The 144,179-nt window shown below is 36.4% G+C and overlaps 1 protein-coding gene across 2 annotated transcripts; it reads left to right on the top strand.

Moving 5' to 3' along the window:
* Positions 1 to 25,722: 25,722 nt before the first annotated feature.
* LOC149528034 (protein CHROMATIN REMODELING 4-like) lies at positions 25,723 to 141,170 on the top strand. Of its 2 annotated transcripts, XM_089809281.1 has the most exons (17): positions 25,723 to 25,947; positions 26,039 to 26,224; positions 34,675 to 34,751; positions 39,395 to 39,627; positions 39,739 to 39,776; positions 39,861 to 39,929; positions 40,171 to 40,234; positions 62,125 to 62,493; positions 66,572 to 66,673; positions 66,814 to 67,284; positions 73,519 to 73,593; positions 73,761 to 76,742; positions 79,910 to 80,070; positions 98,918 to 99,032; positions 137,100 to 137,167; positions 137,311 to 138,211; positions 138,422 to 141,170. In XM_089809281.1, the coding sequence occupies exons 1-17, from the start codon at positions 25,796 to 25,798 to the stop codon at positions 140,963 to 140,965; spliced, it is 8,607 nt and encodes a 2,868-aa protein (XP_089665407.1). In that variant the 5' UTR covers positions 25,723 to 25,795; the 3' UTR covers positions 140,966 to 141,170. The 2 variants fall into 2 exon arrangements, with proteins under 2 accessions (XP_089665407.1, XP_089665408.1); XM_089809282.1 differs by lacking the exons at positions 25,723 to 25,947; positions 26,039 to 26,224 and adding an exon at positions 28,603 to 28,657.
* Positions 141,171 to 144,179: the final 3,009 nt, after the last annotated feature.

Below are 144,179 nucleotides of genomic sequence, written 5' to 3'. Positions count from 1 at the left end.
AGTGTTGCAGTCTCTAAAAAGTATTACTACTATTGACAGGTGTCAAATACTATTACAATAAGTGTAATGCATTCATTGGCTGAGGTATTTGACTCAGCACTACCCGATGTAACTCTGTTCCACCACTGATATTTGTTAGATCAATGGATGGCGCTTTCCTACTATCCTAGTATGCAGGTTTTTTTAAATAAAGTGGGCAAGCACCCTAATGACACCTGTCCCTACTAACGCCATGACTAGTGTTTTACGCTATTCAAAAGATACAAATTGTTCCATTGTTGATCTTGGTGAGATCAACAAATGTCACTTTACCACTTTGAGAAAGTGCTTGATATTTAAACAAAGTGAGGAAGTGCCAATCCACCATGTGGCAAGGTGGGACTAGTTTGATGAAAACTACTGACTCATGCCAGATTGGAAACAGTGATTTAATTGGTTGGATAACTTAGTGCTTGCCAATATGGAGATGAGTATGCCAGTTGGGAAACAATTTTAAAAGGCTTATTTGCAAAATGTAGTGAAATTTCATGATTGTTGATCTTTAGAAGATCAACAAGTAGTGCTTACCTGCATTGTCAAAATGCTCAAACTTTAAGCAAAGCAAGGAAGCACCTGCTTGACATGTGGCCAGGACATTAAAGGCTTTAAAACAGTTTTGTGTTTTTAAATAAAGCCCACCAATGCTATGAGATCGATGAATAAAATTCAAATCTAAAGCACAACATAAAGTTAACGACTAATGAACATTAATATTGCTTGAAATTCCTTCGTGTGACCTTATTACCCTAATATAATTTGCAAATTTGCCATTATTGAACCACACAATCACAAAAAATTCTTAAAGCACAAGGGTTTCTAGAGCTAGGGTACAAAATTTTGCAAAGTTTTCAATGAATTATAGAACAATTTACAGAGAAAAGGAAGCATAATTCAGCAGGTAAGTAGTCTGAAACTTTTCAAAATTAAGAAATTAGAATTGTGTGAAGTTGAATTTCCAAAATGCCTCCACGAACTGAATTCTCTAGTCTCACTGATTACCTTAAGAGATCTATCCATGATGATTTCCTTGAACAATTTCCTTTGTCTATACATGAATTAACAAAAGGCAGAGAGCTTATCCCAAAAGGCCCTAGGTTGGTTGTGAGTGAGGATTTTTATGATAAAGCCAATTGGGTAAGAGATGCTTAGGTTTATGTAGGAGGTTTAGAATTGTTTAAAAAATGCTTTTTCGAATGCTACCAAGACACCCCTTTGAGTAATGTTTCGAAGTTTGATATTAGTAAATTAGTGGTTCCTGGGGTTTTCTTTGACAGTGATCTATTGTCTGATATGGCTAAGAAATATGACCACATCACTAGGATTGTAAAGAATCATGTTGGAGATAACCTTTTTAGTGTTTCACTTGGATTGATCAATGAGGTGTTTAAACTCAATCCTAACAATGCAGTCCATGAGATAATTGATATGGATGATCTTCAGGCAAGATATGATGCACAGAGGGTATATTTGAGAGTGGGGTTGTTGTACCAACATATTGTTAAGATTGGGGTGTTACCCCTAGTTACACCAAGCACCCTAGAGCCATTGCTGAAAAAATATTTTAATCCTAGAGCCCAAGCCCTATATTTTACTCTTTGCCAAACATTTGGTATGGATGAGTAGGAATACATCCAAGGTTCTATTGTTCTCATTATGGCTCAAACCTTTGTAGTTTGGAATGAGCACAATTCTGGATTTTGCTACTTTCCTATCTGAGGAAATTCATAATGATTTAATTGGAATATCTCAAGGTAAGGTAAATAGGCCTTTTTGTTGGTACTCCTTGTTGATGCACATATGTCTTTACAAGGGAGTTACTTTATTCTCTAAGGAAATGAAGCTAGAACAAGAAAGGGATGGAGAGAAGCTCCCAGTTCAGTTATGGAGTGCTGACGTGACTTGGGAAGTCAAGGATGCCAGCTATGTCAGATTTGATAGATGTGTTGCATTAAGGCTCAGATTTCTCTTGAGAAGGGATAGTCCAAGGATTCCATAGCCTCTACTGGAACTAATTAGACCCAAGGACCATGCCAAGGGACTTTTGGTCAATCATAATTGGGGGGACATAATCTCGTATAATGTTTCCACTGTGATTAGGGTCTATGGTTTCTTGGGAAAACCTCATGTTTTACCTTTCCATGTGCCTTTGAAGATAGGAATTGCAGAATTGCTATAGCAGATTGGAACAATTGAGGAAAGGGATATGATAGGAAAAAGTAAAGGCATATTTTCCCCTATTGTCACTATGGCTCATGATTTTGTTTTTGTTAAGAAAGGGTGGAGGAATCTTAGTTTGTTTTTGGATAGATATCATATGGCCCAATCCCATGCAAGATACATTGATCTAGAAGGATTCTATGACCTCTTAAGGGAGAGAACCAAAGCTAAGGCTATTACACAAAAGGTGTACTTCCCAAAAGATGTTATTAGAAATATTTTTTCATCACAGGAGCAGGAAGTTAGAAAAGAAAAATGGATAGTTTTCAGTAAAATTTTAGAATTCATTAATGCTTTTGATCCCAATTATAACCCCTTGAAAGACAAGAAGTACTTGGGGGGAAAAATGAATGCATTGATGAATAATTTTTTTGTGATAATGCAAACTATGAATGAAAAGAAGAACATCTTAGTCAAAACATATCCTGATAAAGCAATAGATGTTGAGAGAAGGATAAATAGTAGAATGATAGTTAGTATAGGCCAGTATACATTATAGAGGAGGGCAAGATATATTGTGGCTTAGAATATACAACATGTTCCCCCTACAAAAGTCCAAGACTATAGAGTCCACCTAACACCAGTTCACCAAAGAGACAGAGATTAGAACAAGGATCCACTTCTCATGCAGGAGAATATTCACCATCTCAAACTACACTCAGGATAGAAGATGAAGCATCTTTGAGAGAACAATTGAGACAAGTGGGTGGACAAGGAGATATCATAGTTACCACTGCTGATATAGAAAGAGGCATGCCTAAGGAGCCCCGTATGCCATCTTTAGACCTCACTGTTGCTGATTACAGAGGTAAGGAGATAGATCCTATCATTGCTCAAGCCTCTCAAAAATTCATAAATGATGAAAATTTTGTTAGATCTAGGGCCTTTGCACAATTTTTTTGGTGGAAAAATATAAGAAATTTTGAGGAAAAATGTAAAACAATAAAAGCAGAGCAACCAAGCAAATCAGACCCTAAAATTGAAGAAGAGGTTAAGGCCAAAATTTTGGAGGATTTTGCCCAGTTAACACCTAAGGTCAGAAGATAGTTAGTTAGAGAGTTAGGAGTCCTAGTTTTAACTGAGTGGGACATAGCTAATGCTATGATTTTTGACTCCATCAGAAAGGAAAAAGATGTGCAATACAAAACAAAAGAAGACATATTACAAGCACATAGGGGAATAAAATTCAGTAATGATCATCAAGTCCTAGTCATATGGTATTTTGAAAAAAGGAATAAGACAAAAATGCAAGAAATTTCAAGTGTTGAACATACTAGTGCTCTTACAGTATACAGGGCTGATGAAGTAGATAGTCAGCAGGTTACAAGAATGGCTCAAGAAATGTTAATTTTTGGGGATGTAGTAGCTGGGAGGAAAAAGGGTAGATTCTTAGAACTCAATGCCAAGTTTGAAGAAACACCTAAGGCATATGAGGAAAGAGGAAAGAAAATACAATTATTGGAAAATCAAGTATCCCAAATGGACAAACAACTTGGAAAGAGGAAAATGGGAGAATCCAATAGATGAAGAATTGTATATCCTCACCCCCCAATTGAGCCATTTAAATCCACCCCCATTGTTGAATTATCGGATACTCCATAGAGGCTTGAATTCTACGCCGTAGAGGATTTTGAAGAAAAGAATAAATTATAGGAAATGCATGTTGAATTAAACAATCAATATGAGGAGAAGCTCAGGCAAACAATTTTGTACTTAGTTGATAAAATTTATTGGCCAGCTTTAAATGACTAGTTGGCAAGAATCCTAGAGATATGGGATGAAATAAAGAGAGATGAAGACAAATTGAAGCCCATTGTGTAGAAATGGAATGAAAGAAATGATGATATTACTGTTATGTGTATTTCTGTCATCCAATTATCATGTCATCAAATAGAATTTTTTTTGATATACTTAGTAATTTTAAAGACTTTGATGAGAAATGGGTTTCTGTTTAGAAGAGAATAGAAATTTGTCTTTCCAAGTATATAGCTAAGAAGTTTGATCTCTCTCCCAATGCACTTAGAAAGATTGACAAATTAAAAGAAAAGGATGAGTGGGAAAAGGAATTAGATGAACTATTATGCCACATAATGAATAATGTTATAAATTGTTATTAAAGTTATAATTCTATTGGATAAATTATATTATATATATGAGAAATATGATATATGGAATAATTAACTTATATTAAGAGTGATATATATATATATTGAGGGTATATTATTTGTGTTATAACTATATCTAATGTAATTTAATATGTTAAAGAGACATGTCTCTTTATTTCACATATATATTCATTCATATAGTAACTTGAAAAACACATAAAATTCCACAAGTGCTATTACAAGTTACAAATCCTATTTCACTAACATGGTATCAAAGCAAAGCCTAGGAAGAATATCTCAATAAAGATGTTGAAGATCAAGAAAAATATCCAAACTAGAATTCTAATTCAATTCAAATTGGTGTCTATATGCAATGGACAGATCAATGTCAAGTCCATTTGTTATTTGGTCTTTGGTTCTATCCTTGACTTGGTCTTAAATTTTCCATTGAGGGACCTAAAGCAGATCAAAGCACTATCAATAAACCTTGAATGCCTAAATATATTGAGCAATCCAAGTTAGTCGTGCTTTCAAGATTTGAACAACCAGCTTCTCTCAAAGAATTGGAAAGAAATCTGTGGGGAGGTGTTGGAAAAAAAAAGTTTGGAGCCCATGGAGAAATTCAGCAATGTGAAACTCAGAGAAAACATAGGATAAATTGCATTCAAACAATAAAGATATGACCAAATCAAATAACAATAAGTACATAGGGGGTCCTTGATACATCCTTTTTATAAGGTTGGGTAATGCTTGATAATTTCAAAAGTGTGAATGAGATGAAGTGCCAAAGTGTTGTATGTCCGTGAGATTGGAAGATCTAGTGTCAATAATAAAACAAAACCCCCATTGCGATTTGTTATGCTAGATTTTGCATTTTTTCCCTTAAGTGCTATCATTTATGATGACCACCGAAAACTTACTATCGGTCTATTCATGTGTTACAACAGATGGTCAAGCTCTCTATATGTGGTAGATAGCGGTCATTGATGCTTGACTTAGCCGCAGAGACGAGTATGCGAGCCAATGGTCACCAATCTGCTGAACAAAATCTTACAAGATATCTGCAAAATATCTAGCAAAAATCTGAGAGAATTTACACTGTGCATTACTGGACGAATTGAGCCTGGTGATTGCTTCTTCCATTGCTGGCAGACATTGGTCAACTTAACCATTTCATATGCTCTTAGGGTTCTGCAGTTCATTGTAGACTGTTGCTAAAGATAATTATATGATGGTTACATATATGCTGGAAAAGATTGATCATATGTGAGGCAACAATATCAAATTCTTAGTTGCCAGCAAACATTGTAATGAGGCCTCATTATTGCTACCCATTCCTTGTAATGAGGCCTCATTATTGCTACCCATTCCAAGTCTTATGAAATAATTCTGGGTGCTCAAAAAGTTTTGGAGAATCAGAAATATTATTGTGATGACAACATTTCATTGTCAATTGCAAAAGTTAATCATATTAAAACATTAAAAAATTAGTCCATTTTATGAAGCTTAGAAGAATTTGAATGTGAGGAAATAATAAATAGTTCAATTTTTTTTCAATTTGGGAATTGCAAATAGATCATAAATTTAAATATTAACCCATAGTGGAGGTGAAAGACTACTATCAGCTGCCTGTTTACAAGTTTGAGATTTACTCAACAGATCCTCTGTTATTTCAACAATAATCAGTTATTGTTGCTCAATGTTGCAACAATCACTGGTTGCGAAACCCAAGATCTCACAAGTTTAGAAGACTCTTCATGACAATATTGGATCCAATCTTGGCTACTATTGTCCCAGCATGAAGATATTAAGATTCTATTATACACTGGAGGGATTCACAAATTCTGAAACTTTGCTCAATTTCATATCAGTGACGTTGGTGAAGACAATGATATTGGTAATTCCTCCTCTTCATTTTCGATTTTCTTTCACAAATATATTAAAGGCATTAAATTTTGTCTCCTCAAGGAGATTTTGCAAAATTAGTGAAAAAAAACAAAAATGAGCAGAATAGGGTAGCTTTCAGGACTACTAAAGATGATGGTGCTCCAAACTCCAAATCATTGCAATTATACAGAAGTAATATGCCAAAACACAACAATTTCCTTCCTCTCCAGGTTGCATTATGCGTTCTTCCTGAGTTTGATGGTAATTTGGAATGCACTGATTTTGCTAGCCATATTGCAAGAACTAATAAGCCTCATGCACTTCATAAGCAAGTTGAGCATCTTTGTACATGAGCAATCTTGGTAATGATGCATTAAGAATGTTGTCAAGGCATTTGTAGGTGTTGGTAGCATCAAGGATTACATTTAATAATAAAAAAGAAAAGTAAAAAGGAAGACATATTAAGGCAACAATTGTAAGAAACAAATTGATTATTAAGAGAGACTATTTAAAAGATTAAATGGTGACAAACTCTTTATGATAGTCTCTTATTGGACTTAATAGTGACTAAATATAAGAGTGGGAATCCAACATTGTAAGGGGGAATGATTAACAATGGTCTATTAATGATAACCAATGTTCTATTCCCATTTGAACCATCCTTATATGGGAGCAGAAAAGACTTACTCAAATTGTTTAATTCTTACATGGAGGTATTTCCTGATTTGATGCATATGGACCATCATTGGAGTAACTTATATTTGCAGATAAGTATTTATTATCCTCGGGTATTGCATGTATCTACTCATTGTAGTCTCTATTATTTGGTATTTCTATAATTACTATAAAGAGCTATTTGCCTTGATTTTATCTTTTGTCTCTGAGGATGTTCTTGCAGGAAAAAAAATTTGGTACATTAGGCATGCTACCAAATATTGTGCAGACTCAATCTTATGATAGTAGCTTCAAAGAAGTTATGATTTATGATCACGAATCATCTAATGATTAGGTTGGATAATTTGAGTTTCTTGAAGCAAATATCCTTGATGGTTGAAATTATGAGAGGAAGCCTGATAGTTCATTAGAGGCAACCTTGGAGAAAGAGAGGGAGTAGAAAATTAAAAAAATGCTTCAATCAAACTTTTGATGATATTGGTTCAGAAGGAGTAGACTTTTTTGATGTATTCAACACTATTTAGAAACTATAATAGCTAAAGGACTATGATGATGGGATAAAGTCTCATGCATGTAGGTTGGAAGGCTTTATGCTATCAGGATACCCATTGAACTAGGGAAGCATGACATGACTTGCTTCCAAAAGGTTAGAAGAATGATAACAGATTCAGAGGAAGTCTAACACTTCATCAAAGAGAACCTGGTGCTAAGAGGTCAGAAAAGTTGATATCAAACTATGAGGGAGAAACCTTATTCTTGGATATGTTTTATGGTGAATGTTTTGACAACACCACATGACAGTATTTGTGGAGACTTCATACGAACTTTTGATGTCATACATGTATGAGCATGTCCCCTGTGTACATCATGAAGAAGTGACGACTTCTAAATGTTTATCACTTGTATTAGGAGAAGTTGTTGTATAGTGACGTCCTTACAATAACTTGTAGCATGATTCATTTTTGCAAAATCGTTCCATGCAAAGGCTTTATCTTATAAATCAACAACTAGGTGGTTGATATCATTAATTTGATTATCAACAAGTCGCTTGTATAGATATATTTTCGGTACTTGGTGCATATCTTGCCTTGATATTCTGATAGGTCATTACCACATTGAGTACTTGGTGGATATCATTTAGTTGATGTTCTTATAGGCCATTACTCAGAGTATTTTGTGAATATCATTTGATTGATATTCTAATAGGCCAATGCTCATGTTACCAAATATGATATCAAATAGTAATTGGTGAATATCATATGTTGATATTCTGATAGGCCAATACTTACATGATATCATATTATAGAAATCTTTTGATCAAAGATTTCCTATATGTGTTATTTTTCAAATATTACCTATGGTGTAATAACTATGTGTTTTATCCGTCTTCATTAAGAGGGAGTGTTAAAGTTATAATTCTGTCAGATAAATTATATTATATATATGAGATACATAATATATGACAAATATGATACATGGAATAAGATATTGAGGGTATATTATTTGTGTTATAACTATATCTAATGTAATTTAATATGTTAAAGAGACATGCCTCTTTATTTCACATATATATTCATTCATATAGTAACTTGAAAAACACGTAAAATTCCACAAGTGCTATTACAAGTTACAAATCCTATTTTACTAACATAAATGAAAAGGGGCATATACTATGGGCAATGACCAATGAAGAATTTTTCAAAGTACAATTATTATACAATGTTATTAGAAAAGATTTTGTTTTTGAATAGATAAACAGGTTTTATAGGGACCCTAAAATCCAAGAGTTAAAACATTAACAAGGCTAAAAATAAGCGTGAAAAGCCCAGCCAAAAGAGTTCAAGTTCAAAGGCTGATAATAAGCACAAGACCCAGCCAAAAAATAAAGAACATAGAAAAGACCAAGAATATAAACAACAAGAACTGACAAAGGAAAAAGCCCTGACAAAAAGCCAAAAAAGGCACAGATAGAAACAAAAGAACAGGTAGTGGATTAGTCCTCGTTCTTTCTCTCCAACTCTTGCATGACCTGAGTAGCCTTATAGGCCATCTGGTTCTCCTCATCCTCTTGCTGGTGCACCCTTTGATCCTCCTGGTCCTGACCAATGTTGATGTTTTCCTTTGCAGGGTCGACCACCAGTCTGGCTTTTTCCCTGTCTTTTCCTTCCTCATCTTCCTTCATAACTCTGTCTTTGATCTAGCCAATTAAAGATATGATGTTGTTGTTAATGGAGCTTAGCAACAAAATAATTTGGTTCGAGAGATTGTGGCTGTAGATCTCGAGGTTGTTAATCCCTCTCTCTACCAGACTGAGCCTCTCACCGTGGCCGATTAGAAAAGATTTTGTTGAAATAGAAAAGATTGGAAATTTTGTAATAAAAGTACAACAGGAAATCCTAAATTTTGATTGGCCTGATGATACTATTTTCAACAAATGGAAAGAAGAATTTGTGTCTTTGGAATAGGTGGTAGAAGATGATGGGGTAGTTGAGGACTTAGAAGTAATTGTTACCCTAATAGTTCATGACGAAGATAGTGAAGATCCCCCGAGTTGAGGTTGACTGGCAAGCATCAGAACAGGACACATCGTTAGCAAGCTTGATAGCCACATATTCTGAGGAATTAGAATAGCAAAAGAACCAATCATGGAATTCATAGCCTTTGAAAATGTAACAAAAAATGGGCCCACCAAAAGAATACTTTGATGTAAATTTTTTCTGTTACACACAATTTTGTCTTTTTGTGACAATTATAAAATGTAAATATCTTTTGTCAAAAAGGACAGCTATTAGTTCTCTATGCCTAAAGCTTGTTGCATCTCACATTATATAAGTGGGATTCCAGGGCTAGAGAAGGGGTCTGAATTATTATCTTTCTAAGTTTTTTACTAAGTCTATTTGGTCCAACTTTTCTTGATGTGTACTTTGTGATATGTTTTCCCTATAATTTTATGAGAATACATCAACTTGACAGGATTAAGATGTTTTTTCTTGAGTCATTTTGAGTCTTATTCAACTGTATACAATTTTTCAAAATGGAATTAATACAAAGATGAATTGTCCCCACATCTTTTCTAACTGAATCTTATCTCCATTTTTATTATTTGATTATCTTGAGATTGTATGAGCAAGGCTTATTCAATTGAATGCAATTAAATCAAGTTGTATGTCAATTCATTGTTGCTCTTAATTCAAAGGATTAAATAAATGATTTAGTGAAACTAACAGGATTACCGTGGTAGTGGGATGGATGTTTGTAGGAATAATTTTCAATAAGAATTGTTGATAGTATTGATTGTAATGCAGTCAATCACATCTAGGAATTAAATGGACTCTGAATCCCAATGGATGAGGCATTGATCGGGCTAATTCAATTTATAGATGGAAAGATCATAAATGAGCATCAAGCTTAAATTCAAAACTATTTTCATTTTAATGTTTGAAGGATATCAAAGTTGGTCAATACTTATTTGCATTTAACCATTGAGTTTAGTCAGCTTCTATTGTCAGAAATATTTGTAAACCTAAGAAGAATTATGACCAATTCTACTTTTAAGGGATGTGTATTGTTGTGGAAGGAGTAAATTATATGTGCAGTGTCAAGCTGAAAAATCTTCCATCCCTAAGGTATACCCACCTTGGTTCTGCAGAGCTTAAAGAGTAGAAAATCCATCTTGATTTTGTTGAAGTTGGGTCCAGATATGAAACACATTCAATTGTTCATAGGAAGTAGTTGATCCTTAGGTTGTTGTGCTCTTTTATTATCTTGGTATTAAGTTGTATGCTTAATAGTTGAAAAACACCAACATATGCAATGTTCTTGTTAGATGTGGCATGTTCATTTAATAGTCACAAATGTTCTATGACCATGATTCTTTTAGTTTCTTCGATGTGACAATGCCATCACCATTAAATACAATGATGAGCACACTTCTACCTGCTTCATGACATGCTAGTCACATGTATCCTTCTACTTTCTTCCTGTTGTTGACTCGGCTAATTCATCTTGCATGACCACTAGTCACATGATCTTTCCTACATACTTGGCATCTGCCTTCACATTCTTACACACTTAGCATGACACCATCTAAGCGGTAGTTCATAACCATTGACTCTATTGGGATTCTTCTCCTCCTTACTCTAGTCATCCTTGTGAACTAGAGTTGCACATGTAAGTTCAATGTGCATCACCAGTCATTGTTCCTTCTTCACCTTGACAGCAATGGCAACATAGTCATAACTAAGTGCACCAGTCACTCCACCAGTCAGTCCTTAGGCTATGAGACAATTATACCAACAAAAATAACTTGCCTTTTATTCACCAAACTATTAACCTAAATCTAACCTAAATTATTGTAAAATTCCAACAACCTTTTTATGCTTCAAGAATTCCTAGCACGTAGCATTAGCATGTTTTATTAATTTAGCTAAATCCCTTATTGCCTTAGAGGTACTTTACAATGTTGTCAAGGTTTACATGTACAGTCTATTGTGCCATAGAAAATTATCATCAATGTGAGAAATCAAACATCTTCATTTAATATTATTCAAATGAAAAATGTTACCTTTTGATTTTGTACCTGATGCAATTTCATCCCCTGAACTTCCAATTTTTTTTGCATTTTCCATTCTTGAATTGCATACCATACCCCTTATCAACTAGTTATCTGACACTTAAGAGATTATTATTTAGTCCTATAAAATATAAAACATAATAATTATTATTTTAACCATCAAGAGTAACAAACCCTCTTCTTCAAATTATTGGAAATATAAGAGTAACTGAGAGGGGAGGGGTGAATCAATTACCAAAAAGATAAATCCTAGATCCCTTTAGATGTCAACACAAAATAAACTTTGAAAACTGAATACTGTTGATGCTTAGCAAACACACATAAAATGTTGTAACTCAGTAAATACTAAATATGCTCGATAAGTACTTAACATGCAAATCTTAGATGTTATCTGTGATTACCATTATCTTATCTTAGATGCAAATACATAAAATAAAATCACATGAACACATTTGACACCAAGATTTAATGTGGAAACCCAATTTGGGAAAACCACCAATTGCAACTAGTTACTATTTTCACTCTGTTGAAGTGAGCCCTATTAGGAGCCAACCCTATTAAAGGTTACAAAACACACTGTTAGGTGTGACCCTGTTAAAGGATTTAATCACCCTATTAGGAGTGGCCTTGTTAAAGGTCTTTAAACAATTCAATAGAACTGCCACCTTGTTAGAGGTTTTGCAAATAACTATTAAGCCAACTCTGTTACGAGATTTAGATCACTGCTACAATGGTTAGAGAGTAACAATGAGATGACCTGATTTCTGATGCAACTAAATTGCTGATTACAGATCTTTGTTCTAGCTTGTACTTGATCTTTCCTGATTGAATATATCTTTTCAGCTTTACAAGTATTCTTTTTATCCTTCTAATTTTCTTCCTTACTACATTATTAGATCTTCAAAATCTTCCATGCATTCACACTCTTCCACCTTTACAAATTCTTAACTTGACCTTATATCATTCTTATTGTCAAGTCAGCTCATATACAACTTAGAATAATTAATATTCATCTCCTGAGTTGGCTAGAACCAATAAATTAATTAATTAAACTCAATATGCCAAAATAAGAAAATCCTTTGTTAGCCGACCCTGATCAGTAGATACTAACTCAGAAATGATTTTCTTGTTTTAACCAAGTGAACTTGGTTAACACTGCATATTCGTGAACATTCTTTGGTAGCTGAGTGAGCTCAGTTAACATTGGTTCCATCTAATATTTCCTTCATTAATTGAGTGAGCTCGATTAACACTCATCTTCTATAGACTTTTCTTTGACGCCCAAGTGAACTTGATAGACACTGCCTTCTGAACTAGGCAAACATAGGAACTCTCAGTAGACATAAAAAACTGTCTTCACTACTCAAGTGAGCTCAGCATGTAATGATTGATAATGATATGACATTTGTGTAACATCAAAGATAATACACAATTAATCAATTATATCTAACAATCTCCCTCTTTGGCATTGATGGCAATACAAGATGTCATAACGTAATGAAATTTTTGGAACAAGAATAAAATAAGGAACATATCCTTAGTATGAGCTCTTTTTGCCTTCAGTTTCTCCCTCTGTCAAAAAACTTTTGTCTACAACAACTTCTGCCAAGTTCATTCACCCTCTTAGACATCTCTATGATAGCATACTTCATCCTCTTACAACAAATTTCTCCTTCTAATTAAAATTTCTTATGAGATGTGACAATGAACTTCTCCCTCTTTGACAACACATGCCAAAGACCACAATTTTGTTAATATCAATGTACCTTAAGTACTAATTCATTTTCAATATGCCCTTTTTCAATACTACACCAACTGATTGATCTTTAACAGGTTCTGTTTGATGCATCACTAAACTTCATTTAGTGAGCTTCAGATAGGGGATGACTCTTAGCTTACCTCTTAGATATAGAAATGCATCCTTAGGTAATGACTTGGCGAATATGTCTGCAATCTATTCTTTTATGTTTACATATGCCAATCTAACTTCCTTATCTTGCACCAATTTTCTTAAGAAGTGATATTTTATAGCAATGTGCTTTGTTTTGGTATGCATCGTTGGATTCTTTGATATATTAATTGCACTGGTGTTATCACAGTATATGACTACTAGATCTTTGTGTAGACACCTAAATTTGATTACACTGCTTTGGTAATCTAATTTAGCCATCTCTAAAGGCATCATTAATTAAATTCTTATTTAATTAATCCTTTTCCATCCCTAGTTGATTAATTTAATTAATCATCTATAGTCCTAATTGATAAATCAAATAATCTATTATTTATCAATTAAATCCTTTTCTCCTATCTAATTCCAAAAATCCCCATTTATTAAATAAATCTATTTGATAAATGAAATCCTCAAATTCAAAAACCCCTAACCTATCTCTAATCCTCCATTTAGCCTAATCCACCCCATCCACCCATACTAACCAAGCTTAGCCACTAACTCACCCACCCTCATTAATGCCATCCACTTGCACATCTCTAACATCCCTAATCTAATCCTAAATCCAAGCCTAATCCACCCCCTAATGTTGTCACATTCCTTAAACAAGTTTAAGACTTTCTTAATCCAAACCAAAGTCTCCCCTCAAAAAAACCCAACCACTAAGTCATCAGTGCTCTTACAAAACATAAAGACTCTTACAAGCCCACTCATGACTCTTACACCCATCTTCCACACTCTTCCCTCTTCCACACTCATTCCTCTTACATCCCTCTTACATACTCAACCCCACTCATCATGCCCTTAACCAACCCTTAACCCTACCCTCTCACACTCATCCTCCTTGTGACAAGTGTCACCTTACCATTGGTGCTAAACAAGAACAATCCATGTGCTCCCCTTTGAGTGCATCTTAGCCCTCCTTAAGCCTTCATCCATCCTTGCATCTAAGCCCTCCATCCCTCTACCCCTTAGCCTATAAATTGAATCCCATCCCAAGCCATTTCATCAACAATCTTTGAGCTAAAGTTACCATGCTATTTTGAGAACCAAAGCCATCAACCATACTCTTATAATGCCAAATTGAGAGCTCACAAAGCTACCAATTTGCCATTACCCATCTCCATTGAAGCAGCTTTTGAGCATCTTGAGCATACATCCACAGCAAAAGGACACATCTACAGAATCAAGAAAGCATGGAGTGTTTTCTCTTGTGAGGTTTGCACTTCTTATTTTCTTTCTTAGTCTAAGCATATATGTGAATTTAGTTTTTGGTTTGTGAATGTTTACTTCATTTGTTAATGTTCTTTGCATACTGATTCTTGTTCTACACTTTGATCTCTATTTTCATTCCTTCCAACAGTTGTTTAAACCAAACAATGTTAGAACAATTAACTGTTGCTACCACATATTCTGCCTTTGCTGTGGATTGAGAGATGCAATTTTGTTTCTTGCTTGTCCAAGACACTAGTATTTTACTAAGAAAGAATACTCCACCACTAGTGTTTTTCCTATCATCAATACTTCTTGCCCAATTAGCATCAGTGAACACCTTTAAGTCCAAATTTCCTCCAAATTTGTACTATAAGCCATAGTCTTTAGTACCTTTCAAATATTTCATGATTCTCTTGATTGCCATCATGTGATTTCCTCTGGGATTTGTTGAGAATCTTGCCACCATACCAACTGCTAATGCAATATCAGGCCTTGTGTGCACTACATACTGCAATTTCCAATCATTGATATGTATGTGGTCTAATTTACTTCCTTTGAATCATCATTTTTGGAAAGGTTATGTCTAGTAGACATAGGGTTTCCAACTAGTCTTGAATCTTCTATTCCAAATTTCTTTAGTATATCCTTGATATATTTGGATTGAGTGATGTATATACCATTTTTGTTTTACTAAATCTGCAAGCCAACAAAGAATTTTATCTCTCCAAACATAGACATCTCAAATTCTTCACTCATCTCTTCTAAAAATGATTTGCATAAGTCTTCATTTCCCATGAATAAGGTATCATCAACAAATATTTTTGCCAACACAATCTTCTTGTTTAATCCTTCTTTGATTTATAGACTACTATTATCATTTGTTCTTTGAAAGCCAATATGCATCAAGTAATTATGAAGTCTTTCATACCAAGCTCTGGGAGCTTGCTTGAGACCATATAATGCTTTGTGTAATTTGTAGAACACGTCTCTTTTGTTAGGATCTTCAAAACCTTCTGGTTGTTCAATGTAGACTTCCTTATCAAGAATTCCATTCAAGAATATAGATTTAACATCCATTTGATACACTTTAAATCCTTTGTGTGCTGCATATGCTAGTAGAGTTCTAACACCTTCTAATCTTGCAATAGGAGAAAAAGTTTCACCATAATCAATACCTTCTTAAGAATAGCCTTTGCAAACCAATCTTGCTTTGTTTCTAGAAATTTTTCCATCTTCATTTAGCTTGTTTCTAAACACCCATTTTGTGCCAATTACATTTTTATCCTTGGGTCTAGGTTTTGTTCTTCTCTATTTGTTCTATTTATTCATTCAATGCTTCAACCCAACTTTCATTATCTAGAGCATCTTTAACATTTCTATGTTAAAATTCAGCAAGTAAACATGTACCTTTTAATTTGCTTCTTATCATTATTCCATCAAATTTGTCTCTAATGATTTGATTAGGTGCATGATTCCTTCTAACATATCTTGCTAACACAGGTTCTTTGGATTTGGAATGAGTTCCATTGATTTCATTATGAACTTTAGTATCTAGCTCGAGTCCCACTATCTGTGACTCGGGTCTCACTATCTGTGACTCGGGTCCATCAGACTCAGTTTGAACTAGCTTAGTAGCTTCAGACTAGGACTCAGGTCCTTCAAACTGTAACTTAGGTTGCACTGTCTGCAACTCAATAACTAATGGAGATTTTGGGGACTCGGGAGGCGAAGCTTCCTTTCTCTTAGATAGATTTGGCAGGTATCAGGTTCATAGTAAATAAATCTTTTGTAATCTTCTGGCTCTTTGTTGCTTTCTTCTTCACTCTTTTTTACAAACTAATCAATTCTCACATGTGCACTTTTTATGATTTTATGAGTAAACAAATTCAAACATTTGTATGCTTTACTTCTGTAAGAGTATCCTAAAAATATGCCTTCATCGCCCTTGACATCAAATTTTCCTTTTCGTGATTCTTTCAAGATATAACATTTGCTACCAAATACTTTCAAGTAACCCACATTAGGTTTGTAGCCATACCATAGTTGATAAGGAGTTTTGTTTGAATCTTTCTTCAACTGTACTTTGTTCAAGGTATGAACTACAATCCTAATAGCTTCCTTCCAATATTTGATTGCAACATTCTTTTCAATCATTAGTGTTCTTGTACAATTCATGGTGGATCTGTTTCTTGTTTCAGCTATACCATTCTGTTGTGGAGTACCAGGGGTTGATACTTATCTTTTGATCCCTCTTTCAATGCAAAAATTATTGAATTCATTGGAGATGAATTCACCACCTTTGTCTGATCTTAAACATTTCAATCTCTTTCTAGTTTCTTTTTCTACTCTTGTCAAATACCACTTAAACTTTTGAAAAGCTTCAGATTTTTCTTTTAGATACATTATAGTCATCATTCTAGAATAATCATCAACAAAAAGAATGAAAAACTTTTCTCCATTGTAACACTCTATTCCAATAGGTCCACATAAGCCTATATGCACAAGTTCCAAGACTTTTCCTGACTGATAGTTCTTGCTTTTAAAACTAGTCTTTCCCATCTTATACATTTGGCAATTTTCGCATAGACCCATATCAGGCTTCTTCAAACTAGGAATACCTCTTACTCTTTTATGTTTTCTTATTTTAACCTGATTATCAAAGTTTACATGACATAATCTCTTGTGCCATAACCTTCTTTCTTCTACTTGAGCAATAAAACATGAATTTTCACTGAGATCAAGATAAAATAGATTACCTTTTGTTTGCTTGCCAGATTCAATTAGATTTTCTTTTCCATCCAATAGTTTGGCCTATCCATCCATGAATTCTACCTTGAATCCAATGTTATTCAACTATGCCACACTTAGTAGATTATGCTTTATTCCTTCAACCCAATAAGCATTGTCACATACAAGTTCCTTTGTCAAAGAAATACATCCTTTTCCTTTTATGTTACAAGGTTCATTGTTCCTAAATCTCACACTACCTCCATCATAATATTCCATGTGCTCAAATTTTATTTTGTCTCCAGTCATATGATGTGAACAACCACTGTTAATAATACATATATCATTTTTGCTAACATGAGTGATAAGTGCCATTTTATCTCTTTCATCATCAAATTCATCTTTTACTACAATATATACCATTTCATCTTCATTGTTATCAGAATCTTTAGCCATAAAACAAGATTTCTTACCTTTGTCCTTGTAGTTTTTGTAGTTCTTGGAATCTTTCTTGCCTTTGCGCTTATTGCTTTTCTTTTCATCTTTGTTTTCTCTGTTTGGACACCTTGTAGCGATGTGACCAACTTCTTCACAAGAAAAGCAGATCAGAGGAACTTTACCTTTGTACTTTCCTCTACCTTTGGAATACTTTTTTGCAAGTAAGGCTTCAACAACTTCAAGATCATGTATGAGCTTTCTTCTATTTCTTCTTCTTCACTTCCTGATTGATTGGACTTTGATTTCTTACTCTTTTTCTTGAGTGAGAGTTTAGCTTTAAATGTAGACTCAATAACTTTTGAACTAGGAACATAGTTATCAAAGTTATCTAATTCAAAAGTTGTCAATCTTCTAACTAGAGCATCCAAAGATATTTTACTATTTGGATCACATCTCATCTCTTGAATAACAAACACTCTAATTGCATAAATAGGAAGAAGAGTTCTAAGTACTTTGCTTACAACTATTTTTTCTTGGATGTCTCCTCCAGATGCTTTGATTGCGCTCACACTTGCTTTGATTCTTTTCACATATTTTGCAATGTTCTCATCTTCTCTCATTTTCATCTAATCAAAATGACCTCTAAGACTTTCAGCCTTAGCTCTTCTTACATTGTCATCTCCTCCATAAATGTCTTTTAGTTTGGTCCACATTTCATGAGTTGTTTTACAATCTTTTACTTTATCAAATTCAACATAATTGAGAGCAGATGCAATATCAATCATCATGATGTTATGATTCTTCTTTTCAACAATATCTTCAATTGATAATGTTCTAGTGGGAGTCTTGTATTCAACATCAAGATATTTACAACCTGAATCACTGATAGTAGCCAAATGTAACCTCATAAGTCCTTGCCATGTTGTAAAATTGTCTCTATTCAACTTGGGAATCCCTCTTCTGTAAGACATCCTGATCTTTAGCTTAGGTCCTTGAAACCTTCTCTGCAAGCACCAAAAGCTCTAATACCAATTTTTGGAAATATACAAGGAGTAATTGAGTGGGGAGGGGTGAATCAGTTACCACAAAAATAAATCCCAGATCCCTTTAGATGTTAGTACAAAACAAACTCAAAAAATTGAATACTGCTAATGCTTGACAAACACACATAAAATGTTGTAACTCGGTAAATATTGAATATGCTCGGTAAGTATTTAACATGTAAATCTTAGATGTTATCTATGATTACCATTATCTTATCTTAGACGCAAACACATAAAAGAAAATATCATGAACACATTTGACACCAGGATTTAACGTGGAAACCCAATTTGGGAAAACCACCAATTGCAACTAGTTACTATTTTCGCTCTTCTGAAGTGAGACCTACTAGGAGCCAACCTTGTTAAAGGTTACAAAACACATTGTTAGGTGTGTCCCTATTAAAAGATTTAATCACCTTGTTAGGAGTGGCCTTGTTAGAGGTCTTTAGAGAATTCAATAGAACTGCCAACTTGTTAGATGTTTTAGAAATAACTATTAAGCCAACTTTGTTAAGAGATTTAGATCATTGCTAGAATGTTTAGAGAGTAACAATGAGATGACTTGATTTTCGATGCAACTAGATTACTGATTATAGATCTCTGTTCTGGCTTATACTTGATCTTTCTTGATAAAATATATATTTTTAGCTTTACAAGGATATTTTGCTTATCCTTCTGATTCACTTCCTTACTGCATCATTAGATCTTCAAAATCTTCCATGCATTCACACTCTTACACCTTTACAAATTCTTCACTTGACCTTATTACTTATATCATTCTTATTGTCAAGTCAGCTCATATATAACTTAGAATAATTAATATTCATCTCTTGAGTCGGCTAGAACCAATAGATAAATTAATTAAACTCAATATGCCAAAATAAGAAAATCATTTATTAGCCAACCCTACTCAGTAGATACTAACTCAGAAATGATTTTCTTGTGTTAACCAAGTGAACTCGATTAACACAGCATATTCATGAAGATTCTTTGGTAATCGAGTGATCTCAGTTAACACTGGTTCCATCCAATATTTCCTTCATTAATAGAGTGAGCTCAGTTAACACTCATCTTCTATAGACTTTCCTTTAATGCCCAAGTGAACTCGATAGACATTGCATTCTGAACTAAGCAAACACAAGAACGCTTAGTAGACATAGAAAATTGCCTTCATTGCCCAAGTGAGCTCAACATGCACTGACTGATAATGATATGACATTTGTGTAACATGAAAGACAATACACAATTAATCAATTGTATCTAGCACAGTTTATTGTGCCATATAAAACTATCATCAATATGAGAAATCAAACATCTTCTTTTAATATTGTTCAAATGAAAAATGTAACCTTATGATTTTGTAACTGATCCAATTTCATCCCTTGAACTTCCAATTTTTTTGCATTTTCCATTCTTGAATTGCATACCATACCCCTTATCAACTAGTTATCTAACACTTAAGAGATTATTATTTAGTCCTATAAAATATAAAACATCATTATTATTATTCTAACTATCGAGAGTAACAAATCCTCTTCTTCAAATTACATTAGGATTGTCATCACCAAATCTGACTACACCACCATCGTACCTTTGCAATTCCACATATTTTCTTGTCTCTAGTCATATGACGTGAGCATCCATTATCAATAACCCATTCATTTTTCTCCTCGATATGTGTAACCAATTACCCTTCCTTGTTCATAGGACTTATATCTTCTTCCTTGATAGAAACAAATGCCCATTTTTCTTCATTCATACCATAATTCTCTGATTCTTCATCACACCTTCATCAACATAATAACAACTCTTTTGGTATTGAGGTTGATATTTCCTATTTTTTGCTTTAGAGAATCTTGGGACATCTTGATACAAAATGGCCAATTTTGTCACAAGAACAAAAATCCAAAATTAATTTGCCTCCATACTTACCAACTCCTTTAGGCATTCTTCTAGCAATCAAGGCTTCAAGTTCTTAAAGTTTCATTTCTTCTTCCTCTATTTCTCTAATATCCTTATGATAAATTTAGGTATACTTTAATGAACTCTCTCCAGGTTCATATCTCTACTTGTTCTTGGATACAAAGGCTTTGAAAGTGGTTTCAACTTTAGGTAGGGAATCACCATATTTACTTAACTCTTAGGTAGATAACTTACCAAGTAATATGTCTTTTATCACCTTACTCATTGTTCTAATTTCTTCTATGGATGCAACCCTATTTTCTTAAGAAGTATGCAATGATCTTATAACTTTAGTCATAATTTCATCTTTTTCAATTACTCCATTAACACATATCATTGCACAAATGCTCGTTCAATCACTTTTTTCACACACATAGTAACACTCTTTTCTTCTCTCATCTTTAAGGCTTCATATTTCCATCTCAGTGTCTACAAATTTGCCATCTTTACTTGAGTGTCTCCTTCATGTATAATCCATAAAGTTTTCCATATCTCATTAGATTTCTCTAATTCCATGATGTTGGAATATTTTGAATTTGCTAAAGCACTCAACAAAGCTTCCTTTACTTTGATTTTAACATCAAATCTTTTATTTTCATCAGTTCTAGTATTCACAAGATCTATAGGTGGACTACAAGCATTCTCTGTGACCTCCCAATGCTCATTTTTAGGGCATCTCATATGAGTCTCCATCTTTCCAAATTTCATGATTTATACCACCAAACCTTGGATTGACTTTCCTAAAAGTTGTCATCCTTGATCACCTCAAGTTGTTAGGATTCAAAGAGGAATCTTGATCTAATACCAATTATTGTAAATATAGAAACATTTAACAATTGAAATGGTGGGCCAAGTTAGTTGGCAAAATAAACTTTAACCAACTTGCATAATTAAACCTTTAAACCATAGATCATAATGTTAAGCATGTAAGCACATGTTCATAACATCACATGAACACATCAGACCAAGTTTTTTGCATGAAAACCCCGTTAGGGGAAAAACCATAGTAGGGTTGAGTAAACTATACCTTATTAAAAGTATAACTTATTACAAAGGGGAACACACTCGAACTTGACCCATCTAATTAGAGCCCACTACGCAAAGGAAGACTCACTACCTTATAAAACATTTGGAAAACAATCTAACAGTGGACAAAACTCTACAAGTTATGAACTGGCTAGTATCATCTTTAATATACTTGATAAGTTATGGTAGGGTACATTAGATTCCACTCACCTCTTCACATAGTCACCAATACATGCCTTGCATACATACACACAATTAACACTATTTGCAATTGAAAATGATTACATTCCTTAATATAAAATTCCAACCATGTAGAAATAAGCAAGGTCAAACTTGCTAAATTTGCCAATTATAAAAGATTTTTCATTTCAACTCAAATTAAAAAGTGGTCCATTATATGTCATCCAAGACATATCAATCGTCAATAAAAATATCCTCAAACATGCAATAACTCCATAAATCACACAATGATCCATCGCAACATGATACACCATCATGTTGGTTAAGATAATATCCTCCATGTATGCCTTAACTCTTTCATTCCATAAACATGACCTACAATCCTCATCGCCAAGAAAAAATCAAATTAAGGACTCAACCAAGTCCTAAACATGCCATGAATTTTGCATTTAGTAATATTGTCCCACCAATGCTCATTGATCCAATCACGATGTCTCTGTATGTTGTTTAACTCTTCATGAATACTAGAATACCAGTCTTTGATAAATCTACTGTAACTCACTTGTACCTTTATGCAATCCTCTACAATTTGACACAGGTCAACTTAGCCCTTAACACCTATGTAGCTCCATACCTTATGATTATTAACACAATAGTCACACTGATCCATTCTTTACATAAAACATTCTTGCAACAACTTTTGTAAAATTGTATGAACTAGAGAAATATGTTGACATCAATGATAACACATCTCTCAAATATGTGAATGCATATATTTTCCTAATATATCAACAAATAGGTGGTGTGCACAACATGTATCCAACTTGACCATTCTTTACAATATGGATGGAATCCTCTCCTCAACCATGCTTCTTCCTTTGGCCTATACTTGCACTAAACCACACTCAATCCCATGCTAGTAGGCTATCTCACTACTCAAAGGAAGACTTACTTTCCAAAAGTTATGAATTGACTAGTAGCATCTTCAACGTGTTTGGTCCATTCCATTGAAGTACATTAAATTCTACTAATACCTCTTCAAAGAGTCATGCCAATACATGGCCCACATCAATACACACAACTCATATGCTTTGAAACTACAAATGATAATATTCCTTTATATATTTCATCAACCTTGTATAGAAATAAACAAAGCCAACCTTACTAAATACCTAAGTTTACAAAATATTTATTCATTTCAACTCAAATTACAAAGTGATCCATTGTATGTTGACCAAGATATAGAAATGATCAATAGACAACATCCTTGAACACACAACAACTCCATAAATAACACCATGATCCATCATAATGCACTACACCATTAGGTTGGCTAAGAATTTTTTTCTTCATGTACACTCCAATTCCATCATTCTAGAAACATGATATGTGATCCTCATTACCATGAACAAGATACCAGCCTCTGATAAATCAATTATAACTTACTCATACTTTTATGAAATCAATAGCCTACATAACACCTATGTAACTCCACATCTCATGACTACTAAAACAATGGTCAAACCAATCCATTATTTCCATAGAAAATTCTTGGAATGACTTCTAAAACACTGTTTGAACAAAGAATTATGCTGACATCAATGACAACACATCTCTCAAATATGCGAATGCACATATTTGCCCAATAGTCCAACAACTATGTAGTGTGTGCAATATGTATCCATCTTGACCATTCTTTATAAAATGGCTAGACTCCTCTCCTCAACCATGTTTCTTCCTTTAATCCATACTTACACTCAACCACACTCATTCCCACATCAGTAGATTAGATCTCAAAGTCACACTTGAAGTATGTGTACATGGTAGGAAAAACATAGTAATATCATAACTTGGTCATCATCTTTTTATTTGCAATTTAAACATAACACTATTTCTAAAATACATAATCATTTTAAATGAATCAAATTAACTAATAGAAAATAAAATCCGATGTATACACATTACATTAATAGAAATAGAGAAATTCCATAAGCTTAGGAACCCACAAGGGGTAAATATCCTATGAGCAAATCAACCCAACATGGTTCTTTAGCACAAAGACATAAGAACAAACACCATTAGGGAGTACAAGGACATGAGAATGGTCAATAGGGAGTACATGAAGGTTCAAGCTAATAAGCATATTGGATCAACAAGGGTATAATACCTATGATCACAATTAACCAACAAAGGTTTAAACATTGGTGGCTATAATAAAACTGCCACAATTTGATTGTCATACTATGCCATGAGTGATATGTAATTCTATGATACTATTTCTACCATGCCTTCTTATTTTGTATTCTTCCAATGAAAGTTCACTCCTTGGTTACTTGTTGCAATTTTTGGATATGATCTAAAATACAAAATTGATTCGCGACTTGAGCAAAATGAGGCCATATTAGTAATTTTGATAGAAGTAAATTCACACAATGGAATCCAAAAACTTTAAAGCTAACTATCACGAGCATATATAAATTAATGATAGCATGACATGTGCACATGTTTTTCATAGGTTTTTACAAAAAAAAAAATGCAAAATACAAACTCAAATTTAATTATGCCTTTAAGGATTTGAATACCAAACTTAAAATTAACCAATCAATCAACTTATAATCAATCCTAACAACTATGATCTTCATTGACCTAACAACATTGAAACACATTCAACTTAAAAGTGTCTACTCATCTCAAATCATTATTTTACCTATCACGAATTATAAATATTTATTGTTATATCATAAGTCATCTATTAGCTAAATAACTAAAACACAATGCTTAATGAACTAATACATAAAAATTAAATAAAAAACTAAAAAACTAAGTACTTCAAGAATTGTATTGTAAAAATTAAACAATATAACCATAAATGAGAAATCATATCAATCCCTCACAAAATAATAATAATAATTTCCCATGTTTATGCATGATATACCTTCTTCCACCCACAATTAGAAGGAATATTCTATTATGGGTTTCATTTGAAAGCAAACACCATTACATCATCAATAAAGATTAAAGAAAACATTTATTCAACAAATTCATTCACATAATTCGAGTTGAAGCAAAAAAAGCTCTCACATTATAGCTTATTCACGAGAATAAATTCGACGTGTAGAAGATTAATTTAATAGTGAAAAATATGGCAGAACTTTGACCAGAAAACATTTTAAAGTAAAATTTCACGGAAATAATTTTATTTTCAAGAGGTCGTGACTCGTTCATTTACTATTTAGTTTGGCCAATATTTAACGTCTGAAGGACAATGCCAAAAAAAAACTGTCTAACAAGCCGTCAAGTTTAGCTTTGGTGTAGGCAGATTTTAATTCGATTTCAGCGTGAATTTGACGGCTTAAAAAGAAAAATGTTTACTAGACTTAAAATGAGGTGTCAGAAATATTTCACAGATGTCGTGGAGAACGACGAACCCAAAAAAAGAAAAAGAAGAAAGTTTAAAAATATTAATGACCGGCCGTCAAATTTAAGCTTCATAAGACCAGATTGCAAGTATTTTTGCGACGAAGTGAAAACCCCCGCAGTAATTCGAAAAAGCAAAAAGCTCGCAATAAATAAATAGAAACCGGAAATAAAAATCGAAAAGCTCGCAATAAATATATAGAAACCGGAAATAAAAAACAGCCCTCTCCTTCTCAACTTGCTGTAATCAGTCCAGACAAATTCTGGATAAAAACCCGCCGCCGCTCATGTGAAACGGGTTGATAACATTTCCTAACCCGTTCGCGGCAGTGTGAACGCAACAATGTTTCCCGCAAAACAAGCACTACGCAAAAGCCCTCAGACCATGCCCGCCAGGTGTCATGCTCAATATGGTACAATCACCAGGGTCCGGCCACTGGCTGCTTGCCACGTCACCCGCACGTTCTTATTCAGTACCCATCGGTACGCGAGCGTGTACGTAATTTTTTTAACCCTTTATTTTTATACATTTCGAAGCCCTTCTCTTTGTTCTTCAATATTTCTTTTTGTTATTATTCCGATCCAGGGTTTTTTCTGCCCTACAATTCACTTGCCTGCTTTCAAATTTTCAAAAAAGGGCTGCAAATCACTTGCCGTTTTGCTCGGACTGCGAGTCAGATCGTCGCGTTTGCTGTTTTGGTCTTTCGAACGCCGCATTTGGTGAAGAATCGAAGGATATCTGCGGACGCCATTGCCGAGGCTCTGAAAACCGGTACGCAATATGCAAAAATGTAGTCATTTGATGTTTTACGTTGTGTATGCACGTTTCTGTACGTTTTTGGTTTTTTTTGGTTCGGCGTCCTTCGTCAGGAGTTTCTGATAGTGAGCTTTCGGGAATTGGGGAAACTGTTCGCATGGATGAACTTCGGTTAAATTGATGAGTTTGAGGATTTGAATTCTACTATGGATGCTCTTCCTAGCTCGCTGAAGATAATTATAATGTAAAGTGAAGCTACTGTGAAACCCTCACGTTTTTACCCTTAGAATGTGTGTTTCAAACATGCTTCATTAGGACTACATACAACGGTACGTGATTGAAAAATACATACAACGTTACTTGATTGAAATTTTGGAATTGGTTACAACGGTACTTGATTGAAAATACATTTGACGTTACTTTGATCGAAATTATGTACTCTCATGCTAAATTGAAACTGCAATGGTGCATGATTGAAACTACAATGATGTTGGATTGGAATAGCAATGACATACGATTGAAACTCCAACAAAATGTGTATGTAGTAGGGGCAAATATTCCTTGGAGCGGAAAGATTCTCATAGCTCAGTTAAAAACTCACATACATCATGTGTAATGTGAAATGAGTGGATGGAAGAGGCCAAAACAAGAATGGTAGGAGAGAGTTTGTCTTTGCACAGTTGAGGCAGTTGAATCTGGAAAATACCTTGTTTTTGAAGTTCAAATCTTACAATGACATCTGGGTCAATTACTCAAGTACTTTAGCAGCAGCTTTGTTATAGGATTTGTGCAAAGAGTCTTAAGACGATTGAGAAAACATGGGAGGCTCATTATCAAACTAAATATAAGAAGATCAGCAATTCGGAAAGCTAAAAAGATAGGGCCTAATGCCCATAATCATAATCTATCGTTGGCCTCATGGTCACTAAGAATCTTCTATTTATTTCTATTCTGCAGTGATCTTAATTTGAAACTACTACAGTTTTTTGCCAGAAGTACAATTTTCATTGATTGTACAACAATACTTGAAATTACAAGGACCCCTGTGGTGTGCTATGAACTCTAGAAGTCCGGAAAAACAATTGTAGAAGTTGTTTTGTTAATTGAAATATTTGGTATGAGATGATTATTTTAGCTTATGCTTTGTCATCTTTGTAGAAGCTAAATTATCAGTTCTGCAATTATTTGTCTTGCAGCTTCCGAGTTGAACACAAGCCGATCTCCATTTTAACAGTTAAATTGAAATTTGAGATCTAGTTCTTGGGACTTACTTGAAAATTTATATATTTATAATATTGAAGTTGAACAAACAGTGGTCAACAGATTTACACTAATATGGCCTTTTATGCTTTCAGGGACGCCAGAATGTCAACAGGTTTGGAAAGGCAATTGAACTTAAGTTAGTGTTTTTCAATTGAAGTTGTGGCACAAGTCAAACTTTACTTTTTGTGGTTCTTTATGATATTTTCTCGTCTTAGAAGAAGTTAAAGTTTGGTTATTCAATTTGATGTTTGTGCCGAACAATGAAAAAGATCCTGCCTCATGTGACTCAAGTCTGAGCTAACTTTCATGTTTAGGTTAAATTTGGAATTTAGAAGCCAGGAGTTAGAGACCCACAAACTAATGGTTTATTGATAAGATATACTTAATTTCTCATGTCTTTTACATTGGCATCTGATTGATTGCAACTAGGAGATATAGAACTTTGCAAAGGCATTTACATTTGGGTAGTTGTTTTGTCAATTGAAGTAGTGGCAGGATTTGATTTTTTCTACTCTTGACTATTGTCAATAATGTTTTCTTGTTTTCAAAGTAGCTAAAATTTTAAAATTCTCATTCTTCAATTTGATACTATGCTGTGTCAATAATACTGGGTCTTGCAACTTGAGTCCTAGCTAGTTTTCATGTTAATGTTAAATTTGTGATGTTTCTTTTGGGATACAAACACAGAAAAATACTGGTTTATTGACCTGTTATATATATAAATTAGATAAATTAAAATTCAACACATAACACATTGCGGTTGGCTTTTAAATGCGCATTTTCTAGCTATTCAACAGTCTTTGATTGGTATTAGAAGCACTAGTAGTCTGGAAAGACCATTGAAGTAGATATGTGTTTTGAATTTTCAATTCAAGTAGTGGGCAGGATTTTGAAATTTCTACCCTTATTGATTTTCTGGTATGTTTTCTTGATACTGAAGGAGCTAAAATCCCGATTCTTCAATTTTCTGTGGTGTTAGGCCAATTGTTGCAATTTGAGCTAGAGCTGGTTTTTCATTTCAAAGCTAAAATTGACGTGCTACCTCTTTTTGTTGAGAGACTAAAAAGTTAGGTTTTTATTGGTAAATCTCTATTTGCTGAATCATGGGACATTTCTGGCAATTCCAGGTACAAAACTTACTGGAATCAGATTCTGAAACAAATCTCCTGTGTGTACACATCTGGGGTTTGTGTTTTAACTTTTTATATACTGAAATGTTTAGTGATTATTTTGATCTTGTCGATATTCTTAAGACCTACACTGCTGATTAGCGAACTCTGAATTAATCATAAGTTTCTAGCTTGATCTTTATATTGGAACTTGATTTTAAACTAGAATAATATGTTTCAAAATTTCAAATTTGTAATGGTTTTGTTTAGCATATGTATTGGCATATGACATTCTAGCTTGATCTTTTTGATATTGAAACCCGAATTTAGACTAGAATGAAATGTTTCGAAATTTGAAATTTGTAATGGTTTTGTTTAGCATATATTTTGGAATATGACATTCTAAACTTAATTTTATAAATTAGCTGCCTATCTATACATACAGACACACACACACATATATCATACATACATACATATAATATATGTGCTTGTGTGTGTACTGAAAATGTACTCAACTCCCTACACCAGAAAAATTTCCGCCATACTGGTGTGTTGTACCCTCGCACCTGTTCCTGTTTTCGATCTGGCAACTTAGGGAAAACTTATAAATTTTTAGCTTTAACACATGAGTATTGGACTTGATTTTTTTTCCTAACTTTACTGTGCTCTTTAATTGACACTAGGAGCTCGAAGTCTTGCAAGCCAATTACACTTGAGTGGTTGTTATTCTGCCAATTGAAGCAATGGGCTAGAGTTGAATTTTTTCCCCATTGGTTTTGTAATGTTTTCTTGTTTCTGAAGCAGCTGAAAATTCTTCTGTTAAGTTCCTGTGATAGCCCCACCATTTTCAACTTGAGCCCAAGTCATAAATGTTTGGGAATTGAATATCAGATTTTATACTTGCAGTACATTTGCAATTACGGTTGTTTCAAAAGTACATTTACAAATATACATGTGATATATTAACTTTTGACCATGGATTCCAGTTTCATTCTCATCATCTACTAGAACATATTGCCTGTGTATAATCTGAATAATTGTCAGTGCTGGGCAGTTGACATTTACAGTGACTCTCAAGTCATTTGGAATTATTCAATCATAACTTTGACATCAAGAACAAAGTGATTAGTTTAATGTTTTAATGTGTAAGTGGATGGAAGGCCTGCCTCCCAGACATAGACTTGAAGAAACGTGACCAGGAGTTCTAGTGTTTAACTGTCTCTAATGACTAACTAGGAGCTTTTGAAGTCACACTGCTTCATGAGCTTGTTGATCCTAAAGCTTTTAACTCACATCTTCAATTTGCAAAATTTAACTCCCTCTGAATGCAATCTCCTGTCATCCTTGTGCTTCTCAATCCATCCTAGAAGCATTTTAGAGAGATTAGTAATATACAACGGTATAATATTTTTGTACAAATTAACTACATAAAATTCATAATCAATATTCGAAGGTATAATAAAAAATACTTATCTCCTTATTGTAGTAAAAGAATAATGCCCTCCAGGGGATACTTGAAATTTGGGCCAGTCTGCTTGAGGATTACAAAGCAAAGAGTCTTCCTTGACAACTCTAGTTTTGACCAAGGAAACCCTGAGCATCATCTCCCTCTACATCGAAGCACTCACAATGCTGCCATATGCACTTGTCTGAAACTCAAGGCACAAGTCAACTCCACATCAAGAGTCGATGACAAAACCTCTTGCCGTTACACATTACACTTTGTCGTAAAAGCCATTCAATTGGCATAATACTCCTGATGTTTAGCAAGATTCAATAAATTCTGAAAATAATGATGGACGATCACCACACGATCTCTGCCAACAAGTACGGGAAACTCAAAGGCACAAAATACAAGAGGAAGAGATCATCCAACTAACCCATGAAGACGAAATATGTTGTGACCAAAATAGAGACTCTAACGTATACCCTATCTTTTTGTCTTCTGACAACAAGGCTTGAGAGTTACAAATTGCTTCCAATAACCAAATAACGCTTCAACACCAAGTAATATTACAATGGCCAGTGATGGTTCCAGAGGGTGCTCTTACCCCTTTAAGACCTCTGCTATGAAGTGAAGAATATAGGTCACAAAAATGCTGGCAACAACGACACAACTTAGAATGAGGGTTGAGTGGTTCGAGCAGCAGGTCTTCTTGCTAGCACTTGATTTGATGAAAGACATTTAGAATCTGGTGATTCCTCCATGGATAAAGAGATTGCCACTCTCTTGAATCAAATTGCATTAGTCCATATGCAGTATTGTCTCCAAATTGATCCCATTCTTCCTCAGTGAAGACTTTCAATTTACTCCTTTGTTACATAGAATGTGACTAAGTTTGTGAAGATCAGGGCCACTTCTCTTTTCTTAAACCTTCGTCTACCCGTCTTTTTCTCTCTTTTGAGCTGTACGGTAACTGGATTGAATTGCACCTGATTCTCAAAGCTACAATTTTTGAGACTGGTGAAATTGGCTAAAATATTAGAACAAAAGAAATTGGGTAGAGATTGATCAAACATTCCTGAGCAAAATGGAACTCCACTCATTCGTAGATGGCATTATTCTACCCAGACGATTATAACACAAAACAATACTCATCATGATAAACAATAAATACAGATTGCGTACAGAAATACTCATTACAATTTGCAATAGATACTTGAACTAATAAATGAGAGAAACTCCCTTATTTGCTGATATCCAACCTGCTCTGATACCATGTCAATGTTTTGCCCAGAAATAAAGGTAAAAAGCAATAGACAAGATAAAGAGCACTACAACGCAGAGAGACAACAATTTATTTTGGGAAAACCCTCCAACTTGAGGGGAAAAACCCAACCACACCCAAAAAATATCTCTTCTATTAATAGAGGTCTGAGTACAATGCTTCTAACTGTGTACACAATTCATCACACAAAACAATGATCTATATCTTGAATTGTGAGACTCTTCATATCATAACATAAGGTCTCTTCATTTTCCAAATGTGTGTCTGTTTATATTTCCAAATACGTCTCTTCGCATGTCTCTTCATACCCTCAAACACGTCTCTTCATATTTCCAAACGTGAGTATAGGAAAGAGCACCAAACAGGTAATCAGGATATCTCCTGCAGCTACAAACATCAGCATTAACTGCATAAAATCGAGCCTGATTTGTGTTGAAATTCTAGCATCAGTCGGATATCTATTATCTGTTTATGACTCAAGATGTGTTTCACAGACTAACATATGGATGCATGCATGTATGTATGTATACACGCACACACAGAGAGTCATACATTGTTCTGTTTGATTGTCATATTGGTTCAATCTAATTAAATCAATATTGTTTTGCTAAAAATCATTATATGCTTTAGATTGCAAACTGATAGGATTGGGCGACTAAGGATACACAGTCACACGATCCTTAGGGTTCGAACTGTTATCATCAACCACAAGTGAAAGTAATCTGAGATCACTGGTTGTGGTCGCAAGTATGTACTCTGAGAATGCCAATCAGAGTCAGTTGCTATGATGATGATCCATCAGTTGTTATGATGATTGTTAAACATTATTAGTGTTGATTGTTATTTTTTAAAGGTCATCCATTGTATAGACATGACCCTACAGGCCCAAAGGGTACATAGAGTCATGTCTATACAATCGGACATGACCATACAACACTATACATATATTGAAAGTGCAGATTGATGGAAACATATTACATCAACTCATATTATTACCTTCGATCTGCAAGTATTTATCCACCTGTCACATATAATAGAAGTTAATTGATTGCTTGAAGATTCAGAATTAAGGAAAACATTAAGATCCTAATAGCATAGTATATATCTCTGCAACTATTTCTTGAGAGAAGATTTTGCAAGCATTGACATTCACAGTGAATCAGTTATAAGAACTGAAAAATAAAACCCTACCTCAGATCTATATTCCTTAACAAATTGCTGATGAAATATTCCAACTAATCTGAAATTTAGGAAAGTTTCTAAATGAAAGAATAGGAAAAGATAGTGCACAAGATAAAGTAATGTATCGAACGAATTCCCTGAAGCTTACTCTAAATTTCCTGGGTAGAAGGGCAAACTGTTTGCGTCAATTTATTTAGAACCTTCAGTTGCTGGAGCAGGTGTGAAATCTTTCACCATATCCTATCATATTCTGGGTTTCTTGGTCCAATCATTAGCTCAAGATTGCTGGTTTTTATTTGAATCAAACAAATAGATGTGGAGTCTTTTTGATTGTTTTGTAGCAAATTATTTCATCCTAGCTTCCGGTCTTCTTTAGGATCTTCTGAAAGAGTTTCCACCACTGGCACTATATCAGGGTAATTCTGATAACATCACAATTGGTTCTCAGTTAAAAAGAGATACAATGTAAAAGGCTCCATCTTCAATACTAGATTAAAATTGTTAATCTCAAGAGTAAAAAAAGTCCTACAGAGATGTAACGGAAATTCTCATAATTTGTGATTCTAGGACCTTGTACTACAAACTTACACCAACTTTACATCTTTTATCCACCTCCAGTCCTATCCACTTTACTGTCCTCTGCCATTATATATTCTAAGGCTTATGTTAGAATTTGAGTTCTTATATTACATGTTTTGTGAAGTTTTCCTTTTCAGACCACTTTTGCAAATGAAAATTTTCCATAAATACTTATGTAAAGTAGACATTGATATCCATCAAAATCATATGTTTTTCTTCACATGAGGAGGAACATATTTACTAGTGATATCATCTGCAATTGCCTGAATCTCAAGACGCTCTTCGAACCAATCATATACTTTATTGAGATAGGTAAACTCAAGTCCACCCTCTGAAAACTGTATATGAAAATTTCTTTTCATACAGCTTAAACAAGAACACTCAAATAAAATACCTTTTTGAGCAAAGTACATGGTTTGTTAAAAAAAGAAAAAGAAAAAATATTTGATAGAAATTTCAGTTCTTTGCATGAAGGAAGAGGATTCAGAATAATCCATGATTTCCTTCAATAACAAGAATTTTTTTTTCATAGTGATTAATGCTCAAATTTCAAGTTGGCTCATTCTTATGCGAAATAAATTGCTATAGGCCTTTTGAACGATCTTTTATCCTATTTGTGATATGATATAAATCACTTAGAGAACACCTAGTATAGACGATCCATAGGAATTATCTTGTCGAGATCTCAACTCAATAGATGAATAGATCTAAACCCCAGATTTTCATTTTACCCCGATGATTTTTCAAATTACTCAAAAGGTTTTATGGGTTATAACCTTTGCATTTCATTGTTACTTAATAAACTAACTAATCAAAATGGAATACTATCTCATTCTTTGGTGAGCACCAAATTGCAGTGCTCTTGCAAATTTTCCTAGAGAAACTGCTAGGTACTGCCACTTTTAGTAGAGGTTGTCAGATCGTCTTCCATGGACTTAAAATAAAGCTTCCAGGTGACATTCCTTTTACCCTGGTAGGATTCCCATCACTGGCCACTTGGTCCAGGGTATTTTCCATAAACATCACCTGATCTTGTACTGGCCCTTTCATGGAGATTGATGAGGAGGCCAGTCCTCTTTCTACCCTTCATTCTGATAATATTATTTTTAAATTCTAGCTTTGATCTTCATTTGCCTTATTTGATTGCCTTATGTTGAATGGTTATCTATAATATGTAGCTTTCTTATTTCTCCCTTTCCCAAGGTTTATCCATTTTGGCATCTGAAATGTGTGTGGAAAGGTGATATGCATATAATATAAAAACGGGAAGAAACTGCTGACCAAAAAGCAGTTAGTGAGCCTGGAAAAAATGAATCCATTTGAAAAGATGCATTGTAATAATGAATGAAATAAATGTATATTGTGTCTTTTTGTTGGTGGAAGAATGCTTAAAAGGATAGAATTCAAGTGTCTACAAGGAAGAAATGAATTTTGTTTCTCTTATTTGTCATCATTTTTTGTGCTATAAAATGGGACGATAAGGTTTTCCGAAGCAGATGGATACACTGAAATATTTATTTTATTAATGTATTTGGATTTTGATGGCTAGTTTTTTCCATTGTCTTTATACTTATACAGCTTAAAATTTAAACAATTGCAGAAAGAATGCCACCAAAGAGAAAGAAGTTTTAAACCTTGGAGATGGTTGCAATTGGAAGGCAGTGTTTTGCTCTAGAGGTGAGCAGTGGTTGCTTCCTTTATCCATCATAATTACCTTGTAAATAGACAAAAATGAGCAAACTTAATCTCTCCAATAAGTTCTTGGATTATAGTGAAGCTAGTGGGCTAGTAAACTTTATTGCTTGTTTAGTTTCTCTAATGGTGAAAAAATTGTGCCAGAGATAGATTCGTTGTAAAGGGGTGTTTATAGTACATTCAACAAAAGAGAACAAGAATTGCAATCTTTCTGTTTTTTGTCTTATCTGAAATTTGTAAATACTTTTGAATATATGATTGGATCGTGTTTAGATTACAGGGTGCGATTCTTCATTTTGTATTTTTCATTGAGGTTGTAACATGAGCCTTTTTCTGATTAGATATTAATAGTGTTACCATTCCAAAATGAAATTATACTGTGTTAGGTAATGATCTGGTTTTTATTTTTATCTTTTACTACTTATTCTGTCAGGTAGAAAGTGCTGTGCTACTCTCAATTGGATGCTATTTGTTTGTGAGGGAGGATTACTATATTCACTGTATAATATTCTCGCCTAATCTGCCTGTTCCATTCAAAAACCTTGGATGTGCCTCTAGTTCATCTAATATTTCTTGCTCTTTTAGTATGTTTACCTTGGATTTAATGTTGAAGTCCTGTAGTTGGGAGCTAACCATTCAACAGAAGGTATTATTGAGAAAATTTCAAAAATAGAATAATTGCTGAACCAAAACCATTTCCTCAAGAGTACTTTATTTGATATAATTGCTTAAAATTTCAAATTATATGGTACTTATAAGACTCCAATGTTCAATTATAATTTATGATCCATAGTATGCCATTGGTTCATTGTTTGATTGATTAATTTGGGATCTATGGAGACTCCCTGCCCAAGATATCAAGAGATGCAAAGACACCAAATGAGACAAACAAAATAACAAATAAGGTACTAAACATATTTGTGGAAGCTAGGCTACAGATCTCAGAAGACAACTTGATTCATTTGATCAAACACGGGGAAACAGACCACACCAAATGAAATTGAACGAGAATAATTCACCCCGTGGGGACAAACCTAGGCTGTGGTAGCCACTATCTCCTTGTTTTTTCTGGAGAGAAGGTCCTGCATATTCCAGTAGGTGCCATCCCCAGTTGCTTCCAGTTGAAGCCTTTTCTACTTTTGACTTGCGATCCCAACTTTTCTTGTGTTTCTTCACAACTTTATTATTATCAAGAGCTATGCCACTCAACAATACAAAGCCTTTTGAGCCAGTTGAAGATCTTGAGGAATTTTTCATCTCCTAGGAAAGACTCAACCATCTCTCTACTTGTAGCTTCATCATTTGGAACAGTAGGCAAAGAAAAATCTGGAATCAAATCCTGAACCTCAGATCCCTGAGCAATCACATGGCCAACCTTAGAAACCATTAGATGGGCCTTGGAGGAGGTGAAAAGCACATGTGGTTCCTCTATTGGAATCTTCCTCTGGCATATCATTCTTCAGAACCCAATCTTCAAATTTGAACAATCCTTGCCAATGAGAGGGACGCTCCACTTTCAGATGCCCAATCTCATTACACCAAAAAAATCAGAAGGGTAAACCCTTGAAATCCACACACTGAATCCAAGAGACTAAAGACTATCGGATTTGTATAGCACAAGTGACTGGACAAGAAAATCAACCAAAACACACCTTGTCAAACTTTCTCAAGGAACCATCATGGTCAAGGTCATTCTGAACAATGTTTTTGATCTGTTCCATTATTGGTTGAACTGCTTTGCTCGAGCTATAAATTAAGGAGAGGTGATAGAACCTAATCTGAAATGGAACTTATGAAAGAGAAACATTTGGCAGATTAAAGAGGGGAAGCCAAGGCCTAAAAAGCAAATGATTGCTTCCGAAGAACCACAGATTTTTATCCCAAACAAAATTCCTGTCTTTGATTGGTTGGAAGTACAATACAAAAAGACATGCTGGAGGGCCGAAAGAAGAGGCAACTCTACAACAAGCTAAGTAACCACCTTCCATCCAGAAAACATGCTCTTGGAGAGGACTCACTAAGGACCTAACAAGTTTTCCCACTAAGGGCTGTGCAGACATCTCAGAGGATGCTTCCACAAAGACCTCAGGGAGAGAAAGCACCAAATGAGTATCTGACAAAAAATTAAGGATATTCTCAATAAAAATCTACAAATCACCATGGGTTTGATCTGAATGAGGAAGTTAATATGAATTTGGAATTAGAGTGTTTTCAACTCCAAGCCTGTTGGCTGCCCCAATGGGCGTGTGAACCCAAATCTGCCATCATTTTCACAATCTGGAGGTCGCTTGAACAGCATTTCCCTGCTGCAGAGAGCAGAGAAAGAGCAATTGTTGTGAAAATCGGAACCATTTGCAGCATTACAGTGGTTTTTGTAGATAAAATGTTCATCTTGTGATTACTTGGGAGGAACAGGTCATTTTGATGTTTCTCTACCTACAAATGCACCTTCATCTCACTGAAAAAACGATGATGCAAACTCCCTTGCAGGCTGCTATCTGTCAAAAAATGATCGTGAGTCTTCCACAAACAATCCTCCCCCTCAGCTGCCAAACAATTGCCCTCTTGTGAAACTAGAATTGCCTTACCCTCTTAACTGAACTTTCAAATCCCTACCCAAAAGTTTATCCAGATTGACATTCCAGTCTAGGTCATCACATAATATGCCACTGATTATTAGTTATTCTGATTCATATATATCATTTATAGGAAGGGTTGTGATCCTTCAGATGTATCTGTAATAGTATAACTCTTCATGCCATCAAGGATTGGTCAATGCATCCTGTTTACCACACAGAGTAAACGGAGATTTATTGCATTAATAGAGTAAAATGGACACAACATCAGTTAGTATTCATATAAGAAGACCATACAGTAATGATTACAACCATAATGATAATCCATAGTCCAATAGGATGATATACATGTATATTTCAAAGGGGCGATTCAACCATTGCCCAACCTTTCGGGTACTAACTAATCTTGTCGACTTTGTTGTACTGTTGCCAATAACATCATCCCCCCAAAAAGAAGAGTCATCTCCGAACGACAAAATGGAGACCACTAAGTACATTAAACCTGACTAGGCAGGAGGGTGCAACTGTGCTTGTAGCTCGTGCACCTGTTGGGTCCTTGTCTTCAGATCTGCCTCAGCCTGCATCTGAATCTCTAAAGCTTTCTTCATCATCTCTGCTATATTCCCGAGCTCCAGCTATTTTGCTTCCTACTCCTTCTGTAGGTGACTGTTTGCTTGCTTTGCTTCTTCGAGCTGAGATAAGAATGTTGTCTTCTCTGAGTCCGTTTCCTGTTTAACTGCCTCCAACTGGGCAATGAGTGCTGCCTGTTCGGACTCCCAAGCTGATTGCTGTGTAGCCAACCTTGCTTCTACTGCCGCTAATCGGGTAGCTGTTTCTTCCCGAGCCCTCTCTGCTGCTACCTGGTCTGCCTGACTCCTCCGTAGAGCATGGTAGGCGTCTCTATTATCTATTCAATGTGTTGCTACTGTACAACTTTGAATATTATTTAATGTTCATACATTACAGTTATCTGTATGACAAGTGGTATTAGAGCTGATCTCTTATTTGCTTGTAACCATTTCTTTCGGTAGCTAATGTTTTTTTTCTGTGGCCTTTGGGCAACTGTATTCTTGGTCCATTGCTTTTGTCATCAATATTTTACCAAACTCATTGAGAAGAAATTGCAGTGTAGTTCTAACTTCTACTTAATGTGTTGTGATTGTACAACTCTGTATATTATTTAATGTTCATACATTACAGGTATCTGTATGACAAGCGGTATTAGAGCCGATATCTTATTTGCTTGTAACCAATTCTTTTGGTAGCTAATGGCTTTATTCTGTGGTCTGTGGTCTACTATATTGGTAGTCCATTGCTTTTGTCATCGATATTTTACCAAACTCAGTGAGAAGAAATAGCAGGGTAATTCTGTTTCAATCTCTCTTACAATAGATAGTTGAATTCTGGCCATAGAGTAGTAGGGGCCCCATGCCCGACTATCTATAGACTCCCCCCTCATTTACTTAAGGGCGTGTAAGCTTTGGCTTCCGGTTTCAATTAATAGGAGGTGGTTGATCAAGTAGACCCTTCAGTTGCATTTCCTGATCGAGAGCCTACAGCGAAAGAGAAAAAATTATATCATTTATAGTAGCCCATTTTCAAGCAAAAAGGAGCTGATGCTTTGGGTATTCATTGTCATCATCATTTATGAGCTCTTAGAAGCAACCGGCAAAGTTGCTATTTAAATACATCCATTGTTTAGTCAGAATCTCACACTGTAATTCTAGCATTTGGGTTGGTGCCTCTTTTTAGATCTTTTGTGATGGACTTCCTATGTTCACTGAATGCACTTTTGAAACCTTTGACCTAAATTTATTGTTCACGGACATTATCCATTTGTTTTCTTCCACTGCTTGCTATTTACAATTCTGTAATGCTAGTACGATACCCTGCATAGTCTACATATTATAATATTAGATAATAGATACTGAAACCTTCATTTCTGATGTGTGTTCTGTCAGGTACTTGTTTTTACAGTAATTTATTTTGGACTTTGTTTTCCGCTTTTTCATTTTAATTTTTTAATTTTGTGGAATGTGGAGCAAATAGGTGGAATGGATATGCATGAGAACAAGACAACTGACACACCACCAAGAAAGTCTTCATCCTTAGCAAAATTGAAAAAGAATCGTAGTAAGAGGAAAGATGGAGGTGCAAAAGGTTGGGCAACAGCAAGCTCTGAAATCTTGCGGCCTACGGATGAAGAATTATTGACGGAGTCTTTCCCTCCCAGGATTGTTGTTTGGGGAAAGCGTGGAGGGAAGTACTGGTGGCCTGCACAAGTATGCATGTTACTTTTTACTTGGACTCAATCTTATTTAAATTTGATGGATTAATATGGAATTTCATAGGAAGTCTATTCATCTTTCAAATGTCATGCTTGTTGATATCAGGTTGTCAAAAGGGAAGAAGTTCCTGAAAGTTTTCGCAGGTAGGTACCTAGGTACAAGGGTTACATTTTTATTGTTTACAATTAATTTTGACTTTAAAATAAAGTTATAAATGCTACTTGCAGGCAGGTGAAGAATGCATCAGTTTATGTTAGTTATTTTGGAGCTTCTAAAGAATCAACAGGTCAAAGCTTGTAAGTTGACCGATTTTAAAATTTAATGACAGAGGCAGTAATAATCGTGTTTCACAAAAGATTGGAGACAGAATTGACTAAAACAAACTGTTAGTTCTGGATGGATTTAATAATAACAGGCTAGTATGCCTAAATCATTTGCAAAGAGGTTATATATTTGAAATAACACAGATATTTGTTTTCCTAATGACAAGATCCTATAAGCTAATTTTCTGCATAATTGTTGCTTGTGTTGCTGCAGTGCTGGTTTGAAGTCTGAAGAAGTACTGTCTTATGCCAAACATCAACAAGAATTTATGGCACAGGTCTGCTGAACCCTCTTCAGTATCTTGCATGAAGCTACTGGTTGGATATTGATGTCAATTCATTACCAAATATTGGAAAAGTTGCATGAAATCTTACACTTGAATAATATATAACATAAATTACAATCCTTTTTTGTAAATTTTTTAACCTTTAACTTTTGAACGTGTACTATACTCATCTAATTGTATAAATTGAGATTGTTCTACAATGTAGAAAGACAGCCCATTAACTCACACCTTTAAGATAATAACTTTTTGTTATAAAATGATGATTTTTTTTGAAATATTCTATTATGAACTCCTAAGTTGCCATGTTACTGGAATTTTTGTCGAGTGTGTGCAATCGTAATCTTGTAAATTTTTTTATTGCCCTTGTGCTACCATTCACGTAATGAATTCCACATAAATCATCATTATTAAGGAAATAATATATTAAGAAAGAATAAATTATGTTTATGTCCATGAATAATTGAACCAGATCAATTGGATGTAGAAATTATGATCAGTTAAGAGTGGGTGAAAGGGCCTCAGGCTACGAAGTGTAGCTAAACATGGTATAGAGGAAGTTTGGTGGAATCTTTGTACTAGAAATTTTCTTCTATGTACTGTTACCCGTAATTTCACAATCACCTATCCATTATTTGTGTTTCTACCTCATTTTATTACATGCATGGCATTTTGAAAGGAGCTACGTATTAATTGTGTGGGAAATCCCATCAGAGTGGCATTGTTGTCTATTACTTGTTAATGAGTTTCGTAGAATTCTCTGCAATGGTATGGAGTCGAACCGTGGATGATGAAGAGTGAACAACATAGTTAAGTTAACGTCTGCATTGTCCGCATAATAACAATACAACTTATACTGACCTTAGCAACATTAGAACATTCATATAAGGATATAATGCAAATCAATAGTTATTGCACATGAATTGGAAGTATAGGAAGCAAACAGACAAGGAACAAATTATCATTTACAAAAAGAAATAATATTAGGTCCACATATGACTAAAGTAGGTCAATGGGACTCAAAACCAGAGCCAGTTACGATAATGATGAGGAGTCAGAAATGAACTTAGTTCATCTAAAAGAAACTGAAGGCTGGAAGCTAGAAGCAAAAAAAAAGCAAAATCATCTTAACTTTGGGAGTACCAAAATGCTTAGATCTGAAGCATGTTAGAGAAAATGAATGCTCTATATGATGATTAACAAGGTGGAGTTAAGAGCAATGGAAGTCAAAAACTAATTTTATGTGAGAGGAGGACCCATTGCTAACAAGGTGGAGTTAAGAGCGATGGAAGTCAAAAAAATCTGTACGTTTATCAAAGAAGAACAAGTAACAGCACCTTTATCAATCCCCATGAAGAGGGCAACGTTAGACATGGCAATATCCATCGTACAGTGGCCTGAACTAAGTGGGCTTCCCTGGGAATTCTGGAGAATGCAAGGAATGATGTCCTTTCACAGACTTCTGAATAAATGAAGTTTGTGTTGGAACTTTTAATATTAAAAAACAGGCTATGAAGAGTAATAATTAAATAAGTTTATTCTCCCAATGAGAGATATCAAAATCACAGAACTAGGGAACTGATCAAATTGTTTGTCAAGTGATGGTTCCAAGAGAGATATTGGGGATGGGGATCTTCCATTGTGTTTTGGGGATGGGGATAGCAGGATGGCAGGGGATGTGTTTTGGGGACAGCAGTCTGGGGCCATTGTTTTGAGACAATGGGGCAGTGCACACAGACATGGACACTAAAATTTTTACAATTTTAACCCTTCATGACTTCAAAATCAAGACAGTGACAGCTGAAAAGCAGCAATAGAAATTCAAAACAAGAATTTCTGCTTTCAATATTCAAATGTAATATTTCTCATTGAAATAGGATATACTAGTAAATAGTAATGATAAAATTAAAATATAAAAAATAAAATAAAATGTAATGTAACTAAATTTTAATTAGCTTCAATGAATGGTCAAGAAGCAGGAAATGAAGTGTTGTGACTCGCTTAACCATGAGATATAAAAGGGAGAAGTTGAAAGGGGATATGGAGGAAGTATCAATGCAAGAAGAAAAGAATGGGAAGAAAATAAGGAAATCACTCTTTCAAAGGTCAGAGATGATGAAGGGTTGTATTCTTTCAAAGGGTGGTAGTTGTGAACATTTGGAACTCTTTCAAAGGGCCAAAGTATGAGGAGTTTTACTCTTCCAAAGGGCGGCAATAGTGAAAAGTTACAACCCTTGCAAAGGGCAGACATGATGAATATGTACAACTTTTCCTCACGTTAGAAGATATAAACGGGAGAATGTTTCATTTAAGGATATTCAAGGGAGATCTGTTTGATGAATATTCTATTATTCTCAAAGGCAACAATGACAAGTGGTGGCTCTTTCACCAATCAATTGTAAAGGAGAAATAATTCCAAGCATTCAAGAATCACTTATCAATCATCATTCATCCATACACTAACTCGTCAAATCAAAGGAAATCATAGAACCATCCATTTATCATCAATTGGAAACAAAGGAATCAAACAAACAAACCAACAATCAATTCTTCCATCAATTCTATTAGTCTAATATCAATCATTCAAACAGTGACTATTCAAATGTCAAACATTCTATTATCAAATCATTAAAATCATCTATCATTTCAAGTATCACTTAAGCATCCACTCATCATTCCTTCAAGGAATAACAATAAAGAGAAATTAAACAACCAACAATCTCCCTCTCTCTATCTATCTATGTAAATTGCTCAAGAAATCTTTATTAAGATTAAAAGAGATATATTAACAGTTATTATACTTGGTTTTTTAAAGCGATCTATTTTGAATATATAGTAATATCTTGCAAATATGAAGGGTGGTTAGACTCTCAAGTTTATAAGACCTAGGCATGTCACCCCAAAATGAATGTTACAACTTATGTGAGTGGGCGAGGGGCTGTTGAGTGCCCTTGGGCTTGAAGTCTCATAAAGTATGCCACCTTGAGATGATTTTAGTCGTTCTTCTGGGCTAGGGTGTGTTGAATGCCCTTGGGCTTGAACAAGGAGGTTAACCTCCAAGGTGCATTGAGAGATGGAGCGAACTTACTCCTTCCATACTCGTGGGCAAGGAAGTGTTGGGGGCCCTTAGGCTTGAGAGGCTTGTCTAGTATGCCAACTCGAGATGGATGGAACCAACATCCTTGTGGGACAAGGTACGTTGAGTATCTCTAGGCTTAAGAGTCTTACCAAGTACGCAACCCCCATATTGATGGATGGGAGATTACCCATGCTTTGGCAATACAAAGAAAATTGTCCTTGAGATCGTGGGTCGTAAGATATGCCTAATGAATTTCTAATATGATTGACTATGTAATATTCTTTCTCAAAATGATATGGATATGGAATTAGACAACATTAATGGATTTATTCACTTAAATGCTATCATAGATTATTAATATTTATAATAATAATATAAGGTTCTGGCGATTAATAATGTGTGCATGCCCTAAACGTGGAATAATTCCAGTGAGGAACTTTATTGTTGGAAATTCTAGTACAAGTTTACGCCACTGAGGATATTGCATTTCACATCTTTAGTTGGATCTTTTGTTTTGACTAAATTTAGGCAAATCCCAAAAGGGGATGTTATATTAAACTTCAAAGTTGGAAGTTTTTAATAGGCATGGCATGAAAAAATATTGTATTGATACTAAGTAAAGCTATGCATCCTTTGGTCAATCATTACCAGAAGAGCATTTTGTATTTGGCTCACTTTGTGGTTGAAGTTCTTGCAAATTTCTCTAGTATCTTTAAGATCAAATCCCTATTAGTTGGTGATTGGAAGTTTGCCAATCTTGAAGTTTCAAGGCACCATGAATTTATTACGATAATAGATAGTTTCTATTATCTCTGTTTAGTATCTAATGGTTCTCTATTGTAATCTTCAGTAAATATTAGAATGTTTCTAATATTTTAGTTTTACGTTTCTAGAATAGAATGTTTGTATTCGTTACGATTGTTTGTTAAGGAAACACCATTCACTCTTGATCACTTATAATAACAAGCAAATATTTTCCAATTACTTCGTAATACGGTATCAACTTAGTTGCCGATTCGTGACAAGAATCCGATTCGGGCACGAAATCGGATCCGTGGATTCGAGGATTTTTTATTTTCCCAATTATGATTCGTGGAGGATTTGTGCATATATATATATATACACCAAAAAATAAGAGAAATATACATAATTCTAAAACTAAATCATTTCATAGTATGCATCTATGAATCTAGTATACTTGATCAATGACATTGATAATTAATCTATTTTCATGATTATAAAGGAAATCAACACATTCATGATTATAGATAGTAAATGAACTTGCATTGTGATTTAGAGCGTCGTTTTTAGGGTTTAGGGCCTTTAGAAAAATAAAAATAAAAAAATGAGGCTGGGCCCACTTTTTTGCAATTTTTTTTGGACCTTGCTGTGGATTCATGCGGATCCGCATGTGGATCCTCAAGGATCCATACGCGGATCCGGACCCGAATCCGGATTCGAGGGTAAATGCACGAATTCAGTAACTAGGGGTGTTAGAGCTAGTACTCTAAATTTTTTTCGAAAATAATTATAATTTCTTGGTTGAAATCAGTTGCCTTTTATTTTCAAAATTATTAACATGCATATTTGCTTCCAACTCTTTCTATAATCTGACTAGGGTTTCTGTTCTGAGAGATCTGAATCTGCCAACTTTTGGTTCGGTTTTGCAACCCATTTCTATCCAGATCGTTTTTTTTTTTTTGTACGCTTCTACTAGTTTTTGTGGTTTTTTTGAAGTAGGGCCATTTTTGTTCAAAGGCCTAATTTTCGGGTTCGGAATTATTTTTTCTAATTTCATAGTCTTGGTGGATTTTTCAAAAGTTCAATTGGGTTGTCGTTAGATTTTTCTGGATGCCTCAATTTTTGAGCCAGTCGATTCAAAAAGTGACAACATATTCTTTTTGGGTTTTTCAAGCTCTCTTCTGGGTCACCCTACAAACTTTATGGGTCTCTACGTTTTGAGGGTTGCATGTACTTGCATGTGTTGTTTTACCATGCAAAGTCTTGTGTGTTGTCTTCCTTAGAAATTTTGGTGGGTTTTCATAATTTCATTCCTAAAAAAAAATAAATCTGATGGGTTTTCATAGTTTTTCCCTAAATAATATTTCTTATGGGTTTCTATAAATTTTCCCTTAAAATTTTTTGATTCTGTAATTTGCAAAGTTGTGTAGGATTCCTTTGTAGGTTTGTAATTTTTCTTCAAAAATTATCTGTTGGGTTTTATTGTATTTTCTCTAAAAATGAAACTTTGTAATGTTGGGTTTTGATTGATTTTTCACCTCAAAAATCATATTGGGTTTTGATTGATTTTTCACCCCAAGAATCTTGTTCGGTTTTTTCAATTTTCTCCTAAAAATGATGGCTTTTTGCTGTTTGTTTTGGAGCATTATGCTCATCTGCAAAGTTTTGGATTGTTATCCAAAGTACCATCAGCTGCCTTCTTAGTAGACATCCATTACTCCAGATTCAAGGCTCTTGGAAGAACATTCAATGCAACTATTGCCACAAGTTTGGTCACATGAAGGTTGAATGTCGGAAGCGCTTAGCTGCCCTATGTAAGCAATTTGGTTCGCAACCCATAGAAAACAGTGCGGAGCCCCTTGAGCAGACAAAATCAGCCTTTTACTCTTTTTGACAGCTTCGTGCTCTGGATAGATTAACCATTAAGGGAGGGTATTATGATAATAGATAGTTTCTATCATCTCTGTTTAGTATCTAATGGTTATCTATTGTAATTTTTTGTAAATATTAGAATGTTTCTAATATTTTACTTTTTTGTTTCTAGAATAGAATGTTTCTGTTCTTTACGATTGTTTTTTAATGAAACCTCGTTCAATCTCTTGTATAAATTGATCTCTTGATCATTGTTAATAACAAGCAAATATTTTCTAGTTACTTCATAATTGAATGGGAACTAGCTTCTCTGCTAATATAGAGGTAAGTCTACTCCTCTTAATCAAGTGCAGGAAGACATAGGTGCAATGGTTCTTTGAGGTAGAGGAATTAGTAATATGAGTAGGAAATGGCATGTTGCTCTATCTTTCACTCGTCCTTCCCATTCTATTTTCACTATCTAGTAGGTTTTTATGTTGAATGGTGACCCTATCCATCCTAGCTTTTAGTTTGTTGATTGTAGGAATTTTAAGTCTGAAAAATTGAATCCATTTCTCTCATAATATGGATGCATCATCAATAGCATAGATGAAAAAATTGTACACTTCTTGGCAAGAAGTTGTTTTCTCACGAGTTTTGGTTGTATTTACTCGCAAAGAAGTTGACCCAAGTTTTTGAGAAAAACTCGGTGTTCTGGGATAGCTACTTGCCCAATAACTACATGGCCACATCAAGATAAAGCCTTTTAGACGTCCAACATAGAGTTGCATTTTGTTTTTTTGACTTCTTGTTTGCTGCTCAAACTACAAAACGCCCTCCCAAGCTATTGTAAGTATTTTAGTTGGTTTGAAATGGATTTGCACACAAAAACGTTATAAATGTTGCAATTCGAAGGGAGTTCAAACATGTCAACTTTGGGAGAAAAATGCTTCAAAAATGAAGAATCTTAAGGAGACACAAGAGGCCAAATGTGCTTGGTGGCAAGGAGTGCGTCCTGGGTGTTGCCCTTTAACCCTTGCTTTTCAATTCAAAAACAAAAGAAGAATTTGATGGAGCAATCATGTCAAATCAAGTTGATGTTTTTATACCACTTTTCTAAGTCATAGTTATGAGTTGTTTGCCTTGAGTGATGAGACCACAACGGACTCCTAGGACTAGACCCCCTACCCCTCCCATAGTTTTTACTAGAGCTGTTGGGAAGGGGAAGAAGAAGATGTAGATTGTTTTGATGTTGTAGTTACTTATAGTTTTACAAAAACAATTTGTTATTTTAATTTTGCTTCAGACTATTAGGCTACCAATCATGAATCAACATTGCACATGAGGATGTCATTTTGTACCCAAGTTGCATTTAAATATTTCTAGACTCAGATTCTTTCATTTGTCTCATCTACCAACTCATTAGATGTATCTCCTCATTGAATTTTACCCAAAAATTGCATTTCTAATTAACCTTAAGTTGCCAAGTCAGCAGCTTCAAGCAGTTGACTTTCACAACTTCCTTAATCGTCTTCAACAGAAGCAGCTCAACCAGGTTTGGCTACATGGCACTTGTATGCTTCTCATAGAATTGTAATCAAAGGACTCCTAGATCTCTTTAAGGCTAGGAGAGTATCTATTCATATACTCGATTATGATAGAACAAATATTTTTGTGGGCAACATTGTAAAATAAAAAACCATTACCAACACTTATTTTTTTAATTAACAGTACAATTAAAAACCACAAACAAACATTTCTAATAGTTTATCTACTCAATAGCAGATCATGAAGCATCATGAAGCATTCTTTGTCTTACCTTCCCATATTTTGTCATCGATTCATCTCACTTCTTCCACTCTCAACAAACTTTATGAATTTAATAGCATCATGCACCTCAAACATTCCCCGTCTTACCTTCCCGTATTATAATAAAAATAAAAACAAACTACAAACATATTAAATATATTTTTCTACTCAATAGTAGATCATAGAGCATCATCAAGCATTGTCTGTCTTGCCATCCAATATTTTGTGGTTGATTCGTCCCACTTCTTCCATTCTCAGCTAACTATCATGGATTTAATAGCATCATGCACCTCAAATATTCTGTCTAGCAAAATAAGATAGCTAACATATCTAGTTTCAACTAGTTTGAGGTTTTCTTTTTTTGAGCAAGATTGGAATAATGCAAATTATATGATGTGGTTACATACAAAATATGTGTACATAACTAGCCTCAGCCACCGCTATATCTTCGCCTAGTCTATTCTTAGAATGTCTTCCAATGCACTCTCCACAACATGTACACATGCAGTCCAAAAATATTAGGTGTTCTCAACCATCAAATCAGCTAGCGTATAAACATGAGTTGCATTTGTCACAACTTTTAAACATTAGAAGGCCCAACCTCTTTTACGGTCTTTGTGAAAAGTCAAAACTATTGAGTAGTATTCTTATGTATTTGAGCAGTCAACAACTTTAAGATTATATGAGCTAGTAGGACATGTAACATTAACATTAAAGAGCAGCCAATACCGAATATCAATTTACCCATCCATGACAAAAGACAAGTACTCCTAATTCATGTTGTTCATCTTGGAATGTTTTTTATCAAGTAGGGAGGCACACAATCTATGCACTCAATAGGCCACATAAGAGGGCTGAATCACATTTGTATTTCTTACATGAAAAGGGATGAGTTGACCATAAACAAATATGACTGCATAATCATGGAGTTGCTCACTTTATTGCAATTTTTTTGGAACTTCATCATTGTATTGCAAATCATTGACTTGCTACAGAAGAGGGTCAAATCACATTCGTATTTCTTAGCATCTCTTTGAAATAAAGAGACCTTATGACATGAAAAGGGATGAGGTGACCATAGGCAAATATGATTGCATTCTCATTGACTTGCTCACTTTATTGCAAATTTTTGCAACTCCATCACTGTATGATTCCCATTTGCAATTGAAATGGTTTTCCTCGTGCCTTTTTATCACCCTCACTAGCTAATATATTGAAATACTTATCAACAGATGACTATGGCATGGGTGCATGTCTATTAGTAATATTTTCTGTCTTACTTTCTCCATCCAACTTTACAGTTTCAACTCCTCTTTTTTCCTGTGTTATTCCCCACAAACTCTACCCTCATGTCCTCTCTCTTGACAAATTGTGGCCAATCCTACTAAAATTTCCATAAAAATCAGTTTTGCAAAAATGAAAAAATATTTATTGTCTTTGGATTTTTGGCATGATTATTGTGGAAGATGATAACAAATTGCAGCAAGGGCTTAGAAGAGTTGAAGGGGTCTTTTATAAGTTTTTGAAAACTGAATGAAGGGCATGGAAAATGATTTGTTATGTCGCAACAGCACTTGCGTTTGCATTTTCAGAAGAAAGGGAACATTCAACATTGCCTTCAACTTCACTTCAGTTTATGTTGACTTTAGTTCTTTACCGTATATTTTTGTCTCGTCATTTAATTGTCAAAGATTAAAGGTCAAAGGAACATTTCTCAGGCTGGTGTAGAACTATAGTTTTGTGTGAGAGAAAATTGAAAAAGAGAAAGTGTACACAGTCCCTATGTTTATGAGGGGAAACGAATAAAAGACAACTGGCTACTATATGATATATAGCACAGTGAGTACAGCCGCAGCAATGTGGAGCCTACATATCAGTGGCAGGAAATGTATTGCAAATCATGACTCAATTTTACTCTTCTAACTGCTTTACATTTCCTCCCTCTGCCTAACATTTCCCACTGAAATTGGGAATTATGAATGTCTTTAAGCTGCCAGGAACCCAAAATGAGAAAATCTTTTAAATGGTGATAGTTAAAGGAATAAAAACATTTACTTTTTATGTTTTCAAGCATTTAGGTTGGATAAGAGGCATGGAAGTATGGGATCATAGGATTTCCACTTTTCTAGATGTCCTAGTTTTTGCCCTAAATCACGAATTCCAATTAGAACAATATGGAAAGTAGAATTAGTAACATTATATACCTGGTTGAGATACTGCAAATATGTTAGGAAACCATCAAAACGTAATCCACAAAATAGATGTTTTTTTGTTAGAGACTAAAATATAGATCATATCAAATAGGGCTGGGAACATTAAATAATTTACATGATATATCTAATTAATTAATAGAGGCCAACCGTAGGAGATGCAAGATAACGGGTGTATTAAGGAGCCTTAGGAAAACCTCAGCCCTAGCTCCAAGAGCCAATTAATATCCCTCTAGGCCCCATGTGGCTTTTGCCATCTAGATTAAGGGGTTGTACCTAGTGAGGTGCCCATTATTCGTTAATCCTGTACAGTAGACCCAAGAGCCAATCATTGTCCTTTTTTGGATTCGTGTGGCTTTTTCCATCCACATGAGGGGGTGTATCTAGTGAAAGATTTATAATCCAATAATCCTTTATATTGGACCCAAGAGTTGATTACCATCTGAGATGAGGCTTGTATCTAATGAGAAGACCATAATTCATTCTATACTACACCCAATTATTATCCATCTTGGCCCCGTGGTTATTGCCATCTTCATGAGGGGGTGTATCTCTAACCATCTAAATTAGATCCAAGAACGAATTATTATCCCTCTTGGCCTCATGTGGCTCTTGCCATCTAGATGAGGGAGTGCATCTAATGAGAGAGACATAATCCATCAACCCCCTCTATTAGACCCAAGAGCTATTATCCCACTTGACCTCATGTGGCTCTTGTAATCGAGATGAGGGGGTGTATCTAATGAGAGATCTATAATTTGGTAACTTTGATGTTGATTGGATGGATTGCCTTAGTGATTTGATTCTAGTTGAATTGCTTCCCTTGATCTCTAATGAAAGATATTACTTCATATTTGTTGTTCTATTATGTGCTATTTTATTTCTATAACATTCCGGTTGACATGAGTTTTATACCTTTATAAAATACAAGATACAACACTCATGCTTTCAGGATGATACCATGACTGTTGAATCTTCCCTTGATGATTGTGATGAGAGACCATAAAGGTGACCCAAAGGCTCCTTCTTAATGGTTAATACTTAGTAATAATGTGATATGCTGGTATCATGAGGGGACTTACTCTAGTTCACTAAGGTTTAATGTGCAATGAAAATATTTCAACTTCTAACCTACAAAATGAAATTAAACAAAACTTTCGAATCTAAACTGCTTATACTCAAGGATGCAAGAAAGAGTGATATCCTTGGACTCTACTAGATACAATATTTTCATTGGCTCCACTCACTTAGTTCAATCTTTTAAGGTGTGTTCAAATGATGCTCAAATCAATACCATTTCATTAAATCCCATCTATGGATGCAAATCAAAGAGCATGTAAGGATTAAAGTTAAGTTCATAATAATGCCATTTGACCATGCATGATAAGACTTTCAATTAGTAAGTTGCTAGTGGTTTGGGCTATATTATCAAGTCAAGTAAGGGTGCATTCACGATTACTTTTATCTGACTAAAGTACTCAATGCAAATTTTATCTAAATACTTGAAATCAAATCTATTCTAAGTGAGAAATGTAGATCACCATGCAATACTCCATAAAAGATGACAATTATTCACGATACAAAAGTCAACAATGAATCATAGAGAAAATTTGGTAGTATACTAGTAACAATTCTCCAACAATCTCTCTTACAAATGAGAGGAGTTGGGTTTATATAGGAGCTCAATTAGGATGAACAACCAAGATTAAAACAAAATCAATGGCCTAGATTAATTTATTAAAAATCTGAATCAAGGCAACCACAAACAACCATGAGCGTGATGCACCACAAACTGAGGCAATGAGGAAATTCAGTGGCTTGAGGACCAATAAGAGAAAGGGAATTTGCATAGTCATCATACAACTCATTGTCCAAGAGATGCACCCCCTTCTCTTCTAGCAAATTCAATGAACTTAACCATAACTGCACTAAGTTCATCCATGCCAATACTAGGAAGGCTACTATACTGCAGTTCAATGACCTCTAACTTCTTAATGCAGGTATCCAATATGCTGTCTCAATCTGAAGTATGCCTCTGCAACTCACTTATGGAAATCATAAAGGAGAGAAATCCATTCAACTGACTCTTCTCAATAGAGTCCATGTCTCTGAAGTAGACTGATTCCAACTTAGCTTTTGGCTTCTCAAAATCCAACTCCCTGAAAGCATCAATATTAAGATCAAGTAATTATTTGATTACAATGAGGGCTTTTGAATGCATCTCCAGGAAAGGACCCTTAATAACAAGGCAATCAGACTGTGCATGGTCAAATGTAGAATCTCTCAATTTTTTAAGATGAGGAATCATCTTGTCTTCAATTGGCTGAAATTCCGTGTATCCTCCAATCCGTGGACCTTACCCATCAATACAGTGGTCTTCTCATATGCTTGAACCATCCTACCAAGAAAATCCTCTGTTGTTTCCTGATATCACTTGCCCATTCCTTTACCTTGTGTTCTCATTATATCATATGTACCATGTGACTCATGAGCAGTAGGGACATATGAACAAGTACTGTACTCTGATATCTTGATGGATTCGTGACATGGCCTTACTGCCATCTGTGACTTCTATAAGTCTAGTGGTTGTATCAGGGATTAATAAGTCGATCTTTTTATGCAATTGTAACTGTAGTGGTTAACAAGTGGTATCAGAGCTTGGTCATAGGTTTGAATCCACATGGCTGTAGTGTGTGACACTGGGAGGGAAATTGTTGGTAGTAGGCCAGTGTCCCTCACAGGGTTCGTGGCATGGCTTAATTGCTTCTTGTGTCTTCTATAAGTCTAGTGGTTGTATCACACATTAACAGGTCGATCTTTTGGTTTATTGACAACTTTAGCAGTTAAAAGCTATAACTTAGGATAACATTCATACACCTTGAACCATCCCTTATCATTTCCTATCACACCTCTGCATGCTTATAAGGCCTAGATATTTAATGTTTCTTGCTAGCTGATAGATCATATCAGAATACATATAAATAAGATAGCCTTGTTTTTATAAGGTCCTTGGTTATCTACGTTGCCACTGATAGTCCTGGCCCAATTTATCATCACAGTTTGTGAAGCTATTTCCTCAATGAAGTAAAATGTCCAAGTCTCAAATAAAGCCCCTCAGGGTATTTCCGTGATCCTGATCAGCTTGAAAATCAAATTACTGTGCTCATCTCTGAAGTCCTCACTTACAAGATTCTTAGGTAATTTGGAGTGATGCTTCCTTGGTTTGCTAATCCAATTCTTGTTGATAATATCTATGCATTCCTCAGGTTTCTTTCATACAATGGTTGAGCCTTTTCTTTATTCCTTGTTTGTATCCTTGGGTAATACAGATCCCAAAGGTTTCTCTCACCGCCTTCTCGTTCAGGAATTCCAAAACCCTTCCTTTAGCTTTTATTGTCCTTCTCTCTGAATCATAATTCCTTTCACATTCCACTAGAAGTTCATTGCACTGAATAAGGAATGGAAAACCAGCTGCATGGTAGAGGCCACTCCTTATTATGCTGACGGCCATGTTTGGAGGTAAATGGCCTTTTGTTCTAAACATCCATTGCTTCATTCTTCTTATGTCTTGGTGCTCCATGTTCATATCTGTAATCTTCTTCCACGTAGAGATCATCAAGGACTCAGGATAGAAGCCCTTTGACAACTTCCTTTTTAGTACTTTCCTCGCTGCTATCCCTTTGCCTTCCATCATATCCATGCTAAAAGCTCTAAGTCAGTAAAGTTCAAGGAACTTAAATAAGGAACAAATCTAAGACTTTTTAAGCTTTTGATTTAATCTGCAGATCCGATTCAAAGACTTAGGAAATTTATATTCAGGGTGCAAATAGAATGTGGATTTGAACAAGGTCTCAAATGAGCTATTTATTCCCTAATGTATTGATTGTATAAAGAAAATCAGACTTTTGAGGTCCCTAAATTTTGAAGACAAATTCTGAAAAGAGACGAAGTATGCAACCATGTATGGTCAGATTTCAAGACTTTACAAGCATGCCCCTAGATGACCAAAATTATCCTTTAGAATGACAAAAATTGGACCTTGTCATGAAAGTTGTAGTTCTGATTTTCTGAGGACTGAATATGGTAATTCTGAGAACATCATTAAATCAATCTTAATTTCCTGTTGATTGCCTTTTAATTCATGATCCAATTGTTTAATACGAATAAGAAATCAGATTATAAGCCAAACATGAAGATAAATAAACTTTCACTGTTATGATAAATTCTGATTTTTGAGGACCTCTGAAATTAACCTTTTTTGGGATGGTTTTGCCCTATAAATTTGGTGTTTTGGCAAAAGTACAGTCCCTCAACACTCAGCAATAGTCTTTGGGATGATTGGGCAAGTTTAAAATTTATAGTGATTTGTTCAAAAATCGCCTTTCTAGGAGGTTTTTTGATTTAATCTGAGGACTAATGCCCATTTCTGCATTCAAGTGGTCATAGAACATGGACTTGACATCGCAAAAGGGCCTGGAAATAATGCAGATGCGATTTGATGATCATGATTCATAAACAACCTGGAATGGTCTTGAATAAAAATCAATCTTTTTGACAAAACTGTCTGACTTAGTCTGAAAACTCACTCACCTTCAGCCTTTTGGTTGCCTTAACTTGGTCTTCAAACTCAATATTTCGCTTCCTAAACAACCGGCAATCAGACTTGGCAATATTTAATTGTTAATGAATTTTCTAAGATTTTACAAAAAAATTGCACCATATAGGGTATTTTCAGATTTTGGCCTACAGACTTATCACCTACAGCCTCTTCTTGCCTCCAAAGTAACAGAATTCGCCTATCATATACATTGCAATCGAACTTGGCCAGATTTGAGGTATGAGAAAATTTCTAAAAATCCTGTTACCAAAATCGACCTCCTCTTGGAAAATCTCAGATTTAAATTAGAATATGCTTCTATTTTGCAATCTTATCTTGGGGACTCTGCCTTTGGAAGCTTTTTAAATTCTGATTTTATATTAAGAACCACCACCCCATATTAGATGACTTGGTCAAGGTTGGTATCCATCGTCACACCTTGGTTCGACTTTCAATCTTCTTAATCTTGGGCGTTCCTTTACCAGCTCTTTGGCTTCCCCCCTTTGACCTTCAATGTCAATCCTTCACTATTTATGCATTCTCATATTGTTGCTTGATGTTTGTAATAAAGGACTTCTGGGTTGGAGTTTTCCTATTTATTAGTTAATTTTAACTTACCACAAGGGAAATCAACCTCTATACGAATTATAATCAAGTTGTTTAACTTTCTAAGTCCATGAATTCCCATCACAAAAATGGGAAATTCAATATTCATCCGGATTCCATTTCAATTAAACTCCTTATCCATAAGGGAAAATTGACCCCTTTAAGAATTATTATAATTCTATCCTTCGATTTTTTTTGTCTTGATTTTGTCACAAAGGGGGAATACAATCCCCATTTGGACTTCAACTTGCTCGGAATTCCTTATCCATATGGGGAAAATCGACCTCCATCTAGATAATAATAGTTTACATAATAATTTTCATTCATCCTTAATAGCCTCCTCAAGGAAAATCAACCATTTCTACGTTCATCTGGGCTTTATCAACTTTGAAGCTCAAAAATATTTAAGTGTCGGAGAGGAAAAAATAATCACCATCGAGACAAAGGGGAAATCTATACCCATCTAGACAAGGTAGACAGTTCAAAATTTTCTAAGTCCCAAGGGAATTGATCTGCATCTAGATTCTTACTTTATTCCTTGTTCTTGATATCCAAGTGGGGAATTTCAACCCTCATCTAGACAAATTGGTCCAACGCTTAGTTTTTTTATTGTATATATCTCATTAAGTGGGGAGATTCTACCCTTGTTTGGATTTTTATGGTTTTAAGTGAGGAAATTCTATTTCCATCCGGATTTTATGCATTTTTATAAGGAAAATTTGATGTTCATTAGGATATTTCATATTTTAAATATGGAAAATCAATTTTTATAAGAAATTTGAAAACCTTATGAATAAAATATGCCTTTACAATATATTTTGGACTATTTTAACTAGCCAAAATATTAATGCACGTAAGATTTTTATCTCAACCCTTCTTGATCTATAAGAGCCTTAATCTGGACATCCCGACTTCCACTCACAACCCGACAACTTGATTACTCAACCCTCCCTCAATCCTTCTTATCTCTGAATTATCACCTCAATTGCTGAAACCTTAACAACTATGAGCAAAAGGAGGGGTTCCCCATTTGCAATGGGGTGATGGTGTGAAATGGTCACAACAATTTCCTCCTTTTCTTTTCCTTAGATGTTGTTAGATTTTGATAGAAGGCAAGTGTCCTTATGTAATATTGATGCAGTATAGAACCGAATGAACCCCTAAAGGAGGTGATCTAGTTCTTAGCAAATAACCACATAGCAGAAACACAACACAAGATACGGGATCTGATGCCAAACTCAACTCTTTATTCATAAATCAATTGATTACATGCAATGTACCGGGCTGTAAGGCCTTCCCGGTTATGGCCAATTACAAAGAAAGTAATAGTTCTGCAAGATTCCTCAAGATCCAATCCCAAACCCTAGTGAGCCAGATCTATAACACAAAAACACTCTGGTTGAAACCTCCTGTGAGATCTAAACTTGTGCTTGCAAGCCAACAAGCAATCTCCTTGTTTCCCAATCTGCAGCTACTCGCTCTTCTCAAACTTTGCTCCTCTTAGCTACTCCATGCTGAACCGAATTATGATTCAAGACTCCTCAAGACCCTCTACTTATACCCAACTAAGCCACAAGCTGGCCTAGCAAGTTACAAATTAAATAAACCCTTACATTAAATACATATTGAGCCACAAGTCAATCTATAGCAGATATTAAATACCAAATGCCTTAGAAGGCTTACAACACCCATTAAATACACCTAGGACAAATAGCGAAGACCCAAATAGGTCCACACAAACTCGCGATTGCTCCATGTCTCAATTACACTTGCGTATTTAATGCACCAAGTCGATCGATCAAATTTGCATGAACTTTGTTCGGCAAGCCCAAACTGCCGAGCATTAGCAACCACCAACCAAGCATGACTGAGTTTCCTCAAGCATTGCTGACCTTGTTCAATTGCTGAGCAACACTGTAGATGTTGAGTAAGCCTTTAGCGACCGAGCCCCTTTAGTGACCAAACTCCTTGGCCAACACTACACCCATAAATGACCGAGCACCACTCCTTTGGTGTATGAGTCCTCAACTCCAAAGCCAAAATCCCTCCAACATGTAGGATTGCTAACTACCCTAGGATGCTCCTGCATCAAATTTTAACCACTGCTTCTTAATCACTACATGACTATTTATTAATATCAAAGGTTCCCTTTCTTTTTTGATTAGAGCTTCTTCCTTGATCGATGTATGAAATTGTTGATGTTCTCCATGTTTGGTCTTGGTTAATCCCATCCAATGAGTCGATCCACTACGTTAATCTTCTCAAAGATAGATGAAGAGTATTTGGGAGATAGTTTTTGTGCATCTGATATTTATTTATTGTTTGATACTTATCTTCTGGATTTATAAATAACACAATTTCTTGATAAATTTAGGATTCATCATATCGGGAACATGACAGATCTTGATACCCTGTTTGAAACAAATTTGGCCCCCTATAAATTCAATTATTTCAAAAATTTATTTTAAATATGCAAAATTATCCTATTTCCTATCCAGGATTGAGGGATGTCTTAGACATTCTTGGCTGCCCTTGGAATTGCTAGACATCTTGTGGGTGTTTGTTGAGTGTGTCTTGTTTTAGGGACATCTCGAAGATTCGAAGAATATTAGGGATGGCCAAGAAATGTCCTTTGTCAACTTGCCTTCTTGGAAATACAATGGGAGATGAGGACATTGCTTTTAGTGCTATACAAATGTACTCTTGGAGCTTTGCGCATAAGTAAATAACCATGGAACAAGTATTTTAAATGCTATTTGTTTGCAAATGCTAAATCATGGTGTGGGTTTGTTAGCTATATAAATGCACTTGTTATTGTGGTCGTAACATGCTTTATGGTACAAAGGGTTTATAGCTGTTATGCACAATAACAAACTTGACCATTATTGTCTCTTCAAATGCATTTTGACTTTTGGTTATTGAGGACAAAGTATCTTACGTCCACAATCTACACTGTCAAGCTCATTCTTACATTTGACTACAAAGGACACATCTTTCATTTCCAATAAGTTCAAAATAGCAGAACATACCAAAGATGATAAGTGTTGAAGACTTTAAGTGGGAATTTTGAAACCTGTGCTCCACAAGGGGGGATCTCCTAGACTTTTAGACACGCTTCCATCCTTGGTACACCATAGGGATGTGGGGACGGTCTTTTGCCAACCCGAATGGCATTTCAAAATGTGCAAATGGGGTACTCTCTTCGAAATGCTAGTTTGAGTACAGGGTATGGCTAGAAGTCCTCGAGACAGTTAGGGGATGACTAGAAATCCCCTACCCATTGCGAGGGCCTCTGCCTCTCTCCTATGGCCCAAGCCATTTTTGGAGTGCCCGTGTTACAAAATAAAGCATTTTTTAATTTGGAAAAAGGCTCACTGACATACAAGGACATCCAAACCATATTTAACAAATTAACAATACCGTAACCTAATCGAGGCAAAAAATAACCAAAAAGAAGAAAAAGAAATTCATTTTCACATTTGCAAAGGGGAAGATGAGGAAGAGAAAGAGCATTTGGTCAAGGAGCAAATGACAGTTGAAAGGGGGCGTTAAGGCATCAAATCGACTTTATGTAGACTCTTAGACCTACCTTCTACTAATATGAACGAATATATATTATTGCAGACTTCTGTGTTTATTGTTTAGTAATTTAGTTATAGTATTTACTAGCGTTATAGGACTTGGCGAGTCCCGAGGCAAGTTGGGAAAAACGAGGCAAGTTGCCTTTGGTCTTAGACTTAGCCGAGTCTTGACCTAGTGTTGGCTGACTTGCCGAGTCTTGCTGGCCGGACTCTGCCATCAGCCAAGGAAAAATAATAAGTTTTTCAGCCCAGGGGCAAGAGGATTTATACAAATATAGCATTTGAGTATAAGTTGCATTTATTTTCTTTCTTATATTTTAAATTATATTTGTATAATACTATTAGGATGTTTGAGATAGGTTTCAACTTCATAGGAGTTAAAATGTAGATTCTAGATTTTGGGGGTTTTCAAAAAATTCCAGGCTAAGCCAAATTTTAGGATTCAACATACCTTCAACAGTGTTATCTCGCACAACTTGTCTTGGCTATTTAAGGTCAAATTGAAGTTGGAAGTTGATGATCCTATACTTAGTGATGAAGGCTTCGAGTGTGTTGATTAGGTGGATTGAAAGGTAGAGGCAGTTGTAGTGGTGATGACAGTGGAGGACGATAGAGCACGAGGAGATCCAGTGCAGGATCCTGAGGCCAAGAGTGATGGATCCGACTCTGATGATGAGGATTATGAGGATGATCATGATGAGCATGTCACTGAGGTTCAACTTCACACATAGGGAGAGATGATGGCTCTAAAGTCTTCCATGACCTATCTTAGGCATAGTCCTTAGGCTACTATGAGCCTTTATTTTGATATATGTTTTGAATTTTTGATTTAATGGATTGCATATTCCATGAATAGACATTTGACAGTGACTAAATTTCTATTATGTTATTCAATTTAACTTTTAAGTAATTTCTTTAAAAAATTTGTATTTATACTTATGTGATCTATGAAAAGTTGTGGATGTGTACAAAGTAGCTTCTATTTATCTCAATTATTGTGTATTTGATGTTATTGGCTAAATGATGCATGAAAAAAGCTTAAAATCCTTAGAAATCTTTGAATTTCATGGGTTTTTAATTGTCAGGTCCATGTCGAGTCCTTGCTAGGTCCAATTGTCGAGTCCGAGTCCAAGCCTAAATTGGTCTTGGCTGAGTTCGAGTCGAGTCCGAGGCAAGTAACACTGGTATTTAGTATTTACCATAGCTGAAAAACTCAGATTCTATCATAACTTGTCTGACCCAATCTTTTTGAAAAACTAGGTCTCGCCTAAAACTCGGCAAAAAAATTGGTACTTTTATCGAACATTTGAAAATTTACAATTTCTTAAAATATCTGCAATATAGAATATATTTGTAATATGTATTGATAAATAATACAGAAACAACATTACTCTTTCAAATAAAAAATAAAATTGAAATGTACAAAATTTATTTCAAAAGTCATATAGTGTCACATTATATTTTTAAATTTTATCTTTTAGAAGTGGCTAGGGAATAAAGTCATTAATCAAATATAAAAAATAGTTACAGGTAACTTGCTCCTATGTATTTAGTAAAATGGTTGATTATGATATTGTTATGGAGGTGCCTAGACAAGTTGGGCAATTTATTTGTCATAATCCAAAGTCAATGCTCTAATAATTAACTGTGGCATCTTTTACCATGGGGCGATTTAGTTATTTTATGGCTTACTATAAGCCTAAGTTGAAATATTAATATAAGGCAAGCAGATGAGTGGAATAATATTATTTTAATGGTTAGACTTTAGAGGGTCGACAAAGGAAAATCATGGAATTTTGAGGATTCATTCGTAGCTTTCGTTGTTTTCTTCTCAGAGCATCAACTCCATTCCCAGTAAACTGGGAGGAAACTGGGATGAAGCCACAGTGCAGCAGCATGAATCTGCCATAGATTTGAAGTTCAACCAAATTGGTATTACTGTAAACCTGCTTTCAGAAAAATCTGTATCCAGAGACCTTGTGTGGGTTAATAATCGCATGCGTTTACCCTCCTAGATTCTTGTTTGTTAATAATAATGCTTTTCATCACTTTATTATGATAAAAAACCGTAATATGATTGTGTCGCTGATTTTTTGCAGAAATCTTGTGAGCTTTTATCGATATTGTTAAAAAGGCACCATGTGTTTTTGAATTTCTCAGTGGCAGTTTTAATTGCGATAATATCGTTTTGACGTGCGATATATTGCAGCTTTTTTCAATCATGTTTACATTTTAATATTTTAAATCATTTCATGGTTGAAATTTGTTGCTTTTGGGTACTTGTGCTATATGTATGCCATATATTGACAATTAAAGCATTTGGATTTTGTTATTTTGCTTATCATTTCACATGTGAAAACTCAATTCAAGTCTAATGCCATGTATTAAGCTTCTAAAATGTCTATGAGGATTGCTTAATCAATGTCATGATATGCATATTTGAAATTTCTCTATATGTATAAAAATTCCCCATTTTTTTTAATAGCTGACCCCTAAAAATTGGCCCTAAACCGTTCCCATACCAGAAACACATCCTTGACCCCTAAATGGTTCCTGTCCCGATCCTCACACCGGAAACTCTGTGGAACATAGTTTGAAAAAAAATCTAGATATTTGGAGCCACCTGCTAGCATAATGTTTTTCTGTGTGATTATTTCAATCAAGAAACATAATGAATAACATTACTAACAGGCTTGTGATTTATGGAATGTAAGTATAATGGTCTTTAGACAATTTTTACTACTTTCAAAAGTTCAACATAAAGAATCACAAAAGAATAGAGACTTATAGATAAGGCTATAATTTTCATCTCCACCATTCCTTTGTTAAGAGATCAAAATATTAAATGCAAAATTTTAGTAAGAGGACAGAAGTGAAATTGAAATTGAAATTTCAGAAAAAATTACTACCAACCAAATCAAGTCCATGGAAGTAAACGATTTGTCAATACGAAGGGGCTACAAGCTAAGAAGTTTTAAATCCTCCCAAGATAGATACATTTAAGCAAAATAAACCCCATTTAAATATAATAGCCAGAAATAATAGAAAAACACTAAAGTTTTGTTTTAGAATTATATGTATTAGCAGTGTGCATCTAGATTCTAGTCTATGTTGGCCCTATAACTCAGTACATTCTTGAAGGATTCTGTTAGATAAAAAGAAACAAAGAAATTTTAACAAAGTTAACAAAGTCCACAAGTGATAAAAGATGGTTCAGTGGGACTTGAATGGTTCATTTAGTTACAAAAGAGAAGAACTAGGGTAAAAAGTAGCAGGAAACACCAAAACAATGTTTTCGGATATTTTATTGAGTTTTATGATAACCGCTATTAGTTTTAAGTAATAAATGTGGTTGGTCTTGTGACCTTTACATCATATCAGTTTTTGTATTGATAATAGGTGCTGTGCAGAATTTTACAGATACATGCGAAACTGGGAATTTTGAGGCAGCTGTGGTTCAAGCCAAGGAAGCCTTGGGCAAAGTTCCCATGGAAACAAAAAAGACATATTTTCGCCAGGGTCGTGCATCTAGGAAAAAGGACAATGCCATGAAGATGGGAGAAACTATACCTAACGAGGTTAAGATGCAAGATAATCAGTTAGCTTCAACACCTAAGCGCAAGAGACTTTCTGGTACAGGATTGGGTGAGCCTTGTGAGAGGGAAGCTACTGACCCAGCTCATGAACAACCTAGTGTTGCATCATCCAAAAAACGTTCTAGGCGGTTGACGGATGTTAAAAGTGATCAGTCAGAAAGCAAAACCAAAGGAAAGGATGGAGTAAGTTAATATTTTATCTTACTTAAATGTAAAGCACATTTGAGATCTATGGCAGAAAGATTCTTTCCTCTCAATATGAATTCTGGATTACAATTGCTCCATAATATTGATTTCTAAATTGTACTTGGCATAATATTGGGACTCTGACATTTCTAGTTGGACTTTTACCTTAGAGGCTGCTCCTGTGTATTTTTGTTACAAAATATTCTTGGGATGGATGCAATTAATTCCAGGTTTTTTAATAGACTTGGTTTGATTTTTGGTATTGCTTTTGATGGTTCCTCGTGGATGGATATTTGCAATTCATGCGTTTGTTTGATTACTATTAAATTCAGTGTAACTAAATATTTAAACTGTGGTCACATTCATAACAAGCTTTGTTTTTCTCTAGGCAGAAGTAATTAAAATTTTCAAGTTTAATTGAATTTGATTCAGTTTTGAAACATTTAATGGTTTTGAAGCTTGGTTGATGATTTTGAATGATAACCACCCCTGAAGAATCAACAATTGTATCTTACAACAAGTCCTTCTGTAGTCATGATCATAGTAACAAGGTTTGGTAGAATCTCATGAAGTTATACAAAGCCTTCATTTTTGAGGGGTTGAATTAATTTAAGTCTGGATCATTTTTAGCAACATCGGGTCTGACAGTTGCCCCATACCTTATTTTTTGTCCTAATAGCTCTGTTTTCGTTCCCCTGTACTTCAAAAACCACGATAAACGTAGTGAACATCATGGTAGTAATGCAAGCACATAGGATTGAACTATTTGCACCAATTGTACTAATGATCCTGAATTTTAGATCATGTGCAATTTTTTGTTTAGTAGATGGAAATTGTATTAAGAGCGTAGTGGCCCTAGGTTCTATCATAATAGCATTTCCACTCTCTAAATATTTGCCACAGTGAAGTACTGTGAATATTTAGCATTGAATAATTTCCTTGATATTTTTACAATATTCAATTTTAGTAATTATGCACAATTTTCTGACTTATATAGGTTTGATGGTTTCTGATTATTTTTAAATTCCCAAAAGTTAACACTTCTTTCTCATTCTCATTTGAATTTTCACCATGATCATGGAAATGAAAATAGTAATTCTCCTTGCAACTATTAGATTCAGACAAAAGAGTGACAGTTAACAGGTATCTGTGACCCATGTGTAAGAGGAGTTTATGCATTTTTGAGAATGTTATATTTTGAGTACCAGATTATAGGAAGAACTTTTAGAGTCATGGAACTGTGCGAAGTCATTTTGACCCGTATGTTTTTTTAATAAATTGTATTCTTAAAGCAAGGAGAACTGTCATCAGTAATGCTGAAACATAATTATACTAAGATTTAGTTTGCACCAGTCACCAGTTTGAGGTGACATTATCACAGCATTTGTAAGGAAAAATATTAAACTCACATATACCCTTCAATCATTTCTAATGCTAAGATCTATTATCTAATGAGGAAATTGAGAATCAAGAGATGTACTAGTATTCTAAATATGTAGAACTATGCTGACAATTATAAAAGAAAAATATCCTAAACTGTCTCTGAATATCTCTCACAGTCGCAAAAGTTAGATGTCTAGAGTCTAGACACTACATTTGTATTTCCACTGGCCTGGGCATTTTTATCTGTAGACTTGTGTTGAACCTGGACCTCCTCAAAGACTGTGGTCAATTTGATGTGCTGAAATGAAGAGCTTGTAGCTCTACGTGCAAAATGATGTAGTTGCCTAGTGTATCTGTTTACGGCTTGAATTGCCATGGATGATAGAGAGATTAGTCTTTAAAGCAGTGTGCCATGGGAATGTGTGATGAGATGCGCTATGGTTGCCCTGCTAGATGCCTGAAATGGATCGGTGGACAAGAATGAAATGTCACCTTATGATCCCTGTGGAAAGAAGGGCATATCCTCTCTGTTTTTTCTGTCTGCTGGAGACATTCTGCCATCTCTTGATGAGATGTCTACTGACAGTCAACGCAGTAAGAAAATTCAGAAAGCAAAAACAGGCAAACAGAAGCAACTTAAACCTAAAGGGGGGCTGGGTGGATAGTGCGGAGTGTTTACCAGGGATCCCCATCCACCCCACTGAAATTAATGTCTCTTCATTTTTTCAGAAGAGGAAATGATAGGGAAGGGTCAGGTTTGAATGAAGTTCAATTTTCTCAGAGAGAGAGAGAGAGAGAGAGAGAGGAGATGGTTGGTCATTCACATATTGTTAGAGTTAAATTTAAGTGAGTTTGAATTGTCATTCACGTACTGTTTGATTGTAATAATTGGTCTTTCAATTTCAGAAAGCGAGAGAGATGGATGATCGTTCACCTACTGTTAGAGTTGAATTTGAGAAGTGTGGATGGTTAGTTGCATACTGTTAGAAGAGAGAGAGAGTGGGGGCGGGGTGGTTGTGATAATGCATGGCTGTTCCCATACTGTTGAATTATAAAATTGGTAGTTGAATTTACATAGAGACAGAGAGAGAGAGAGGTTTGGTTTGGGAGGCCCTGTTGTATGAGCTAGATGAGTTGAACGGTGTCCGATGATGACTCAATTTCCTGAACTTTCGATGAAGCTAGACTTTTCTCATTTTGGTTTTTCGGTGGTGAGTTCGTGACTTGAGACATGGATGGTCATTTGAAATGGATAATGTCAAATTATAATATCTATTGAATTTTCAGCCCTTGTTATCTACAAATAATTTGGGAATGCCATTCACTGCTTGATTTGGTTGTTACATAAAAAACTAAGGTTGACTTCTTTTACTTGAGATTTAGTTGTTATATATCTATCAACTGTCTTCAGGCTGTTGCCAGAATCTAGAAAGTATTTTCCCTTTCCTGCTAGTTCATTTATCCTCGTGCTGGAAACTTGGTGGAACATTGATTTAAAATTTAAAGTTAGGTTAATTTTTTCCCTAACTGTCTTAAATGCATCTACAATTTTGGACTTGCAACATAATCCTTCCAAATACGATGTTGAGATGGTACATAGTGCTCTATAAACCCACACAAGCAAATTTGTGCATGTATAGTTGGATGAGTTTGAAATGGATTATGACAATATGTGCTGCTCCCGAGTAAGCTGCATAATTGTGAATAATCCACTTGTTAGGCTCTAGAAGCTTCTAAATGCAGGATGATTAGCTGTAGCTTGGTTGAATTGTTATTTTCTTAGAAAAAAATTCGATGTTGAATTTTTAAACATTGAGCTTTTTCTGTTGTGACTTGTAACTTTCTTCATCATACGTTCTTCCCCCCTCAAATAGTGTACTTCATAGTGATAGTTCTTATTTTTATGCTCCCAGTGGTTTGCCATTTTTATATGTATTTGCATATTTTGGTCTCATCTCAATCTTCTGTATGAAAACAATGAAAATGGAATTAATGCTTGTGGATGCAGCAAAAGTCTTTTGTTTATTTCTTGTAATTCTGTTTCTTTTCAGTAATCTATCCAAGCCTAGGTAAGCCTTTTGGTGACATTATCAGATTCTGCTGTGCAAACCTTTTTTGTGGTTGATATTTATACAGATATCGTAATGCTACAGATGCAGCTATCTCTTGTATTCTCTAGGAGGCTTCTTTTCTCCTGGTTTGCATCCAGCTTTTTTCTGTTCCTAGGCTTTATAATTTTTGGTCAATCTTATTTGGTAGATTCCTTCCTTATTTTTACTTACAAATTTGCTGCTTGCTTTCTTTATTCTCAGGAGAATGTTTTCTTTTTAGACATCTCTGCTGATAGGCTACAAGTCAAGTTTATACTTTCACCGTTTCATGGATTGACCCATGGACATAATTGTTTCTCTTACCATGTGCAGAACATATGGTTAGATGAAATGCTATATATCACCATAGTAATTTCAAAGTAGCTTCTTTGAAAAGTGAAGCATTCATCAATCTTGGCAATTTCTTATGTTTGTCAAGCATTTCTGTAATTGTATATCATCTATTTGGTAAAAGAATGTACTATTTTAATATTATATGTACAGCTTGATAAGATTTTCAAAAGGAATTTTTTAAACCTATGATAAGGGTTAACTGAAAATGTTGAATGCTGAATATTGTCTTTGATTTCTAAATTTTACAGTACTATTTTGAATGTGTTGTCTGCGATGCTGGTGGCAACTTGCTTTGTTGTGATCGCTGCCCTCGAACTTATCATCTTCAGTGTCTTGACCCACCCCTTAAGGTATGCCATTGCATGAGTATTTTTCTTGATCTCAAGTATTTTTCTAGGCCACAAAATGTTCTATTGGTTTTTAAAGGTAGTGTACTATGTTTATTTAAAGTTTAAGCTAAAAACTTATTATTTCCCTTCTCTCATTAAAGCGCACTCCACCTGGAAAGTGGCACTGCCCAGTTTGTCGTGAACAAATTGAAGATCCAAAAATCTTAAGTCAGTCATCTACAGAATCAAAGCGATCAAGAGCTAATAAAAGTCACGAGGGATCAAAGACGAAGCCAATGGCTCTTCGTTCTCGTAAAGCTCAGCCAAATGAAGAGAACTCAAATCCCGAGAAGACCAATGATGCTCCATGTAAGGAGGTTCCTGCTGAAAAGTCACGAAAAAGAAAAGATAATAAGGATGAAAAGGATGATCGAAAGAAGAAAAAAATAATAGAGGATAAAATCATTCCTGAAACTTGTAGCCTGTGTGGACTTGAGATGTCGCCCTTAGATCTTAAAGAAAGTAACAAAGGACTTTGTGACAAATGCACAAAGAAACATGAAGAGCCCGCAGCTGTTTTTACAATGGAGGATCCTAAAGCAGTTCCACTCCCGCTTGAGGAAGAGAACAAGGTATGCTGCTAAATGACAGAAAGTTCAAGAGGCAAATGGGAAGTACTGAAGTTCTGAAAATTTCTTTCTGAGCAATTATGAATTTATGTATGATGTGTTAATATTTAAATTTTCACTTGACCTGATAGTTTTTTAAATGTGGTGTGATACCCTTGGCACAATCATTGATTTTGTCAGTCTACTACATAACATGAATTTTGTGTATATGGTACTATATTTTACAGTTATTATGCTTATTGTATGAGCTGATGGAACAACATTAAGAGTTAACTGCATTTAGTTGAGTGAATCAATAGAACTAAACAAGCCCCTGTGATCAAGGAGGTGCTTGAATTTCTTTTGAGGCATTGGACAAGTCCAGATATTCCAAGGAAAGGATCCACTGGAGGTATCCAAAATACCCAAGGCATTGGCACAGGCGAAAAGACATTGTGACTCCTAGCTATCAGTGAAAACTGTCACACTTTCTGGTCTGTGCTAGGCTCTAGTCATTCTAATAAGCAATTGATTAAGTTGCCAATTTTGGAAATTTGAAACATAATTTTTTTGTCATCATCAAAAGGTGAGGAAATAAGGGAATTGTGTTCAAGACAATGGAATCACAATTTAATTGTTAATTGGCACTTGGGGAGAGTATCACATAATTGGATGTATTCGAATAGTTTCTGGTTTTCCAATCTTGATGCATATTCTTTTTTATTTGGATTGTTTTGTGTGGAAACTTTTTTTTTTATGGCATATTGTTTATCACTGGAGTGAACAAACAGATGTAAAGATATAAGTTCTTAGTGATGATAAATGATGTAGAGTTGCAGTCTCATGAAAGCAGGAGACTGAACTGAATAGCTCATCTTTTCATATACAATGTAATTATTATTTCAGGTTTATAACAATTCCCCACTTTAAGTGCTTTATCATCAAAGCATAAGAAGGGTTGCTTTTCTCAACCAGCTTATTTACTGGCAATGGTTTCCACTTATAAAGATGGCAATCTTTTTGGAATTTAAAACAGTAGTGCCTATGTTGATAATGGCATCATATTCTAGTATCGACCTTCCTCCTACATCTAATATAGATAACTCAGTTTGTGGTAGTCAGTGTGCATTCATTTTGTTGATTTTAGTGCTCATTTAACCATGGACAACGATTTGCTCTTCCAACCATACACAATATACAATTGTCTTTCCCGAGGATGGCTTCTTCTCATTAAAGCAGATTGTGTACATGTATTTCATTGCTGAGAGAGGAAGATGCATTCTTTCTTTGTACCAATTAAAGGCACCTTCAGCAAGGGGCGCCACGCTTCCAAATTGGCCCCAATAATTAAATATATGTATCTCATATAATTAATTATATATGATATCTCATATAAATTATTATATACTGATTAATTAATTGATAAATATTCTACAACCTTTACTTTATCTATTTTGGCTTAAGGGAATCCGACCATAGCTATGATAGCATTAACACCCCTTAGCTAGGGAGGAATCATTCTTGATATCTGAATTGTGTAGTTATATCCACCATGGCTACTCCCAGAGGGTGAGTCCATCATGGCTACTCTCATGAATGGAAACACAAATGAACACAAATGCTTATCACGGAAATCATCACGATGGTTACCATGGTTATTGCCAAAGGGTGAATCAACAGAAGTGCTAAGTCATGTAGTCTCTCAGTTTGCCTCCACCATGACTACTCCCAGAGGGTGGGCTCATTTTGGCTACTTCCATGAATGGAAATACAAATGAATGCAAGTGCTAATCATAGAATCACTCAACATGATGCTCACCATGGCTACTCCCAGAGGGCGAATAAACACAAGTGTTAAGTAATGGACTCTCTCACATGACATCCACCATAGCTACTCCTAGAGGGTTGAAAGAACAAGTGCCCATTATGTAATCACTTGACATGATGTCACCATATCATGATGTTCACCGTAGCTACTCCCAGAACACAAGTGCAAAGTCATGGATTCTCTCTCATGACATCCACCATGGCTATTCCTAGAGGGTAGAATGAGGGCTTTCACCTCAAACTTCTTTCTCGTAGAGAAGAATGCATTACAAGTGTTGACACCTCAAATTTCTCTGGCTTAGAGAAAAATGCACAAGGGCTTTCACCTGAGGTTTCTCCTCTACAAAGAAGATTGCATTAAAGTATATCTCAAGAAATCACTTATGCTGAGACTCCCTTTTACCAAGGGCTTCATTTCCCACAACTCGAAGCTTGTCTTGGAAAGGCATAGACTTTACTATAGCAAGGGGCTTGGTGGGAGTTTCTACCATCTGATCATCAGTGCTAATGTACCTCAACTCAATAGCATTTCTTTGCACCATATCTCTAATATAGCTACATTTGATCTCCACATGCTTTGACCTATCATGAAATGCAAGGTGGAGTTTGAATCCCTCTTGGTGAATTGAAAGCTCACCGAAGTATCCATCTATCTAGGAATATCATGACCTAGGTGTCTGTATAAAGGATTTCTAGCCTACATAAATGGAACTCCATCCCATGAATCATAGTCCTTTGACTTCTACAATTTCCCAAAGAAGAAATCGATCATCATATCTCATTGATGCAACTTCCATCTCATGACAACTGGAGAATCCATGGTCCAAATGTAAGTATACCTGATCACTAGAGAAAACTTCTTGACATGGTTCACTCCCTCTAAACCAAAATGACCATGATCCTCGGATGCCAACTAAAGTAGATCCTCTAGCTGCTGCCTCTGACATAGAAGCATACCCTTCTGCAACAAATCTTCTGTTTGGATGATTTATTTTTACTGCAGGAAGCATTAGAGTTGAATCTGCTGTAATAGGTCTCCTCATCTCAGGCACATGATTATTTGTTCAATATTTTGTCCAACTTTATCCAGTTATGGGAAATGTTTCTCTTGAAACAATGACTGATCAGGTGAAACCTCCTTTCCTGGCAGGGTAAACTTTAAGAAAGCCGCTTCCAAAAAAAGGTATAAAATATTGGCGAATCTTTCATTATTTTGAAAAAACAAAATTATTTCTATTGGCAAATCTCTCAATGTTTTATTCTAAATATGATTGGCGATTATTTTCAAATCATAGTTTTTCTGTATAAAATATTGACGAATCTCAATAATAATAGGAAGTTCATTAATCACCATGGAATATTACAAATCAAAATTGAACTTTTTTTTACCTCGTGGAATATTATGAGGATCGTTACATATACTTTAAATCAATAGTGAAAACTAAATATTGGTAATATATCCCTAAAGTAACTAATAATTATGATAATTATTGGTCAGTTCAATTTAATTTCTCCAATAATATAATATTTAGGTAACTCAAATTTAATCATGTATCGAATATTGTGGCAAATATTTGAGTTTTAATTTTTCAATAAATTAAATTATTAAGCGATTTTAAATATTCTAGAACAAAATTTTATAAAACTATGGCGATTTAGGTTGTATCAAATCTTAAATTATTAGCTAAATTACTAGCCAATTTTTTTTAAAATTAGCCAATTTGCAAATATTAGCCACTAAAAAATACCTTGTTTCCTGGTACTGTCCCAGAAATTATCTCCAGTTGAAGTTTTAATGTCTTGTACTGGGAAAGATGAACTGACGAGAGGGGAATGACTAAACCTAGAAAGTTCTGTTTCAGAAGACTCCATGTCTGGCATCCTCTTATCTTTCTGAACATTGTATGAAAAATCACTTAGTACTTATTTTAAGAGGCACCCGACCCTTCCACGAGTGCTCGGTGATCTTTCTGCATGGTCTAACACTTCATGGTAGTTCTAATACTACAGTTTGAACCTACTTGAGTAATGTGTGCTTGATAATCCATGCACACTTATTGTTCAAACTCCCCAGATTCACCGACAACAGACTTTCTCTCTAGGTTTTTAGCTTTCAAATGTTTTCTCATCCCAGAGAAGATACTAAATCAGCAGTTTTGGAGGACTCCAATCACATAAAGTAGATGCATCTCCACACAAAATCAACAATTTATTGGTTCAATCCATTTCCTTTTTTTTCCAGAACACGAATCTGCTCCAGACCTAGTTCTTCCACTGTAACGGAAACTTAGCAATCACAGAACATAGTCTTATGTCTTTGCCAGCATTAAACCCTCATAAAGTTCACGCCACTAAAGATTTGTAATAAATACTCTTTATTCTCAACATCTGATTTCAAATATTTCAATAGATCTCCAGCACAATAAAATAAATCTTTTGAGTCATGTCTCACTTCTGAAATGTCACAGGCTGACAGGAAAACCAGTTTTGATACCATGTTAATGTTAATGCTCGTTTACCAAAAGCGATGACTTGCCCTCCCAACCTAAGTCAGTTTGGATGAGTTTGTTTACCCTTGCCGAATTTCATTTCAGTTTGATTGCTACAGCATCTTATCCTAATTCTGTGCACTTCTCTGATTCTCTCAATGACTAAGTCCTTAGGTAACTTTATATCATTGATTGCTTCTGCAAGCTTTGCCAGCTTGTGTCAAACCTTATCACAGTTTTCCCCATCTCAAGATGCTCATATTAAAATTATGATATTTCTATGCAGGAGAGGCCAAGGCAATGAAAAGTACTCATACTTAAATTTGGTGTAGTGGTTTGTCATTTAATTTTGAGCTCGACTACTAGTTGCATTGTTGGAATAGATAAGCCTGATTTTGTTCCTTAGATCACCAAGCTTTTAAATACATTTCCAGCATATCTCTTCTATGATAGGCCATAACAGGCATCAGACTCACAGTTTTATGTGTCCAAGGATTTTGGCCCTAGTTTGGGTTCCGTTAACAATCTATGTGGGAGTCTTCAGAGTGTCAAATTTTGAAATATATATTGCTTAAATGGACAGTTCTGTAATGTATTGTCCAAGACGAGTTTGTCGCCCAATTTCTTCCCTGTGAATGAAGTTACAGAAAGAAAGAAATTGTGTTAATGGCCATCAATAACCAAAAATAGATCAAAGAACTGGTAGTAAAACAAGTGCAATAGCAAGTGACAGGGGGAAAGGCCCCTAGCCATGAAGCAAAAAGTCAAAAGTGAGAATGGCTGGAACACAGGGGTGAGCCCAAAAAGAATAATCCCCAAACGACTACAATTTTAAATAGAGGACTTGGAGGAGAACACCGTAAAGCAGCAGAAACAAAAGAAGATATATATGCTCAGGAACCAAAACCCATAGGTGTCAATGTTTAGTTTTCTGGTGGAGGAGTCAACCATGTTATTGTCTAGGAGTGTAGGAGTACAACTACTGAGTCTGAGAATGCTTCTTAAAAGAAGTCCAGGGCTAATGTTACTGCTCAAGACAGTTGTAGGAGACAAGGGTTTTCACTTAGCACCTCCTAACATTCAAAGCATCAGAACTGTAAGTAATACCAAAAAAACTGTAACACGACCTTTATCCTGAGATTGTGGAAGAGGCGTGCAAGAGACTCCCAATGTTGGAAAGAGGTAGAGGCATGGCCATTTGAGTGAGAGAAGACATGCAAGTCTTAGTTGTAGTAGATCACATCAATGAGACATCTCTTATTAAATCCCGCTCCTTCAATTTTTGTGCTTCACAAAAATGTCCAGGGCTAAGATGCCAGGCTGGACAGTTCTAGGAGACAAATGATTCCAATTAATACCTTCTAACATTCAAAGCACCAGAACAGGAAGTTATACAGAAAGAAGCTATGACATGGGATTCCCTTTGAGATTGTCGAAGAGTGGTACGAGTGGGTCTCAAATGTTTAAAAGAGATACAACCATGGCCATTAGAGTGAAAGCACAGGTGTTAAGGAGTCTTAGATGTAGTAGATCACCTCAATGAGCAATTCCTTATCAAATACTGTTCCCTTTTCCACTAATTTCATTTATATTGATTGGACCACATACAACAATTGGATTATTATATTGCGAAATGTAATTTTAAAATTTCTGCAAGTGTAACATTTAATTGTATTGAAATTCGATTCATCATGAGTCAGTTCTGTTTTATTAGCCAGCAGCAATTTTGACCATGCATTGGAAACTTCTGTTTTATGTTCTCATATTGTACCTTGTGTAGCTCAGATTTCAAATGGCCATGCTTCATTGAAGGGTTTGGTTATGACATCTCCTAGTTATGATTTTCTGTCAATGGTGCTATATCATGATGTAACCTGTGATAGAATACAAGGATGATTATATGCAGACTAATAGTGGATATTGTGCTTGTTTTTCCATACAGAATCCCCCATTGGAAATTGGGTTCAGCTCTAAATGTGAAACAGATGAACCCAAAGCTGCAGAAGATATGCTGCAGGTATGTTTTGAATTCCCTTGTTTTGTTTTTAATTCCTGTACTGAATTTCTCTGTATTTACTAATTTTCGTGCAGATGTCTAAGTTTCAGATTATAATTAATGATTGTTTTCCAAATTCTTGATGCCACTTGGGGTAATTGGCTAAAGTTATTATTGGATTGCAAAAGGTGGATCGTGTTCTAGGATGCCGGGTCCAAGATCAAGTGGTTGTACCTTCAATTTCAGAGATATCAGTACAAATGCCATTGCTTCCTTTAATTGTGCACAGCAAAAGTAGTTCTGTAGCTGCAACAGATGGGTTATCTACACTGACTTCTGACAAATCTTTACCTGATCAGAACACAGCTAGGTCAGGGTCCTGTACTTTAAACATTTCTGGAGTCTTCTCAAAGAATTGCGGCAAAGAGTATTGTGATGGATCTACTAATGATCAAGAAAATCTGTTGCTCAAAATCAAATCTTCTGATACCAAGAGTAAGAAACGTAGAAAAAGGGAAGCATCTGGAGAAAAAAATTACGAAATAGAGGAGAGCTCTGGCACTAGCTCCAGTGTCAGAGAAAAGTCTACTCACTCATGCTCAGATACTAAACCAGTGATCAAATCCAGACACAGTGCATGTTCCATAGACATGAAAAACAATGGGACTGCTGAATCTTTACTAGAAGTCAACCCAGCTTCCAAAGTCTCTTTGAAAGATGAAGAAAGGCTTGAGAAGATTTTGCTACCTGCAGACACAAAGATTCAGCCAAGTAAAGATACTGTACATGATGATTTAAAAACTGACATAGGGCCCATGGAGATGCAGAATGACACCAGAGACTCATTAAGGTCACCCTCTTGTGTAAATAAGTCAGGTGAACATGAAGAAGCTGGTGGTGAAAAGAAGGAAACCGATGCAGGTAACCACTATTTGGTATCTCAGACAAATCAATCAGTGTGTAGGAAATTGCCTTCCACTGTGCAAGTGGAGAATTTTGAATTGGAATTTTTGGTCAAGTGGGTGGGAAAATCTCATATCCATAATGAATGGATTTGTGAATCACGACTGAAGACGCTTGCAAAGCGAAAGCTTGATAATTATAAAGCAAAATATGGGACTGTACCAATGAATATCTGTCAGGAAAACTGGTGTCAACCACAACGAATTGTGGCTCGTCGTTATGTCCAAGGAGGTGTTTCAGAGGTTTTCATTAAGTGGTGTGGTTTGCCTTATGATGAATGCACTTGGGAGCGTTTAGATGAGCCTGTGATTGCAAGAGCTGAACATTTGATCTCTTATTTTGAAGAATTTGAGAAGAAGGCATTTGCTGAAGATGAAAGTGGAGATGCTTCTGGAGGTACTGACTCTGCTACTAAGAAAACACAGAGACCAAGTGAAATTGAACCACTCACAGAGCAGCCTAGGGAACTGAAGGGAGGTTCCTTGTTTCCTCATCAACTGGAAGCATTGAATTGGCTGAGAAAGTGCTGGCAGAAGTTGAAAAATGTTATCTTAGCTGATGAAATGGGCCTTGGGAAAACTATTTCTGCATGTGCTTTCATTTCATCATTATATCAGGAATTCAAGGCAAAATCACCATGCTTGGTTTTGGTTCCATTGTCAACAATGCCAAATTGGCTTGCTGAATTTTCTTTATGGGCTCCTCACCTAAATGTGGTCGAATATCACGGAAGTGCAAAAGCAAGAGCTACAATTCGACAATATGAGTGGCATGCTGGTTCTGCCAAAGGTTTAGGTAAACAACAGAAGGCATACAAGTTCAATGTAATGTTGACAACTTATGAAATGGTAATTGCTGATTCCAGTCATCTTCGGGGAGTACCTTGGGAGGTGTTAATTGTTGACGAAGGGCATCGTCTGAAAAATGCAGGAAGTAAGCTTTTTACATTGCTGAATACATTCTCATTTGGTCATCGCGTTCTCTTGACTGGTACCCCCTTGCAAAATAATCTTGGCGAAATGTACAACTTATTGAACTTTTTGCAGCCAGACACATTTCCATCATTATTTGCATTTGAAGAAAAGTTTACTGATCTCACCACTGCTGAAAAGGTGGAAGAATTAAAGAAACTTGTTGCGCCTCATATGCTTAGAAGGCTTAAGAAAGATGCTATGCAAAACATCCCACCCAAGACTGAGCGTATAGTACCCATGGAACTCAGTTCTATACAAGCTGAATATTATCGTGCAATGCTTACAAAGAATTATCAGATTCTGCGTAATATTGGAAGAGGTGGAGTCCAGCAGTCAATGCTCAATATTGTCATGCAATTGCGGAAGGTCTGTAATCATCCATATCTCATACCAGGTACTGAACCAGAGACTGGATCTGCAGAGTTTCTGCAAGAAATGCGCATAAAAGCATCAGGAAAACTGACATTGTTACATTCTATGCTTAAAATCTTGAAAAGGCAAGGCCATCGTGTTCTCATATTTTCACAAATGACAAAGCTGCTTGATATTCTCGAGGACTATCTTACTTTTGAGTTTGGACAGTATTCATATGAACGAGTAGATGGATCAGTGTCTGTTGGGGAACGCCAAACAGCTATTGCACGCTTTAATCAGGATAAGTCACGTTTTGTTTTCCTCTTATCAACTCGCTCTTGTGGGCTTGGGATCAATCTGGCTACTGCTGATACTGTAATTATTTATGACTCTGATTTCAATCCGCATGCTGATATACAGGCAATGAACCGTGCCCACCGCATTGGGCAGTCAAGCAGGCTTCTGGTTTATAGACTTGTTGTGCGTGCAAGTGTAGAAGAGCGCATCTTGCAACTTGCAAAGAAAAAGCTAATGTTGGATCATCTTTTTGTTAATAAGTCAGGTTCTCAAAAGGAAATAGAAGACATCCTACGGTGGGGCACTGAAGAGCTTTTCCAAGATTCTGGTGATGCTACCAATAAGATTGCACATGATGGCACATGCCATGTAGAAGTTCCCAATGAAGTGGAACAAAGGCAGAAAAGAAAAGTTGGTGGTTTGGGGGATGTCTATGAGGACAAGTGTCATACTGATGGGTATTCAAAAATTGTTTGGGATGATGCTGCAATTGCACGTTTGCTGGATCGTTCAGACCTTAATGGTGGAAGCTCTGAAGCAATAGAGGGAGAGTCTGAAACAGACGTACTAGGATCATTGAAGGTGATTTTTAATTCCGATTTGATTTTATAATATTTTACCTTATGCTACAAGGTATTTCTATTGTCCCATGTTTGTTGTATTCTTAGTAGAAGATTATTCCTGATAGATTTCACAGTTGAAATTGCATATTTAATACTATCCAGTTAAAACATGAGTTTCACTTAGGCATGCTTCAGTTATGCTTGTGTGCACCTTTGCAACAAAACCCTCGATTAACTTAGAATCCTATATGAGTTGCGCCAAAAAAAAAGGCTCCATGGGGCTGACACCATTGAAAGATCCTCTGCACAGTAGTGATGGTGCCTAGCATTTCGTTCTAGATAAATAGCTTGATCTATTATAAAAGAGTTGAGCTCTCCAAACTAAAAGGAGAGTGGTCATTGCGAAAAGCCGACTCACATCTTTTCCAGAGGAAAGATATTTCATTGCAACAAAATTTTCTACTTTGTTTTCAATGGTTCTTATTCAAGCAGGAATGCTCCATTACAAAGCAATAACCCCACAAAAAAACTTGCTCTATTGTTTGTTGATCTATTGCCAAAGGGCTCCAGATGTGTATTTATGAAAGGCATGTGCGTACTCTTCTCTTGGAAAAGAAATTCAAGCTCAAGCTGCATTGCTATAAACCATTATTCATTTTAATAATCTTATTCTGTATCTAGAACTCTGTTGAAGAACATAAATGAAATATATTTGGATATAAAGCAGCTCCAGTCTTATCATTTTTTTGACAGCTACATAGCTGTCATTCTGCAGGATCTTGAGACCCACACTTTTTATTTAATTCAATAGAAATATGAAAGTTGTGCCTGGCATTGTGAATATCTTTAGCAATATGGTGGTAGAAAGCTTTCCACATGGTATATACTATATGTATCTCCAATCTCTCCAATCAGACTTCAAAATCATCTGCAGTTTATGAAGAACTTTTCCGCAAAGCTTGTGATAGATGGTCTTCTTTGCAACTTTGGTCTGTTGTTTGATTTACCCATCCTTTCCTTTTGACCAACACTGTGTCAATTGATTGCTAATTCTTAAATCTTTTTAGTTTGTAGTTTGTACATGCTTTCTGAACTGGAGATTATTATATGGATATTTAATTTTTATGCTTGAGAAGCCTGCAGACATAACTAGAGTCCCGATCCAATGCCATTTTTGTATCCACTAACTACTAATCTGTGACAGACAAAATGCTTGAACACAAAGTCTAAAATATCTTACATTCAGTCTGCTAACTTACAGTCAACTTGAAGTAACTAATAAGATCATGCAATCTTTTGTATAGATCTTACCTTCTACTCTGAGCAAGTTGAAGCATGAAACTTGTAGATTTATATACAATTTATATTGCTTAATAAGTTAATTGTGTTTTTCACCATTTATGATAATTATTTGTCACTGTATTCAAACTAGTTATGTCTGATTGAATGGACACCTGTTTGCACATTCTTGTATATCCATTACATCAGGTGTCCTTTGACTAAACATTCCTTTTTTAATTTTTTTTAAAAATTGGACTCTTTCATTTGGATCAATGCAGACATATCTTAGATTGTCTTTGGAGTTTGGTCCTCTTTTCTGCTTTGTACCTCTAGTTAATGGAGTTCGGGAACCACAAGATGAGGAATGCGTAGCATGGAGCCAAAATTTTTAATGTCGTGAAAGACTTAGAGGAACCAGGGAAGCTAAAATGTGGGGGAAAGTATTTTGACAGTGCAATTATGAAACTATGGTCAGCAAGTCAAAGTGAGGATTTAGGGAGTTAGGGAAAAGAATGTAGAGTTGTAACTTGTCATCAAGGTAAAAGAAAACTCAAAATCCCACCCATGGCCAGAAATAGGTTTAACCACCCCTATACTTGGAAATGTTTGAATTGTTTGCAACTTGGGAATATAGCAAAGAACTAAAGGGACTCAAAGCATAGTGTTTGAGCACAAAGTGACCATGGGGGCCCATTGAGAGAATCTATTGAAGGGAAACAAGTGATGGCTTGGTAGCTCCAAGGCAACAAAGGGAACATAAGATTAGAAGATTTTACAATTTGAGGGCGTACAACATATATATCTAACATACCCTGAGATAAAATCATGTCTTGATTTTGAAATCTTGTTTTTGATGTTTTGGGTGATCAACTGGATGAATTTGGGCTCGATTTTTAGTGGGTTGGTAATTTGTGTTGTGTAGTTTTACTAACTCTGAATTCAACAGATTTAACATCCTATGTTATATGGCAGAAACATGGCAGCAAAATTTTCATACATTTGGGAGGTGAAGCTGTTCACATTTCACTTGGTGGGCACCTTGGATGATATGCAAGGATGCCACATGTCCTATTTTAGCTCAATCTAATGTTGCATGATTGAGTTATAGCCAAAGCACAGTAATCAGATCTGGGTCGTTTTCTCACATGTTTGTGTCGTCAATTTATATCAATTTGACCTGAAACTTTCTCAGCTTTTCAAGGACTATAGGACAATAGTTCCTGTCAGCTTTCATCCAAATACTGATTTCAGATGAAGACCTTAGAACCATATTATGGATTGTCATTGTTCTGGTCATATCTTAGATCTTTTCTGGATCATGTTCATTATAAGGCTCGTAACATTTCTAAATAATCCATAGTTCTTTAACTCAAATCCCTCATTTGACCTTAAATTAAACCTTCCTTTAGAAGCTAAATGTCCATTGACTGTTTGGGGGGATTTGATATGGCTTCAAGCTTCTGTTCCTTTTTTACTTTTTATTTTTTATTTTTTCATTTTCAAAACTTCTGCTGCTTTGATTCTTTACAATATTACTTTTTTTGTTGCTTGGCTCAATCTATGTAGTTCTCATCGCACTATCAAATGCATCTGCAATCTTTGATCTTCTGCATACTTTAATTTTCAAATAATTGTGTTTGTCAAGGCATACTGTGGATATTCTCATACATGTTTTTGTTGGTACAATCTTCTATTATGCTTGAAGGTATGTATTTTTGCGACTTGTGCCTTGTTTGTAGAGTGTGGAAATTTAGAAAATTAGACAAATAAAATAATAAAATGTAATTTATGAGGCATCAAAAACTGTTTTATATTTATTTGCTGCAAGGTTTATGCACTAAAAGGATAACTTGTATGAGGGCAATTCATACCTATTTCTTAACTATCCATTCACTATGTTGACAGGCCTCGGATTGGAGTGAACAAGAAATAGCAGAGGAACAAGAAGGCGGCAATGTGGGTACAAATACATCTGGAGAAACTGCACTTCCGGGAGAGCAGAAGAAGGCAGAAACTAGTCCCAACAACACCGAAGAAAATGACTGGGACAAGCTTTTACGTACAAGGTAAAATCTTTACAGTTAATTAATATTTGTGTCCCTATAGCTCATCACTTCTATGTTAAGAGGATATCAGTAATTTCTCTGTTACCAAGTTTTCAACATGTATCACTAAATTTAGTTGTTCTAAAACTGATAATTAATGTATAATGCTCTGTAGTTATCTCTTTTCTAGACTATCATATTTCAAGTTCTACATCATGGGATCAGAATATTCTGTTGGCTTTTTACCTTATAGGATTTTATGATGTTGCGATCTGGATGTTAGTTGAGATCATTTTTTTGAGAAAATAGGAAGAAAATGATCAGGTTTCTTTGCTGGGGGTGTTTATTCTCTACTCTGGTTCCAGTTTGTTCCTGTTCTGGGTTCACCTGGGCCACTGTTGGTGCAGATTTTGGGCCTTGAAACCACCTTGGTATGTCCACTAAGTCACTGGTTTGCTCAGAAAAATTCATGAATCTGGGTTTTGTTCTTGGTCTAGGTTCTCAGTCTGGTCCACTGTGGTGGCAGACGCTGTGGCCTGCAATTGGTTTGGAATGTCCACCTTTTTGAATCTGGGGTCCAAATTCTATGCCTAAGTAAATTTCATGCCTTTGCCTCAAAATAGACTCTTATCATGAACAGAAAGGATATGAATTAATGGAACAAAAAATAAGAATGAATAATTTCAAGATGGTGATTTTGATAACAAGTCAGCAATCAAGTTATGATGAACAGCGATCAGATTAATAGCACATTGATAACAAACAGCAACAATATAAGATAATTTAAGTTGTTAATGAACATGAAGAGGTGCAATCAAGAAAATGAAACAAATAATTAATCAGTGATTATGTGAGATGCTCTTCACAAGGATCGCTACAAGAGACATTTCACAGATCAACAACCATCAGCAAGCAATACACTTGCATCAAGGAAGGTCAATCAGGATGACCAAAGCACTCAAACAAGAGCAAATAAATCTAAGATCGATTCATAGAAGTCTAACAAGGAATTTATCTTCAGATCAGGCACAAGACAACAGTCTGATATTAGATCTACGCTCCTCAACACTTTCATTCTCACATTCACTTGCAGTGCGCGCGCGCACGTGTGTATGTTGCTTATGCATATATAGATAATGCTTAAGTGTATGCTAATACGATAGAATACAACATATTCCTGTCTGCCTGAAATCCATCATGTAGGAAGGGCCTGAGGTGTAAGAAGAGGGTTATCTAAGTAAGCCACCCCAAAGATGACCATATAACTGGCTTCTAGGGGCCAAGAGGGCTGTTACATAGAAGAACTAAGAAACCCTTCATGACCTCTGTCCAACTCTGCAATGATGGCACTTATCTTTTGTAGGATGGGACATTGATAGGGAAAGAGGTACAAGCAACCAAGTAGGTCACCTCAGTGGATGTCCATATTGACTGTCCACCAATGCCAAGAGGGCTTTGGCATTCACTCATCTCTCAAGCTTAGCTTAGAAATGACTTTGGATGGACCTATCATGTTTCTTTCTCCAAACCCTAATATGCTTGTATAATATTATTGATAAATTTTAAATATGAATATGATGTGATCTTGTCTAACTGTAATAATTGGAAGTTTGAAAATGAATATAATGTATGTATGATTGCAGGATTTTAATCCAAGTCATAGTATTTAAAGAGATATTTTACTTGGTAAGATGTAACCCTAACCCTAATTTGTTGCAATTCTGGTTCTAAGGAAAATTAGGAAAGGGACATCACAGTGATTCCTCTGAAATCTGCAATCTTCCAATTTTTTTTTTGTAATATTTTTCAATTTTATTTTTGCGTTTTTACTTATTTACAAGTTTTTTTTCATTGTCTCATTTTACACAGAGAAAACATAAAATGCTTACACACCTGCCTGCTACAAATGTCATTACTCTCAAGACAGGGATAACTTGTACAAACAATGTTGTTGCAGTTAAGAAGATGAGAAGAATGTGTAGGCAGACCATTTTCATTGTGGCTTCTCATCCTGCTACTTATTGCGTCATCCAATTATGGTGTTTTCTATTGGATTTATTTTTGTTGGTGCTGTTACCATTTTAAAGTTTGTATGCTGTTCTGCCAGTTTTTCCTTTTTCAGTTTTATGGATTTGTATAGCTGTTGGAAGAAATTATAGCGTAATTGCTTTCTTAAACTGTAAGTCTTGAGTATTGGCTGCTGCATTCGTGTAATGTCCCCATTGCAGATGTAAAGACAACTAGAAGCAATGGACCATTAAATAAGTTTTAATTAATGATTTGAACTTATTATTAGAAAGAACAACTGATTACAAGCAATTGATTATCTTCATAGTCAAGCAAACTAATCAATATCCAAATGAGCATATCTAGCATAGCCCATATCAAGAATTGTCCAAGAGCAGGACAGCTTAGACTTTGACCTTTCAGTCCAGCAAAGTAGATAAAGAAAGATAAAAGAACTAGAATAACTAAGAGATTTATCCTGATGAAGAAGACAAAAGGGTCGATATCTCCAAAAATATAATGGAATGACAAGTTAATAAGTCGAAATTATGGTGCCAAGTGACTAAGCAACATATGTGACCTTCATCTGTTAAGATGATATAAATTATCATCTACTAATGAATTACATGATGGTCAACATGTAAATACAACACAAAAGATCATTCAAGCATTGAATAAGAGTAACTTGGATGGAAAGAATAGTACAAAATCATTGACTTGTCAAGGGGATCATAGGTGGTTAAAGAGAGCAGCAATTACACCATCATTAGTGGGGTTGGAAGATCTACAGCAACACCATCAATTGCAATTAGTAGCAATGGGGGAACTGACCATATTACATGAAAATAACATTACATGGAATGAACCAAATACACACCCCAGCTATTATTCAAGAGCCAGAATGAATATTAAGCATTCATCATTATAATTATTATAGAGACATTCCAAAATAGAAGTCTGTGTCTAGACTCAAGTAGTCGACGATGCTAAGGATAGGTAAATAAAGGCTTCATATGAAGGGATGTAGAATGACTACGATGACAATCTTCAAGCTATTGACCAAATGTATGAAATTGAAATCAATTATCATTACATGATCACAGTCAAGTTTATCAAGAGGAAGGTGACTTAAAAGATATGGCTAGATACTATAAATGATTGCATAATTCAATGTCAGCGATATGTATACTATGTACCCTAGAATGGATTACAATATCAATTAACAATACCTGGTCTTTGACCAGCACTCGTAGTCTAATCAACAATGTTCATGGGTAGTGATTATAATCAAAACCAAAATCGACATATACTACAGCAAGGAGATTCACAGCAACGGAAAAGAGTGCTTCATAATATTAATTGTTTTAATATAATCTTTAAATGGTTGTGACAAATCCATTTAGTGATTGACTATCATCATTATATGCAGCCAAGTGATTATCAAATGTAAAAGCGCCTATTATGTAAGAGAGAGCAATTAATAAGGACCAGCTGGTTGGAATATCATAAATGATTAGAAATTAATAAGCATGCAGCAGTTAATACTGAAGTAGCATGATTAAAGATAATCATTATTGTTGAAGTATGATAGCTGTGGTCAGATATATGAATAATAAATTATATGCACACGCACACATGCACACATACGCACATCCACACACACGCACATGCACACGCACACACACCCACCCCCACCCACCTACATACGCACACATGCATGCACACACAGACACAGAGACAGATGTGTACACACACACACGTTGTGTATACTGATAAATGTATATACATATTATTGGTTGAATATACGTATCATTCACATACCAGATCATAACATCACAACAGTCCCAGTATATTGACTAATCTGTACTTGCAGATTATAGATGACTAACAGTAATAATTCCAAGTTCTTGGTGATGATCAATGCAGGAAACAAATCAGATTTAAGTCTGATTATATGACCATATATATATATATATATATAAAATTTATTTAGTCAAGGATAAAATCATAAGTAATCCTGATTAAGTGATCGGGTCTTTCTCCTTGTATTGAATCAGTGCATATGAAGGAAACAAATCAGATTTACGTCTGATTATATCACCTTCAGAATCAATGATCTCATATATATATATATATATATATATATATATATATATATATCTGTGTGTGTGTGTGTTATTATTTAGTCAAGAATAAAAGCATAACTAATCCTAATTACACGATCTGGTCTCTCTCCTTGTATTGAATCGGTGCGTATGAAGGGGAAAGTCTTGAATGGACCTGTCTCCACCACGTGGAGACATGTCCACTCATTGACAAATCCACTCAATATAATATATATACTCAATCTGATGCGCCTAGAGAACATCAAAATCAATAAATGTTTATCTAGTACAGATCGGGTATTACTAGAAGAAGTCAGATTTGAAAGATTAGTATTTATTAATATTGAATTTACATCTCATCTATACTTGACATAAAATCATCCTTTCTGATTGAAACCTGCATTCAAGAAAACTGAGATTAGTATTCATCAAATTCTGAAAATTGAAAAGCCATTCATTACTCTTATCTGAAATAAATTTAATCTACATTCCCATGGTATCAGAGCCTTGCTAAGGAACATCAAAATCAATAAACGTTTATCTAGTGCAGATTGGGTATTACTAGAAGCAGAAGTCAGATTTGAAAGATTCAGTATTTATTAATATTGAATTTACATCTTATCTACACTTGACATAAAATCATCATTTCTGATTGAAACCTCCATTCAAGAAAACTGAGATTAGTATTCATCAAATTCTGAAAATTGAAAAGCCATTCATTACTCTTATCTGAAATAAATTTAATCTACATTTGCATGGTATCAGAGCCTTTCTATGGAAGATCCGATTAAATTTGAGATATCAGATTACTCTCTCTTCATATTGCGGTCACATTTCATTCTTCATAATGTCAAGTCTAATCAGATTTGAGGGTGTCTTAAAGGTGCAAACAACTTTAGATCATGGAAACTCAGAATTATGATGATACTAAAAAAAATAAGTTACTCATTTTTGAAAGAAAAGAAGATAGAACCAGAGAATGACCTGGAGAGAACTCAATGGATTGAGAACAATGACAAATCCATGAAACTTATAGTTGATGCAGTTAGGGATCATATGGTACCTATTTGGGAAAACATGAGACTGCATACCTTTTGTTTAAATCCCTTGAAATCACATTTGAAATAAATAACACCGATAGAACCCTTGCTCTAAAGAGGGAAATTAATCATAAAAGCATGAACGAGGGAGAATGCATAAATGCATACTTCATGAGAATCATTGAGCTAAGGGATCAACTGTCAACGGTTGGATATCAAATTGATAGGAAAGAGTTAACACTAATAGCTTTTAGGTGTCCTACCAAATTCATGGGAGCCATTTGTTCAAAATAAGTGCAAAATCAAAACTCCCTAAATTTAATCAGTTAAGATTTGACTGTCTACAAGAAGAACCAAGACAGATGACAAAAGGGAACATACAAAAACCTATAGACGAGGATATTCATGTTTTAAACACAGATTATCATAAGTAAGAAGAACTTCAAAAGAAAGAGAAATTCTCATGGAAAAGGTTCATCCAAGCAAAGGAAAGATGTTTCCTAAATTCAATATTTCAGATGTGATCAATATGGACACCACACAATTAAATGTCCTGACAGAATAAAGCAACAAGGATCATTTTGCTAAGGTTGGGAAGACAAATATAGAACATGATTATGAGAAATGTGTGTTATACTAAGTTACCGATTCAGGTTTAGGGACGGATTCGAGTTCAAGTTCGGGCAAAAAAACATTTTTCCCATTTGGGTTCGTGGCTGGGTTCGTGAGTTATACACACACACACACACACATACATATATTATAAATACATTATATATACAAAAAAAAAAAGAGAAATGTGCATAATTGCAAAACTTAGTCATTTCATGGTATGAATATATGTTGCTTGATCATTGATCAATGTCAATTGTTAAAGAGAAACATTAAATACCCGCTTATTAATCTATGCTCATGATTGTAAAAAAAATCATACATTGAATTACTAAATTGCAAAATGAAATTTCAAAACATAGAGTAGTTCATCACATATTTAAGTTTGAAACATAATGATAAATGACAAGTGTTTAATAGTTTATCAATGATCATAGCATCAAATGCCCTGTAAGGGTCAAATGGGTCATCAAACATTGAGGGATTGGCTTCATCACCAGCTGCAACTATATCTAGATCCTTATCATTGGAACAAACAATCTCCACAACCTTCTCTTAAAACTTGCAAAATGGGTGCACAATGAGAGATTAGATGACTGAAATGCTTTTTATTAGGCTCCTTTTAGGGTTACATAAAAATAAATTATTAATTTTTTTTTATTTTAAGTTGTATTATTTCATTTTTTGGACCCTAGCTGCCGGTCTTCCTAGGTTTGCTTGGATTTGTGCTGGCAAGGTCCTCGATGGATCTACATTCTGAAATCCGGACCTTGCTTGGATTCACAACAAACCCAAACCCGCGGAAACCTGGACCTTAATCCGAGTTGTAGGGTGCGAACCTTATAACATAGGTTTTATACTTGACATTATCAAGCCAAGTATCAAACAAACTTATCATCAGGGTGATTGATGATGGCTCATCAAGACACATCACATGATTAAGAGAAAACTTAGATACTATGGTAGAAGAAATTGACGAAGAAGTAACAATTGGGGATGATTTTGTACATCCAGTAAAAGGGGTTGGAACTTGCACCATCAAATTGAAGTCGAGTATCTGTATTCAACTTACTGGGTTACTAGTTGTACCAGGAATTAAGAGGATCTTACTATCCATATCTACCCTTGAAGACAACGGATATAAGGTCACCTTTATGGAGGGGAAGGTTCTAGCATGGCCAAAGAACTCCACCATAAAGAAAGCTCAAACCATAGGTATAAGACAAGGGTATTTATACAAACTTTGCACTGAGACAAATCAAGCCCTTATCCATGAGACTTCAGACTTAAATGCGATCTTGCATCGAAGATTATGACATATCCATTTTTGTGCCCTAACATCATTGGAAAAATTAGTAATAGGACTACCCAAATCGATTCAAACTCATATAAGGGCATGCAAAGGGTGTGCCTTAGGGAAAAACACAAAGCAAACCTTCCAAAATAGTTGAGTAGAACCAAAAATGTTTTAGAATTAGTCCACTTTGACTTATGTGGACCCATGTCTACACCGTCCATGGGAGGATTCCTATATTATATAATCTTTGTGGATGACTTCTCTAAACAGACCTGGATATACATTTTAAGTGTAAAGAGTCGGAAGAAATACTTAAAACCTTTAAGGAATTCAAAGCACTCACATAAAACTCCTTGAAGAAAATCAAAACTCTAAGAGCAGACAAAGGGAAGGAATACGCCTCAATTTTTTTAAAGAAATTCTATGTAAATATCGGGATTAAGAGGGAGTTTTTTATAAAAAGTGAGACTACCCAATATTAAGAGGGAGTTCACTGTACCAAATGAGACTATAATCAAGCCCTTATTCACGAGTCTTCTTACTCAAATGAAATTTGGCATCAAAGATTAGGACTCATCCATTTTTGTGCCCTAATGTCAATGCAAAAATTAGTAACAGGACTACCCAAATTGATTCAAACTCATGTAGGGGCATGCCAAGGGTGTGCCTTAGGGAAAAACACAAAGGGAACCTTCCAAAATAATTTGAGTAGAACAAAAAATGTTTTAGAATCAGTCCACTTTGACTTATGTGGACCCATGTCTATAATTTCCACGGGAAGATTCCTATATTATGTAATCTTTGTGGATGACTTCTCTAAAAAGACTTGGATATACTTTCTTAAGTGTAATGAGTCAGAAGAAATCCTTGAAGATTTAAGGAATTCAAAGCACTCACATAAAACTCCTTTGGGAAGGAAATTAAAATTCTAAGAACAAACAATGGGAAGAAATACACCTCATTTTTTTTTAAGGAATTCTTTGTAAATATCAAGATTAAGAGGGAGTTTACTGTACCCTATAATCCACAACAAAATAGTGTTGCGGAGAGGAAAAATTGAACTATTGTAGAAGCTTTGCTAGATCAATGTTGTATAACCAAAACTTAGAAACCTCATTTTGGGCAGAAGCGTCTAGGATAACTATCTACATCCAAAGTAGATGCCTTCATTCACACTTGGATAACAAAACTCCTGAAGAAGCTTTTATCAGTGTAAAACCTGATATAAGTTACTTGAGAATATTTGGTTGCCTTGTCTACATCCATGTGCCTAAAGAGAAAAGGTCAAAATTGGAGCCTTCTTGAAAGAAAGGGATTTTTGTAGGCTATAGTGAAACCTCAAAAGCCTACAAATATACATATCTAGATAGAGACAGATATAACTGAGTAGAGATGTCATCTTTGAAGAAGCCATTGCCTTCAAAAGAGAAAAGAGTTTTAATGAGATAGAAATTCAAATTTCACCTAAAAACATAGAGGACGATCCTACACCTGAGATTCAGAGGGAGTATCTAGAAGAAATCATAAATAAAAATCAAATTGCTTATGAGAATTAGAGGGAGTATTCAAAAGAGAATCCCATTAACAAAAAGGTGATTGAGGGAGCTGAGAATTATACAACACACAAAGGAACTTTCAGAGAAAGTAAGAGAACCAACAAATTTTCAAGTTATGAAGCCTTAATGAGTGAAATCATTAAATTTGGACCTACTAGCATTACAGAAGTGCTCAAGCATCAATTATGGAAAGATACTATGATAGAAGAGTGTCAATCCATCTTGAAAAATGATTAATGGGATATAGTACCTAGACTTAAGGAGAAATCTATTGTCTCTTCCAAATGGCTCTTCAAAATCAAACATGTTGTAGATGACAATATTGAGAAGCACAAAGAACATTTTGTTGCTAGAGTATTCCTTCAAAAGGAAGGTATTGATTATGAGGAGACATGTTCATCTGTTGCTTGATATACTTCTGTTAGAGCAATCATAGCAATTTCAACAGCTAAAGTCTGGAAGATCCATCAAATGGATGTTGGAACTGCATTCTTAAATGAGACTATTGAAGAAGTCTACCTAGAGCAACCCAAAAGTTTTCTGATTCATAATGCAAACTCACATGTGTGTAAATTGAAGAAAGCTCTATATGGACTTAAATAGGCCCTCTGAGCTTGGTATGAAAGGATTGACAACTGTCTCATGGGACAAAGGTTTTCAAAGAATGATGTAGATCCAAATCTTTATTTAAAAAGTGTTAAAGGTGATATGTTAATGCTAATCCTATATGTTGATGACTTGCTAATTACAGGGGAAGTTCACCTTATTGTTAAATGTAAGGACTTGGCCTTAGAATTTGATATGAAGGACTTCGACAGTTTACATTATTTCCTTGGGTTGGGACTCTAGCAGAAATCAGATGGTATCATTTTAAATCAAGGAAAATATACTATTGACATTTTGAAGAGATTTGAAATGATGAATTGTAGACCGATGTCTACACCCATAGAAACCAACTTACATAAATTGAAAGAAGCAACAACATAGTCAAACATTTCAGATTCTACACTCTATAGATAGAGAATTGGATTAGTGATGTACTTGGGTAATGCTTGATCGGATATTTGCTATGTAGTGAATGCTTTAAGCGATTTTATGTGTGAACCAAAAGAGATAAACTTTGTTGTTGTGAAGCATATTTTGAGATACCTTCAAGGTACTATTGGTTATGGTCTGAAATATGGAAATGTTCACCTAGATCTACATGGATACTCTGATTCATATTGGGTTAGAAGTGTAATCAATCGGAAAAGTACATTAGGATGTTGCTTCAGTCCGGGATCGGCTACAAATAGTCTTTAGTGGCTCAAAGCTCAATAGAAGCCGAATACATTGCAGCCTCTATGGGAGCAAGAGACACAGTATGGCTTCGGAATTTACTTTTGGGGTTATTTGGTGACCTTGGGAAACCAAGTACTATCCACTGCGACAATCAGTTTTGTATTAAGTTTTCAATGAATCCAATATTCCATGATCGATCAAAGCTTTTAGAGATTGCTTACCACTATGTGAGAGATATGGTAGAAAGGAATGTAATCCAGTTGGCGTATATTAGGACAAGCAATCAAACAACAAACATTCTCACCAAGCCTCTCACCAGAGTTAAAGTTGAACACTTCAATAAAAAACTTGATATGGTTGAAATATAAGTTATTAAGTCTCAAAACTGTTTATTTGTACCAATGTGTGTGCGTGTGAATATATATAAGATGTTTAAGTGTAAACTCTTTTTTGTCATATGTGTGACTCTATGACTTTATGCCCCCTTGTTTACATTATGAAAGGTGACGATCTTTCAGATAATGAACACTTGTATTTAATGTTGTATGGTGACGACTTTACAAGGATTAGTTCACTATCATGATGAATTCACATGACATGATATTTGTGGACATTTCATGATAGTATCTCTTCGACATGTTGATAGATATCATGAGACTTGATATCAGTTGCAGATCATTATGTTCTTTATGAGATAATCATAGTGGATAAATGTTTTTGCGGATATGCCATGATTTGCTGTGGTAGACATCATGAGATGTGATGTTAGTGCACATACATAACATGAATATATAAGAAGAATGTCGCATGATACTTTTGAGCATGAATATATATTTTTTTGAGCATATTATATATAGCAGTATACTTTGTGTCTATTGATATATGTATATGCATATTATTGCTGGAATATACCTATCATTCACATACCAGATCATAACATCATAACAGTCCCAAGTATATTGACTAATCTGTACTTGCAGATTATAGATGACTAACAGTGATTATTCCATGTTCTTGGTGATGATCGAATGCAGGAAACAAATCAGATTTATTTAAGTCTGATTATATCACCTTCAGAATCGGCAATCTCATATATATATATATGTTATTATTTAGTCAATGATAAAATCATAACCAATCCCTATTTTATGATGGGGTCTCTCTCCTTGTATTGAATCATTGCATATGAAGGGGCATGTCCTGAATGGACTTGTCTCCACCATGTGGAAAAATGTCCATTCATGGACACATCCACTCAATATATATATATATACACGCCATCTGATCTGCCTAGAAAACATTGAAATCAATAAATGTTTATCTAGTACAGATCGGTTATTACTAGAAGCGGAATTCAGACTTGAAAGATTCAGTATTTATTAATATTGAATTTACATCTCATCTACACTTGGCATAAAATCATTATTTCTGATCGAAACCTTCCTTAAAGAAATCTGAGATTAGTATTCATCAAATTCTGAAAATTGAACAGACATTCATTACTCTAATCTCAAATAAATTTAATCTACATTCACAATTATGAGGGGACATAAGTTGAGTCCCATTCATTGTAACTCCTCATGAAGGGCAATTGATACAAGAAGCCATTCGTTTCCATCATTCCAGCACCATCATGGATTATTTCTCCTTTGTTTATTTATCCTTAACGGATCCAGTCTGTTTATAGCAAATTGCCAATGGCATTTGGTTCAAGCATATATTGACAAATCAAAGATGACATCTCAGGATTGCAGACCAAGGAAGATATATCAGACAAAACATCCATCATTGGTTTCAAGTAATTACCATAGACATATTAGAAACAACATCAGATTAACATTGCAAGTATATATATCCATATTTGACACAACAACTCGGTTTCTGCTAAAGTGATGTCTATTTCATACATTGTAAGTATTCAACTACACATCAGACACAGAAATATCGTTGCTATAAGCAACATATCAAACTCCATTGAATATAGTATAAAGATGAGATCATATATGGCAATTATATGGCCATAGGTGACATCCTCTTATCAACTGTGGCATACATACTTAGACTAATCAGATATTGCAGCCCTTGCTGAAAGCAATGATTATTGATTGCACATTTGTAGTGAATATCTGATATTGCAAAGAAGAATTATCACTATAAGATATTGGATAACGTTTACATGGCATACTTCATAACAGTCATATCAGACATTGCTATTGATACATTGATGCTTATAATTGCACACATTTAGAATAATTATATCAGAGATTGCAATTGATTTTAATTTATTTTCCTTTACATTCTTAAATAGTATTCAATTCACATAGGACAAAGGGAGATTGAATCAATTGTCCCGACGTTCCTATCGTAGCCAAAAAGGGGGCATTACAATTTCTCTGAAAAAACAATAAATAGTAGCTTTATATTATAAAAAATGATAGATGCTTTATTTTTAATTTCTTTCAGCGTCCACTTCATTTGTGTTTTTGGCATAGTTTCATGAAGTTCCTTGCCGGGGGGATGTGGTAGTGGGTTTTATGAGGAATAGGGGACCTAAGTTTCGGGATGATGCGAGATTGGTTAAAATACATTTAGTACTTGAAAAATTTGTTATAAAAAGATGTACAAGGAATAAGCAAATGCATTGTAATGATAGCATTGAACATTAATCTTTAACTAGTTTTCAATTTTATTGTAAAATTTTAAGAGTAAAAATCGAAATATCGACATGGTAACGAGAATTTTCAAAATCTTATAATGAAGTTTCATGATTAAAGTCATCGATGTTCAAACTTCATAATTAAATCAATTAGTACCAAATATTAATACTAATGATTCACAAGTCAATGGCTAATTTCATGCTTCTCACCAAACTCCTCATCACTAGAACTGTTGGATTCCACATGCTTATCTATATCCACATGGAGACCAATCAGCCCTGTCTGTGTAGCATCATCATCGGCCTGTGTTGGCTCTTTTGGATCTACATTATATCTGGTTGCTAGAGTCTCCTTATACAATAGTGTGTTGCTTTTAATGGGTTGCAAGCCATTATGTACAACCACAAGCTTCTATGCCCTCCTAGAATTAAACCTGTTCCTTAATAGAGTGGGTGAAGCTATGCATACTCTAATTCCTTGCAACAACAAAAGAATTATAAAGTTGGGTGCAACAAATGAATTGCTGGTCTGGTAGCCAACAATCTAGGCCCATCCATAGTCCACCACAACTTGGGGTCCCCTTGTGCCATAGGATTAGATTTATCATGGCCTCGTCTAAATAGACTCAAGGAGTCGCAAATTCCGTCCACTCAGTACAAATCATGTGGCCCTCTATATAATCATACAGTTACGCAATGGCCTTCACGAACCCTTACTTCACCAGAACATCTTGTATAGGTGTAATTCTACACGGCCTTGCATGTACCACTTCAGGTTCAATACATAGGAAGCCATGTGTAAGGAAGTGTTAAGCTTCTCCCATCTAATATGAATGATCAGCTGAATGTGCTCAATGCATAATTTCAATCTGGGTTGCTCCTCTCATACAACAACCTTCATTTGATCAAGCATAGAATCAATGCACTCATACAGCTCTCCAAGGGAAAGTGCATTAGAACCCCCATATCTAATAGCTTTAAAAACTGGGGTATTGATGGAGGTAATATTTTTGGCATCAGACCAAAAGTCATACTTTTCACCACCTACTTCACTATCTTCCTGTAATGTCCCCTTCTCATCTGCCTTAAAATTAAATGACATTTGCCTTGAACTCTTTATCTTTATGATGACATGCAATACTTGATACCACTATTACCTTATGTAATTCGTAACGTAATGTTTAAAAAAATGATGTGTTGATTTATTTGTGCAGTTCTGAATAAGTTGTTATGACGAATATAATAGCTTAATGACTACAACTCTGAAGTAGTCTCTGACTTTTCTTGTATTGACGCAACTGGTTCATACCAGATTATAGATGATCAATAAGCAAGTCTAAAAACAATAGATATGTTCCCTCCCCTTATGTTGATTTCTTGATGAATGAGCCTTCTCTTTAAGAATCACATTGGTTTGACTTCCTTTATAACTTAACATATTATCTCTATTTTAGAAGTTTTGAATCTCTTGAATGGAGATTAGAAGTTTTGAATCTCTTGAATGGAGATACTTCCCCCTTGATTTGATATGGTATTTATGTTTATTTCAAAGTGTGGAGAGGGATCAAACCCCTTTTATTATTTTATTCTCCTTGCTAAAATGGACGGGATCTTCTTATTTGAATAATTTGTTCTTTCCTAAGATTGATCAAATGCTGAAGTAGATCTCTAATTGTGATGCTTGCTGGTGGTGGTCAGTTAATTATCTCTCTTATGATTTCTATATGTTAAATCCTACGTATAAAAGATATGGATTATTCTTCTATATTTTTCCTTTGTGGTGATGGAAGGGGTAAAATTCTGAATGTATTTTGTTCATCATTCTAATCCAAATTTCCTGAATCAAATGATTGTTTCAATATTATTAGAGTCATATGCTGGCTATGGGGATATCATTGCCTTGGAAGAAAAGAGCTATAGTTAATTTGTCATGGTACTATGCCTTGCCATCACTCGTAGTAATGCTTTTACCATTGATATTACTCTAGTGGTTATCATACAGCAAGTATGTCTTTATATGTTCACATGATATATGAATACCGTCCATATATCCTTATATTTTCCTGCATGCCTCTACTGATGGGATTGATACTGTAAACTTGCTGAGTTTGTTACAATAGATGGACCAATTCAATGCATATTTTTTTCCAATCAAATCTTTCCTGGATTATCTCTCATGTATATCTAAGGGGTTGAGTCCCTATTCTTCCTTAGTCCACATCACCGCCCGATTGTGATCACAGATAATTAAATCTTTGTATCTCCGTTGGATAATATACCTCATGTTATTTACGCTGCCTGCATCTTCATATTAGTGTTGTGCCCATTTTGTTCGCTAATACTGACTGGACCTTCGTAATCTTATCACTGACTTCTCTGTTTTGTACACTCCCCCCCTTTCTAAGTCATTCTCTGTTCCTATATATAGTCCATTTGATGTGAGGTTGTGACCATTCCGATTAGGTTGCAACCTTTGAATCTTTAAATAATATATTTATTGTAATTGTTTGGTTTATATTTATAATTTATTTGATCTATATGTTTTTATAATTATATTAATTGCACTATAATCATGTGATATATTATATGTTATTAATTTCTTATTATGTTAATAATATATAATAATAATTATAATATAATTTATTATAAAATCTGATAAACATAAAGATATGACACTTCCCGTGCTGTGTCTTTGACTCAGGCCGCCATTTCCATTATGCGAGCATAGCCATTAGTTGCAATGCCTCATGCAACTCAAGTATCCTCCACAAGAGAAAAAAATATGGTCTACCAAGTTTATAGGTTTCAAAAATACCTTCTAGGAGTACTTGAATATTGCATTTGAAGCATGGTGGTTACAAAAAACCATCAGTACATCTCTAAAATCACTAACAATTGTTTTGATCCAACTGATATTAGCCATGTCCTAAATTAACCTCTTTGCAACTTTGCAGACATGTGCCCCATCTGTCACTACCTGCACCACGTTTGGTGTCCCAACCTTTTTTTGTGAGGATCTGGAATTGAAAATGAGCGTCCTCCTGATGCCTTCAACACTGAACAACCCTAAGGAAATATGGGCACATTATACATGTAACCTTGCTATTAGTGAGTGGACAATGCATAATGTCTGTTGACTCATCCATGATTATTTGCATCCACTTGTAACCTAGGTACTCTTCGTTATATCCTTCAAACTATTAATCTTGGAAGAGTCCTTATCCAAGTTTACTGTCCTCAATTTAGTCTCCCCTGGTGATACATATGATGGCACCTCCATTATTATCTTTCCTGCGGCTTCCTTATAGTAAGGAGAGCGAGAAACATAGGATGGAATGCCATTGGCAAAGAAGAATTTGCCTACGGCAACGGCATCATCTCCCTCACTTGTTGCTTGCATATTGAATAAATCTGCCAATGGCTTTGAAGCCACAGGACTAGTCATTTTATGTTTCTCCTCTGGCTTTGCTGCTCCTGAACCAGATGGAAGCATTGACCTTAGACTCTAGAAAGTAGAAGTAGAATTGCAATGACCACTACTCCTTTGTGGCAAAAGATGTAGGCATTTCTTCATTATAAAATTTTAACTTTCCGTCCCTATTTTTTGTTCCCTTCTACTGTTTTACATGTATCTATACCTTTGTCTTGGATAAGAAGTGAGCATTAGTTCTAGCCATGCTACCAAACTATTAAAATTCACACATGTTGAAGTTCCACAACATATTGTCCCCAGTTGTCCCAGGCTTCGGCAGTGCTTTACATTCAATTTTTTTGAAAGGTGACTTTGGATCAAAGGGACCCTTGGCCCATATCTGTAGGATTTGAGAAGTGCAACTGCAATCTTGACTCCCAGTAGAACTTGTTTGAGTGTCACTGTCACTGTCACTCCTCACTGCTTCTATATGAGGATCATCAGATGATTCATTTTCACTTTCACTTTCTTCCACAACCCCTTGCCCTGACCCTCATCGTCACTCATGCCTTGAGAATTCAGAATGATAATGATGCTGCAAGAGGCAATGTTTTAAAAATGAAATAGAAAACCTACATGCTTCTGTCATAATTTCTCAAATCAAAAATATTTCAACATGCAAGTCTAAATGCTAAAAAGTATCCAATATATTTCTAGTGTCCAATGTATTTCTGCTATCATAAAGCTGCTGATAACATAGTATTGTTGGGGCAAGGAAGGGGACAGTCAAACAAGATTTAGCATGTTGCAATAAATAAGCAACAAACAAGCCTCAAAAGACTGTAATGACATCAGGACAGCAAACAATAAGTTTGGAGGCTGCAAATTAATAGCACAATGAGCTATAGATACTTGTATGGCTGTATAAATGCAAATTGACAAATCAGGGGATGCCAATGCATTGGGACACTAGTGACTTAGTGAGTAAACCTTAACAGGCTGCAAAGTCAATATCAAACATCAAACTTAATGTGAACTACAGTCTTCAAATGTGTAGTAGACTATTCCAATGTTGAATAATAATTTGTAAATGTTTTGAGATTATCATGAAGGCAATGAGAAATGAGCAATGAACATTGAAAATGATAGACTGTTGAACAATGGAGTTTCGTTTAAGAGAGGGCATGTCTAGGACGTTTCCCCTTACAATGCACACGATGGACACAAATGCAGAAAACTGGCTATTTTGATGTTGCAACAGGTCCTTTGTACTTGTAGAGGGTGCCACTGTCACGTGCCTTTTTATGTTCTCAGGCAATTGTTTCCATTTTAATTTTACACTTTCCACGACTTTGCTTGAAATGGCTATAAAGGATTCGCCATCCAAACATGAAATGTAATGTTGTAGGTTCACATTTTCTTCTCAAAGATTGCTAAGATCTTCCATAATTATTATTTTCAAGAAAGCTTTCATTTACATTGTGATGTCATGGATGTTTTTTAGATTCATTTTCAGTTTCTTTTAGAACTCTTTAAGTATGCGCATTCTTCATCAGATTTTCATTTGAATTTAGATCCTAGTGGCAGTTTTGAACAATGTTTTTGCAAAACATTGAAAATGAGCTGGTTTCTTCGTTAGAGCATGGCTGCTTATCATGTTTTGAGACTTGGAGCGATGTCATGGTTTACAAGTACTAAATTATTGCCCTGGAAACACATTTTGTCTGCTAAAATATAACCCCAAAAATGTAGTTTGAACTGAAAGGCCTTAAAATTGCAAAATATAGAAATGGAGAGAGGAACCCTTTTTCGGGAAAATCAAAATGTTAGTTCTGATGAGTTTCATGTTGCAGCATGTCATTCTCAGGGAAATGCATGTGTAATGACTTTTCAGAATTTCAAGTGAAGTTGCTTAATCTTCTATTGTGATACTTTAATTTCTTTCCAGAACAAGCTATAAAAGAATCATCATTACTCATGTATGTAAAAATTATAATGTTGCAACTTCACATTGTTTCTTAGAGATTGCTATCTTCTAATTGATGCTTTTATTTCTTTCCAGAACAAGGTATAAAATAATTGACATTACTCAAGTGTATGTAAAGATTATAATGTTGCAACTTCACATTGTTTCTTAGATATTGCTATCTTCTAATTGCTAAGTTTTATTTTTCTTAGACTCATCCCCTTTGTTACACATTAAGCTTCTACAATTTACTGTTTTGTCCACTGCATTGCCAACGAAATTTGTTTCCAATTGGCAGTTGGAACAACTTTTTAAGGTATCTAAGAACTAGTAGTTCTCCTTGTTGGGGATGCAACTTCTTCTATTGTTGTTTGGAAGTTCAAACTTTCAAATCCGTTGGAAAGCTTTGGTTGTTCTACAGTCATCAAACTTAGAAATGTTAGATTTTATTGAGACACAGTTCAAGGTGACTTCATGGTTACAGATCACATTCGTATATTGTTTGCCATTGTTGTAGGAACAGCATAAAAGAAAAAGCAATACTTCTTGGGTACTGGTCACATTTATATGTAGTTTGGCATTACTGTAGCAACATCAAAAGAAAAAGCTTGCCCTCAGCTTGTAGTCCCACAAAAATAAACATTACGGCTATATCATTACCATGTGCTACATGTAAATTTTCTTTATGCTGTAGCTGGCTTATAAATTAAAGAAAAGACGTATTCTTTCAGCCACCCAAAAAGCAAATACCATATCAGTGAGGGATGATTTCGTGTATGTGTAGCAACTGGTAGCAACTGTTTAGTTTCAGATATTGTACTAACAAAAGTGAATATTAGTCTTTTATGGGCAGGTTTTCAAATTAAGTGGAATAAGAATGTGTGAGGATTATGGTATAATCAATATTGATGTTGGAAGTTATGCTATATTGTACAGATGGGAAAGATATCAAAGTGAAGAAGAAGCAGCTCTTGGGCGTGGAAAGCGTTTGCGGAAAGCTGTATCATATAAGGAATCAATTGGACAGCATGCCACCGAAGCTTCTAATGAGGTATAATTTGTTTGGGTTGTTGCAAATGAGCCTTGGTGTGTAACAGTTTTGAATTGGATTATGAACAGTTCTCACTTACCATACATTAATGAAATAAGAATTTGTGATAGTATTAGTCTCTGAATTTTACATGATTTTGTATTAGGTATTATATCCCTTTGTTTTTGTACATAATAGATTGTTCCCACAGGAGTTGGAAGGATATTTATTAATGTTAACTGCAATTCTAAATACACGTGCAATAAAATTCTGAAAGTTTGGCCTGCAAGTTGAAAAATATTGTGTATATGGAATCATCAGATACCTGTGATAAAAGAACTGCAACTTAAATCTCAAGAATTGGATTGCAGAGAAGAATGTTGCAATAAATTTTTAGATCTTAAGGTATTCATGTTAAGGAAATAGGACAGAAGCAATGTGTTTTTAACTAAGAAACAATGCGTTATATGGCAGCACACATGACAAACACATGATCTGATCTTCATCATCAGTAATACAAGATGTAAACAACATAGAACATATACGACAACATTTGCCCACAGAACTATGTAGAATGGTTATCAATGCACAATATATAGAATAATATAGCATGGATTCAATTGTACCAATGTGACATTCATTACTAGTACCAAAATACCAAAATGGCGAGGAAATGTTATTACTTTATTGATTCTTATATAATGGTTGGTTGGTTGGGAAAATCAACATACGCATCCCTTCGCTTCCTAACTACCCTATCCCAACTAGCTTAACTAGTTCTAATTATAACATTACTTTATTATGTACTACAGTTATCCCCCCCAGAAAAGAAGTCCTCTTCTTGACGACTACCCAACAAAACTAAAAAGAAAATCAGATTTCAAGAGGTAGGCTGTGAAGACATCCTTGGACTTGGGGCTCATTCACGGAGGTGTAGGAGATCCCATTCAGTAGCCTTCTGCTTAGAACGAATTTCTTGCAGTACACACGATGCATCCATCTTTTTCGCCTCTGCTGTTGCTAATTTCTCGTCCAGGGCAGCTTTCTCTATCATCCATTTTTCTTCCTGAGCAGCTATTTCAACCTTCCACTTTTCTTCAAGAGCAGCTTTTTCTACATTCCACTCCCTTTCCACTCGTCTTGTCAACTCCTTTTCCTGCTGAAGTTCCAAGTTTGTCCTTCTAAATGGTACTTCCATTTCTACAAGTGTGTGTATGAGGTGGTTGTTCCTTAGCTAGAGGTACGGTGTATCGGGTTATCCAATCTTTAACTATTCCCTTTTGCTTGTACCCACTCTATTGAAGTAACCTCCAATATGTATGGTAGTCCTTCATGAATGCTGCCAAGGATTCAAGTGCTCTAACTATGGCCCCTAGATTCTAACCTTTAGCTTGCTTTATAATTTCCTTAGTGGTATGTTCCATATCTTGTAGCTCCTTGAAAAGTCTTTCCACTTTATCCTCCAATGAGATTGTCTCGGAAGGTCCCACTTTCTCATTTTGCATTTCTGTTTTGTCTTCCCCGTCTACTTCCAAAGAGGCTGGTGAGGGTGGAGGTACCATCCCTAATTCTTCAAGCAGTGTATCGGCCTCTTCTAGTATTGTGTCTTCAACCGGGGCATCCTCCACTGGTGTGTCTCCATCTTCAATTTTGGGTTCTTCCTCGTGTTTCTCATTTTGTGCATCCATTTTTTCTTGCAGGTTTTACCACCAAGGCAATAGGGTGTGCTATTTCTATACCTTGTAGTGTTTGCAGTCTTACCTTGTGCCCACATTTTTTCTAACACTTGAAATCTATCACCTTAATACGAGTCTACTGATCTGTAGGAACCAAGTTTGCTATTCTTGGCAGTAAAAGTTTTGTTGCCTCCCATTGAGTAATTTGCTACTGTCTACTTCCTTCCCCCTCTGAATGATGGTCCTCCTTTGTACGGTTGCCGTCCTTGGTACGAACATCTGCACCTTTGTGCGTATTCGGCATAGTATGGACGCCTTCCTCCGTACCAATGGTACAGACTTGTGTAGGGGCGTCCTCCTCTTTGGTACGACCAGATTGGGTACGACCCTCCTCCTGTTGCTACTTGCATGAGCCTTCTCTGTACTCCTAACTTCAACACTCCTAATTTCAGCTTGGTGAATTTGGGTGTACTCAGGTACCCCTCTTGGCAATGGTCCTTTCCTTTATTGGCAGAAAAGTGATATCTCTAGGTGTGTCCTTCAAGTGGCTCAGACGAATTTCTTCTTTCTAGGAATTGAAAGATGTGTTTGTACTAGTGTCATCCTCATCTGAACTGTCCTCTACAATCTTTTTGTGACTTGAGTTCTCAATAGATGCTACTCGTACCACTGCTTGCCTTGGTTTCTTTTTCCTTGGCTCTCCCTCAACTGACCTTGTTTTTAAAAGTGTCCATGTGAACCCAATGTGTCATGGCTGGTTTGTAGGGTTCTACTTTTTTTGTTGGAATGAATGCTCCTCTATGTTTAGTGGCCACTTGTGTTTGAACTATTTCTAGAAATAAGGCTATGGCATTGTGTGGCATGTAAAATGCTTTATGTTTCAACTTCATAAATTCTTGTAATCTTTCTGAGAGAAACTAAGCTCACTTGTACACCTGTCCCTTCTTCAATCTATCCACTATAGGTAACATCCACATAGCAATGTTTGATGTGCGGCTTCCAGTAGTAAGCTTGCTTTTAACCAAGTCTACAATGGATATCATTCCTTATTAGCTATGAAAATTTTCCTTTAGGCTCCTACTATTCTTTTTGCTCAAAATGTCCTTCCATTCCCGCTTTGTGAGATCATTTCTGCACATTAACCCCAGCCACTTCTTTTTTTCCTGCATTGTCATTAGGGTTTTTGTTAGCTCTTGATCTCGGTTGGGAATTCCAAAAACTTTATTGGCGAGGAAATGATATTACTTAATTGATTACCAAAAACATGAGTACATTATCCATATTGCAAAGATCTTATATAATGATCGGTTGTTTGGGAAAACCAATGGATGCATACCCTGCCACCTAACTACCGTATCCCAACCAGCTTAACTAGTTCTAATTACAACATTACTTTATTACATACTACAAACTACGATTTAAAAGCTCTAATTTGTTAGAATGAAACAAGTATAACTATAGTGCAATGCTTATTTTAGACCAAAGAGTGCATGGAACCTCAAATATTATGCGGCTGAAATTTAGCATGCAACTTACCTGTAAAGTGAATTTTTGATTTGGATAAACAATTCACCAAGGTCGTAATTCATGCCTCTTTGAAGTGTTCCCCTATGTTGTCCACACTTTAGTTACCCTTATAGCTGATCCATAAGTTACTGCAGGCAGGACATTTCAAGATGAAATATTAGTTTTCTACTGGTCCTATGTTGGATATCACATGTAACGTCTCTTTCCCTAAGGTGTACAGATTAGTTCATATGAATCAGTTCTTATTAGAGCTGTCAGAATCTCCTATTTTATTTCTGTTTTCATGTTCTCTGATGTTCATAAAAAAGAATGACTATTTGGTTTCTGCCGCTTGCAAAAGCTGAGAAATAGGTGGGTGTCCGTACCTAATTGAAAATTTAGAAGATCTACAAGATTGCAAGATTTTTCCCTCTGTATGGTCTGAATCTGATTCATTCATGAACAATCTTGCGTTGGCCATAAAAGAGGAACTTAGGAAGAGGAAGGAAATCTTAGATTTATGATCTATATTCTAGAAGCATTATAAAGCTTATGGATTTTTCTAGAGTTTCTAAGTTTGCTCCACATTGTGCACGTCATGATTTATCATGATAGAAGTGGACTCTATATCAACCTTTGCAAACATAGTGATTGCAAAAATTCAAGAACCTTGCCCACCAAATAAAACCATAAGAATAAAAGAAGGAAATACAAATTTGTATGATATGTTGCCTGTGTATGATTTCTTAGAGGCATTATTTACTTAAATGTTACGGAAAAAATATTACGGGTGATCCAATAAAAGATGAAATGGTATTGGATTTAATGCCAGTGATTTTATGTAGTAAGATATGGTTCAATTCTATCTTTTGACATGTGATTCATGACATGTTATAGTCAGCAAGGTTATGGCTCAAAGAGTACAAGTACTGAATTAACTAATTCACTATGCATAACAAGAATTCCAACTTCACAAGAAATTTCTGTAAATCTTTTTTCTTGGTTGGGGTCAATTGGTTGATTTTTTTTCCATGTAAATTGTGGACACAATGTGATAAACTTAATATTTGAAGTTTCAACTGGTGTTCTAAAATAAATTACTTTGTTAATAGTGGATTTATTAGATTTTGATCCAAGAGAAAAGATCAAAATAGCAGATTGGCATCCCTCCAAGCCATCACCAACTGATTTTATAGTGCCGAAGTAGAAGGGTAGGAAAATAATCTTGAATTGAGGCCTTCAAACATGTATGGTCGGAGTCACTAAACATGCATATTCAGGATACATATAACCTAATTGTGAGACATGATTTTTAACATAGGATTTTTAAGACGAAGGGACACCAACAAGTATTGCTAACACAGGGATTGTCCACCTTAGGAGTAGGAACGAATACGAACAATGATGCAACTTCATCAGGGTACTGTAACAATAACCGGCATGGAAGGGGCGGTAACAACAATAATAATAATAACAATAATGGGGGCTGAAGCTGGATATAGTATGATTCGAGTGGACGGCCGATGATACAATGCCGTGCGTGCAACCTTTGGAGACACTTCGCCAGAGACTGTACTAGGAAGGGAACACCACAACTATTGTGCATATAGTGTGGCCCTAGAGACCACAAGGATTCAAAATGTCTGAAGCCCTGGGTGAACCTATTAAGTATAGAAACATGCTATGAGGAGACATTAGCCATCACTCGAGAGCAAGCAAAAAAGGCAACACATCTAGATGCAGAAGAGGAAAAGAAAAGGTTGCAACAAGCGTGAGTGGAATTAGAAAAACAAATGGAAGCCGAAAAATCACAAATAAAAGACACTGCCGACACCTCAAGGAGGAACCTGGTGGAACAAAATATTATACGACAGGTAATGCAAACGAAAGTTCCTATGAAACTGAATGACCCTCTTCTTACAATGCCTCAGACCCTCAGCTATGGACTGCAATGCTGAACATGACACCACTTCCAAAAACGACGGAAGAGATAGGAAAAGATGGCAGCAGAACGACTGTGGCAGACCCAATGCTACTTACACTCACTACAGGAAGACATCCTGTAGTAGTAGAGATGGGTATCCTTGGAACCATCCTCACGGACACAATCGTAGATGGAGGATCATGAGTGAATATACTACCGGAAGATATATGGAAGAAGTTGGGGCAACCTATGTTGTGACCACCTACATTTCTACTACTCATTGCTGATCAACACGGGATCAAGCCCTTAGGGACCCTGATGGTGCAACCTGAACCATTGGGACAAACATTCTTATTGGATTTTGTGGTTATACCATTAAAAAGAAAAAGGCACGATGCCATCCTTGGAAGGGGCTGGCTAGCACAAGTGAAAGTAAAACATGATTGAAAACAAAATACTTTGTCCATGGAAAGCAGAGGTCTGAGATTTATAATTGACCTACATGGGGAAGAAACGAATGGAACCTGACGAAGAAGGAATACTTAGTACTGAGATTGGAAGTGATGATGACCTGAACTCGGTGAATGACTTATTCCATTGGCAGATGGAGGACTTCGAGCTCTTCCAAGTTGTAACATGTTAGGGGTCGAGGATGGAAAAGAAGAGAATAAATTTTCGAAGGAGTATAGAGAAGTGAAGGAGAAGCACAGACAGATGAAATGCCTATGCATACGTTTACTGAAGACAAACCTACTAAATACGAAGATTCTACAATAAAGACAATGAACTTAGGGGATGAAGCTAACTCGAGGAATATATTTGTGGAGACAACTAGAATCTAGTCTTGAAAGCAACAACATTTAAAATATTTAGGGAATATAAGGACATGCTTGCGTGGACGTATAAGGATTTAAAAGGGGTACTTCCGGAGTTATGCGTCCATCGTATACCATTGATAGGAGCAGTACCTGTACGAAAGTGGCCATACCGGATGAACAAAAACTATGCCGCATAGTTTACAGATGAGATCAATCGAATGCTTGAAGAAGACATTATTTTCAGGGTGCAAACGAGTGAGTGGGTATCTCCGATTGTGATATCTTTGAAGAACACTTAGATAAGGATATGTGTGGACTTTTGATGCCTGAATGCAGTAATGATTAGGGACTCGTTCTCGATACATTCACTGACAGTATTTTGGAAGAAGTTGTGGGGTACAAAATCTATTCATTTATGGATGGGTTCTCTAGATACAACTAGATATGCATTGCGAAAGAAGATAGGCTTAAAACAACTTTCATAGTTGAAGATTGGGTATATGCCTACAATAGAATGTTGTTCGAACTGTGTAATGCCTCGACAACATTTTAGAGAATTATCTTGCACATATTCCATAAGATGTTAGTGGGGAATTTTAAGGCATTTTTGGACGATTGGTCAATTTTTAGTGTGGAGGACAAGCATCTGACCGCATTCAGAGAATGTATGGACAGATGCAGACGAGTGAGACTGGCACTAAATCCGAAGAAGTGCAGATTCATGGTATAGCAAGGGAAATTATTGGGACACAGTGTATGCAAAGCAGGATTAAAAATGGATCCTGACAAAATTTGGGTAATCTTGGAAATGCCACCATCGATGGATGTAACAGAGGTGAAATCGTTCCTTGGACACATTGGATACTATTGGAGGTTCATTAAGAATTTTGTGAAAATATCCTATCCGCTCGACAAACTAACCTGCAAGGGAGAACCCTACAAATGGGATACAAGGCAGAATGAAGCCTTCAAAGGACTGAAAACAAGATTAGCTACAACACCTATCCTGGCTTATCCAAAGTGGGATAAGGATATCCATGTCCATGTCGATGCGTTGAACTATGCAATTGGAGCAACGTTGGCACATATAGGTGATCACAGGTTGGATCATCCGGTGTACTTTGCGAGTAGGCTACTATCTAAAGCGGAGAAAAATTATAGTACAACAGAGCGAGAGGCTCTCGGGATGGTGTACGCCGTTCAAAAGTTTAGACATTATCTATTGGCAACTCCATTCATATTTTATCATCAAGCACTATTATATGTTATGAACAAGTCAATAATCCAGGGACGAATAAGCAAATGGTTATTACTGTTACAAAAGTTTACATTCAAAATTGTGGTATGGCCTAGAAAAAGCCATGTGCGTAGACCATTTATCAAGGATCAAATCAGGATAACCATTGGAAGGAGTCAACAACGATTTTCTGGATGCACAATTATTCCAGATTGCCGTACTACCATCCTGGTACGCAAGTATTGGGGCATATTTGTCAATGGGGCAATTTCCTAGGGAAATGCTGCTAAACAAAAGGAGGAAATTGGTGCTAAGAAGTCAGACATTTCAATTAATCAACGGGTTGCTGTATAAGATGGGACCTGTCCAAATCCTACGACGATGCGTTCTAGAGGAAGAAATCTTGAAGGTGTTGAAGAACCTGCAGGAGGACACATGGGGCCGGATACAACTACACGGAAGATACTTCTAGTAGGGTTATGGTGGCCAATTGTGCACAACAACACCAAGGAGTGGGCCGTTGCATGCGATACATTTCAGAGGGCTGGGAAATTATTGAAGAAGGATTTCATGCCTCTGAACCCTTCACACGCACATGAATTATTTGAATGCTAGAGGTTGGACTTTGTCGGATCCCTCAAGGTAAGTAAAACCCAGAGATGTAGGTACATTGTGGTAGCGACGGAGTTCCTTACCAAGTGGGTAGAAGCGCAAGCCCTACCAAACAACTCTGCAGTAAGCACGACGAAGTTCATCTACGAACAAATCATCACAAGGTACGAAATCCCACTATAGTTGACAAGCGATTGTGGGGAACATTTCTTCAATCACATTATCTGACTACTGTCCACAGAGTTCAAGAGATACTGTTCCCTATCGAGCTTGTACTATCCTAGAGAAAACGAACAAATGAAAGCTATAAATAAAATCTTAGTTGGAGTAATTTATAAATCTTGCACAGTCGAAGTAGAGGATCGGAAAGAAAAGCTACCATTGATGTTATGGGCGTACTGTACTTCATACAAGGTAACCACAGGATACTCTGTTTTAGTTGATGTATGGACAGGAGGCCGTGGTATCGACAGAATTCATGGTACCAAGTTTAAGAATTGCGATTGAAAACAAACTAGGAGGTATGGAAAGTCTGAGGGAAAGATTGTATAATTTATATAAACTTGAGCGATGACTGTAGGCACAATGGGCCACTGAAGTTACATAGTATAGGTGTAAGGCATGACATGACAAACACGTGAAATTGAACAAGTTCCAACCAGGCGAACTAGTGTTGAAATATAATCAGCACAACGAGATCAAACTAGACAAATTCAAGGTGAAATGGGTAGGGCCATATAAAATTTGCGAAGTTGGCAATAATGGAGCAAGAAAACTATGGATGCTTGACAGGAAGTGTCTGATGCGGTGAATGGGTCAAAGCTAAAAGTTTATCATGAAAGAAATAACGTGCCTCTATGGATGAGCAACTCAAAGACGGTATAAAAATAATAATTAGTAGTGATGTATATTTGTATATATGTAATAATAATAATAATAAGAGAAAATGCATACCAAAAAACAAAGTAAGAAAGAGCAAATAGTGGAAGAAATCAAGATTGTATGGCCACAAGGAGATAATAGTTGCAATGTACAAGATTAAAAGCTATACGGTATTGTACGACCGACGGATAAGGAAAAAAGCATACATGCACAGTATGGCTTACAAACCTAGCATATGCATACCGTACGGCCTATAGGGACAAGTTCACAAGCGTTAAAAGGGCATAAGAGATTCATAATATATGGACAAAATGAAAATTAGAAGAGAAAGCCCGTACGAAAGCAAGAAGATATGTAGACACACTGTATGGCCAACAGAGACACCCATCGTATGGACAAGAGATAGGAAACCTAGTCTGCACTGTAATGTCCCCTTTTTAGCATTCATAGCATGATGTTGTCGTTAGCCTATTTCCCCACGGTCCCATAGGATAACTAGGACATTAAAGGGGCTTAGAGGCCATTTGGCCTAGATAGTTTCAGTTGTAGGTCTTTCTGAGGGGTTTTGAGGCAACTTTGAGCATACTTTCTATTTATAGTAAGTCATCTTGGGCATGGGTGGACATCCAGTGGCAGCGGTATGTTGATGGTAATTGTTTAAAATCAGCAAGAAGACTTTTTTTATCATTGATAAGATTTGTTTTGCATTGATAAAGCTATTTTATAAAGTTAAATTTAAATATTTAACTTTATTAATGCATAGACTATAGTTTGTGGGAAATATTTAAATTAAAAGAGTCCCCTTTATTTTATAACACATTGGAAACATAAGTTACATAAAGGGAGTTATGTTTTATCCCACATTGAGAAAACGAAGGATGGACCTCTTGAGAGAACACTATAAAAGAAATGGAAGAGCTTCTTTTAAGCATGGTTGGAAATATCAAAGAAGTTGGAAAATTTTCTGGAGATTATGTCTCAATAGTTTGAAGGACGAAATCCCTTCAAGCTGGAAATCTTGACGCCATTGAAAGATATGGTCTTGAGATTCAACAGGGTAGCAGTCTGAAAAAGCAAATACGAAAAAAGCAGTCCGAAAAAGCAGGCCGAAAAAGCAGTCCGAAAAAGAGGAACCGAAAAAGCAGTCCAAAAAAGCGGAATCGAAAAGGCAGGCCGAAAAAGCAGGCGAAAAAAGCGGAACTGAAAAAGCAGGCTGAAAAAGTAGTCCGAAAAAGCAGTTCGAAAAAGCAAATCGGAAAAACAAAGCAGAAGGGGCAGCATTGAAGAAAATTATTACAGCCATCTACAACCAGGTTCCTTTATTAGTATTGTTTTTTTAGGGTGTTATAAGTTTCAGCTGTAAGTGTGCATTATACCAACATTATCATTTTGTAATCCATTTAAATGCCGAAAGTCTTGACCATATTTCATGAGCATTGTATTAGAAATTTCATTGCAAATTAAGAAGATAATAGTTGCTGGTGTCATTTGAGCAATTCACTATTATTATTTATCAGCTAGTTAGTTTGCAGCTTATTAGTTTGCATGCCAATTGTTTGACAAAATGTCAATTGGCTGTAGGTTCTCTTTTTGGCATAAATAATGTTATAATTTTACATCCCAAGTGTTTGTCAAAAATACTAGTTGCTGTAGCTGCATATTGCAAGTAGTTTCAGTCACATATATGCATTGAATATTGTCAGAATAAGTTGCACATTCATGTTAGGTCATTGTGTAGTCCATTTTGAGTCTTCTAACACAAGATTCTCATTGATGCAAATTGAAGAAAAAGTCATTTAAAGAAAACTGAAATACTATATCAGTCATACGTCCCATGCATGTGAATTGTTTGATGAAATTCCTTGAGCTTTTATCAGCATTTTTGAGAGCAGATTTGAGGAGGGCCATTACAGTGGTATCAGAGCTTGCTTGCAAAGTGTTTGACGAAATGTCAAACAATTGAAATATAAATTTTTTTGGTGTTTGAAGAAGTTATAACCTATTGGGGTTATTACATGCACCGTATGGCTATAGAGAATCAAGTGGCCACCGTACAACGAACAAGGAAGAAGGCTACTGTTCAGCCTTGGTGGTACACTATACAGTAAGGACAGAGAAGTTATAGAGCATCACCGTACATTTTACGACCAACACATAGAGAGAAGATTGTCGAACGGTTCTGAGAGAAGCAACAAATACCGTACGGCTAAGGAGGACACCAAACAAGATCAGGAGAACACCATACGGCCTTGGCAGGACACCATACGACTTAAGGAGAGGGTACTGTACGACTAGCAAGGAAGAACACATAGCACTGAAAAGGAGGCCGTACGGCCTTGGAAAGAGCAGGAGACCGAAAAGAATTTCATAATATTGCATACATGTGTTGCCTATGTATGGCTGTACGACCTACATGTTGAGGGATATCATCGTACGGACAGAGACAAGCAAAGGGGGCATCACTGTATAGACGACCTCTCAGAAAGGATATACATTAGACTATCGTACGGTTTGGAAGGCCGTATGGCTGGAAATCAGCAAAGTAAAAATGCTTCAGTACAATCACAAATTACAATCAAGTTTCCACTATACAGTGTTCTAGCACTGTAATGAACGTTGTGTGGAAAGAAGAAAGGAAAGAAGAATTGAAACATTATGCAGGCAGGGCCATACAGAGTATTAAGTCACTGTGAGATTGTCAAAGGAGTCAGCAATTGACCTAACTATTTTTGTCTGCTTTACACAAAAAGACAAAAGAAGTGATAGTATGCATTCAACGGGAAAAAGAGCATGGAAGAAGAAACTGAAAGAAGATTCATCAAGCAGCACAATGAATAGGAATCTACAGTCTTTACCATCGGGTGTACGTATTGCATGCAATATAGGAAAAAAGAAGGCAAGGGCACAACCGGCTGCAACTACACACCTCACACCACCTTAGAATGTGACTTTTGAGAGTTTGAATGGACTAGAGTGTAGAAAATGGTGGCAAGAGGCCCTGAATGATCACTTTGCGAAGGACAACATATAGAGGGCAGTGGTGGAATGGGCACTATGGATGCCAATATGTTAATATTCGTTAACAATAACTGGTTACAACAGCTGGGAAATTGTAACTGAATGATTGACATCCCTTTGAATTCGTAGGTATAACTCCCTTGAGTTTGCGATTTGCAATGAGGTTTATTTTTTCCTAATTTTAAATGGAGTTTGTTCTTGACTAGAGATCATAAGAGGTGAACCAAGTTAGGCCTAAACAAGAACTAACTTAGGCAAAGATTTAGGTGTTAATGCTAATCAAATCTGTGAACTCACACATCTTATGAACCCACAGGATTTGACGATACAGTAATGAATTCTATCTATGAATTAGCTATTTAACAGAATGTTTCTAATTTTAATGTGCAAGGGACTAACTAGAAGAATAATGCAAGGCAAAATCTCTTTTAACCTTCAATAACACTTGTTATCCTTAGTTCATTCCATTGAACAAGGGAACAAAGCTCCATTTATTCCTTAACTCAATTCAATTGAAAGAGATATCTTAAACTATCACAAACAATGAAACAGTAAATAATTGATATAAAACACATTCAACTTGTCTCTGCAATATGAAGTATTTCACACCAAAAATTAGCCAACCTCTTCATTAATCTTTCAATTAGGTACATATAGAATTCCGAGATGATCATTACAAAAAGGAACTTAACCGGTTCATCTCTTAAAAAATGACAAATCGCAAGGAACTAGTTATAAGTTACAATTGCTCATCAAAATACGAAAGGGCGGGAAAGATGTCACTTTGCCTTCTTTCCCTTTTCCGACTTCACCTTATAGGCCTTGGCAATGACAATGATCGAAATAAAATCTTCGTGTCGGTGAACATGAATGTTGGTGTATCTCAAGAGCCACTGAAATCGTTTCAGCTTTGAATTGCATACTCTGTAGCCATTCGAATAAGGGCTCGTCCCTCTTTGGCAGAATCTTTGCCTCCACTACTTCCTTAGCCTTCATTTGGATGACCATTTTCAATAAGGAAATGCAATCCTCACTCTTGGCCTTTTTTGTTAACAGGGTACCCAGTTAGCTGAGATGTTATCTTTCTCCATTTTGAGCATCACTACTGCATTACCAAGTTGCTCTATGACTACAAGTCCTTCAGACTTGAGTTTTCCACTCCACTCCCTACCAATTTGCCTGAAGTGCTTGTCTTCTTGTAGCTAGGAGATGATAGCCTGAATGTCTGTGGCTATAGAGTTGCTGGTGGGTGACACTCCCAAAATACTTGCTAGTAGGGTAATTAGTTTCTTGATGAAGCAGTTAAGTTCGTGGATCTCCGCCTTCATTCTGACTTTGGCTAGTTTGAGACCTTCGAGTTGTCCCTCTATTACTTCATTTGTTGATTTCCACAGGCCCACTTTGGTGTTGTGTCTAACTTCTCTGAGGTCTAGAGACTGCAGTGTGAAGTCATCTGTAGTTAGGTCTTCAATTCTCCCCTCCTTGGTGGGCTTAGCAATCTCCATAGTTAAGTGCCCTGTATCAGGGTCTTGACCGAGAATTGACAAAGTTTTTTGCTTCTTAACTTTACTCAATGCTGATCCAAAATGGATAGTTAGAGATAAAGTTTCTTTGTTTGGGGCTCTCTCTTCTTTCCTTTTCCTCTGTCAGCCAATTGGATTTTCGTCGGTGTTTTTGTAGCCGATGGGATGATTGTCGTCGGTGGTTCTGTAGCTGACGGGATGATTGTCGTCGGTGTTTCTGTAGCCGACGGGGTGATTGTTGTTGGTGTTTCTGTATTCTGTAGCCGACGGGTAAATAGTTTGTAGTTGACATAATGTTTGTGGCCGACGGACTCCTTCGGGAAGGTTCGGCGGATAGTATTTATATCCCGTCTAGGATCATTTTAAATCATCATTCATCATTGATCTTATCTTATGAAGCATAATGTAATGTTCTGGCATATGCGAATAATCCAAAGAGTTCTATTGTTCATTGTCTGTGTGCATTTCTTAATTAACCTAAGCGGTAAACATTTGGCGCCGTTGCCCTATGAACTTGGAAGGTGGGAGGAATGAAGATTAATGCCAAATCAGCTTAACAAGGATCGAAATAAGGTCAAGGGAAAAGATGGAATCCGTACTGCACAAGAAAATTTAATTCTAGCACAGCAAGCCGAACGCCGAAGGAGATTCCAGAAGATTGCTGATGGAAATCGAAGCACGGAAGAATTATTGGAGGAAACTCGGCAGCGGGTGGAATTGGTGGAAGAAGCACGAGAGGAGTTTTTGAATTTGTGTTCGTCGAGGGAAGAGAATCCAAACGGAAGAGCATCGACTCGCACGGCTCGAAGTGCCGACGGAGCAAGAGCGTGGAGTGAACTCTTCGTCCGAGATGTACTTCCGCAGGGGACAACTTCAAAACACCCCCCTTCACCAAGGATCGCAGCTGTTGAGTCTGACGGTATGGGAAAACAGTCCGCCGGTGTGGGAGTGCAGTTTGCCGGTGTGGGAGACTAGTCCACCGGTGTGGGAGTGCAGACTGCCGGTGTGGGAGTGCAGTCCGCCGGTGTGGGAGTGTAGACCGCCGGTGTGGGAGACCAATCTGCTAGTGTGGGAGACCAGTCCACCAGTGTGGGAGTACAGACTGTTGGTGTGGGAGTGCAGACTGTCGGTGTGGGAGTGAAGAGCGCGAGTGTTGCAGGACCGAGCAACGCTTGTTTACAAAAACCAATCATGATGGCGGGACCAAAAGAGAAACTGCCGAAGTTCAATGGCGATGGTACGGCTGATCCCATTCGACATTGCAAAACATGTGAAACGATCTGGAAGGCAAATGGGATAACTGATGAAGACGACTGGATGAGGCAATTTTCGGCCACCCTACGAGGCATAGCAATTGATTGGTTCACTGATACAGATCCACAAAAGCTAAATAGTTGGGATAACATTAAAAAGGAGTTTCTGGCAGAATTTAAACTGTTGCGGGATGATAATGAAATTGTAGCAGAGATCTTCAATACTAAGTAGGGGAAGAACGAAACCGTTCGCGTTTATGCTAGGAAATTAAAAGACTTGATAAACAAAATGGAAAGTAAGCCGGCGGACGAACTTCAGAAAAGATGGTTCGTGGAAGGCCTACGCTCGAAGTTGCATAGGAAAATGAAAATTGTGCCACCGTCGTCATATACAGAAGCTTATAACAGAGCATTGGACCTCGAAAGCGAGCTGAAGACAAAGAAAACGAAGACTAGCTCATCTGATTCGAATGACGACAAGCCTGCCAAAGGTGATAGCAGCGACGATGAAGGTAACAGTAAAAAGGTTCGTGCCCTACAGAAGGACATGATCCGCATGATGAAGGAGTTTAAAAACATGCAGGAGCCAAAAGGCAGTGAGTTGTGGTGCAAAGAGTGTAAGACCGACGGTCATACTAAAGGATCGTGTCCAAAGAACCAATTTTGTGACATTTGTCAGATCATGGGCCATTCGACAAAAGAGTGCCCCTTTAACATGAAAACAAGAGGATCTCCGTAGGTGCTTCTTACACAGGAGGCTTCCTTGTTGGGCAGTAGTAGAAATATGAATAGCGCAGGTGCCACATCTAGAGGGTACAGGAATAATAACAGAGGGCAAAATAACAACGACGCGAACAATAACAATAATAATGGGAGCCGAAGTCACACCCAGTATGATGCAAACGGACGGCCGATCGTTCAATGCTGAGCATGTAATTTGTGGGGTCATTTTGCACGGGATTGTATAGTCGCAAACACACCAAGATTATTATGCAAATGGTGCGGACTTGGCGACCATGAAGATGCCAAGTGCCCAAAGTCTGGAGTAAACTTGATCACTGTCAGCATGGATGAAGAGGAGGTTTTGGCAATTACGCGGAGGCAAGCAAAACTGCTGGCGGAGGAAAAAAGAAAATTGGGGGAAGCGCAGGTGGAAATTAGAAAGGCATTGTCGGCAGGGACATCTCAGTTGAAGGACATCACCGACACCTTGGCAAGGAACTTCGCAGAACAAAACATTGTACGACAGATCTTACAAACGGAGATACCAGTCAAGATAAGTGACATCACAATGCCCCAGTTACGGACGGTCATTCTGAATCATACACCATTTCCAAAAGCAATAGAGGACACAAGAAGGGACAGTAGTCCAACGACGGCAACATACCCAATGCTTCTAGTGCTCACGACTGGAAGACATCCGGCGGTCGTCGAGATGAGGATCTTGGGAAATGTTTTGACAATGTCTTGCCAGAGGATACTTGGAAGAAGTTGGGAAAGCCGACGATATGGCCACCTACATTCCAGTTGCTCACAGCGGACCAGCACGGGATCAAACCGTTGGGAACCTTAAGGGCGCAACTGGTAACTATTGGAACACAACCATTTTTATTGGACTTCGTGGTCATTCCATTGAAAAGAAAAGGATATGACGCTATTCTGGGACGGACTTGGTTGGTGTAAGCAAAACATGATTGGAAACAAAATACCCTATTAATGGAGCGCGGAGGCAAAAGATTCATAATTGACCTGCACACACAAATGGTAGTTGAGGAGGCAACATCGTCAGACTCAGAAGGTGAAGGCAACAGTGATGACGAAGGAAATGACGAGAATGGAACCGGACGAAGGAGTATTGACTCTAGGAGGATCGAATGACGACCTAGACTCGGTGAATGGCTTTTACCACTGGCAAATAGAAGACTACAAACTCTTTTCGAGTTGTAATATACTAAGGGTCGACGAAGGTGAGGAAAAAGAGGAAAATGAGTGTTTGAAGGAATATAGAGAAGCATATGACGCAAAGGAGGTTACGACTGAAGAAGGGAATGACATACAATACAAACCCGAAAAAAAGAAAAATTCCATCGTCCGATACACAGTGAATGAACCGCACAAGAAGAAAAGAATGCATCGCACCATAAAATTAGTTAAAGGGTGCCGACAGAAACAAAATAATCTAGATGCGCGATGACCGTAGGCACAGTGGACGACAGAGGTGACACAGAACAGACATAAGGCGTGGCATGACAAACTCAACAGGTTTCAGCCGGGGCAGTTGGTACTCAAGTACGAAAGTTGGAATGAATTCAAACAGGAAAGGTTTAAGGCAAGATGGGTTGGACCATATTAGATCCGGGAGGTCGACGACAATCGAGTGATAAAGTTGGGGACGTTGGACAGGCAAGAGGTACCTCACGCAGTCAACGGATCCTACCGTGCCAGGAAGATGTCGTTGCCATCGCCGTCACTGTTGCAGAATGATCAGATGATTCCCTCATCGTCGTCGTTGCAGAATGACGACGCTTGGAGGCAAAATTGAGGTGCTGTTCATTTTAAAAAAAAAAAAAAAGAGAAAAAAAAAAGAGAATTAAAAAAAAAAAAAAAAAAAGAACTGAGTGCTCCGTGGGCACCTGTTCGTGGAAGATGCCCTGCGGGCACTTGTCCGCGGAAGTTGGAGTTGCTTTGCGGGCAACTATCCGCGGACAGGTGTCCGCGGGAGTTGCTCTGCGGGCACTTGCTCTGCGAGCACCTGTCCGTGGGAGTTGCTCCGCCTGGGAGTGCGTGTTTGAGTTGGAGATTCATTGAAAAATTTTAGTTGGAGGTGTAGGAGGATTGGCGCAAAGAGGTGTGTGTGTAAAGCCTAATAGCTGCATGAGAAGTGGAGGAGCTTTAAGAAGAAAAAAAAAAAAAAAAAGTTGATAGATTCAAGCAGTGTGGAATGAGTATTGGATATTGCCACAGGGAAGGGGAAGTATCAGTGATTGCCAGAAAGAGTGTGGAATCGACAGAAAATGGTGTGTTCCATGTAATTTTGTGTGGGTTTCAGAGTGTTAATTTGGTCTTGGCAGCGAGGGGTGCTGCCCCTTGATCCCGCCCTGTACTGCGACAGGGAGCGCACCTGGGCGCTGCCCCTCGACTCCGCCAAGGGCGTTGCCCCCTGGACCCCCAGTCGTTGCGGATATCAGTCATGGGAGTCTGACCAGTTGAGAAGACTTGAAGCTACTGCAGACATGTAGTGTCTGTATACCAGAGGCACTGGGAGTAGGTGTTGGCCGAGAGGCTGTCATGGTGGATGCATAGAGAGCTCGGGAGGAGTGGGTCATCCAGAAGGCAGTACAACGACACTTAGCTCAGTGGACCCAGTGTTGGAAGCAAGAAAGTAGCATGGGTAGCTATCAAGGTCAGCTTCATTAAGGAGGCAGTATTGTGTTAGCAGAGGCTATAAGCACGGGACGAAGGTGACAGTGATGTGTTAGAAGCAGATTTCTCTTGTTGTAATTAGTCCGTTAATGTATTTTGGTTGTTAATTTGTCTCAGATATTTTGTTAGTCGTCAGGAGACGACTTTTCTTTTTGGGGGGGGGGGGATGGTGTTAGCCGACTGGATTGTCGTCGGTGTTTCTGTAGCCGACGGGATGATTGTTGTCGGTGTTTTTGTAGCCGACGGGATGATTGTCGTCAGTGTTTCTGTAGCCGACGGGGTGATTGTCGTCGGTGTTTCTGTATTCTGTAGCTGACAGGTAAATAGTTTGTAGCTGACATAATGTTTGTGGCTGACGGACTCCTTCGGGAAGGTTCGGCGGATAGTATTTATATCCCGTCTGGGATCATTGTAAATCATCATTAATCATTGATCTTATCTTATGAAGCAAAATGTAATGTTCTGGCATATGCGAATAATCCAAAGAGTTCTGCTGTTTATTGTCTGTGTGCATTTCTTAATTAACCTATCCGGTAAACATCCTCTTCTTGTCTAAGGTATTCTCGAGCCATGACTCAGTGCCAATTACCTTAGACGCGGTCCCTAGTGTATCTACACTGAACATTTTCCTCCTAACAGGAGTCAATGTCTTTGAAGCTGAAGAGAAAGGATTCTTTGGAGCCGGGGGAATGAGTTTTTGGAGGTTTGGGCACTTTCTTCACTTCAGATATTTTCTTTGCTGCTTCATCTGACCTCGTAGATTCACTTTCACTACTCCTTCCATCTCCAAGGTCAACCACTTGTATTTTGGGGCTACTTGGTAGGAGTAATGCGACGCTTATGGATGGAATTGGATTGTTGTGGGGCGAGAGAGCCATTGTGGTTGCGTTGTCTTTCAATTCTTCCGCCTTCCTCTTCTCGGACTCTGTCTCCATTCCGATCACAGACACTGAACCATCTTGACAAGTTTTATCAAGAGGTATGTTCTTATCAGGAGGTTGATCACCTCCTCCAGTTGGCTGAGCGGGTCCTTGAGTGAGAGGTAGGATTGCGCTTGAAGCACCACTTTGAGAAGATGAAGGTGCTACCACATTTGGGGAGGATTGGGCTGGCGTGCCTTTGCTCCTGCTTTGTTGCACCGTGGTCCACTCGACCCACTTTCTAGTTCTCTTGTAGATTCTTGTCATCATCATATCTAGATCCTCCACAACATCTTCAAAAGGCTTTGAACTTATGGGAGTGTTGCTCAGCTTGGTCAAATAAGTATTGCTATACATATTTTGACCATTGTCTTCAACTCCATCTACATCAATGTTTACCTTATACATCTTCACTTGGTCGACTGTCAACCTTGAAAAGGCTTGATCACGGCTTTCGAACTCATCCTTGCAATCGGCCCTATAATCCTGAATGGTAGTGATGTGTTTTATCACACTCCCAATCTATAGGACATCTCTAGCATACCCATTTAGGTTGAACATAGGCCTCATGACTTCATACATGTCCAGTTTATATTTCCTTTGAACACCTTCATCATGTTCTTGGCATTGGAGTGGGTGTCGCAGTTGAAGGCTCCGACTTTCATGGGGAATTCGTATCCTTTCTTCTTCAAGCTCCCGCTCAGTATGTTCACTTGCAGAGCTTGCCGTATAATCTCAATCAACACGATCATGTCACTTGGATACCTTGGTAGTTTCAAGGGAAATCCATCAAATCCTGCAAGACGCAAATAAGAGAATGATGAGAGCTAAATAAAATAACAACTAAACTGATTGATGGCGGCCATGGCTTTTGGGCTGAATCTCCTTTTTGGGAATCCTTGTAGTTCCTTGCAAATTCTCATAGTAAACACATCATTCACCTTAACATAATCGGCATAACTATTTTGTAATTGGAGACATGGATAAAATTCATAAGACTTAACATCATCAAGGAACCGCTCTAATCTTGGGAGGCCGGGCCATAATTGCAATGAGGCCAACATATAAATCAAGAAGGAAGACATGTAGAACATATTGTAAAACTTGGTCGTCTGGAGAGCATTGGACAAAATTTCGCTTACCTCTTGTGCCCAATCAATGTACTGGGTATTTGAGCATATGACTTGAAATAGAAAGAAATATTGCTCAACGAAATTTAAGGCTTCTACCTCACCTTTCAATCTATGCAGGAGAACCAAAATATCAATGATTTCCGGCTTAAGGTTGGTTCCAAACAAAGTTTTGGGAACTTTGCTCTTATCACTCCGTGGCTTCTAGAACCATGCCCTCATGATTTCCTTCCTCCAAATCATCTTCTTTGCTAAGAATTCTAAGACGACTCCTCTAAAGGTCAAGTTGGAGAACTCTTGCTTTGGCACATGAAGGCATTTCAACCCTGTTTGCCTATCGATTGAGATTAATATTATATCATTAGGTAGAACAATTTGCCTGGTTTCTGGGTTGTAGTGATGAATACATTCGTAAATCAGCTCTGGGGTTTGGACTGCAACCGGAAAACTAGCAGCCTCGACTAAACTGCATCCTTGGAGTTTCTCAGTAATGGGGTGAATTCGTTCAGATTTCACCCTCCTTTGGAAATCTTCCATGTCATAAAAGTGAAGGGATGTGTCCGTGAAATTCTACAATTGGGACTTGATCCCAGTCAAACCATCGAAACCCACGAACTTGGTTGTCATGAGTTTGTGAATAAGATTTGGAATCGAAAGATTGAATGACACGACAAATGCAACAGTTGTAGACTTTTCAAAAGCTATGCGTATTGATACAATGAGAAATCAAAGAATTGATGTAACTCATTCAATTGCCTGTGCATCTTTATATGAGAGCCTTGATTCATCTGTTATTCTTGAGTATTTGCGCCACACAAATGAATTTTAAGGAAATATCCATTGGATAGTAAATGCAAAAGTTCATTGGACATTTAGGGGTCTTTTCATTGTTCCGTTGAGCTCAACGGTAACTTTCTATAAGCCCATTACTTACTTTTCCATTTTGCTATAAGTTTCAGAAAGTTACCATTGGGGTACCCCGTTGAGGAAAATCCACCAAGTGAGATTTTGATTACATCTTCTTTCCATAATGGTTTGATTTGTTCTAATATCATTATGGCATATTCTAGATCTAGTACAGGGGCCAAACTCAATCATTAGCTTGATCTTTCTTGAATAATCGAAAAATTGTCTTCATGGGTTGGAAACTTGCCAAGGAGAAGGTGTTTTTTGTTTTTCCGCCAATGCTTCCTTCTAGGTCGAATCTTTGACAATTGTATTTCTGGTAATTGGGAATGCTTAGTTAAGGTGCGAGGACCTGCTTGAGAACCATTTAACATCTTGTTTTCCTCCTCAAACTGCTTTGCGAAAAACTATCTTCATGGGTTGGAAACCCGTTGAGGAGAAGACGATGTTAGGTTTTCTGCCAAGGCTGAATATTTGAGTAATAATGAATCCGAATAATGTTTAGGAGTCTTATTTTAGATTCAAACATCAACTTCTTTGAAAATTTGCAACTTTTGGAACTTCTTGAGTTATATACGTCTCAAAATGATCTTTCACGGGAATTTGCCTTCATGGGTTGGAAACCCACCGAGGAGAAGACGATTTCTAAATTTTCGCAAACACCCATTTTTTAAGAGGTGATACGCCGCGAGCAAATAGAGCACATATTTGATCTGCAATGAGTAAATTTGATCTCTATTGGACTAGGTACTAACTTACCTGACCAATCACAAAGTAAAACAAACACCCACCTGGCTATAGAGAAAGAGAAGGTGAAATGGGAAAATCCGATAAAGATCACCTAGCCTTTAGGGACCTAGACCTAGACTCAAACAAAAATGAGGACTAGACTCCCTTCATCCATTACACAAAACTAGCTTTTGTCGATGGATTAGAAAACAAAAAGCAGGGCAACACAATATTCTGCATTCGTGACTTGGTTTTCTCTGCACCATGCTAGAAACCTATGACAAATTCTCGCGAACATGCTCATTTCCTTATCTAGGACAGAATTTGGTGATTTGTTTTAGAGCTATAGACTTCACTAGGGTATTCAACATACCAGGTCATACATAGGGAGGAAGAAAAATCGATAACAAGCCAAAGAAACACGATCAGAGCAAAGGAGCAGTTGGTAGAATTGGTATGTGGAAAATGGCCGAAGGCAGAGAGAGAAGCCTTAATGGAATCTTAGAAGGGAAGCGGATTGAAGAAATTCAATGTGTAGGAAGGACATTGGCATTGTCTGATGGACTTAGTAAAGAGTAGATTCACCGGCTCTAGTAGGGCATCGAACATTTCATTTCTGCATGTGTCCTGATGAATGGTATCATGAGTGGCATAGTATATGACTGTGCATCCTTACTAGCTGAGCGCATGCAAGAGTTCATGATGCTGTAGCACAAAATTTTATTATATGCTGCACTATGCCATCGACTTATTCCTCGACGCTAATACACGGATGATACCCAATGATAGGTTGGAGATCAAGCCAGGTTTGAGAGAACTAAGGGATCTTAATGCAATGCAAACATCCCGATACTCTCAAAGAGCAGAAGGCCATCTGGCACAAAGAGGATGCGACAGGAGGTGAGCTCTGAGCATGGGAACATGGATAGTGGGAGACAGGACACATCCTCCGAGGATACTGATGACTTAGAGGAGTAAGTGGAGGACGAGAAGGATGATGAGGAAGTCAAAGTTATCACAACACCACCACTACTATTTTCGAGGTCCCTCACAACTACCTCTCACTCGCACTTAGTCCTAGCGAGTGTGCACATTCCTAGTGTCCGGCAGTTTAGGCAGCCTGTAGTCATGACTTTGGTCACCATAGCAGCTAGACCATCGGTCACTGTAGTAGCTAGACCAGCAGCACAACCACCACCCTAGCCATCAGGCCGATTAGCAACATTAGCACCTTTAGGGGGTGTCAAGCCTTCAGTCGATACAACAGTACTAGATACAGCTGTACCAAAGGTAGTGGAGTTACCTGAAGGGATTGTCCGAGAGATTTTGCTAGCCGCACTAGAGGTAGGGGCTGAGATACTTATACCCGATGATGAGATAGACACTCAGGAGGGAGTGATGGAGATGGAAACAGGTGAGGGTTTAAGGACACCTGGTGTTCACTTGGATGTAGTGGGCTCGGATGCAGTGGTTACTGTGGATGCAACGTTGTTAGCAACGCCAATAGAGTAGCCGAACAAAGAAAATAAATCTCAGAGTTTGAGCACGTACTTGAGTATGAGGTTTAACCGTACACCAGCACCAAGAGTGACAACCATTCTCACACTTGCGCGGGAAGTAGCCCTAGAAGGAGATCCTGTAGGCATGCAAACATAGGTGGAGGAGAGTCATTCGATGATCGATGGGATACCACACTTATCCACGGAGAGCATTGTTGAGCGGATGGTAGAAGCAGTGGAGGTGGCCATGGGTGCTGAGCAGCCTATAGAGGGGCCAAATGCATCGATGGGAGAGGGTGTGGAGGCATTTATCGCTGATATGGTGATTCGGGCTCACTGAGCGGTGGCCTCTACACAGATACAAGCCTTAGATTCGGTGGTAAAGGAGCTAGAGCACGTCATATTTGTCATGACTCATGAGAGTTGGGTGCCTAGCTGCCTTTTTAGTCTACTTGGAGGAGTGAGGGTGGCCTAGAGTCGAGACTTAAGAGATTCGCCAGGATTGGGTCAATACGAGAGAGCCGATTGGGGAGAGCTGCATAGACGCTCTGACTCAGGAGATAGTCCGGATATACATGGATGCTTATCATGCCCTTTGAAGGAGCCAGGTATACTAGGTAGCGGCAAAGAGGGCTCAGGAGGAGTCAACTACCAGGTTAGTAGCAATGAAGGTAGAACTGGCTGCAGAGAAGGCAACTCGAGAGTTAGAGAGAGCGGCCTGGGAATCCAAGAGGAGAACATTTTTGGCTCAGTAGAGTCAGCTACAACAGTTGGTAGCGGAGGAGAAGAAACTTGAAGAGATTGCTAAGATGATGCAAAAAGCCTTGGAGATTCAGATGGAGGCTGAAGTAGATTTAAAGGTACGGACTGGGCAATTGTGTAAGCTACGAGCAAAGCTAAAGGAGCTTAGAGCAAGGACATTTACCACACCAAGGACACATCCCTCTTCCTAGTTGTCTAAATCTTGACGTAATTAGTGGTTGAGTTATCTCTTGAGTTTTTGATTTTGTCGTTCGGAGAGGACTTTACTTTTTGGGGCGGACGATGTTGTCGATAAAAGTATTAAAGCCAACGGGTAGAATTGGTATCCGAAAGGGCACGTGACAGTTGAGTCACCCCTTTAGGAAAGTATATGTACATTGCCCAAATGGACTATTGGATCATATTCATTGTAATTGTTGTATTCAGAATTGCATATTGCATATATGAATAAAGTCTTTGTTCTGTATTACATTCTGATCTATTGATGCGATAAGTATCTGTTTACCTTGTACAGTAAACAGAGACAAATCTGTTCGCCAACATACACGCACTTGCCTTGGGACCTTGTTGAAAAGTCAAGGGAGGGGGAAACATGCTGAACCATAGAGGTGGGTTGAGATGCAAGGATGAAGATAGGATGGGCTATAAGTGCTATAGAGTTGTGAGAAAGTTCCCAGATCTTAAAATCTGTCATAACTTATGAGTAACATATTATGTCTAGGAAGCATGGGCCTTACCAAATTAGGCCACAAACTATCCAATAGAAAGCCGCCACAAGATACTATGGTTTGGTATTCATTGTCTTAGATAGTGTGCACAATACCCTCGTTGGAGTATTTAAGGCACCTATGGATCATTGAGGCAACCAACCCCATAGAGACCAGCCAGGGGATACCTAGCTTTACTAGGAAGAGGTCCAATTCAGGGATAATGACTAAAGTATAGAAACTACCTTGGGTCTCACAATGGTTGTCAAGATTGTACATCCCTAAGGGGGAATTGATAGTCCATTATGAACTCTAATTAGTGTTACCCCAAGTTTCTAGGATGGGGATGAGAGGGGACAGGGGATGAGTTTCCATGACAATTTTTTTTTTTGCGAAGTTTGGAGATGGCAAAGGGACGAAAAAGGGGGCAAATATATAAATATAGGGAAATTTGCATATATACATTATATTCATATGAAAAATGGATGAACCATGTCAGTTAAACAATATAGAACCTTAACTTACAACATTTTAATAGTCAAACTCAATGCTCAATATGCATTCATAATTTGGAATTATTGTCAATGTGCATGTAATCTTAAAATAATAACATAAAAAATATGAAATAAACCCAAGAACATAACTCAGTTTTTATTGTGAATAGCAACAAGAACAGTAACCCACCTCACAAATTGAAACACACTACTATCATTTAATTTTGAAACTACATCTAAAACTGCATGTACTATTAAAACAACAACATTAAAAATGTAAGAAACCCAAGAGCATAATTCAAAATTTATTGTCAATACCAAAAAGAACAATAACCCACCTTTTAAATTGAAACACATTACTATCATTTAATTCTGAAACTACACCTAAAACTGCACATCCAACCCATTGTAAGTGGACTGATATTAATACAAAAGGTCTACTATGCAGTTCCGATCATGATTTAGGTCTCTTACAGTAAGATGGTACCTTGATGCAACTTTCAGTATCACCATATCTTCCACAAAGGACTCAAATCAACCAAGACCAACTCAGCACTGATGTATTGTCACAAAATTACATAAAAATGTATGTTGTAGGTCTGTAGTATACTTTTCAGACTTTCCCAACAACTTGCAGATAGTTTGTTGTATGATTCTGAGCATGTATCATGACTGTAACAACATTCTTAATTTCACGATTCTTATTGTAATGTTGTCAAATACTACAGAGGATCCCAAATAGTAGGAATTAACTACAAAACAATAATAAACATGTCAGGGTGAACTTGGAAGGAGGGGACCACTTTAAAATCAAAATTGAAAGAGTTTTGTAAAAGATTTTTTTAAAGTGCTGACATTGCCTATCTAAATAAGGATGCCCATTCATCTTAGGGACTTCCAAAGTGCCCCCAACTGTCACCGGTTTATATGGGCATCCCCAATTTTTATTTTGAGTCCTCAAGTTTATGACAAGAAAAGGGGATGGGTGGGGATGTCCCTAGCCATTCCCAAGTTCCCAAAATGTTTCCGATATGGGGACTTTTTTTTAGGCCGAGGATGCAATCCCTGGGTAACATTGGTTCTAATGGTTACCTGACATGTTCATATCTCACGCTGTGGAGCTCTATGTTATAGAGCGCTTCCTCCATGATAACATCCACTCTACACCTAGGATCAACCATCACATCCCTTATGGTATTTATGTTGATTTGTGCACGGATGTACAAGGGAGAAGGTTCTCCGTAGTAGAGGGTGTCTAGAGCTATAAATGATATGGCCATGCTATGTGTCCTTTGAGGGGGCAAGATTAGAGTGATGGTTACCATAATGATGATAGGATAACCATCATTCAACAAATGGGGAGAAGATGATGTGCATAAGGTTTGTATCATGTTCACCAAATTGTGGAGAAGGGAATTTACCACCCTCGAAATTGATGAAATCCCAAGGAGATTGACCTTGTACCGCCTCATTAAACTAGTGATCAAGTGACCTAGGGTTATCAAGGAAATTAACTAACTAGATTAATATAAAAGTTAAATGAATGCAAGAAAAACTAAAGAAACAAAAATAACTCTAAGCTACAAACATATACAAATATTTAGATTACATAAACTGAAAAAGAAAACAAGCAAGACTAACAGGCAGACTCTATTAGCTCACTCTCTTGGATGCCTGTGTGAGTCTACGACTACAATACTATTGTAGGATGTTAATGTTGTGCACGCGCATCCTATATAAATAGCATACAGAGTCCCATTCCAGAAGGGTACGAGATAGACAAGTAGCTATACAGGAATATAACTAAACTTGCTTCGAGTAGTGGAAAGTACAAATTAACTAGAAAGCAGCTATTCTAAAACAAAGAGATAAAAACGAATTCCTTACAAACTGTTCTGAAGACAACTCTTGATGCATCACCTCGATCTGCCCCACGATCCTTAACATATGACGACAAGAAAAATGTCGGGGCTCCTAATTTAGAGGCTTGCCAAAGTCAAACCCTCGTCTTGGTGTTTCCACCTTCATGGATAACCAATATACTGATGTGCTTACCTTAATAAATTAATAATAGTGAGTGAGTGCAAGATGAGAGATGAATTACCTTCGAAGTTTTGATTTCACTGGAATGAAGTTGAGAATACCTTGTATGCAATGGAAGTGATAGAATGGAAACACAAGATGGCCAAAGAGTTGGAGTGAAAGTGAGCTGGGAAAATGGAGCCCAAAATGAAGTTTTAAGCATCTTGGATGATTCTTGATGTCGGTGGATAGTGGGAAGAGGCGCTACAGTGGTAGGAACAACAGGTAGGCCACTTGTACATTTGCAGATTTTTGAGGAATGAGTGTATGCTGCATTGACGTCTCCACAACATGTGCAATCTGAGTCAAACAGGCATTGTGGTCAAGAATCCAAACAAGGGTAATGACAAGGCAGATGGGGGGATGTGGAAGCTCATGTGGAATTTCGGTTTTTGGCGAAAGTGGAGGCATCGTGAAATGAAGAATTCCACAAGGTGTAATTTATGGCACAAGTATAAAACCAGATCTATTTCTGGACCTTGACTCCCCAATTCAGGATCTTTTTGTCCCCCAAAACTAGAAGACTCAATGCAGGTGAGTGGAAGATCCTCTTGACTGATGGCTTAACTGTCACCTTGCCTTGCTCCACAAATTGAACATAAGCCAAATGTTGTACAACTTTGCTCCTAGTATCTGTGTGATAAGATAGAATATTGATTTGCTTTGGAGGAATTTGCTTAACATTGGTTCTCTTCAGAGGAAGCATCCCCCCATGAGAAGTCAGGGTCTTCTTAGGCTGCTTTTTGTGCAGCAACTATACAAAATGAAGGATTTTTGTATCTTGATTATTTTGGTATCTGTGACCCTCCTATAGAAGGCTGCCGTGCAGTCAGACAAGTATGAATTGCCCAAGGTGACACCACATGCACCTAGAGTAGTAACATCAAACAATGTTTAGTCAACAATGTTCCAACTCGAAATCTCAACTTGAATTGGTTGCTTAGTAGCATAGCAATAATGTCTCTGATCTGATTCAATTCAATTTATAAGGTTTGGGGTGTTGAACAATTTTAACCTTTTAGAGCCTAACTTGTCCACTAAAATATTGTGAAATGAAGTTAGCTTGAGACCATGAATCAAACAAAACATCAACCTTAAACACCATTTAAACTTACCTCTAAGCAGGCGATCCTTTTTCTGGTTCGGATTCAGATTTGGATCCAGATTTGGGCTCGGGGATTCAGCAAATATTTTTTTGGGCCGGATCCCAGTCCTGTGGTGATTCCAGATTCCATTCTGGAGTCCTGCCAAGATCCAAGCAGAGTTTGGGAGTTATTTGGATCCGGATCACACTGGAACCAGGATCAGGGACTTTTCAGAGGGATCCGGTATCTCAGTTTCACCTTAACTTAAACTAACACTTGTATTCCTAACTTGTCAATCCTTCAGTTGCAAGAAAACTTAGAATACCCATTACAAGGCATAGTTAGGTGTATAAATTAGGCCTTAAAATTGTTTGTCTGATCCTCCTTACCATGTTTGAAAGAATACTTTTCTAGATTTAGTTTTGACCATGAAGATTCTATGTGATTTTTCCCATGATCATATTGTGTAAAATTTCTTTTTACTGACAGTGAAACTCATACATACCTTTTAAAATAGTTTTAGATTTATTCCAAATTCATTTATGAAATATGTGGGTTACATAATGTAAACAATCTTGGATCTGATCTAGAGAAAAACTAAGTACAGTAGTTAGTAATCTATGAATAATATCCTATCCTTGAATGTAAGACGAAGTATGAAGACAATGTCTGATCTCAGAATCCCAGAATGCAGAGACTGTGAATAATCTGATGACTGTAGGTATCTAGAATGCCTTGGTTATTAGTTCGTTGATTAGAACAGTCATATCATCATATATATTCTCAAGGAGATATCATGGAAGGGTGTGACTTTCCCGTGGTAACTGCCACTGGAGTCACAACCTCTCATGAGATTGTGACTTTCCTTGACCAATATAAATTCTAATAAAACACTTATTTGCCTTTACCAATCCATGTTAGAATATATTAATATTTAATATGGTTTGACTTATAATGACATTTAATCTCTCTCTCTCTCACACACACACACACACACATATATTTGAATATGTTATTAGATCAATATCACAATAATATATATATGTTCATAACCATAATAAATACAGATGCTTCAATCTGAATGAAGCTATATTCTTAACACTCCCTCTTAGTGAAAAGAGGATTGAATATATCCAAGGCACTTGTATCAGTTTGAGGAAATGAATTTCATTCATTTTCACTGTTTATGACACAACCATTATCACTATTCTTGGTGATAACATAGTTTCAAAATATTAACATAATTCGGGATTTCAACCCAAATGTAGACAGTCTAGATACATCCGTCATCATATGTTTTAACCAATTTATAGACACATGACAACAAGTCAACCTATTGATAAGATCGTCATCTTACAATGGTGACCTTAACCGCAAGAAGGATTGTCATCTTTCTTCGCACACTCCATCCACAATATTGCAATACTGATTTTATTATATATTCAATAAAAGTTTACATAATATTGGATTATAGTTTAGATAATCCAAGTTTATTCCTGAAATACTTAAATTTCAACTTAGCAAGAGGGTTGGTGAAGATATCAGCCTTTTGTTCATCAGTACTGATGTACCTTAGCTTGATAACATTTCTTTCCACCATATCCCTTATATAATGGTAAGGAATTTCTATATGTTTGGACTTGTTATGAAACATTGGGTTAATTGATAATTTAATACAACTTTGATTGTCACAGTGAATTGTAGTGGATTCAAATGGTTCTCCAAATAGTCCATATAAAAGTTTCCTTAACCATACTGCTTCCCCTGCTTCTGTGGGGGCTGCCATATATTCTGCTTTCGTTGAGCTCTGAGCAACTGCTGACTGTTTTCTACTAAACCAATATATCATAGTTGATCCAATGCTAAAGCAACATCCGGTAGTACTCTTCCGATCAATAGAATTACTTGCCCAGTCTGAATCAATATACCCTTGAAGTTGTAGTTCAGAATTTTCATATTTCAGCCCTAGTCCAATTGTTCCTCGAAGATACCTTAGAATATGTTTTGCTGCCATAAGATGGATCTTCTTGGGTTCACACATGAAGTGACTTAACACATTGTTGCAAAGTAGATATCTGGTCAAGTGTTCACCAAGTATATAAGAGATCCAACAATTTGTCGATAGTGAGTAGGATCTACTGGTTCTAAATCTACTGCTTCAATTTTAAGTTTATGAAGATTAGATTCCATTGGAGTAGATAAGGGTTTATAGTCCATCATTCCAAATCTGGTTAGTAAATCTCTAGTCTGCTTTTCTTGATTTAGGAAGATGTAATTTTCCTTTTGTTGTACTTTTAGGCCCACAAAATATTGTAGAAGACCTAGATCCTTCATTTCAAATTCTGCTATAAGATCCTATTTGCATTTGTCTATAAGATGATCTGCACCTGTTATCAACAAATCATCAACATAAAGAATGAGTATCAACATGTAGTCATTAAATATTTTGAAATATATATTTGGATTAGCTTCATTTTTTGAATATCCCAATTTGAGAAGATAGTTGTCTATCCACTCATTGTTGTGAGGTGGAGCGTAATTAGACTTGGAGGTTTATTCGACGCAGTTTTCTCACTATATTATTTCTACGGGGGTTTGGGGGCAGCACCCTTGCGGGGTCTTAGGGCAGCGCCCTAGGTGTGCTCTTTGTTGCAGTACAAGGTGGGGTCGAGGGGCAATGCCCCCACGAGGGTCCCGAAGCCAAAAATGACCTTATATTGTAAAAGGCGTCAACTACTATTTTTCTATTATTCTAGCCCTAATTTTGTAAGCAGCAAAAAAGCTTGTATTAAAAGGCTTAGGGTTAGGGACTTTAATAATGTGTGATGCGAAAATTGGTTCTTGCGACAATATTGAGCTGTAAGGGATTACGGATTGTAATTAGGTTGTAATCACTGGATAATAATAATAATATTGGACTTACTGTTGGTGGACGTAGCCTAGGGATTAGGTGAACTGCGTTAAATCTTGGTGTCTTGTGTTCTCTTATGTGCGATCTATTGTTTTCTGATATTGGTTATATTTGCATGTAACTGTTATTTTTGTCTGAGGTTAATCCTAACACTTATACCAAGCCCTGGGAGCTTGTTTCAACTCGTAGAATGCTTTCTTCAGTTTACATACATATAGTTTCTGGTCATGTGTCATGAATCCTTCAAGTTGTTCTATGTAAACTTCTTCTTCAATAATGCCATTCAAGAAGGTTGTCTTTACATCCATTTGATGTATTTTCCAACCTCTGGATGTAACAATAGCAATTATCATCCGTACCAAAGTGTATCGTGTGACAGGGGCAAATATTTCTTCTTAATGAATTCTAGCCTTTTGAGAAAAAACCCTTGCAACAAATCTTGCTTTATGTTTTTCAATACTTCCATTTGGTGCATACTTGATCTTAAACAACCATTTAGAAGATACCACAGATTTGTCTTTAAGTCTAGGAACAATATCCCAGACATCTTTCTTTAGAATGGATTGATATTCCTCTACCATTGCATCTTTCCATGCTTGACCTTTTAAGGCCTCCTTGACATTAGTTGGTTCTGTTTTAGTGAGTTCTGTGACTGAGGCAACATAGCATTTGGTGCATACTTGATCTTAAACAACCATTTAGAAGATACCACAGATTTGTCTTTAAGTCTAGCAACAATATCCCAGACATCATTCTTTAGAATGGATTGATATTCCTCTACCATTGCATCTTTCCATGCTTGACCTTTTAAGGCCTCCTCGACATTAGTTGGTTTTGTTTTAGTGAGTTTTGTTACTAAGGCAACATAGCATTTTTGATTTCTAGTTTTCTTATTTTCTCTAGAAACTTCATCGGGTTCTACATTGTTCTCTTCAATCATTTTTCTTGCCCATAGTGGTCTTTTCTTGTGATTTGAAACTTCATCATTTTCAGTGTTGGAAGGAAGTAAGTCTCTGTCTTTTGGGAGATTCTCCCTTAGATCTTCGGATGAATTATCTTCTATAGTGTTCTCCTGCTTATTCTCAGTATTGTACTCATCTTCTATGATAAACTCCCTCTAATTTTCAATTTCCTCGTCTTCTTTGTTTAAAGATGTTTTGAAAGCAATCTCTTCATCAAATTGAACATCCCTGCTGATTTCAACAAACTTTTGCCCTGAAATGTATACTCTGAATCCCTTCGTTGTTTCATTGTAGCCAACAAATATGCCTTCCATCCGGAAGGTTCTAGTTTTGACCTTTTCTCTTTAGGGATGTGAACGTAGACAAGACAATCGAAAATCCTTAGATGACTAAGATTTGGTTTGATTCTTGAGAAAGCTTCTTCGGGAGTTATATTTTCTAGCATTGCATGAAGACTTCTGTTTTGAATGTAGACAACAGTATTTTCTGCTTCAGCCCAGAAAGACATAGATAGATTTTGATCATGAATCATGGCTTTTGCTGCTTCTATAATACTCCTAATTTTTCTTTTTGCAACCCCATTTTGTTGTGGATTATACAACATTGTAGTCTCCCTCTTAATCCCAACGAAATGCAGAGTTCTTTGAAAATGTAAGATGTGTATTCACCTCCATTATTAGATCTAAATGTTTTTATTTTCGTTCTACTCACCCGATTGCGGCACCTTACTTCCAGTTCTATTCAGAGATGGGCCCGGACCTCCGGCCACTCAGGGCCTTATCCTTCTGTGAAGGACTTCTTTTTTCCGAGAAAGGATTTCTAGTCCTTCTCTTTTGTGTTGCTTTTTTTTTTCTTTCTTTGTTTTCCTGTTCGCTCTTTTTCGGACACCGTTTGGTGCTTCCTCTGGGTTGCTCTTCTTCCTGGTTGTATCTTTCAGTCCCTTAGACCCTTGTTGGTCTCTTGTTGGACATTAATATCATTATCTTATCTTATCTTATCTTATCTAGTGTGATATTTCACAAGAGCTTTGAACTCATTGAATTTTTGTAAAACTTCATTGGATTCTTTAAGTTTTAGAAAATATATCCAAGTTTACCTGGAGTAGTCATCAATGAAGATTACATAGTACAATAATCTCCCTAGAGAGGGGTGTTGACATGGTTCCACATAAATCAGTGTGAATAAGTTCTAGTGTGATTTTAGACTTGTGTTTGCTTAAGGGAAAATATCCTTTCTTATTTTTTCCTAAGGCACACCCTTTCTTAATTTTTCTTATTACTAATTTGATCAGATTTGAGGTTAGGTAGACTTGTGATTTTCCCTATGGTGCGAAGAGCACTAAAGCCAAGGTACATAATCTTCTATGCCAAAGTTCATTAGAATTATGAACTTCATGATTTAGAGCTTGTTGTATTGCTTTAAGGTTCAATTTGTACAAGCTTCCATCTCTTGATCCTATATTGATGGCCTTCTTTATGTTGGAGGCCATGGTAATACTTTATCCTCATTGAAGGTGACTCGATATCCTTGATGAGCTAGACCCGAAATGGAAATTAGGTTTCTTTTTATTCTTGGTACAAATAACACCTCTTTTAATAGCAGAGTTTCTCCAATATGTATTTGTAAAGAGCAGGTCCCAATTCCTTTTATAGGATAAGTAGAGTCCTCTCCAATTGTGACTTCTTTTGTGCCATACTTCTCAAATGTTTCAAACTGACTTCTAAATCTAGTTACATGTCTTGATGCTCCACTATCTATTTCCAAGTATTATTGCTTGTGTTTAATTCACTTGATAAAGCTAGAAAGAATAAAGGATTTTCAACATCAAGAGATTCGGATATGTTTGCTTGATTTTTCTTTCTTTCAGGGCAGAATCTTCAAATGTGACCAAGTTTATCACATCGATAGCATTGAACTTTGGATAGATCCCTTTCCTTTTGATGTTTAGGATTATTATCTCTTTTTGGTTTGAACTAACTCTTCTTCCCTTTGCATTTGTTGTTGGTATGAAGGGCTTGAATCTCCCCTTACTGATTTTTGTAGATTCCTTTAGAGATTAATTGAGATTCCTCTTGAATGCACTCATTCTTGAGTTGATCAAATTTAGGAAGGGAAGGACGACTTACACATTGAATGAAGGATTCCTATGGTATAGGTAAGCCTCTTAGAGCAATTAGTGTAAGTTCTTCACCATCTGTGTTGTTTCCAATGGTGGCAAGTTGATTGCTTATTTCAGAGATTCTTAAGAAGTAAGTTGTCCTTGATTCTCCATTATTTATTTTTATATTCAGAAGCTGATGTTTTAATGTCAGTTTTCTGCTAGCATTGTTTACTTCAAATGTATCTTTTATAGTCTTAAATACAACCTATTCAACAAGGAGAACATTGAGAAGTTTGGTGGGATCATCATAAGCCTACACAAAAAGCGAACCGAATTAACAAAGTTAGTGTAGCGGGAAAAGTGTGCCTCGTGGACTTTAAAATCTCATCTATCTATTTATCTTAAAGGGAAAGTAAAATTTTTAGCATTTTAATTGAGGGATTGAGACTTTCAATTTCTGATTAGTTGGAAATGTTGATTGTAATGTTTATTCAACGGAGACGAAGATCAACAAAATATATCAAGATTTATAATAAGAGGTTAAATTTAGATAGAAATTTAGAATTAGCTTAAACTAAAAGTCATAAAGAATCATCCATCCTTTCACTTGTCATGGGGATATATGTTGATTGTAAGGTTTATTCAACGCTGTTTTCAAACTTGATATGGAAGGAAGTATATGATCCCTGACAACATCAATTATAATTTTCTTAGCCTTATTGTTCCGTCTTTTCCAAGCAGGTTTTTCTGATTCTTCTTCAGGCATTTTTATATCTTTTTCTATGAAGGACCCCAGTTCAAGTTCTTCAGGTAATGCTATTATTTGGATTTTCCAGGAAGGAAAGTTTACCGCCCCTTCCAATCTGTCTTCTTATTTGATTCTGTTCACCATTTTGAATGAAGCAAAAAAATTTGTCTTGTACAAGGAAGGAGTAATGTAAGTTTGTCTTTAGAATTTTCCTCTAGTTAGGCTCTGATACCATGTAAACAATCTTGGATCTGATCTAGAGAATAGCTAAGTACAGTAGTATTATTAATCTATGAATAATATCCTATCCTTGAATGTAAGATGAAGTATGAAGACAATGTCTGATCTCAGAATTCCAGAATGCAGACTGTCCAAATAATCTGATGACTGTAGGTATCTAGAATGCCTTGGTTATTAATTCGTTGATTAGAACAGTCACCTGATATCATCATATGTATTTTCAAGGAGAGTCACGATATCATGGGAGGCTGCGTTGCCACGGGAGTCACAACCTCTCATGAGATTGTGACCTTCCATGACCAATATAAATTCTAATAAAATACTTATTTGCCTTTACCATCCATGTTAGAATATATTAATATTTAATATGGTTTGACTTATAATGACATTTAATAACATGAATAAATATGTAGAATTAAATAATAGTATGTACAATAATATATACAAGTATATATATGTATATCACAATTCTATATATATATGTTATTAGATCAATATCACAATTATATATATATGTTCATAACCATAATAAATACAGATGCTTCAATCCAAATGAAGCTATATTCTTAACACAGAATACATTTATTATTATTTTGAATTTCTAAATATTGGTAAATTAATGTTGTGAAATCAAAAAACATGAAAAAATTAGAAGTAGAAAAATATTTACAACTTCTATTTAACAATAGTAAAACAAGTTAAATTAAAACAAGATGAAAAAATCAAATTTGAAATAATAATATTTTTTTTTTTGCCAGAATGGGTAGAGTAACTCTATTTTTCCATGTCTTCCTATCAAACAAAGTCTGCATAAGGATGTTATACTCCATCTTGATTATTCTCCAGTATCAATAAGGTAAACCACCATTCCAAATTGTGTTATAAGTTCAAAACCTATCCATACCTTCATCAAGAAGAAGAGAGCTTGAAGTCCTTATCTATGTCAAAAGGCTCATATGAAGATCTGTTAGAAGAATATCTTTCCATGAGAGAAAGATCTAAGTCGAGCCTTGTTTTGGGCTTGATCAAGTTGGTTAGAGTAAGCATTAAGTTCTCATGCTTGGATAATACAGTCTAGTGCTAGGTCTCCAGTAATCTTCTTAAAGCTATGTCTCTGAAAATTGCCAGAGGCAAATCTCACACAATACACTGCACCATACTCCTACCTTTTTTGTGTTGCACTGTCATGTATTATCCTTTTTGCTGAGTGTGGCAATAGCCAATACATGTGAACATTCAACAAGTAACATATAGTTCTATTTTTTTTGTCATATGTTTATACATCATTTCTCACTGACCAGGAAATTTTTTTATTGGCACAAGGCCCCAGTCCTCATATCTGTGCTCTATTTTCTGGTATGTTTGTGCGCATGTGTGTGTACCCATACATCCTGATTTTCAATGGTGTATCCAACCTTGTAATTATTCCCATACCCTACATCTTCACAGGGTTGATTTTGCTGCTTAGTAGTAGCAATTAGTTTAGATTATGCTGAAGATGTTTTAGTCTTCTTGAGTTATAATTGCTTTAAGATTTATTATTTATATGCATCATTTTACTAGGTGAAGGTTTTTTTATTCAATACCAGGCATTTTTTGCATCTTATGCTTTTTGCTTGTCCCCTTTTTCTAATCTTTATTATTATATTTATGACCAGAATGTAGAGCTGGCTGATTAATAATTTAGTTGTATTATTCAATTTTTCTATATCTCTTTGAATGCTTTATTTAGTTACATTTTATTTAGATGCATCATTTTATAACCACAATTTTCTTGTGGTATCTCTGGAATGTGTTCTGCATAGTTCTGGTTGGGGGGGTATCATGTTAACTATTAACGAGGATGATGGGGCTTTGCTAATGAGCAAGGTTGATTTGCACTTGGAATGCCTGGTGGACAAAAACCTAGCAGTGCTGAACCCTGAAATGGGTTTCACCATTGTGCTGGTGGGAGTACCTGAACTAAATGGCGGGGTGGCCACGTCTGTCCGAGAAGGGGTTCATCTCTTGGAACTTTGGTCGAATGAAAAATCTACCTTTGGTGTTGGAGCCGAGGTCTGGAGGTCAGTCCTAGTGGAGCATGTTGGGTTTGTAATGCCCTGCCTAGACGAAAACCAAGCAGTGGTGAACTCCTATAGGCATTCTTGCATTGTGATGCTGGGTGTGTACTTGAACCAAATGACAGGGTGGTCATGACTCATGCATTCATTAGAGTTTCACTAGCTGGCACTTTGGTGGGATGAAAACATCACCCTTAACACTGGTGGACACTATTCACTATTAGTAGGGGCTTTTGGTATAGTGACTATAGAATCTAATAAATGGCAGGACTAGAACAGAACCCGTTTAACAAGGAATAATTTTGAATTGAAGGAGTAGTACAGAAAATATAAAAATAATGTCATTTACATGCCTTTACTTTATAATTTGTACGAATAAATAAGTAGTTCATGCATTTATTTTTTCATTTATTGTTGTAGCCGCTTAAAGAGGAATAACATGAGTTTTGCTGCAGAGAATTGCTGGTATGTTCGGATTGTTTTCTAGCTACACAATGAGAATCATTGAAGGCATCAAAACATCTTTATGTACTAGTTAAAAGAGATTAGTGTATGCATGTTTGACTCTTTCTATTAGAAATGCTGCTTATATATCAGCCATCTTTCATCTAAGAAGGTGAAGAATTAATGAGGGCTGTTTCTATGCTGTCAAAATTTTCAAGCACCCGGTTTTTAACTGACCTGTTTTGAGGGTATTAACCTTCGTCTCCGTGGTAAATAAATTTGTTTTGATCTTTCAACTTGCCATTAGGCCCCAAAAGTGACGGACAGTTCATCTTAATTGTTGATTGGGTCTTACAAATGCCCTTATTTTGTTGGTGTATGGTTATTTGATTAAGTAGCTTACCCTGATGCTCATTTGTGCTTTATCTGTGAATAGAGTGGAAATGAAGATGATGAATGTGAACCTGAGTACACTCCAGCTGGTCGAGCATTGAAAAATAAATTGTAAGTTTCAAGTCTTCAAATTTTCAAGACATTTTTATTTGTTTTGGAAAGCTGTATTTTTTAATGGAAATGTTATATATTAGACTTGAGAAGAAATACCACTATACTAATTGGCTGAGTATCATTTCCTATGATATCAACAGAGCAAAGCTTCGAGCTCGGCAGAAAGAACGCATTGCGCAAAGACAGGAGCTAGAAAGTTTCCTATTGAACAATTATGGTTTTAGATCATATCCATCTGTGGGTTTACTTGGTAGATACACTCAACCAGAAGATACACACGCAGGGGACCAACCTGCAGAAACTAAAGTTTCTCAAATGGCCTGTACAGCAGAAGGCAGTGGAGAGAGATCTAGAATATTTATAGAGAGTAATCATTCCCAAGGTATTGATTTGTATCGCAGTCTTCCATTGAAACAGCTCAGAGACATGAATATTACCGTGAATAAAAAAACAGATGCAAGAGGTAAAGATGAAGGAATGTGCAAACAAGAAAGTACAAGCTGTCATCCTCAAGTGGAGCAGTGTGCCACACTGTCATCTGGGTTTCAAGGTCCGAACATACTGAACAGCAGTAAAATGGAAAATCATAATCCAGTTTTGCCGTTTTCTGGAGGGCAGTCATTAGCAGTTGACAAGATCCCATTTCAACCTTACACTTCAGTGGAGTCGGTGCAAATCTCACAGGCAGGTACAGGCTGGAAACAATTTCTTGAAACAGTTCCTGAAAAGACACAAAATTATAACTTCTCGCCAAAGTCAACTGGCAAGAAAGTTTCACATCAAGAGAACGCTGTGAGTGGAAAAGAACACAAAGTTTCAGAATCTCAAGCAAAAACTTCTCAAGGTCTAATTCCCTTTCTTGCACCAGAGATGACATTGAATCCAGTCTTGTCAGGCAGGGAGGGAGATGAAGAGAAAATGCTGTATAAGCATGGAATAGGTGATGTTTCTAATAGCTCACACCATTCTTTGGCAAAATCTGTTGATAGTCAGCAGCAGCATTACAAGAGCCTTGGACAAGAAAGTCGTTCTTTTATTTGGGTAAGTGTTATTCTCTCTGTAATGTTTTTATCTTCCAGTTCTTGTAGGAAACTGATTTTCTCTTACCTTTTTGAATGGATGATACCATAATTGTCCAACACATTCAAAGATACAACTTGAATTTTTTATTACAAATAAATAGAATTATACATAGTACTTTGTGACTGTGTTACCACTGCTATTTAAATAATCTTACTTTGTGATATACAGGCGCCACCCAATGTTCCTGCTAACCAGGTTGTCTCACCATCAGGTTTCCTTTCTGGGAGGGTTCCATATTTACATTCCATTGCAGATGTTAGCAAGTCTGTTCCTCATGGAAAAATTCCTGCACTGCATACTCCTTTAGATGAAAAGCGTCAATCACAACTGCCAACTGTTAAAACCACCACACATAATCATGTGTTTCCAAAATTTTCATCAGCATTGAATATTGAAAACATTTATGATCCATTGCAAGATCTGCCAGCTGTCACTTCAGTAACTAATATAAGGTCACAGCGAAATGACACATTACATAATCATCAACCAGCTGTAACTGGACGCGGAGTAGTGACATCTGCATATGGGCTAACTTCTGGTTATATTTCATATGCCAGAGATATGGGCTCGTCTGCTACTGTTGGTAATAGGCATGCAGATGCTGCTCGAATGAGCTCAGGAATATCTAGCCAGTGGGATGAATATGCAATGCATTCCCACAAAAGATGGGAGACTTTGGAGCCCTGGAGTGAAGATGAATTGGATGCCTTGTGGACTGGAGTACGAAGGCATGGTAGGGGCAATTGGGATGCTATGCTGCGAGATCCTAAACTAAAGTTTTCAAAAACCCGAACTGCGGAAGATCTTGCTGATCGGTGGGAGAGTGAACAAGCAAAAATGTTTGGTGGACCACAACCTCTGAGAAGTATGCGGCAGGAAACTGTTCTAGGCCAAATGGATGGGCCATTCAGAAGTACGGCGGTTGGGAACAAACTCCCCAACTTTAGCATGGACCATGGGGTCTCTTCTAGAGTACAGAGTCACATCCCAGAGAAAGTTCTGGCACATGGTGAATTCTTAGCTACAAGGTCCCCTTGGCTTGATAGCAATGAAGGAAAGAATTGTGCCAAATGGGCACCCTTTAATTTAATGAGTGAGCAAACACCTCCTGTACCACCCTTCAAAGGAGATTTTTCTGCTAGTAAGGCAGGTCTGCTTGGGGAGATGGCTGTTGGAGATGGAGGGGGTGTTGGGAGGATTTCATCTAGGGATCAAGGAAAGCAACTGGCAGATGGAGTGGACAGGTTTTCATTATCTGGGAAGATGCATGTGGAGACTTCTTTTCCAGTGTACCCTGCAACAGGGAAACCTATTTCAGCCTTCCAATCAGGAAAATGCTTAAAAGAATATGATTATGAAGCTAGCAGAAAAGATGAACAAAGGTCCCATTCCAAGCAAAGTGGTAGTAGAAGCAGCTGGAATGTTGAAAATAATCAAGCAAATTGTGAGAGGGAAGCAGCTTGCATGCCAGTGCTACAGAGGGAATTGACTGATCCGATCAAGTATTTGAAATTACCAAGTTATCTGGACAAGTCACTGAATAAGCTGCGTGACCACCAAAACCTTAACTTTGGGGCCTTTTCTGCCGAAACTGGAAATCATGTAGCTGATCATAGACCACAAGATGGATTTGCATCTATTCTTGATCGCAGACATGATAACTGGGGCATGGACAAGAAAAAGTCTAGAGACAGTCTTCGTATGTCACAACGTACCATTTTGAATGAGGAAGAAGGTCCACGTGGCTCCTCTGTCACAAACAGTTTACCTCATTGGTTGAGAGAAGCCTTCAAAATACCCTCTCGTCCAACAGAACCAGCTTTGCCTCCAACAATCACTGCTGTTGCTAATGCAGTAAATTTGCTTTATGGAGATGGAAAACAGATTCTCTCTCCTTTTGTATTTCCTGGACCTCCTCCTTCGCCACCAAAAGATTTCCGTAGAAGACTAAAGAAAAAGAAAAAACATCGGAAGCATGGTCATGGACCTTCCCACATTGTTTCCGGTGAACAGGTGGCTAACAACATACTTCCAAACATAGTCATTACTAGCTCCCACAGCCAGCATACCTCTAGGGTGTTGGTGCCTGGATTGTCGTGGAAGGACTCTAAAGTTGGCCTTCCTTCTATGCAAGTTACTATCCAGTCTAGTTCAGTCACAAATCCCTGTGTAGCAGCTAAATTTCCATTACCTGATTTTTTAAAGCAGTCAAGCTGTTGTATGCCTTTAAGCACTGTATTAGTAAGTGCTGATTCAAAACCAGCATTGCAATTAAGTTATGAAAGTGCTCCAACTTTAAATTCTCGTTTACCATTATCAAACCTTCAGAAGGCTACAATAACAGATCCATCCCCTTCAGGAGTTGCTGATGTACCTCGCATAGAAACCTCTTATTGTGCCCCTGTGTTTGCCTCATCTCGAAATCAGTTACAGAGGCTTTTTGATCTGACTGGAGTCGGTGAAGTTTCAAGTTTAAGTCAGCATATGAAAACATCAACCTTAGAAGGCACTCATTGCTCGACATCAAAAATTTCCAAGAAGATCATGGTAAACGATAATGACAGTATAGGTAGAACTGATAGTGGTGATTCTTCAAGTAAAACACATACAGATCCTTGTAGAGTAAATCAAGATGATGATTTGAGCAATCACAATGAAGTTTCATCAGAAGAGACTATATCTGATGATTGCAGCAGCAGACCTGACTTGTAATGTTATAATGAAATTTATTCTTTTACCTTGATCCTTGAAGGATCTAAATAGAAAGAAGGGTCTAATTCTTGTGCCTCGAGGCTTTCAAAAGCATTGTATATGGGTTCTCTTGGATGCCCGTCCTTCAAGCAAGCTCCTCTTACATGCCTTTGACAATTTTGTAGATGTTATGTTGCTGTAATGTTTATGGGCGCTTTCTTGTTCACATAGCTGCTCGCCATTTTTTAAATTAATGTGCAAGTGTTTGGTTCTTGGTTTGGGATCCCATTAAATGCCACGTAGATTGAAAAATGGTTGAGATTTGGTGGTAGCGAAGAATTGTTGACGCTGAATTCAGGTTTGCCATTTTACACAATTGTAGCTCCCATATCTCAATTTTTTACATTTTTCACAGCAGGTACCACTTTAGGGATGCCAAAGTTAATATTTTATTTTCTAATTGTAAAAAGCAAATATCGCTTGCCTGCTGTAAATATAATCCCTTGACGATCATGGGCATATTGTTTGGAAATAATTGAAGGCATTCCGATGCAAGATGACATGGTAACTGTTCCATAACCCTTTATGAGTTGAGCAAATATCCATCCTTGTTTAAGTCCTGGTTTAAAAGATGGCATGCTGACATTTTTTTTTAACGATTGTTTTATAAACCAAGACGATGTACGATGACCTTGGCAGTGTGTTCAATATTGAGCTTGAGCTTCAAAGCTTGGGCACTAAAATTTGAAATATATTTGACAGTTCTATTAAACACTATGGCTCAATTATGTGTCATTTTTTAACAGAACACTTAAAAACTTGATCAATAGGGTAAGATCATTCACTCAATTATTTTAAGGCCTTTCTTGAAAAGAACCAACTTTACCGATATATGGTAAAGTGGATATGCCGTGCCCTATAGTGAATAGATATTCCAGACACTAGTGTATCAATATTACAGTTAAACTGGAGGAGAGAACTTGAAATAGGAACGCATAAGGGTATCAAACAAACCACATAGTATGTAGAAAACTTTTAAACCCAGGTCTAAAATCCAGCGGGAGGGGTAATAAAGTCTTTCCATCCACTATCTTTACAATCGAAACATCATCTCATAGAGTGACTAATCGAAATGATCAAAATAAGATAAACTCTTGCAAACACCTACATGGCTCTTAAGAAATTATCTATCGTGAATCTAGCCTTGTAAGATTACGTGAATATATTGTGAGATCTTATCTATTAAGCGTGGTCTCTAACGAGGCCTTGTAATGAAAATCCAACATACATGGGCACTTGGGCTTTCCCTAACCTCTATTGTGTTTTGGGTTTTCCATGGACCTTAAATAAACATTGGTCTTTAAAACTACATTCGTACTAAAAACTATCTCTACTCCATTCTGTCGCACTACTTTTGCTCAATTGATTTTGCCTTTCTATAACAATTTTACTTTTGCCTCTTGTGACAACCAATGTTTCTTAACTTTTCATAATTCAGTTACGTATTATTTTCACAATAAATTCACAAAAAAATTTCTATTTGATTTATAATAATCAGTACTTTGAGTTAATTAATAGTAACTAATAGCTGAAGCAAAAATAACAGAAATCAGTAACACAAACAACAACATAGATATACCTAGAAAATTTCGGAGTGAGTAAAAATCTGCAAATATCGAATCTAATATTCAACCTAACAACAAAATTTCTTTTCAAGAATATCATAGAGTTTTCTATAGAATCTTTACATACATATAGCCCAACTATTTTATTTACATTGGAAAAAAAAACCTTATTTTATTTAGCTTGAAACAAAACCTTACCTTTCTTTGGCTTTAAATAATATAAAATCACTCTTGATTTTCCATAACCTCAAAAACTTAGACATATTCTATTAAGGAACAAAAAAAAATTGAAGTTGTTTCGAAATATTGAACACGAGTTGTTTTATAGAAACTACACCTTCATAGCTAAAAATAAATAAAAAATCAATACTCTTGAGTGATGATGTTCTGCACAAAACCCAACTTATCCCTAAAGAACACAAACTTATATTTCACTAAAGCCTTTATCAAAATGCCTGCAATATGTTTGTCTGTGGGAATGCACTAGAGTTTTACTATCCTCTTTGCACACAATTTCTGATGAAGTGGTACTTGATCTCAATGTGGTTGGACTTGTCAAAACACTAGATTCTTAGAAAGTTTGATGCATCTTTGATTTTCATAGTAAATGACTATAAGATCTAGCTTCTAATCAAATAACCACAAATTAGAAGTTTTTGAAGCCAGATAGCCTCATATGTAGCCATGTTGGTTGACATGTAATCAGCCTCTACAAAGATTGTGCAGTTGACTTTTGTTTCCTTTTGTACCAAGAATCAACTTTTGCTCCCAAACTAAAACTGCACCCTGAAGTGCTCTTCCTATCAATCGTGTTGTCTACCCAATCTGCATGAGTAAACCCGCAAGCTTCACTCTATCTTGCTAAACATACTTCAATCCATAATCAATTGTGCCTCAAAGATATCTCCAAACTTGCTTTTCAACTATCTAGTGCACACGTTTAGTTTCCACCATAAACAAATTGAGAGAGTTAACCACAAAAAAAATATCCGGCCCAGTGTTGACTAGATACATAAGAGAGCCTATCAACATTTGTATAAAGTAGGGTCTAGTGCCTTCGACATAGAATCATCATTCTTCTTTCAAGTGGTCACAAGTGGTGTTGAAATGGGCTTCCAGTTCTCAACCCTGAGTCATGCCCTTGTGCTTCAAATCCTTCATATTGTAAATATGTTCCTCAACTTCTCTACAGGGAGTGAGGGATTGAAGAAACAATGCATAGAAAGGTAGGAGAGGTACATGGCATAGACAATATAGAAGAGGGGTGTCATATGGATCCCTTGGAGGATTGTATGGTTGGACACAAAGACAAAAAAGTTGTGAAGCAAATAGAACAAAAGCCAATAGGAGATTTAAAAAGCATCATAAGATGACAAAGACAAGCATAGGTAAGCCGAAGAGAGGAACACTTATTGATTCAAGAAAAACTAAGGCGTTATAGGCGAGACTACTGACAACTGCTACTAAGGAGGACATAGGGCAGAACAAAACAAGATTACAACTGTCAATGTCACATTCAAAAGCGTGGTAGGAAGCGAGTGCCAGACATGATGGGAGAAAGGGGAGGATAATTATGTACTCAAGGAAGCATTAGGAAAGGCAAAGGTAGA

This window comes from Cupressus sempervirens, chromosome 11, assembly GCF_028749045.1.
Source record: "Cupressus sempervirens isolate cs-2001-9-10 chromosome 11, ASM2874904v1, whole genome shotgun sequence".
Taxonomy (NCBI): domain Eukaryota; kingdom Viridiplantae; phylum Streptophyta; class Pinopsida; order Cupressales; family Cupressaceae; genus Cupressus; species Cupressus sempervirens.
Note: the sequence above shows the minus strand (reverse complement) of the source record. Positions and strands in the feature narration are given on the sequence as shown.

Excerpts from the sequence above, each read along its gene's own strand:
- LOC149528034 (XM_089809281.1), top strand. The coding sequence starts at position 25,796 with ATGTTTCCCGCAAAACAAGCACTACGCAAAAGCCCTCAGACCATGCCC. Across the intron at positions 40,235-62,124 it reads AACAAGAATTTATGGCACAG|AATTTTACAGATACATGCGA; the intron begins GTCTGCTGAACC and ends GGTGCTGTGCAG. Across the intron at positions 62,494-66,571 it reads AAACCAAAGGAAAGGATGGA|TACTATTTTGAATGTGTTGT; the intron begins GTAAGTTAATAT and ends TAAATTTTACAG.